The following is a 144,179-nucleotide window of genomic DNA, read 5'->3' as shown; positions in this document are numbered from 1 at the left end:
GTGAATGTAACTTACGCACAGCCCTATTCGCGTACGACTTACGCCAACGACGTAAACGACGCAAAATTCGACGCTGGCCCGACGTCCATACTTAACATTGGCTACGCCTCATAGAGCAGGGGTAACTTTACGCCGAAAAAAGCCTTACATAAACGGCGTCAAAAAATCCGCCGGGCGGACGTACGTTTCTGAATCGGCGTATCTACCTTATTTGCATATTCAACGCGAAAGTCTTGGGAAGCGCCCCTAGCGGTCAGCGTAAATATTGCACCCTAAGATACGACGGCGTAGGAGACTTACGCCGCTCGTATCTAGGCAACATTGAGGCGCATCTGATTCTATGAATCAGGCGCCGAGATGCGACGGCCCGCATTCGGAGTTACGACGGCGTACCTGGAGATATGCCGACGTTACTCCTTTCTAAATCCGGGCCAATATCTTTTACTTTTTGCTATAGTAAGTATCCCAATAAAAAAAAAAAAAAAATCCTCAGTTTAGGCTGATATGTATTCTTCTACATATTTTTGGTAAAAATAAAAAACACAATAAGCTTATATTGATTGGTTTGCGCAAAAGTTAAAGGCCCAGATTCACGTATCTTCTGATACACCGCGTAAGTTCTCGGATGCGCCGTCGTATCTGTGCGCCTAATTCTCAATACAAGATACCCCTGAATTTTGGCTTGATCCGACCGACGTAAGTCTCCTACGCCGTCGTATCTTGGGCGCATATTTACACTGGCCGCTTCCATTGATTTATGCGTTGAATATGTAAATGACCTAGATACGCCGATTCACGAACGTACTTACGCCCGTCGCAGTAGTCTATGCCGTTTATGTAAGGCGCACGTCCAGCGTAAAGTTATTCCACATAAAGCAGGGGTGAGTCATGTTAGGGTATGGACCAGGGAACAGACATCATATTTTACGTCGTTTACGTAAGTCGTACGTGAATGGGGCTGGGCGTAGGTTACGTTCACGTCGTAGGCATTGAGCCGTCATATCTTAGGGAGTATATGCAACGTGATTCTGAGCATGCGCGCGCATGCGCCGTTCGTTCGGCCCTTCATTTACATGGGGTCACGGTTAATTTTAATGTATCACGCCCACTACCTACCTACTTTGAATTAGGCGGGCTTACGCCGGCCAATTTACGTTACGCCGGCACAAGTTTGGGAGCGAGTGCTTTGTGAATACTGTTCTAGCCTCACTGATTTATGTCGGCGTAGCGCATATGAGATGCGCTGCACCGGTCTAAAGATGCGCCGCTCTACGTGAATCCAGGCCAAAGCGTCTACAAACTATAGCGCCCTCCGGTGGCTCTCCTGGGCAAAGCCGTATATATCCTGGATTTCGCCCAGGAGAGCCATTCTGCCGCAGTATACAGTGGGGCAAAAAAGTATTTATTCAGCCAATTGTGCAAGTTCTCCCACTTAAAAAGATGAGAGAGGTGGAAAATAAGTATTTGGTCACCTACAAACAAGCAAGATTTCTGTCTCTCACAGACCTGTATCTTCTTCTTTAAGAGGCTCCTCTGTCCTCCACTCATTACCTGTATTAGGTCCCTTTCACACGGACATACTATTCAGGTCCGCCTGTCAGTTTTGACGGCGGACCTGAACGGCCGCTCCATGCATCTCTATTAAGCGTCGGATGTCAGCGGAGACATGTCCGCTGACATCCGACCCGATCCGCTAAAAACAGACATATGGGGATACGTCCCCATCCGTCCATGGCGGATTGGATCGGGCAAGATCTGATGAAAACGGACATGCTGTCCTTTTTCATCAGATCTCTTCATAGGAAACAGGGGTGCCCGACAAGTTCCTCCCTGCTCAGTGAGGGGCTGGCGGGAGCAGGCGGACTCCGTCGCTACGGAGTCCGCGTAGTGTCAAAAGAGCCTATATGGCACCTGTTTGAACTTGTTATCAGTATAAAAGACACCTGTCCACAACTTCAAACAGTCACACTCCAAACTCCACTATGGTGAAGACCAAAGAGCTGTCGAAGGACACCAGAAACAAAATTGTAGACTTGCACCAGGCTGGGAAGACTGAATCTGCAATAGACAAGCAGCTTGGTGTGAAGAAATCAACTGTGGGAGCAATAATTAGAAAATGGAAGACATACAAGACCACTCATAATCTCCCTCGATCTGGGGATACAAAGAACCGTGTGATACAGGCAACCAACCGGAGGCCAGCAGACTGTAGCCGGCTAGCTATACGCCGCGTTCTATGCTGGGCGGCTAGTTCAAACTGTACCTCACCTGTATGGAATAAACAAGTTTCTATTTACCTGGACGTGCTTCACTATTATTTGGCACCCTTTCTTCCCACTGGGCCCTATCTGCACACACTCACGGATCGGAGGACATTGCATCCGAGGACCATCCATCCTACCAGGATATCGGTGGAGTGCATCTGAAACGGGGGATTGGTGATGCTGAACCGGCAGGCGAAGACAGCATTTGCCCTCTATGTGAACAAACCACTGGATGAAGGTAAGGGCATTGTGAGGCTGCTGCTGGATTCATACACCAGATATAGAAGACCCATCTCCCATCTTTTCCCATTTAGTTCAGCTATTTAACTCCCAGTGACTTGTGCAGTTACACATTCCATATTGCATCTGCTACAACATTGATTATTTGTTCTTCCCCTTTTTTATCCATTTTTTCCTTGTTTCTCACTGTCTTTTTCTCCTCATAGAGGGTATTGTCACTGTATATTTTGGTTTTGCAGTCCATTGGTTTTTATCACCTTTTGGGGTGACTTGCTGTTGTAGCCTATCAGACGACTACATGGCCCATTGAATGCTAGGTTTGCACTGATATTATATATTTTTGCTGTTTTTTGTTTGAACTGTAGCGCTGATCACCATTTTTCTTATACTTTATTCACGGTTCTAGTGCACCTTTAGATTAAGCAGCTTCAGTATTTACACGTGTTCACTTTTTACACGTTCCAACACTCGCAGTAGCACAATAGACCTTTTCCACCTATAACAAGGCTTACCTGTAGGTATAAAGAATATCTCCTAAACCTGTACGATTTAGGAGATATTAGGAGCGGCGCATGCGCAGGGGGGAATCCACGGCGAAAGGACCAGCATCCGCCGGCCCCTGACGATTTTAAATCTCCCGCGCGCACGCGCGGGAGTGACGTCATCGCCGCTCCAGCCAATCACAGCGCTGGAGCGGCGATACCCGGAAGACACGCCGGAGCAAGATGACATCCTGCTTGGCGTGGACCAGGTAAGTGGTGTTCACCTCGTTCCGAGGTAAGTATTTCATAATATATGCCTTTTGCCTTGCAGGTTTAAAAAAAAAAAAAAAGTTTATGCGGTTTACAACCGCTTTAAACCAAAAGTCAATGAGAAGATTATGAGCCTTATTAATGAAGGCATGACACTCCCCACCTGGTTTCCCACGGATACCACCTATCATGGCACTCCTGAGGAGAGTAACAGAATAAGTTTGGAAACCGGTCTGAGGAAAAGTTTAGGCTGGCCTTGCCTAATGACTTTGAGTTCAACTTTCCTGACGTGTCCATCTTCACTGGGAAACTCGTGGGTTATCAGACCCAAAGGCCACTCGTTTCTCCTTGATTGAGAGTCTTTCATGAGAACAATGACACCAGGCTCTAAGTTGGGCTTGCTGTCTTGCCATTTGTTCCTGGTCTGTAGATTAGACAAGTATTGTTTCTTCCACTTGTTCCAAAAGGTGTCAGCTAACACTTGTACTCTTTCCATTGACATCTGTATAAGTCCTTTGGGTCCAGATTGACTGAAGGAGCTGTGATCACCCCAACTTGAGTTTTGAAGTTCCCATTTGTACAATCATTGAATCTAGGATTCTTCGAGCTATACCAATCATACGCTCCCAGGCACCTCCCATGTGAGAAAAGTGTGGGGGGTTAAATGTCCCTGTACAAACCTGTTCTGAAAGGTATACATGTTCTGTGTCAAGGTTTGAAGTGATATTCAATTCTTTGCAAGCTCCAACAAAGTTGGTTCCTCTATCAGAGCGTATGTGCTTGACAGGGCCTCTAATAGAGATCAAACGTCTCAGGGAGTTGATGAAGCTGGATGTGTCTAAGGACTCAGTTACTTCTATGTGTACAGCTCTGATGCACATGCAAGTAAACATGACAGCCCAGCGTTTGCTGTTGGCACTGCCTCCTCTGGTTTGACGTGTGATAACAGCCCAAAGCCCAAACACATCAAGACCGACGTTTGTGAAAGGGGGTTCTGTACTGAGTCGGTCTGCAGGAAGATTGGCCATTTTCTGGGTTTGGAACATACCACAAAGCTTATGACAGGTGATACATTTGAAAATGGTTTTACTCACAAGTCTCTTGGCTCCCACTATCCAGAGTCCAGCCGCACTCAAGGCTCCTTCCGTGAACAAAGGTCCTTGGTGTTTTGTCTGTGTGTGGTAGTGTTCCACAAGTAAAGAAGCAACATGGTTATTTGGTATTATGACAGGATTGCTTTCACCACTATTAAGTCCTGCATTTGAGATGCGCCTTCCAACTCGTTAACAGTCCTTCATTGTCTATAAAGGGGTTGAGTTTCCTTAGAGGACAGTTCTTTGGAATGCTCTTGTAATTTTGAACACATTCTAGTGCTAGTGCATAAGTCTCTTGTTGGATACAGCGGATGAATAAATTTTTCGCTTCTGTGAGCTCATCTACTGTATATGGCTTGTGACAATAATGCCAACCTTTGCAACAACTTGGTCTTGTAGGGGTGCCTCTAAAGGATCTTGCTATGTGAACCAAGCAAGCTGTAGCTCTTTGTAAGGACTTCCAAGTGGAGAATTTATGGAAGCGCTTGGATCCCAACAGTTGGTTAGAAATTGTTGTATGTAGCGTGGAAACCTGAGGACGGATATCTAAAATCAGTTTCAGGTTCTAACAGTACATATGTCTCCCTTTCTGGAGTGGTAGGCACTGGCTTGTACAAGAAGGGTGGTTCTGTGAGCCATGTAGTGTCTTTGAGACGGAATGCTGGCACAGATCTTGTGGCATGATCTGCTGGGTTATTATCAGTTGAGACATAACGCCACTGGGTGGGCGGTGTAGACTTCCTTATTCTTAGGACTCTGTTGTGTACATAGACATAGAATCTCTTACTTTCGTTGTAAATGTAGCCCAACACTTTGCTGTCTGTGTAAAACTCTGTATCCTCGAGTTCTAGCTAGATCCATCTCAGATGTAATAAGTTCTGCTAGTTCTACTGCTAGTACAGCAGCACACAGTTCCAATCTTGGAATGGTGGTTTCAGGACATGGTGCTAGCTTGGCCTTGCCCATAACAAACCCAATATGAATTTGGCCCTCGATGTCTACTGACTTGAGGTAGGTTACTGCTCCTATTGCCTTGACTAAAGCATCGCAGACTACACATAACTTTCTAGATTGAACCCTTGCAGGAGGAAAGTGGGTGTATGGTCTGTATATGTGTAGGTTGGATAAAGTCTTTAAAGAGTCTCTCCATGTTACCCATAATGTCTCTTTCTCAGGAGGTAGTAGAGAATCCCAATCACATGTGTCTGCAGTAAGCTCTCTAAGCAGAATCTTACCTTGGACGGTCACCGGTGCTGCAAACCCGAGTGGATCATACAGGCTGTTGATGGTGGATGAGACACCTCGCCGAGTGAAGGGTTTAGGCTCTTGGTCAACCTGAAAGGTAAGGGTGTCAGACTTGAGGTCCCAGTTGAGTCCTAGGCTGCGTTGCATGAGGAATCTGTTGGTGCAAGGCTGAAATAAGCATGGATGCCCACCCTCTAGTGTCTTTGTAAAGAGAGAGTTCACGCTGGTTGGTTCGTGAACACTCCCTAGGCATACGTTGCCTATGATGATCCATCCGAGATCTAGCTTCTGGGCATAGGGGGAGTTGTGGGGACCATTGATTTGTTTTCTCACCTTGTGAACTCTGATGAAGTCCCTCCCGAGGAGAAGCGCTATCTCCGCCTGGGGATCCAGTTCAGGGATGAGGTGTGCTATGCCCTTCAGCTGTCTGTGATGAAGTGCCACCTCTGGTGTAGGGATCTCCTCTCTGTTAGTTCGGAACTGATTGCACTTGATTAGAGTTGGCAGAGACAGGGTTGTCTGACCATCAAAGGATTCGATTTGGTAACCAATGGCTCTTCTCCCAGTTTCTTCACTTATCCCTGTACAAGTCTTGAGTAAGTATGAAGAGCTGGCTTCCTTGATTTTGAAGGTGTCAAAGAAGGCTGAGCTGGCAAGTGATCTGTTGCTTTGATCGTCTAGGATCATGTATAGCTTCACTGCTTTTTCTCTGTGACCTGTGGGGTAAACTGTAACAAGACAAATCTTAGAGCAGGATTTGTTAGACGGATCTTCTCCACAGACTTGGGTGCACTGGGGTGTAACTACAGGAGGTACTGTCTTGTTGCTCCCCGCGGTGCTCTTCCACCTGAGGTGAGGGGATAAGAATCCATGGAGCTGGTCCTAGATGTAGAGCTGTGTTGTGCACTGTGCTGTCACACTCAGAGCAGTTGATGTTTACCTTACAGTCTTTACCAAGATGAGAAGTTGATGCGCAGCACCTGTTACAAATTCTGTTTTCTTTGAGGAAGGTTCTGCGATCTTGGAGAGTCTTTTCTCTAAAAGCTCTGCACTTTAACAATGAATGAGGCTTCTTGTGAAGAGGACACTCTACTTGGATTCTCGGATGGAGATACACTTGTTTTGCGTACTGCAACAGGTGTGTCTTTGAAGTTACGGCTTAGAGCAGGCTTACTTGACCTAGGGAAAGCAGAGTCAGATGATGAGATGTCAAAACTAGGATCAATTTTAACCTTTGCTTGATGGCGAATAAAGTCCACAAGATAAGAGAATGGTGGGAAAGGGACGTTGTGCCTTTGCTTGCGGTTGGAGCCTTGTGTAATCCAGGTTTCTTGAAGGCTGTAATGTAGCTTTTTCCCTATAGGGTTAACGCCACGGGCTGTGTCCAGAAAGGCAAGGCCTGACAAGTTTCCTTCTGCTTTGGCTATTTGGAGTTCTGTCACTAGGTCACTCAATTCTCTCAGCTTCTGGTATCCTTTGTTAGGAATCTTGGGAAAGTCCTCTATTCTTTTAAAAAGAGAGTTTTCTAAAACTTCTGGGGAACCGTAACACTCATCAATCCTCTACCATATCATGCTCAGCCCTTTGGTTGGTTAATTAATGTTAATGTCTCTGAGACAGAGATCGGCTTCCTCACTTTAAAACCAAGATCTCTAGTTGCATTTGTGAAGGACGAACGCCATGCTCTATAACTTTCAGGGCGATCATTAAACTTTGTCTAAGGCCCCGTACTCACGACCAAACATGTCTGCTGAAACTGGTCCGCGGACCAGTTTCAGCAGACATGTTTGGCCGTGTGTAGGCCCGAGCGGACCATTTTCGGGCGGATCGGACAGGTTTCCAGCGGACAACTGTTTCCTGGACTTGCTTTAAAACAGTCCGCTGGAAACCTGTCCACCCGGACATGTACGGTCGTCTGTACAGACCTACCGTACATGTCCTGCCGCCCGCCATCCCTCGCATGCGTCGAATGACTTTGACGCATGCGTGGAAGCCTTTTAAAGGCAGGCCGCCCACGTCGCCGCGTCATTGTCGCTGCGACACCGCGTATTGTTTACGCGCGGACCTCTGTTCGATGGTGTGTACGGCCATCGAACAGAAGTCCCCGGGAAGTCCCCGGGCAGTTTTCATCGGACATGTCTGGCCGTGAGTACAAGGCCTTACAGTTCACGTTGTGCTAAGAACTTCAAGAAATCTGACATACCTTGATCCTTGTGTGTGTAGCCAGGGGGCGCTCTTTTGTGCCAGGAGAAATGCTGTCGCTGTGTCTTTTAACCCGTAGTTCTTCATTTTCGATTTGGTCGACTGTGACGTATTGTTTTGATAGACTGGATGCAGAATGTGCTGAAAACTGACTGAGTGTGGGTCACTTTCTTGCTTAGTATAAGGCGTGTGAATGGCGAAGAAGGAGGTCTCAGTGCCTGGGAGTCACCAGATGCTAACTCTGAGCCACTCCCAGCCCACACAAACCAAAACAAACAGGCCTAGCTTCCAGCCAGGCCTGTCTAAATTTGCCTATACTCACAAAAAAACAAAACAAATCTAGCACCTACCTATGTAGAGGGTGCTAGATTTTCATGTGACAACACTGAAGAAATGACATGTTGCTACAATGCAACAAAAGTGAGTATACCCCTAAGTGAAAATGTCCAAATTGGGCCTAAAGTGTCAATATTTTGTGTGGCCACCATTATTTTAGAGCACTGCCTTAACCCTATTGAGCATGGAGTTCACCAGACCTTCACAGGTTGCCTCTTTCACTCCTCCATGAGGACATCAAGAAGCTGATGGATGTAAGAGACCTTGCGCTCCTACACCTTCCGCTTGAGGATGCCCCACACATGCTCAATAGGGTTTAGGTATGGAGACATGCTTGGCAAGTCCATCACCTTTACCCTCAGCTTCTTTAGCAAGGCAGTTGTTGTCTTTGAGGTGTGTTTGGGGTCGTTATCATGTTGGAATACTGCCCTGCGGCCCAGTCTCCAAAGGGAGGAGAGCAAGCTCTGCTTTAGTATGTCACAGTACATGTTAGCATTCATGGTTCCCTCAATGAACTGTAGCTCCCCAGTGTCGGCAGCACTCAGACCATGACACTCCCATCACTGTGCTTGACTGTAGGCAAGACACACTTGTCTTTGTACTCCTCACCTTTGTTGCCGCCACACACACTTGACTCCATATAAACCAAATAAGTTTATCTTGGTCTCATTAGACCATAGGACATGGTTCCAGTAATCCATGTCCTTAGTCTAATTGTCTTCAGCAAACTGTTTGCGGGCTTTCTTTGTGCATCATCTTTAGAAGAGGCTTCCTTCTGGCATGACAGCCATGCAGGCCAATTTGATGCAGTGTGCGGCATATGATCTGGGCATTGACAGGCTGACCCCTCACCCTTTCAACCACTGCAGCAATGCTGGCAACATTCATACGTCTAGTTCCCAAAGACAACATCTGCATATGACATTGAGCACATGCACTCGACTTCTTTGGTCGACCATGGCTAGGCCTGTTCTGAGAGGAACCTGTCCTGCAGCTCAGTTTCAGGGTCTTGGAAATCTTCTTATAGCCTAGGCCAGTGTTTCTCATTTCCAGTCCTCGAGGCGCCCCAACAGGTCATGTTTTCAGGATTTGCCTCAGATGACCACGGCTGTGGTAACTGCTAAGGCAGTGAAACTGATCAAATCACCTGTGCAAAATAATGGAAAGCCTGAAAACATGACCTGTTGGGGCGCCTTGAGGACGGGAGTTGAGAAAAACTGGCCTAGGCCATCTTTATGTAGAGCAACAATTCTTTTTTTCAGACCCTCAGAGAGTTCTTTTCCATTTTGAACTTCTAGTGACCTGTGTGAGAGAGATAACACCAAATTTAGCACACCTGCTCCCCATTCACACCTGAGACCTTGTAACACTAACAAGTCACATGACACCTGGGAGGTAAAATTACTAATTGGGCCCAATTCGGACATTATCACTTAGGGGTGTACTCACTTTTGTTGCCAGCGGTTTAGACATTAATGGCTGTGTCTTGAGTTATTTTGAGGGGACAGCAAATTTACACTGTTATACAAGCTGTACACTCACTACTTTACATTGTAGCAACGTGTAATTTCTTCAGTGTTGTCACATGAAAAGATATATTAAAATGTGAGGGGTGTACACACTTTTGTGAGATCCTGTAGGAAACAAGGGAAAATAAGAGTAAACAGGAAGTACATGTCCTAACACTGTTCCAACGCATACAGATGGTTTTCATATAACCATTACCATACATGAAATAGTTATTTTAACACAAATGAAAAGATATAATAAAATATTTACAAAAATATGAGGGGTATACTCACTTTTGTGAGATACTGTATGTCCCTGTTTGCCTTTTAGAATCTAGTGTAAACTTTGCCAATGCTGCAGTTCAATTGTGGAGAGATGAAAAAAGGTACTCACAATGCAAAATGCTATATAAACATTAATCAGCTCCTTCAATCATCCTGATGTCACCGCTACTTCCCCTATATAGTACAAATAGCAAAGCTTCATATCCTCTGAATGCTTTATTTGTTTTTTAATTAATGCCTTTTCCTGGTATTTTCTTATAGTGTTGAGCAGAATACGCCATATTCGATTTCGCGATATATCTCGAATATATAGTCGAATATTCGAGATATATTCGCTAAATTCGAATATTCGTGATATTTTATCGAAATGAAATTATTGCGAATTTTCGCTATTGCGAATGCGAAAATAATTGCGAATTTTCGATAACTGCGGTAGGAGCACTCTGATTGGCTCAGAATATTCTTGATATTTTTTCGAAATTTCGCAAAATGCGAATGCGATATTTACTGCGCAATTTCGACAAATGCTGTAGGAGCACTCTGATTGGCTCAGAATATTCGTGATATTTTACAATACAAAATAATTGCGAATATTCGGCAAATGCGGAAGGAGCACTCTGATTGGCTCAGAATATTCTTGATATTTTACAATACAAAATAATTGCGAATATTCGGCAAATGCGGAAGGAGCACTCTGATTGGCTCAGAATATTCTTGATATTTTACAATAGAAAATAAAAAGTGTTTTGCATTGGTGGTGATTCTTTACTCTATCCATCTGTCACAGCCGTTTGTCAATCAAACACCTTGAAGATTGAACACGTTCATGCTGCATGCTTTGGACTTTTTTTCACTTCACATATCAAAGACATTTTTATGAAAGATTATTTTTCTATTATTGGGACTATATTTCTTTATATATTTGTTTCACTGTGTATTTCACAAGTTATTTGCGCTTGCTTATTTTATAATTTGCCCACATGTCTTGTCACTAGACATATTTTTTATTCTTGTAGAGCGACTCCATTTTCTGTCTTGTATTAATTTATGTTGTATAACATTTTTGAGTTGCTGCTGTATTCTCCCCTTTTTTTAAGGTATGCACAATTTTTTCCTTCTTACAAAAATAAATAATATCAAACATACAAATATTCATAACAGAAACATACACAAAGCCCCCCCCTTTTGCATCAGAGACAATCAGAGTTCTCCTACCACAGTTATCGAAAATTCGCAATCATTTTCGCATTCGCATTAGCGAAAATTTGCAATTTTTTTTTTTTTTATATTCGGCAACATAAAAGGATCGCCTCAGCTTAGCTACTCGGCCCAGGGTCTCTAATCATACCAGCAATGCTTTTAGACGTCGATAGGATGTGATCTGTTTTAAAAATAAAATTGAAAAAATGCGAATATTCGGAATTGCGAATATTCATTGCGAAATTCGAAATATATCGCGAATACTCGAATATGCCATATTCGAGCCGAATATTCGCAATACGAATATTCGTGAGCAACACTATTTTCTTATTGTATTTCAGTACTTAAGAAAGGAAGACATCAAGAAGGTACACCTCAGATCGGTCACAGCTAGGGTTGCCACCTCATCCCTTTAAAACAGAACACATATGAATTACACAGGTTCTGTGGCTGATTAAGGTGGTAATTGAACTCAAGTGGAGCCTTTTCTAAATTAAATCAGCCACAGAACCTGTGTAATTCATATGTGTTCTGTTTTAAAGGGATGAGGTGGCAACCCTAGTCACAGCTCATGTCTTATGGAAAAACTTAAATTAACAAAATACTTCCCTAAGGATGAAAGGATTCCACATGACAAAACAAGATAAAGTAGTAACAGTAATATCTACAGACAACCACATTTTTTTATGATTGGGCCATGGCGTGTGATGCTACACCTGGACCAAGTGTCTCAATGGTGAGTTTGCATCACTGTGAAGGAAATCTGGAAATTATGAGATCTAAGATAAAGCAAGCACAGCACCTTGGGTACTCCAGGAAAAGGGCAACAGAGGGACCGGGGAAAGGGGCACATGTATATGGGTGGGCAAAAAAGAAAAGGAGAAATAGGGTGGTTAGGAAAGGTGGTGACTTGGATATGAACACTAGAAATCATGGGAGGCATACACAAAAGAGTTTTTGGACTTCTTCCAAAGTATCAGTGTAGTCTCTATTCCTCCACAGAGGTAAACTCTAGCTGGGAAAACCATGTGGTACAGAACCTTCCACCAGCACCCTCAGGCCTAGTACACACGAGAGGATTTATCCGCGGATACGGTCCACCGGACCGTTTCCGCGGATAAATCCTCTCGAGGATTTCCGCGGATTTGGATCTGATGGAGTGTACTCACCATCGGATCGAAATCCGCGCTGAAATCCCATCGCGATGACGTGTCGCGCCGTCATATAAGGAATTCCACGCATGCGTCGAATCATTACGACGCATGCGGGGGATCCATTCGGACGGATTGATCCGGTGAGTCTGTACAGACCAGCGGATCAATCCGTTGGGATGGATTCAAGCGGATAGATTTTAAAGCATGTCTTCAAATTTTTATCCGCTTGAAATCCATCCCAGGGGATAAAAATCTGCGGAAACAGATCCGCTGGATTGTACACACCAGGGGATCTATGCGCTGGAGCCGGTCCGCGGATCAATTCCAGCGGATGGATCCTCTCGTGTGTACGGGGCCTCAAAGTGGATGTAAACTCTCACATATGCCCAGTAAAGTGAACTGCCTCAGATGATACACAGAGATGAAACAAATCTCCCTATATAAGTTTTACATGTATATCTGCTGTCTTCATTTGTATATATCCTTTAGAAAGTGCTCTTAATGTTAAAGTTGTTCTCTTCCTGGTTAGCACTGGAAGTGGATTATTGGCATACAGCCAAGACAGCTGATTGGAGGAAAGGCACACACCTCCTCTCCTCATAGGCAAAGGAAGAAAGGAATGTGCAGAGGTCTGCTCTTAGACGGCAAGCTGACTGCTAATTTATTTATAGCAATCTCCCCCAACACACACTTCTATCTCCCGTCTCGGAGAACGTGTGAGAAGTTATCAGGCTAATAACAGAGATATGGAGCAAGAGACAACTATCGGACATAGTGCTTTGGAGAGAGATAAGAAAACACTACAGATATATGTGCCCAGCTCAAATTTCATGAATCGGTTTACATCCACTTTAGGGGAATCTGTAAACCCCCCCATGTGTTTAGTGATATTTATTCTGCTAAACCATTTATTTGTATGGTAAGTTGGGTTTGCTGGTTTCATTGCACATGGATTCAGGCTCAGACTGCTTTCCTGGAAACTGATTGGTTACTATGCATAGCTTCACCAGATTCTGTGTGCACCTGTTTTGGTAAATCTCCTCCATTGCATTTCTGCATGTTTCAGACCTGGCCCTATAAGTATGTAAGCTTGGGGCATGGCCAAAAGATGTGTAATATGTCTGTGGATGAAGAGTAGGGATGAGCCGAACACCCCCCGTTCGGTTCGCACCAGAACCTTCGAACGGACCGAACGTTCGCGCAAACATTTAGAACCCCATTGACGTCAATGGGACTCGAACGTTCGAATTCAAAAGTGCTCATTTTAAAGCCCAATATTCAAGTTATTGTCGGAAAACGTCTTTGAGAACCCGGGTCTTGCCCCAGGGAACATGTATCAATGGAAAAAAAAGTTTTAAAAACGGTTGTTTTTTCAGGAGCAGTGATTTTAATGATGCTTAAAGTGAAAAAAAAAAGAGAAATTCCTTTAAATATCGTACCTGCTGGGTGTCTATATTAGTGGCACATGTTTAGAACTGTCCCTGCACAAAATGAGATTACTGTAAGAAAAAAGTAATTTAAGACTGCTTGCGGCTTTAATGTAATGTCTGGTCCCTGCAATATGGATGAAAATCACTGAGAAAAATAGCATGGGTTTCTTTAGGTGCAAACTACAGAGCACAAGTGCAGTACACACAAAGTAACTTTTAGGTGCAAACTACAGAGCACAAGTGCAGTACACACCAAGTAACATTAGGTGCAAACTACAGAGCACAAGTGCAGTACTGGTACACACAAAGTAAAATTAGGTGCAAACTACAGACCACAAGTGCAGTACACACCAAGTAACTTTAGGTGCAAACTACAGAGCACAAGTGCAGTACGGGTACACACAAAGTAACTTTAGGTGCAAACTACAGAGCACAAGTGCAGTACTGGAACACACAAAGTAACTTTAGGTGCAAAACTACAGAGCACAAGTGCAGTACTGGTACACACAAAGTAATTTTAGGTGCAAACTACAGAGCACAAGTGCAGTACTGGTACACACAAAGTAACTTTAGGTGCAAACTACAGAGCACAAGTGCAGTACTGGTACACACAAAGTAACTTTAGGTGCAAACTACAGAGCACAAGTGCAGTACTGGTACACACAAAGTAACTTTAGGTGCAAACTACAGAGCACAAGTGCAGTACTGGTACACACCAAGTAGCTTTAGGTGAAAACTACAGAGCATAAGTGCAGTACTGGTACACACCAAGTAGCTTTAGGTGCAAACTACAGAGCACAAATGCAGTACTGGTACACACAAAGTAACTTTATGTGCAAAACTACAGAGCACAAGTGCAGTACTGGTACACACAAAGTAACTTTAGGTGCAAACTTCAGAGCACAAGTGCAGTACTGGTACACACAAAGTAACTTTAGGTGCAAACTACAGAGCACACGGGCAATACACCACGTGAGAATACTGCAGCTAGCACAATCAACTGATAGACAGTCAATTAGGATAGGAAGAACTGATCTAGCTAAACTATACAGTGTATAAATATATGTACAACACCTGGGATGTATATATATCCTCTACACACTGTAACTTTAACTAAACTGACTAGCCTGCCTGCTCTATCTATCTATCTAGAAAAAAAGACACTGTCTCTTGGACTGATCTATTCACTAACACCGCCGCAAAACACTACACAAGGCTGCCCTGCAGGCAACCTTTTATAGTGTGGGGTGTGTACTAAAGGCATGAGCCATAATTGGCCAAAGCCACCTTGGCTTTTTGCCAATTATGGCTCTTCGTTTTTTGCGCGCTGTGATTGGCCAAGCATGCGGGTCATAGTGCATGCTTGGCCAATAATCAGCGCGCAATGCCACAGTGAATTATGGGCCATGGCGCGTCACTCGAATTAGGCGCGAATGACCCGTTTTGTTCGTATTTCGACGAACGGTCGAACAGACGGTGTTCGTGTCGAACATACGTTCGAATCGAACACGGAGCTCATCCCTAATGAAGAGCCACACCATCAACACAGGTTGGGGTGAACTAGGAAAATACTGTGGAGAATGTGGGGGATCGTATCTGAGGTTCCAGGGTTAGAATGAATATGAGCTGGTACAGGGGGTGTCTGGAGTTTACAAGTAAAGGTCAACTCTCTTGAAAAACAGTTATTTCAATTGAGGATGTCATAAATACTTTAAGAGCCCCAGTGCCAGCTCAAATCCCCAAGACTGCAGGCTTCTCCATACTGTTGCTGTCTGTGTGACAGCAGGGAATTTTTGGCCATGGTCTGAGAGTAATGGGTTTAGTTCAGCAAGGGTTAAGTGAACTTGAACTCAGGCCTCGTACACACAACCGTTTTCCTCAACAGAATCCCTCAAGAAACTTGGTGGCAGAGCTTTTTTGCAGAGGAAAACGGTCGTGTGTATGTTTTTCGTCGAGAAAACTGTCGTGGAACTCGACGAGAAAATAGGAGAACAAGTTCTCTTTTTCCTTGTCGGGAGTCTCAATTTCCTCGTCGTGTTTCTCGTCGGGCTGGTTTACAACGAGAAACACGTTCGTGTGTATGCTAAGAAACCCGCGCATGCTTAGATTAAAGTATGAGACGGGAGCGGACCTTCGGTAAAAGTAGCGTTCGTAATGGAGATAGCACATTCGTCACGCTGTAACAGACGGAAAAGCGCAAATCGTCTCATACCAAACTTTTACTTAACACGCAGTAACATGAGATTAACAAAAGCAGCTCCAAGGGTTGTGCCAGTGGAATCAAACTTCCCCTTTATAGTGCCGTCGTACGTGTTGTACGTCACCGCATTTGAGAACGACGAAATTTCGTCTTGACAGTGTATGCAAAGAAAGCTTATCAAGATTATCTACAAGCCTAACAAGGAACTCGTCAAGGAAAACGATGTTTCATTTACGACGAGTTCCTCGGTCATGTGTACGAGGCCTCAGGCAAAAAATCCCCCTGACATCTATGGGCCAGTAATTTGCTGTCCTGATGGAAAATGGTCTTGCTACTGGACAAGTTCTATCAATTGAGAGACTGCAGTATAAAATTGTTCAGCATTGTTGTGTAAAAACTATTTTAGGAGAATCTGCTCATAAAATTGTTGTGGCCGTGACTCTTGTGCAAAAAACTCCTGTTTTTGAATCTCTCTAGCACATGATTAAATATTTAGGGTGAACACAGCCTCACCTTATTTACTAAGAAAACAGGGTTTTGTCAATAAAACCTCGTACACACGATCGGATTTCTGATGGAATCTAATCCGATGGATTTTTTCGTCGGATATTCGATGAAGCTGACTTTCATCAGTCTTGTCTACACACCATCAGTCAAAAATCCGACGGTGCCAAAACGTGGTGACGTAAAACACTATGACGTGCTGAGAAAAATTATGTTCAATGCTTCCGAGCATGCATCGACTTGATTCTGAGCATGCGTGTATTTTTGACCGATGGACTCCCACACAGACGCTCGTTTTTTTCTATCGTTTTTTTATCCATAAGAAAGATTTAAAACATGTTCTATTTTTTTTCACTGATGGAAAACAAACTGATGGGGCCCACACAGGATCGGTTTGTCTGATGAAAATAGTCCATCGGTCTGTTTTCATCGGAAAACAAGAAAACAAGCACTGCCTGTGATTGACAGGCTTCCGAACGGCGCATACTGCGCGTCACAGGTTGCCGACAGAACCCGAACGTCGGTGCGCAGGCACCGTATAGAGCCGCACCGACGTTCGGGTTTTTTCGGCAACCTGTGACACGGAGTATGCGCCGTTCGGAAGCCTGTCAATCACAGGCAGTGCTTGGGAACGCCCACTCCCGCGGGATTGCCGTGAGGTGAAAATCGGGATTAAGAGGTATGTGCTGAGAAAAAAAAAAAAAACACCGGCATTCTGTCGGTAGGATGGCGCGACTCCGTGGGATGTCAGATTTTTTTTTGAGGGTGAACCTCCACTTTAAGGTTAGGCACATTCGACCACAGGTTTGATAGACACAGATCGCTATTAATAAATGATGGGGCTTTCTCCTTCTGAAAAACCTAGTTGCTTGTCTAGTATGCTGAGTTGTTGACTACTTGGCAGTACTTTCTGAGAAACAGATCAAGTATGCAGATCAGGACAGTCAGAGGAAAATCAGAAGTCCTCATCTGTTCACAATGGTTCTTGGTAAATGAATTGACGCACTAAACCCAGAAGGCCAACATGACAGCTAACATGAAATGGGGCCTCCATGCTTCTTTTAGGAACCGTTTCCATTAAAATGGGACACAAAGAATACATGCATATTGCCAATGCTGTATCCTGGCCTAGGCCAACAAGGCCCAGGCCTCGGGCAGCACTTTGCAGGGGGGCAGCACGGAAAGAGTCCCCGCCGGTTTACTGTGCTATACGATAGCTATATGCTATATTTTCTGCTGCACCATTAGCATGGTTACATCTTCTTAGTCCTCTCCATAAAATTATCAGAAATTTGTGCTTAAAGTAGAACTATGAGCAACACTTTAGAGAGTAAGGGAGGGTTATATCCCCTGTCGGTTTATTTTTTACCATCCCTGTCCCATTGCAGAGATTTCCCTTCATTTCCTGCCCCATAGCCAGACAGGAAGTGAGAGGAAATCTTTGCAAATTAAGGGAATCCATTAACCCCCCCCCCTAAGGCCCCCAGAATCAGAGGCCCCACTCGAAAATTTCAGGGTGGGTCTTAAACAGCAAGGGGTGTGACTTTGACAGGAAGGGGTGGGTCATATTTAAATTAGAGGGTGCACGAGTTTAGTCTTCTTCTTCTTCTTCTTCTTCTTCTTCTTCTTCTTCTTCTTCTTCTTCTTCTTCTTCTTCTTCTTCTTCTTCTTCTTCTTCTTCTTCTTCTTCTTCTTCTTCTTCTTCTTCTTCTTCTTCTTCTTCTTCTTCTTCTTCTTCTTCTTCTTCTTCTTCTTCTTCTTCTTCTTCTTCTTCTTCTTCTTCTTCTTCTTCTTCTTCTTCTTCTTCTTCTTCTTCTTCTTCTTCTTCTTCTTCTTCTTCTTCTTCTTCTTCTTCTTCTTCTTCTTCTTCTTCTTCTTCTTCTTCTTCTTCTTCTTCTTCTTCTTCTTCTTCTTCTTCTTCTTCTTCTTCTTCTTCTTCTTCTTCTTCTTCTTCTTCTTCTTCTTCTGAAAATGCCTGGCTTCACGGATTTCTGACTGCCAAGAATTCCATCTTTTTCTCTTACTCTGAACTGTTGATTGTATGTTCCAGGTCAGTAGCATATAAGCTGCACACAGTCAGGCGGCTAGGTTACAGTGCTGAGTGGTTAAGCTAATACCAGAAGTACTCAGCTAACAGGTTTAACATAATTTTCTCCACCCCCCCACCTGTGTCATCTGAAAAGCAGGTGGAAAGGGATTCATAAAGCATACAACATTTCTTTGGCATTTCTGACAAAAAAAATATTTAGACAAAGCAGTTACTGAAAAGCATGACAGGTTCCTGCTCCAGGATACATTGCTCTGTTATTTTCGGCATTATAAAAAATGAAGCATAAAATACCAAAGACGAACATAGTTTTCTTTGTCTTGAGGTTCAGAAGAATGTACTAGAGATTTTGCTTTGAGTCTTATACAGAAAGCTTTGATATTAGTAAAATAACTTCTACTTTCAGGAAGACATGATCTGTACGCAAAGCAATAAAGGTTTACCACGCAAGTTAAATGCAATCTCTGTACCATCAACTTTAAATCTTTCAAAACTATCTAATATGAGGGCCTACCTAAATATCAGATGGAACCCCAACATGCCTTGCCAACAGATGTGTATTGGTGAATTTAACTTGTGGTAAAGTGTGCATGTTACTGCAATGCATAGTGTGTACAGGTGCTAACATCTACAGTGGAACCTCGGATTACAAGCATAATCCATTCCAGGAGAATGCTCGTAATCCAAAGTACTCGCATATCAAAGCGAGTTTCCCCATTGAAGTCAATGGAAACTAAAATGATTTGTTCTACATTGACATCAATGGCATGCAATACCGCATGTGGCCAGAGGTGGGGGGGGCACCGGAGAGCCTCAGAAACACTTGAAAAGGGCAGAGGACACCTTGGCTGAACTCAAAAAAACTCACAAAGGCTCGGGAACTGAGAATTTCCAAGAATTTCCAAGCATTTCCAAACGGCGTCATTCGGCTCTACTCGGCTGCCTGCCACCCCCACCTCAGGCCAAACGCGGCACTGCACACGGATTTGGCTTGAATCCTGCTCGTTTTGTGAGACAACATTTACAACAGAGTCAGGATTTTTTTAAATACAGTGCTCGTATTGCGAAACGCTCGTTAACCGCGTTACTCGCCCAGTCACTCTAACTCATACAACCCATAACATGTTATTGTCATCTCAAAAGTCATTTTCAATATTTAAAAATCTGCAGCTCTCACTGAAATAAAATGAAAAACGTATGTTCCTACCAAGAAGGTCCTTGTTCAGGGACTGACTGTTATAGGGTGGCAACGCTCTGTCCCTGTCTCCCACTTAAGTTCCTGTGTAGTCACCTTTTCACATAGGCTTTTACTGAAGACTGTAGGTGGACATATTGGTACTAGAGTTGGGCAAACAATTTGGGCCGAGCAAAGGTTTTGTAGGGCATTTGGTTGCGCGCTGCACAGTGCATTCTAAGCCCTGATTCCCCCAATGCTTTGCCCAATAAGAGCACAGTGAATAGCTTGTTGTTAAGGAGAAGCCGGCCGCAACGTCTTTAACAACCGATGAGTCATCAGCTGTCAATTGCCTTCCCCGCTGACAGCTAAATAACAAAAAAAGTTGCAATAAAAAAGTAAAAAAAAAAAAAAAACCTTGTGGGAGTCCCCCCCCAATCCATACCAGGCCCTTTGAGTCTGGTATGAATTTAAAGGGGAACTTAACGGCAAACTTTTTTAGAAAAACAGCGTGGGGTACCCCCAAAATCCATACCAGACCCTTATCCAAGCATGCAGCTCGGCAGGCCAGGAAAGGGGGGGGGCGAGCTCCCTCCTGAACCATACCAGGCCACATGCCCTCAACATAGGGGGATGCTTTGGTCTAGGGGGGCACCCCAAAGCACCTTGTCCCCATGTTGATGGGGAAATGGGCCTCTTCCCTACAACCCTGGGTGATGGTTGTGGGGGTCTGAGGGTGGGGGGCTTATCGGAATCTGGAAGCCCCCTTTATGTGAATGAGTATGGGGTACATAGTATCCCTACCCATTCACCAAAACAAAGTGTCAAAAAATAAAAACACAAAGACAGTTTTTGACAATTCCTTTATTAAAGAATAAAAAAACAGTGACGTTGCCAGGTGGCCCCGCCTTTACCTACATAAGAACTGTCAAACTGTAAGCCAGGAATTCTGTGGTCTGCCTTAATTGATGGCAGAGCTTTTCTTTTTTTTCGGTTCCGGAAGTGACATCGTTGTTGTGATCTACATCTGGGGAACACTGTTTTTTACTTTTAAAGGAGTTGTCAAAAACTGCCTCCTGTTTTTATTTATGTACCCCATACTTATTCACATGGGGGGGGGGGCGAACCTGCGTGTTTCCAGATTTGGATAAGCCCCCTGCCCGCAGACCCCCACAACCACTGCCCAGGGTTGTCGAGAAGAGGACCATGTCCCCATTAACATGAGGACAAGGTGCATTGGTGTGGGGGCAGAGCCCCCCCACTCCAAAGCACCCCCATGTTGATGGCAAGTGTCCTTGTATGGTACAGGAGGGGGGTGCTCACTCGTCCCCCTCCTTTCCTGACCTGCCAAGCTGCATGTTCGGAAGTCAGGAGTAAGTGATGCACAGAGAACAAAGGTCAGAAGTAAGTGATGCACAGAGAGTTGAGTTCAGGAGTAAGTGATGCATGGAGTGAAACAGTCAGAAGTAAGTGAAGCACAGATTACAGAGGTCAGGAGTAAGGGGAGCACAGAGTTCAAAGGTCAGGATTACATGAGGCAGAGTGTTCAGAGGACAGGAGAAAATGATGCAGCATGTGTGGTTCAGGAGTGACATACACAGTTCAGAGGTCAGGAGTTAGGCTACATTCACACAGGTGATCAACACACCCTGTGAATTCCATCGGGAAGAATCTGCAGATTCCTGTGGCTAGGTATCCTGTGGCTTGCCTGAGTACTGCTGGGAGGAGTAAAGACTTTTGGGGGAGGGAGTCTCCAGAGAGTCTGGACTCAGTGTTTCAGATTTGTGTGGGACTACAAGACCTAGAATCAGAGCGCTAGAGAGAGAAGAAAAGGGAAGCAGAAGTCCAAGGCTTAGGGCACTATCACATTGAATGGGAGAAGTAAGCAGACACTGGGCTGCTGAGCTTGAGAGTTGCCTGCCGTAAGTGTTCACCATGGTATCAGGGACAGCAACTGGGCTTTCACATCTGTCCAGATGACACAGCCATCAGAGAAATCCAATGATCTGGAGGAAAGGTATTTCCATGACGGATCATCACTTCAGGGTTCTGAATCGCTGCCACTGGTTCCTGAGTGTGAGGAAGCGTAATTACAGACTGCAAAGTGATGAGATACCGGGGGGCCACAACTTTGTTATCCAGCTCAGTGTGGACTGCATGGTGGTGAGAGGCTGCTTACAACTTCCTTATCCACTTGTAGGCAACTGCAATCTACATTCTCCACTGCAGGTGGCGCGCTTGTCTTCTGCAGCAGCACTGTTGTTGGAGAGGAACTCAAGAGAAACAGGGTTCATCTCTGGTTTCCTGGTCCACTGAGAAAGCTATCCTATTGGAAGCTGCTGCCACATGTGACTCTAACAACCATCGTGGGTTAGGCAGAGCCTATTTAAGGCCTCGACTCCCAGGTTTAGTGTCCATTTTGCGGGTTGGTAGAGTAGGGACAGGTATTATTTGGTTATTGTAACTGTTGCTGAATTATTTCAATACAAGTTCTGCCCTGTAGTTGTTTGTGTGAATTATTGCTGCGACACACGCTGCACAACACCTACACACTTCTTAAACAAACAGTGTTAACTTGCCCTAGGATACGGTTTTGGTATTTATGTCCTGCACTGTTGGATCCACTTAAATCTGAGCACTCTAATGCATGAACTTTGGGCCCCGACATTTAATAGCACACTAGCCAGCAGAGGCGTCGCTAGGGGGTGGCTATTGAGGCGATAGCCCTGAATCTGGAGCCCATAGCCCCGAGTCTCTAGGGCAAGGTCGGCACCTGGCCCGGGGAAATTTTTGCCGCTGTCCTCTTCATTGCACAATGGCGAGCGGCCAGTATCACAGGGCTGGATGGGGACGGGAACCACTGGAGTTTTTTTTTATTAAACAGCAGGTAATTGGTTGCCGGACAATCCTAGCAACCAGTCACCAGCCTGTTAATGTGAAAAGTTAACTTCAGTAGTTCCTGCCCCCATCCAGCCCTGTGATGCCAATCTCTCATGCTCTGCTTGCTGCACACCTGTGTAAGGTAGGAGAGTTCTACCTACACAGTATGTGTTTGTGTGGTGGGGTGCAGGGGACAGAGGACACTATGGTGGGGTGCAGGGGACAGAGGACACTAAGGTGGGGTGCAGGGGACAGAGGACACTACAGTGGGGTGCAGGGGACAGATATATATATATATATATATATATATATATATATATATATATATATATATATATATATATACTGTATATATATACACACACACGTATATTATATACATGTGTTTGCCCGCCCAAGCGTCTGACTTTCTTTACTTTGCTGCTATATGCTCTAGCCCTGGATCTTTTGTAGACCTGGCAATGCCCCTGCTGGCCAGTAGTAGAGGTTTTGAGAAACTGAAGGACCTTTTAGCTTTTAGTATTACCATTTTAATTAGAACCTCACTAGAGGTCATTGTCATCTGTAATCAGGGGACTCATCCATCAGTGGCTCCTTCTGGGTTAAGCGCTACACTGGTTTAATTGAACCCAAACAGTTTTGTCAACCTGCTCTACTATTCTAACTGTTTCATTAAATGCCGTCTGTCTCCAAGCCCTTGACTTTGGAATTCAAACAGAAGCCAACATTGTTATTTGTAATTTGATACAAAATAGTATTGCAGAACGCATAGCCTTAATTACTATCATACAAGAATGAAGCAAATTCAAGGTGTATTATGTAATTACTAGACTACAGCTGCACCTAACAACAAGTGCAAACACCAAACTGATATTCTAGTGATTAATAAAGTGAAGTAGGGAGCCATGAATGCACAATTTCTCAGCAGTCTATGATCTTCAGCTTTCTTTACAGTCACCCAGGTAAAACATTTTTTAAAGTGGTTGTAAACCCTTATTTTTCACTTTTACCTACAGGTAAGCCTATAATAAGGCTTACCTGTAGGTGTAAAGAATATCTCCTAAACCTGTATGGTTTAGGAGATATTCCCCTCGCAATGCGCCGCTGATTGCAGCGGCGCATGCGCAGGGGGGAATCCGCGGCGAAAGGACCGGCAGCTGCCGGACCTTGCCGATTTGAAATCTCTCGCGCGCACGCGGGGGAGTGACGTCATCGCCGCTCCAGGCAATCACAGCGCTGGAACGGCGATACCCGGAAGACACGCCGGAGCAAGATGACATCTCACTCGGCGTGGACCAGTTAAGTGTTCTTCACCTCTTTCCGAGGTAAGTATTTCATAATCAGCTAGTATGCGGTGCCTTTTGCATTGCAGGTTTAAAAAAAAAAAAATTATATATGCGGTTTACAACCGCTTTAAATAACAGACATATTATATTTACCTGCTCTGTGCAATGGTTTTGTCAGGGGCGGGCCATCCATTAAGGCAGGGGTGTCAAACTCAATTTCATTGTGGGCCGCATCCGCATAATGATTAGGGTGACCATGTGTCCTGGATTGCATTTGGCAGGTCTGTCCCGGGCACATTCATTCCAGGATATTACAGTGTCCCAGAATGAAACTGACACAGCCACCCCCCTGGGCCAATCTGATGCCCCCAAAAAAGGCAGCTACATCACCGCTTTACTCACTGACAGTACTTGTCCTGGCCGGGAATGCCTGGAGGAGCACAATCCCGCCCCCTACTTGTGATTGGGGAAATTATAAATCCTACCTCTTGTGTCCAATCACTGTGCTGTGATTCGTTACAGCACAAGCTGATTTTTGGGAAGGGAGGGTGTCCCTGAATGGTAGTTCTGGAAATGTGGTCATCCTAATAATGATTGTCCTCAAAAGGGCCAGTTATATCTGTAAGATTAGATGTCCAGCGCATCCCCTCCCTATATATTAGATTTCAAGAGCCACTCCACCATCAGAAGTTGAGTCCTCCACTCTCCCTTACATCACAGTGCACCCCCCTTACCTTATGCTGCTGCTGGGAAGAAGCTGGATGCATTGCTTGAAAGCAGAAAGTAAAGGTCTAGAGGAGGACCAGAGGAGGGCTGGAGTTCTCCTGCAGCTGAAGGAGAGGTGCGAGGGCCACATGAAATGGCCTGGAGGGCCAGATTCAGCCCGCAGGCCTTGTGTTTGACACCTGTGCATTAAGGGGTGTTTTTTTGAAGCACGTGAGGCCAGAGGCTCTAATAGGCTTCAAAATAGGGTGAGCTTGGGGGGCAGAGCACTGCAAACCGAGCCCACCCAGTTGTGTGACAATAGCAAATAAATACTTGTGACCCCACAATAGGGATAAAACTTTTCCATGGAAGGGAATTAAATAAGACAATAAGGTTTTACCTTAAACTGCGTAGAGGGTTCTTTACTGTAAGAGCGGTGATGATGTAGAATTCTCTTCCACAAGCAGTGGTTTCAACGGGGGGCATCGATAATTTCAAAAAACAGATAAGCACTTGAACGACCGCAACATTCAGGGATATACAATGCAATACTGACATAAAATCACACACATAGGTCGGACTTGATGGACTTTTGATGGTCTTTTTTGGCCTCGCCTACTATGAAACTAACTAATATTCGCTAATTTAACACTGAATCTCCTCCCTGCTAATCGGCAAGCGTCTGTTTTGAGCTGATCTTGTCGGACCAGATGGTAGGTAGGTCCGCCGGAAAAATGGACAGGCGGATCCGAGCGGGCCTGATCGTGTGAAAGGGACCTCAGGCGTGACAGGGCTATGTAAGCTTTGAGACTAAAACCTGGAAGCTAATTGGCTACCATGCACAGCTGCACCAGATTTTGCACTCTCCAGTTTTAGTAAATCAAGCTCACTGTCTGATAAGATGACGAGTAAATGCCATTCGCATACCTCCGAACTTGTTAAGATTGGAATGAAGGACACCTATCACCAAATGTATGCAGGCATAGGACACACCCCTTAAGGGGGCGTGCCCTTAAAGGAGAAATGTACAAAAAAACAAGATTGGTTAAACCCACGAGTGCTCTTTTTACCACTACTATTCCTTTATTTTGGCTTTTGGAATTTTCAAATACAGCAATTTAGAAATCAGATGAAAGGTTTAGTGTTGGAAAACACTTTTTGATAGATAAGAAGTGCATTTCATATACAACTATATAGATCAGACCAAAATGAGGGACAAATGAGGAGGAATGAGGGACAGATGGAAATTGTTCCAAATCAGGGACAGTCCCTCGAAATCAGGGACAGTTGGGAGCTATGCATTCGTGAGGTACCCTTGAGTGCCTCACATATGTTCTTATACAGTACCATACTTACTAGCAGCCCAGTGTTATCTGATTTGTTTTTTAAGTTACTCACATGGTACATTCATATCGAACTTACCTGATGGTGGTATTCACATTATTTGTGTTAGAATAACTATTTCATGTATGGTAATGGCTATATGACACCATGTGTATGCCTTGGAACAGTGTTAGGACATGTACTTCCTGTTTACTCTTATTTTCCCTTCTTGTTTCCTACAGGATCTCACAAAGTGTGTACACCCCTCACATTTGAATTTAATCTTTTCATGTGACAACACTGAAGAAATGACACTTTGCTACAATGTAAAGTAATGAGTGTACATCTTGTATAAGAGCCGGTTCACACAGGGGCAACACGACTCTTTGCGAGGCGACCTGGACGTGACCTGGGCCCGCACCACAGCGCGATTTGGGGCAACTTACAAGGCGACTTCAAGTCGCGTCCAGGACAGGCGACTTTCCAGTGGCCAATCAAAAAACAATCAGCTCTGTGGGAGGGAGGGGTTTGCCTGAGGGAAAACAATTTTCTCTTCCTGTATTGTTGCTTCAGTTAAAGCATGGGTCTTCAAACTACGGCCCTCCAGTTGTTCAGGAACTACAATTCCCATCATGCCTAGTCATGTCTGTGAATGTCAGTGTGTTACATTGCCTCATGGAATGTGTAGTTCTACAACAGCTGGAGGGCCGTAGTTTGAGGATCCCTGAGTTAAAGGATCACTAAAGGAATATTTTTTTTTGCTGAAATGACTGTTTACAGGGTATAGAGACATAATAGTTAACTGATTCATTTTAAAAATGATTAAAAATAGATAAAAACCAATCATATAATGTACCTGCAGTATAGTTTAGTTTTTGCTGTTGTTTCCTGGTTCTCTGATGTACAGAGCCAGAGAGCCAATAGAGGGCAGCGATGCTTTGTCTAAAACCCCTCAGCACCAATCCAGTTTCGTTTTACAAACAGTAATCACACCTCCTTGATTAGTCACCACAGTGAGAAATCTCCCAGTACTGTGGTGATCAGGAAACAGACAAGCAGGAAGTGTCCAGAACAGAGAGGAATTACAGCAACATCAGAGCAAAAATGAACAATGAGGACATGAAACCAGGACTGCAGTAATGGAAAAGGAAGCTATTTAGCTAAAAAAAAAGTTTCCTTTAGTGACCCTTTAAGACAGGGGATCTTGGAGGCGACTTCCATTGAAATCAATGGGTACACGTCGCCTAGACGTTGGATTGAAGTAGTGCAGGAACCTTTTCTGAAGTCGGAGCGACAGTAGTGTACATTAAGACGGCTCCATTCACTTCCATTTATTTTCTGAACCGCGCGACTTGGGGCGACTTGTAAATTTGCTGTCCCCTCAAAATCACTCAACACACAGCCATTAATGTCTAAACCGCTGTCAACAAAATCTAAGAGAAAATGTCCAAATTGGGTCCAGTTACCCATTTTCCGTCCCCGATGTCATTTCTTTAGTGTTGTCACATGAAAAGATATAATAAAATATTTACAAAAATGTGAGGGGTGTACTCATGTTTGTGAGAACTTTATGTAATTTTGAAAAATCCAATAAAAAAAATATTTGTTACGGAAAAAAATAGTCTAAATGATACATTTACAGTTAGCAAAATTAGATAAAATGACTGGTGTAGCCAGGGCCGCCATCAGGGGGGTACAGGCAGTACACCTGTAAGGGGCCCAGATGGCAACCCCCTTCTTTTTTTTTTTTTTAGGGGTCCGGAGGTCCCCAGGGCCCCGGATGGCAACCTCCCTTTTTTTATAATTTTTTTTAATTTTTTTTAATATTATTTTATTTATTTATATATATATATATATATATATATATATATATATTTATATTTTTTTTTTATTAAAGGGCTCAGAGGTCCCCATAGCCCCATGTGGCAAACCCTCTTTTTTTTTTTTATAAATGTTTATTTTATTTTGTTTTATATCCCGAAAGAAGACACGGCAGTAGTGGTTGGAACAATCATCAATTCACGACTCGACTACGCAAACTCGCTCTACTTAGGACTACCAAAATACCAGATGGCACGTCTACAAGTCGTCCAGAACACGGCAGCCAGACTGGTAACAGGTAAAAAGCCGTGGGAATCAGTCTCCCCAGTCTTGAGGTCCCTCCACTGGCTGTCCGTACAGGACCGGGTGACATTCAAGACGCTCTGCCTCACCCACAAATGCACACAGGGAAAAGCTCCTCAATACTTAAGCGAGAAAATAAAACCGTACGTCACCAAGCGCATGCTCCGGTCAACCAACCAAAACCTTCTCCAAATTCCTAAATCCCGCTACAAATCGAAAGGAGAACGAAGATTCTCGGTCCAAGGACCACGGCTCTGGAATGCTCTACCCACGACCATCCGCTTGGAAGAAAACCATCGGGCATTCAGGAAAAAGCTAAAGACCCACCTCTTCTGAAAGATCTGTACAACTCTGGATGCCAAGCGCCTTGAGGCGATTAAGTTCGCATTGCTGCGCTATACAAGTTACTCACATATATATATTATTTATTTTTTTAAAGGGCCCAGAGGTCCCCAGGGCTCTGGATGGAAACTCCCCCTTTTTTTTATAAATGTTTATTTAATTGTTTTATATATTTGTTTTTATTTATTTTTTATTAAAGGGCCCAGAGGTTTCTTTTTTTTTTTTTTTTTTTTATTAAAGGGCCCAGAGGTCCCAGATGGCAACCCCCGTTTTTTTGTAATTTCTTTTTATAAAAAATAATAATAATTTATATATATATAAATCTAAATATTTTTTTTCTTTTCATTAAAGGGCCCAGAAGGCCCCGGATGGCTACCCCCCTTTTTTTATTCATATTTTTCTTTAATTCTTCTTTTTTTTGTAAAGCCCCCCCCCCCCCGCTTCTCAATTCGCGGCAGCCCCCCCACCGCTCCTCAATTTCAGGCGGCAGCACCCCCCCCCCCGGTTCTCTGCTCCAGGGGGCCCATGCCTGAAGCTGTGTAAGGGGCCCCATAATTCCTGATGGCGGCCCTGGGTGTAGCCAAACCTTCCAGCTTCATTTCAGATGTATCGCGCTGTGAGACCCTTCCATACACATCAGTAAACAACTATTAATAGCTCTTTTATATAAGCTAGCCCATATTTTGGTTTTATGGGTCCTGTAAATTCCGCAGGAGAGAAAAAGCGCCAGTATGTGTAAGGAAATACTCGCCAAAAATAAACTGAAAAATAATTTTTAAAAACAAGAGCGCACAGCTAGCTTGTTTTCCAGAGAAGAACCGTCCTGTCTAGTTCCTACTGTGTTATCATCTTTATCTTGCAAATAAGTCAACTGATCTGTTTAAGGTGAGAATGCTTCCTGGTTGCTACAGGTACGCCGCATGACCTGCTGGTGTGTCTTATGTGTCTGGCATTATGACAGGAAGAACAAAGGCAGAGAGAGAGAGAGAGCAGGTGGAGAGCGACAAAGGGAAAGCCTGTTACTGTGAACTATGCTGCTACCTTCCTCACAGACTCTCCCCAAAAAATCATTAGAAGAACCCTCCAAAGCATTCCATGTACCTGGACTCAGCCACACATTCTGGGCCTGAGAAAGACACTTCTTTGCTTGTGAATTTCTGTTGCTGAAAACTCTACACAAGACAGCAGCAGACAGTGACTTGTATTATACTATGATGAAAGCCATGGCAAAAGATCAACATGAAAAGGAAAAAGCCTTGAAGATTTATGGCCAAGAACTGAGCATGAAAGTGCTTCTAAACTGTTAGAGAAATAATGACGAGGACTCCATACAGGTACTTTATTAGATTTTGCGCTGTTAATGTGTGTGTTTTTTTTGCCTTATGTAATCCTATTTTTTTATTTGTTATAGTGTGTGTAGTTGGATATGTCAACTTCAAATGGTTCCTTTTTTTTTGGGTGGATGAGGACAAGTGGCTTCTTATATCTTTCAGGGGCTCCGAATTCGATGCGCCTGAAAGCCTAGATCTCTCTATCTGCCCGGCCATTATGAAAAGGTCTTTATGGGCAGGTCTCACTCTGGCTTCTTTTGATTTACTTTATAAAGCTAATAATACAGCAGGAGGAATACATAAGACATTCTTATATAGCCTGTAATAGAAATGGCGGGGCTGGGGAAGCAGAGCTGGATGCTCTGAAGAGCAGATCCCACTGCTGAAACCCCCAAGAGATGTAAGAAGTCCGTGGATTTTTTATAGAAACATAGAAAAGTGATGGCAGAAAAAAAGACTGAGTAGTCCATCGAGTCTGCTTATTCTTGTCTTTTGTGTTTTTTTGTTGTTTTTCTTTTTCAATAAAGTGGTTGTAAACCTTTACACACCACTTTCACCTACATGTAAGCCCAGGGCTTTTTTTCTGGGGGAACTTGGGGGAACTCAGTTCCACCACCTCTGGCTCAGACCCTTTGGTGCCTGCTCACCACAATCACTTGTAAACACAGAAGTCTGGTTTCTGTGTTTACAAGTGACAGCTCTGCACTCTGTGTGTAACCCCCTGAACTCTGCACTCTGTATGTAATGCAATCCTGGTATTTAATGCCCCTTTAAGACCCTTCTACTGTTTTTTAAATCTGAACAGGGTCGTGGTTGAGTTCCTGCACCTATTTTCTGAGAAAAAAAGCTCTGTGTAAGCCTATAATTACCTGTAGGTACCGTGAAAATCTCTTAAACTTGCATGGTTTAGGAGATATTCACCGTATCAGCATGTGCCAACGTCATCTGCACATGCGCATTGAAGAAATGGCTTGCTTGTGACGTCATTGCGACTTCAGCAAATCACAGCGCCGGAGCCCGCAAACTCGGAAATAACTCTGGGAGACATGTCGCCGGTCACAGTGGTGTGCCGAGACTGCTGCAGGGGATTCGATCTAAGGCAGGTATTTCATACTGAGCTAGTATGCTATGCATACTAGTTCATTATGCCTTTGTCTTGCAGGTTTTTTTTTTTTTGCCTTGGGTTTACAACCACTTTAACTTTTTTGTCTGAGTATAGATCTATGTTTATCCCAAGCATATTTGAAGCCATTTACTGTTGACTGTCTCACTACTGTGTTTCCCCAAAAATAAGACCGGGTCTTATATTAATTTTGGTTACAAAAATCACACTAGGGCTTATTTTCCGGGGAATGTCTTATTTCTTTACGGTATGTACAATAATCTACATTTATTCAAATACAGTCATGTCATCATGACGATCTTAGAGTGGTTGTAACCCCAAAAAGAAAAAAAATATATCCTGATCCTTTAAAGCATGATAGCCAGCACAGTGACCCACCGTAGCTCTTCTCCACTCTGAGCACTGCAGAGGAAGGGACCACTGATGTTGGAGAGGAGAAGATCTCCAGCCGGTCACGTGAGCGCCCAGCGGCACTGTAAGTAAGGTATTTTCCAAAACAAAGTTACAAAAAGGAGACACACTGCACATTATATAATTTTTTACAAAACGGATTACGTTTTTACGACGACTTTAACTAGGGTTTATTTTCGGGGTAGGGCTTATATTGCAGCCATCCCCAAAAATAACGCTAGGTCTTATTTTCGGGGTAGGGCTTATTTTCGGGGAAACAGGGTACCTCTGCTGAAAGTTTATTCTAAGTATCAACTACCCTTTCAGTAAAATAATACTTTCCAGTATTATTTATGAACTTTGCTTTATTTAGTTTGAAGCCATGTTCCGTGTTCTTGAATTTTGTTTCATATTGAAACAAAATTGCCCTCCGGAGCTTTATTCACCCCTTTGATGTATTTAAAGGGTCTGAAATATACATTTTGGGTGGACTTGGAATATAGATTACGACATTTTCCACTAGTGTCTCCTTTCGGTGATAAAAAAGTACATTGGACAAATCACTGCCATGAAAACAGAAACAACAAATATCTATCTGTTCATTGCTTATCAATGACTGCAGCAGGCCGTAGTGGAAAATCTTTGCAGAGGTAAAAGGCATCATCCAAGTGGGATTTTATTGGCCGATAGACTATTGTACACAGCACAGAAGCTGTGTGTTAATCACATAGCTGTGTTTATTGATAGGCTACCGGCCAGCATGTTTTATGTGTGAATCAGCTAGTAAAATTATCTTCCAATAATCAGATCATCTTCCGATAGTAAAATAATCTTCTGATATCTATTTGCTATCTCATTTTTATGTGCTGTTTTAGTTCTGTGCCACTGTCAGTTATTTCAGGTTTTGCAATGAGCTTCTGAGCTGCTGTTCAGTGTAAATTTCCCCTGCACTGATCCATGAACACACAAGTGTGACACGATGACGAGAAATAAAGTTCCTTGTATACAAAAACAGCCATCCATGTTTAATGAAAAGAAGAGCCCTACTCTAGATCCCTCCATATAACAGCATACAAGATCCAATGTTCTGGGAAATAAGAAAAGGTGTTGTTCTTCAGGTTTTATCACATTGTCATACTTCAGTTCAAAAACGATAAAAAAACGTTATTTACTAAAACATTGCAAAGAGCCTTTTAGTGGTGTGAAACGTGCATAAAGGAACCAATCAGATTACTATTTGCTGCAGACAGAAGAGTAAAAGATGATCTGAATTTGTCACTCGTAAAATGTGGTCTTTTCATTGCATACATGTAAACCCTGAGACGGTTCACACAGGGGCGGCACGACTTTGGGGGCGACTCGGCAAGGGGATCTCATGACGACTTGAGAGGCGACTTTCAAAATGAGTCAATGCAAGTCGCCCCGAGTCGTCCCCAAAGTCGTACAAGAACCCTTTTCTAAATCGGAGCGACTTGCGTCGCACATAGAACAGTTCTATAGAATCGCCTGACGAGTCACCCCTGTGTGAACCGGCTCTTGTGTGAAGCCTGAAGGTGCTGGAATTGTGGATTGTGTGAGGACTAAAGGTGCTGGAATTGTGGATTGTGTGAGTGAGGACTAAAGGTGCTGGAATTGTGGATTGTGTGAGGACTAAAGGTGCTGGAATTGGGGATTATGAGAGGTCTGGAGGTGCTGTAATTGGAGATTATGAGAGGTCTGGAGGTGCTGGAATTGGGGATTATGTGAGGTCTGGAGGTGCTGGAATTGAGGATTATGTGAGATCTAAAGGTGCTGGAATTGGGGATTATGAGAGGTCTGGAGGTGCTGGAATTGAGGATTATGTGAGGTCTGGAGGTGCTGGAATTGAGGATTATGTGAGGTCTGGAGGTGCTTGAATTGGGGATTGTGTGAGATCTGGAGGTGCTGGAATTGGGGATTATGTGAGGTCTGGAGGTGCTGGAATTGGAGATTATGAGAGGTCTGAAGGTGCTGGAATTGAGGATTATGTGAGGTCTGAAGGGGCTGGAATTGGAGATTATGAGAGGTCTGAAGGTGCTGGAATTGAGGATTATGTGAGGTCTGAAGGGGCTGGAATTGGAGATTATGAGAGGTCTGAAGGTGCTGGAATTGAGGATTATGTGAGGTCTGAAGGTGCTTGAATTGAGGATTATGTGAGATCTAAAGGTGCTGGAATTGGAGATTATGAGAGGTCTGGAGGTGCTGGAATTGGGGATTATGAGGTCTGAAGGTTGAGGATTTAGAGATGAACTGAAGTCTCAAATTCCTGGAATTGGGGATAATCTGAAGTCTGAATGTGCAGAAATTGGGAATGATCTGAGATTATGAAACGTGTCTAATTTTATAAATTTGAATTGCCATTAGCCATAAGTATGAGTGCACAAACTGGAAACAAACTATGCAACTACACTGCACTGTTCACTGGCACACTTGTTGTCTACTGCTTGTAAATTGACACCTACTGTGGAAAATGTAGCTGACCCCTGTTCTAGTTCATCACCCGGTCTTTACTGGATTATACAGTATTCATTCAGTGTCTGCCAGTAACCGCTAAAGCTGGCCATATGCTATGCAATCTGATTGTAAAATCTCTGTACAATTTCCTTAAGATTTACCAAAGCTATGTAATAGGAGAACCCCCTTGAACAATCCATTGCACTACATGGTTGATGATAGATCTAAAGGATATTGTACAATCATATTGCATGGTATATGGCACCCTTTACATTTCTTTTTCAAATCTTATCTGGAAATCAACCAAACTGGACAAGCAGATGTGCACATGTACAGTATGTACTGCAACGCTAAACACGGTGGCCCCATCTATGACAGCTTCTGTAGTAAGAATTGCCTGCTGCCAACAGCATCATATTAGGACAAGCTTGCATATTATTTATTGCTGTGGGGCAGCCCTCCAACTCTCATTGGCCCTCTTATGACTCATCCCCCCTCCCTTCCTGGCAAACTCTCAGGAGAGTGAGCGAGAGAGAGAGAGAGCTGTGCATGATGTCATAAGCCTAGGCTTTGTACCAGGCAAGAAAGAGGAAGTGGGCTGTATAAGGTAATTACTGGCAGAAAAAAATGTTTTACTATCCAAAGTTAAAACAACAAGGGCAGAAGATTTAATAGATGGAAAGATGAAAAAATTACTGCAGGTCCACTTTAAGCACCTTAACAGAACACATATTTAACGTGTAACCTGACTAAAGCACATTACAATTTTCACTCTGAAGGTTAGTCTTTAAAAAAATATCCAAAGTCCAAATTTTTACTAATTTTGAAAAGAGTAGCAAATGATCATTTTCAAACAGAAGAGGAAAATGATTTTAGGAAGACTGTGAAGATTGTTCACAGGGTTTGGGTTTGAATAAATAAAGGCAAAACGACTCTGCACTATGGCCCAGATTCACAAAGCACTTACGCCGACGTATAACAAGTTACGCCGACTTAAGTGCAAATGTGCGCCGTCGTATCTGTGCGCCAGACCCACAAACAGATATGCGCCTAAAACCAGGCTACACCCCGCCAACGTATCTTGCTTACGCCGGCGTAGGGTGGGCGCACATTTAGGCTGGCTGCATGGTGCCGCTCCCATTGATTAGCCATTCAAGCATGCAAATGAGGGAAATACGGCGATTCACGAACCTGCGTGCGCCCAACGCATGCTACGCTAGGTGCGCGTAAGTTGTACGTCCGGCGTAAAGTTATTCCCCATAAAGGAGGTGCAACCCAGCAGCAGACATGCAAAGGTCTGCACCAGGGAACACAAGCCGGCGTATTTTACATTGGACGTGTGTCTGGCTGGGCGTAGGTTACATTCACACCGTACGCAGTGATCCGGCGTAGTTTAGGCAGTTGTTCCGACGTGGTTGTGAGCAGGCGCAGGGGGATGCGTCCACGTCACGGCGCATGCGCAGTTCGTGATACGTATGTGTCTGGTGCTCGGCCCATCATTTCCATGGGGTCATGCCTCATTTGCATGGGTCACGCCCACTTCCACCTACGCCTTCGAATCCCACGCCACGCTGGCGCAGCGTTGGGAGCACTGGCTTGCTGAATGCATTGCTTGCCTTTCTGCGCTGCGTTGGCGTAGCGTACATTGGTTACTCTACGGCGGCGTAATGTGCGCCTTGCTCTCTGTGAATCTGGGCCTTTGTGTGCAAGTGAAGTTGCACAAGAGATTAGTGAATAAGGTAAGGCTCACTTTACCCAATCACATGCAAGGAAAAGAAAAGAAAAACACATGCACATGTGGAGCTATTATCATCTCTTACATATCGGGTACATATGCTGATGACCTATGATCATTATTGGATGAGATTCACTGCTTAAGGATCCAATTTGTTTGAGCTGCGTATTTGGAGTGATAATTTCGATTACATGCTTTTAGTGATCCTCTGTCATAAGGGATCATGGCAAGTCAGTAAGGAGTAATTCCTACTGATTGGTGGAGGATTCATCACATTTTTGGACACGTAAATTCATCAGCTTATGGATTTTTGCACAGAGCACTGGTGGTGTTCATCATCTGTTGTTTAATTATTCAAGCACTAATGGACTATATCATTTAGTTTTTAGGTTTTTTATTTACCATATTTTATATTTTTTATTGGTCACCAATATAATTTTAATTCTATTAACTGGCATGAGATTGTTTGTAAACACGGCAACTGATGCATCTATATTATTGGACATATCAGTTTTATTATTACTTATGTCACTAGTCACATATTAGTTTATTACTAACCTGGTTTTGGTATTTATAATTCTGGTGATTGAATTCCTTAAATTAATACCCATACCACATGGTTAGGGGGTTAGCGCGATTTGATTTTCTTTCTATGCTTTTTCTGTACCAATTGTTTACATGTTAATCGCAGCTCTCAACTGAATAAGCGACTTAGGGCCAGATCCACAACGAGCGGGCGCAACGTAACTTTTCCGATTTAAGTTACACCGCCGCAAATTGCCCAAGTTAGTGCCCGATCCACAAAGCACTTACCTGGAAATTTGCGGCGGTGTATCCTAAATCAGTCCGGCGCAAGGCGGGCCAATTCAAATGGGGCGAGTCCCATTTAAATTAGGCGCGCTCCCGCGCCGGACGTACTGCGCATGCTCCCGACGCTATTTTCCCGACGTGCTTTGCGCAAAGTTACGTTGCGCCGAGGTTTTGTGAATCGTGACGGGTAAAAAAGAGTTGCGGCGGAAAAAATTAAATTTAAAAAAAAAAACGCGGGAAAGACGGGTATACTTTTACATGGTGTACTAACTTTACACTTTGTAAAAGCAGCCCTATCTTTGCGACGGCAAATTCACACTTACGGCGACTTCACGAAGGGAAAAACCTTCGTGGATCTCCGTAAGTGCTAATTTGCATACCCGACGCTGGTTTACGACGAGAAATGCCCCCAGCGGCGGCCGCGGTACTGCATCCTAAGATCCGACAGTGTAAAACAATTACACATATCGGATCTTAGGGATATCTATGCGTAACTGATTCTATGAATCAGCCGCATAGATAGAAACGGATACGACGGCGTAACCCTTTTGTGGATCTGGCCCTTAATTTTGCAGGTGTTCCTTTTCCTTTTAACACTTCTAGCGCAGTTTCTTCCATTTTTTCCATGCACAGTCTATTTGCCTTTAGTAAATCAACCCCTTTCTGCCTCACAGACATAACATTGTATGAAATGTGTCCAAATTTAAAATACAAGTTTTGACTTTTGATATACTTAAAGGAGAAGTCCAGCCTGAGCTTTTTAGGCTGGGCTTCTCCTAAGGGTTACAGGAGTGCAATTTGTTTTGCACTCCTGTGACCCGTTTTCAGCGGAGAGTGGTCTGAAGTCTGCTTTCCGCTGACATCACTGCTATCAGTCGAGGCAGCGCGTCATCCCGACTTCAGAAGTCTGGATCCGCCAGCTGCCTTGACTGATGGCATTCTCAGTCTCTCAGCATGCCGCTGAGACGGCTGCTCCCTGCCCCTCCACAACCCAGCACTCCAATGAGCGTGGAGAAGCAGGACAGATGCTGATTGACAGTCAGCAGCTCTCTGCTCTGGGAGGAGTGAGATGTTCGATTGCTCGGTTCTCAGTGCAGAGATGCCGGGGGACAGCTGCAGCATCAGTCTGATGCTGCATCCACCTACCGTGTTTCCCTAAAAATAAGACCTACCCCGAAAACAAGATCTAGCGTTATTTTCCAGGAGGGCTGTGATATGAGCCCTTCCCCAAAGGGGAAGGGCTCATATCACATATTACAGTAGTAATATTACATATTACAGTAGCTCATATCCACTCTATTACAGTAGTATGTGTGGCGCCATGCTCCCATTTAGTAGACGCTATGTGTTAAATTATAGTTGTCTGAGCAGTAGTTTGACTCGGAAGGATTATGCTAAATTGTTGGTTCTGTTTCAGTTCAGCTGGGTTGCACAAGTTTCCCCCTGACGGTGGGTGTCGCCGTCACCGCAGGTCAAGGTTGGAAAGGCAACAGGCTAGATGTATTGGGTATCCCTCTCCCAGAAGTGGCTCAGGGGGCGTGGTAAACCCGCTGTGCATTCTGGGGAGGGGTACTTAAGGGCAAACACTGTTTTGGTGGGGTTTGTCTCCTGATCCTGACCTGATGGCCCTAATGGCCTCAGGAATGTGCTAATTTGTCTCGTAGCCTCAGGGCTGGCTGGCCCGAGGCCTCGCAACTGAGAGTGGGCCCAGGAGTTTCTGGGGCCTACTAATCCAGGGATGGTCCTTCGATACCTTATCTACGGAAGGAAGCTGAACCAGTGGGATTCAATTGATTCAATTACCCTGGCTGATTTGCCTCACTGTGCTGCTGGTCCGGCTTAAAGATTTTTGGCACCGTGAGTTGTGTAACTTTTGTTGGAACTATATCAAATGTGCAGTTGGTTACATGATCTTGTGGCAGAAGATTTTGGGACGGCCTGACAACACTTATCAAGTCTGACTTTGACGAGCTTCGCACTAGCTGCTAGGCCAGTGAAGCCTCGTACACATTCCCGTCGAGGAAAAAGAAGACATGCTCTCTTTTTGGCTCGACGGGATCCTCGACAGTTTCCTCGTCGAAAAATGTACACACGAACGGTTTCCTCGGCAAAAAGAAAATCCCAGCAAGTTTCTTGCTGGTTTTTGCCGAGAAATTCGGTCGTGTGTACGAGGCCTGAGAGTAGGCCTATCTAGTGGTTTCTGAAATCAAGTGTAGAGCTGAGTTAATCCTCTGGATCTAAGTTGTTCCCGTGATCCGCAAAGCAAAGGTACCTGAGTCTTTCCATGTCCCTCTACCCCTCTGTTGGAGAACTTTGGTTAATAAAACCCTTGAAAGAGACTTTGTGTTTGTTGCAGACATTCTTTTGGACAACTCTTCAAGGAGAACCCCTGAAACGAGCATATGGAAAAAAAAGGTAACGGCACGCCCAAATATAAACCAGCAGCTCCTTCGAGGGTAATGCTACATATATAATGTACAATGTGTGTGTTTCTGTAATATAATTGTGGGGAAGAGCACTCCAGCGGGTCACAGAAGCGCAGAGCGGCGCTATAACGAAGGTATTTGGCACAAATATATTACAGAAACATACACATTGTTCATTATATAATACAGAAATAGAGTGTATTATAGGATTTTACAAGTTCACACTGGGGATTCGTGACAGGCAGGGAGAGAGAGGGGAAATGAAGACAGTACATTACATAGTAAGACCTACCACAAAAATAAGCCTTAAGCCTCGTACACACGACCAAGGAACTCGACGGGCGAAACACATCGCTTTCTTCGTCGAGTTCCTTGTTAGGCTGTCGAGGAACTCGACAAGGCAAGTTTCTCCATTCCCGTTGAGGAAATAGAGAACATGCTCTCTTTTTGGCTCGTCGAGTTTCTCGACAGTTTCCTCGACAAAAATGTACACACGACCGGTCTCCCAGCAAGTTTCTTGCTGTTTTTGCCGAGAAACTCGGTCGTGTGTACGAGGCCTGACAATGTCTTTTGTTGCCAAAATAAATATAAGACCTGGGCTGATTTTCAGGGAAACACTATAGGTAAGTATGAATCTAAAAAACAAAAACAAAAATATATCTCTATTAAACCCCAAAAATATGCTTTGGAATACATTCTGGTGATGATGAGATGAATCTGCCCCACTTATGGAATCACAATCTTTAGTATCGTTATAAAATGTAATAGGGAGAGTGGAATTCTCTTGAAATTAGGAAGTGAATAACAACTCAATTGTCTTTTAAATTACTCAGTTCACAAAGGTGACATGTGTTTAAAAGTTCATATGCAATGCTACCTAGTGTCTTTTTCATTTTTAATTACAGTGCATTTTTATATATGAGTACATAGGAACGTCCATGTATGTAGAGTATTTAGTGGTAATTATATTGTCAGTTATGAGAGTGCTTACAGTATGTAATAACAACTATTAACTATCAATTATATGCTAGACGTCTAACTGCTCCCCACCCTTCACTTGTTCCTGTTAATGATTAAACGCAAAGTTAGCGTTCTATGCATAGTGCTAGTAACAATACTGAGCTGGTTATCTTTAGGTTTGTCACTGTACCTTCACTAAACATTTATTGTTCTCAATAAAGCTATATATTTTCTCTTTTCATACCCCTCCCTTGAAATGAGCCAATAAAATATGTACATTAGCTAAAGTGAAACTACAGGCAAGGTAAAAACATCAAATACAGTATGCCGCAGTCTGCCACTAGCATTAACACACCAGTTATTGTTTTTCAGAATTGCCTTGGTAATAATAATATTATCTGTTGATCCTGCCAGTGGATTTGTTGTTTTTACACTTTCTTAAAAAGGGTGATACTTTGTTTGTTTTGCAGTATGTAGCATCCTCCTAGATAGGTGCTAGGATTAGGTAGATTTAGTTTGGGCTTAATGTTTTCAGTGGAGCTACATTGTTGTTGTTTGGTAAATTTAGCTTGACGTCTGTTTGAACATGTTTGAAAAATGTTAATGATCAGCAGCTACAGCTGATTATTCTTTTCTGACAGTGAAAAAAAAGGGGGAGAAAAAGGTAACAAACCCTGGGACTTTAAACAGTGTTCAATTGATTAGGTAGAAATACAGTAACAGCATTGAGGATTTAAATTTGTATTATAAAAGTAAAAAAAGAAACAAGCACAGATTTTAAAACCATCCATATTAAATACATGAGACTTTGCCAAACGCATACAAGACTGCAGTAAAGTTGCTCTACGTGTTTCGCTCGGATGAGCTTCTTCAGGAACTTTCGAAGTTAATGCAGGTTATGCTGAAAATCACAAGAGAACATACAATGGATGGAACAGCAAGTTAGTTTGTAAAACATAACATTCAAACAATAAATCCAAATGCAAATATTATTGGCTAAATAACCAACTAGAAGAGTATCAGAAAATATTTTGAACCTGGTAATCAAGAAATAAATAATAAAAAATAAATAGTCAGAGTGCGAGCTAGGCAAATCCCACCATGGCAGCCAGTCACAACCAGATATAGGGATAGCCAGAGAAATGATCTACAAGGTCCCATGAAAATTCTAAATCGAAAACATCCAGGCATTGCCACTCATTCAGATTGGCCACAGGAAAGGAGAGAGCATTCATTGTCCCTAATATATGAATATAACGAGAAACCATGTAAAGGGAGCTATATGGAATCGCAGAGAAATGGCTATAATCCAAGAATGGGCATAATTAATAAAAATAACTTTTTACCTGGGTAAGAAGTATAAATGTGGAATCAATGAAGTTTGCCGCTGGTGCAGAAAGAATCCCTTAAGACCAATTGCGGACTAGAAGATGAAAGCAGTGTTCCAATAGCAATGTGCCTATATAGATCCAATGGCATAGAGAGGGACAAACAAAGAAAAAAAAAAAAAAAAAGGGGGGATTGAGTACTAAAATAGTACAGTGGAGTCCTGGTGTGGATCACTATATGGAACAGAGAGAACTTACCAAACAGCAATCCGGATGATTAAGGGACAGGAAGAGAGGAGAGGAATAACACCTCTACCTCCCTATCATGGGTCATGACAGAGATCGCGGCCTCCAGCTCGCTCTTAAATACCTCCCATGGCAGCAGCGTCTGACGTCACCGCCGGGATGCAGACATAACGTGGCGACCCAGAGTGCGCATGCATGACCTACACAACAACATAGTGGAGCGAATATAGGCACAAATGAATTTGTAGGTCCAGCGCATGCCCATTAATGCATGGAGAACCACAGAGGTCACGCAGCAACCCGCTGCGCCATGTTTGATAAGGGAAGGTCCCTCAGTTGAGATAGAATGGTGAGGGAAATAATGTCGAGTCGCCGAAGGCACACAGCATACAGCTCAGCAGACCCAACTAGCAATACCAATTAAATAAGATTGTGTGGACGCATTAAAGCACCAAGGCCCAGATTCACAAAAGAGATACGACGGAGTATCTCAGATACTCCGTCGTATCTCTCAGAGTATCTATGCGACTGATTCATAGAATCAGTTACGCATAGTTAGCCCTAAGATCCGACAGGTGTAATTGTTTTACACTGTCGGATCTTAGGATGCAATACCGCGGCCGCCGCTGGGGGAAGTTTGCGTCGTAAACCAGCATTGGGTATGCAAATTAGTAGTTACGGCGATCCACAACGGTTTTTTCGCGTTCGCTACGTCGCTGCTAGTCTAGTTTCCCGTCGCAAAGTTAGTCGTCGTTTTTGGTGCCCTAACTTTACACAGCACACGTATGTGCTGTATAAAGTATGGCCGTCGTTCCCGTGTCGAAATTTGAAAATTTTTGTTCCTTGCGTAAGACGTCCAGGAATACGAAAGTACGCTACGCACGTCGCCGTTTGAAAAAATGAGGTCACTTTGCGCAAAGCACGGCGGGAATTTCAAAACCGAGCATGCGCAGTAGGTCCGGCGCGGGAGCGCGCCTAATTTAAATGGCACACGGAGGCCGCCAGCGTAAGTTTTCATGCAAGTGCTTTGAGAATCAGGCACTTGGGATGAAAACTTGCTGCGGTGTAACGTATCTACGATACGTTACGCCACCACGATTCTACGTGAATCTGGGCCCAAGTGAACATCTGGTCCAAAGTGTGCCCATGGCATCCATATGGCCCAAAATGAGCAGCAGTTGCCGTAATGAAAAATAATTGATTCACAAATTGAATAAAAAGTATATTAAGATCACTCAATAACAGTTTAGACAATAGAGTCCAGCTGTTGCATGAATATGGGTTGCGAGGAAGGCTCAAAGGCGGTGCCCCGCTCGCATTCAGATTCATTAGTACATACAAGGAAGTGCACTAGGAAATACACATGTAATTTAATTTTATCAGTGCAAAGATGTAAATTTCAGGTTAATGATCAACAGCTATCAATTGATGTAAATGATGTAAATTTCCTATTCTGACAGTGGCAAGTCCCGCTGTCAGAATACAATGTCCCAGTGGGAGGGATAATCCTGGGTACATTCTTACCTGAATGTGTTTTCTAAAAAAGCAGATCAGATAAACAATCATTATATTTGCCCCAGGGCACATCTAAGTGTGACAGTAAAGATATTTTATAACTGCAGAAAGTTAGAAATGGAAAATAATCAAGTATTTAGGAGCTACTACGTGATAATAATAGCCTTGTACTGAAATTTTCAGATCACTAATTATCTGATATGATGTAATTTGTTCCATAAAAATGTGTAATAATTGGGATTACCTGCAGTTCTGCGCCAATTACTGTCACAGGGAGATTATTTATTAAGGCAGTTCAAATTGAAGTGAAGATGTGAAACCATATCAGCAACCAAACTAACTTTCACCTATTAATTATTTTAGATCAGTCAGAACAATAAAATATTAGATCTGCTAAAGGCTACTGCACTTTTTATTATTTGTTCCGAATACAATATCTTAAAGGTACCCATAGACAAAGACTGGAGAAAATTGGACCATGCTTTATAGGTTTTTTTCTTTGCCTTCCTCTGGATCAACTGTGGGTATAAGACTCTGTGTGTGGGAGTTATCTGTTTTTTTTCTATTGGTTAAACTGTCTTTTTTTTCAGCCTAACTATATATATCTAGGCATGCACTGATTGTCACTTGTATTGTTAATTTTGTCAATGAAAAATTTTGTCATAATTTTTGTCCGTGGCCATTTTACCGTGACGAAAACTACAGCACATTTTTGTCAACTGACGAAAAACTATAACGAAAATCAAATCCGTTTTCGTTAAGGAATGAAAAAGGGACGTTAATGGCAAGGAGGGACATTTACCCTCTTGAACTACTGTATTTATTGGCGTAAAACACAGTGCGTGCGTGCTATATGCCGATATTTGTTTTTTTACCAATAGGGAGAAGGGATCCAACTTCAAAATACCTCAATAGCTTTGTTCTTGTTGGCCGCTCCTCCTTCCACTCCTCCTCTGAGTGTTGCTTTAGATTGGAGGAGGAGAGCGGTCACATGACTATCCATGAAATGTCAGAGGAGAGCAGTCCTGTGACCGTGTCCATGCAAGAACAAAGCTATTGAGGTATATTTAGAGACTTTGATTTACAAGAGTGACACAGGAGTAGCTGTGTATGAGAAAAGGCTGGTAGTGATTTATTCTTAACTTTAAAGTATGCTGACAGTGCTGTCCCAGGAGACTGGGGGTCTCTTGTGTATTGTGCAGAGGGTGGGGGGCTGTGTGCTGTGTACTGTGGGGGGGCTGTGTGCTGTTTACTGTGGGGGGCTGTGTACTATGCAGAGGGTGGGGCACTGTGTACTATGCAGAGGGTGGGGGACTATCTATGGTGCATAGGGAGGGGGGCTGTGTGTTGTGCAGAGGGTGGGGCGCTGTGTACTATTCTGAGGGTGGGTGGCTGTGTATTGTGCAGAGGGTGGGGGCTGAGTGTTGTGCAGAGGGTGGGGGGTTGTGTACTGTGCACTTTTGTTTTAGTTGACTAAAATGATTTTATTCAACTAAAATGTACTGGAGATTTAAACTAAAATACGATGACTAAAATGGGACTAAAACTAAAATGGGACTAAAAATAAAATGCCATTTTAGTCCTAAGACTTAGGCCCCATACACACGATAGAATTTATCCGCGAATACGGTCCAGCGGACCGTTTCCGCGGATAAATCCTCTCGTGGATTTCGGCGGATTTTCATGCGATGGTGTGTACACACCATCGCATTGAAATCCGCACCGAAATCCTCTTGCGATAACGTGTCGCGCCGTCGCCGCGATTATGACGCGGCGACGTGCGCGACGCTGTCATATAAGGAATTCCACGCATTCGTCAAATCATTACGACGCATGCGGGGGATCCCTTCGGACGGATGGATTCGGTGAGTCTGTACAGACCAGCGGATCCATCCGTTGGGATGGACTCCAGCAGATGGATATGTTCTGCATGTCAGCAAATATCCGATCTGCTGGAATCCATCCCAGGGGAGATATATCCGCGGAAAAAGATCCGCTGGCGTGTACACACCATAGGATCTATCCGCTGAAACCCATTTGCTGGGATTTATCTGCGGATGGATTCTATGGTGTGTACGGGGCCTAAGACTAAAACTGAAACGAAATTTGCTGCCAAAAATTAACACTGGTCATCTGGTCTGTACAGGTTCAGCTGGACTAGGTGACAGACTTGTGTCTGGGGTCAGTTTAAGAAGCTACCATTCACCTCCTCCTCAAGTCTAAGGCCGGGTACACACGGACAAACATGTATGGTGAAAGCGGTCCGTCGGACCGTTTTCACCATACATGTCTGCCAGAGGGCTTCTGTACGATGGTTGTACACACCATCGTACAGAAGTCCGCGCGTAAACAATACGCGGGGCGTGTCCGCGGTGTCGCCGCGTCGATGACGCGGTGTCGCCGCGACAATGACGCGGCGACGTGGGCGGCCCGCCTTTAAAATGCTTCCACGCATGCGTCGAAGTCATTCGACGCATGCGAGGGACGGCGGGCGCCTGGACATGTACGGTAGGTCTGTACTGACGACCGTACATGTCCGAGCGGGCTGAATTCCAGCGGGCTGTTTTAAAACAAGTCCAGGAATATTTGCCCGCTGGGAAAAGGCCCGGCGGGCAAATGTTTGCTGGAATTCGGCCCGCTCGCGCCCACACACGAGCAAACATGTCTGCTGAAACTGGCCTGCGGGCCAGTTTCAGCAGACATGTTTGCTCGTGAGTATGGGGCCTAAAAGGGGTTGTAAAGGTTTGTTTTTAATTTTTTAAATAGGTTCCTTTAAGCTAGTGCATTGTTGGTTCACTTACCTTCTCCTTCGATTTTCCTTCTAAATGTTTTTTTTTTCTTTGTCTGAATTTCTCACTTCATGTTTCTCCTCAGTACGCTTGCCCCCATCATCTGAGCCCCCTCGCTTGAGACTGCACCCCTGTGGGGAGATGCTGTGAACGTTCACAGCGTCTCCCCGCAGGGATGTCCCAAGGGATGGGGGCGAGCACGCTTACTAACCCCCAGCCAGAACGGCTCGGATGATGGGGGCAAGCTTACTGAGGTTAAACAGGAAGTGAGAAATTCAGACAAAAAAAAAACATTTAGAAGGGAAATCGAAGGAAAAGGTAAGTGAACCAACAATGCACTAGCTTAAAGGAACCTATTTAGAAAATAAAAAACAAACCTTTACAACCCCTTTAAAATAATTTCTTTTGGAATATTTACTCATTTTGACAAGTGAGTTCTGCAGGTGTCCAGTTACAGTTGCCTTCATACCATAAAAATGCAAACTCAGTCATGTGTATGTGACAGCCGATGGACAAGCCTGAATGCAATGTAACCAGTCCTACATGTCAAACCACTCTGTAATGTATATGACTGGCCTGTGTTACCTTGTATTATAATGCTATCCAATACCTGCATCCAGGCATTTTACCTAAAAGAAAGTTAACAATGTCAATCCGTCTCCATTTCCTATGATTTCTTTTCTTTTCAGATCTCTAGATTATACCAATCATTTTTCAATTGGTAATTCTTGGAATATTACATCTAAAATAGCTTTATTATTCTATTGGCATTAAAAGAGTATATTACTTGTAATTAGAAAGAGAAGTACCACCTATTTGGATAGGGGGGGGGCTAAGCTAGTGAGAAGGGTTGCCTCATCCAAAGACCTCTGATCAACTATTTCAGGCCCTATTAAGGCAGCTCCAAGGTCGCAGACGTACTTGGTGGTGTTTAACCACTTGGTATCCGGGCCATCGTACTATGACGGCCGCAAGGTGGCTCTACAATGCCGAGAGGACGTCTATTGATGTCCTCGGCTCCTCTGGCCACTGGGGAGTGCGCGAGCACCGCCGGCGGCGCACGCCTGCCCGCCGTGTCACTGAGGTCCCGTTGCGCGTGCTTGGTGGCCACAATCGACCATTACACAGCCAAGGATGTGGATCTGTGTGTGTAAACACACAGATCCACGTCCTGTCAGGGATTAGGAGACCGATGCTGTGTCCCTTGTACATAGGGACACAGATCGGTAACCTCCCCCAGTCAAATATTGTGTTTTTTTCAAAATTGTCGCTCTTTTTTTGTTTATAGCGCAAAAAATGAAAACCGCAGAGGTGATCAAATACCACCAAAAGAAAGCTCTATTTGTGGGAAAAAAAGGACGTCAATTTTGTTTGGGAGCAACGTCGCAGTTGTCAATTAAAGCGATGCAGTGCCGAAAGCTGAAATTTTGCCTGGGCAGGAAGGGGGTATATGTGCCTAGTAAGCAAGTGATTAAACTGACACTAAACTCAGCATTAAAAAAAGTAAATTATACTCAAGAGTGTATTCTAAATTTTTAATAATTTCTGGCTAAGCATCAAATAATTAAAACCTTAAAACAGTTTGCGTACATAGATGACAATGTGCTCTATTATCATCACTCTAATACTGTTTATCCATTTGCAGCTGTCACGTTACAATCCATGTAGAGGATATTTTTGTTACAACTTCAAGGTTGTCCTAGGAAATAGACAAGCCAGCCATTATTCCTAAATAGTTTGTTGATAAGGATTGGGCAAAACATTTTTTTTTGAAGATGGCAACCTCTCAGCTCAAGTGCCTTGAGGACGAATTGGAATTTGTGGACATTACTGAGGCAAGTCCCCAATTTTATTACTCTGAAAAGCAAAGGACTGCCTTAGAAACACTTTTATCCTCTGGAGAAAATGACTTTCAAAGCTACCTAAAAAATGAAGAAATGCGGAATTTTCTTTCCAGAGAGGAAGCCATTTCTATAGCAAGTTCTGCAGTGGATTCACAGCTGGGAAAAATAGAGTGTGATGACGACTCAGAGCTGGATGATGATCTAAGTATCAGTTACTGGCCTGGAACAACTGATGTCCCGACACCCATGCTGGATCTGGGGTGGCCAGAAGGAGATACCTGGAAAGGGATTACACGGGCAGAGGTCTACACTCACCCGCCTTCAAATAATGCTCCACACATTAAGGTGGTTATCAGAAGAACCATACAAAGCGCTACAAAGGTACTCTTTCATCCTTATTTTTTCTTTTACAAAGCCAGCTGATTTAATATTATTTAAAGGTTCAGACACTCAAAACTGATATTTCAGGTTTTGGTAAACCTGGAGAAATAAACCACCTGGTAGTTTATTTACTTAAAGTGGAGGTTCACCCAAAAAATACATTTTTAACATTACATTCAGCCGAGTTGTCCTAATGACAATCGGCTGTTTTTTGTTTTGTTTTTCCCGTACATACCGTATTTTCACCGCCGCTTCCGGGTATGTCTTCTGCGGGACTGGGCGTTCCTAATTGATTGACAGGCTTCCGACGGCGCATACTGCGCGTCACAAGTTGCCGAAAGAAGCCGAACGTCATTGCACAGGCGCTATATAGAGCCGCACCGACGTTCGGCTTCTTTCGGCAACTCGTGACGCTCAGTATGCGACGGTCGGAAGCCTGTCAATCAATTAGGAACGCCCAGTCCCGCAGAAGACATACCCGGAAGCGGCAGTGAAATTCCGGTATGTACGAAAAAAAAACAAAAACAAACAGATGATTGTCATTAGGACAACTCGGCTGAATGTAATGTTAAAAATTTATTTTTGGGTGAACCCCCCGGGGGGGGGGGGGCACTAATAGTCAGATTATCTGTTATACTACTTTTTTATTCATTTTTATTATATTGCTAAAAATGCATCATGAGGTGATGATCATAAAAAAGTTCTCAGAAACACAATGCATTATTATGTATTTATCAATCACAGTTACAGAAGGTATTGTACAGGAATCTAAATGTGCATGGGCTCACATAAGATCCACCATATTCACCAATTTTCTACACAGGGTTGTATGAGACATTGGGGGTTATTTACGAAAAGCAAATTCACTTTGCACTACAAGTGCAAACTACAAGTGCAAAGTGCACTTGGAAGTGCAGTCGCTGTAGAGCCGAGGGAGACATGCAAGGAAAGTAAAAAACAGCTTTTTAGCTTGCACATGATTGGATGATAAAATCCCCTCATTTCAGATCTACCCCTCAGATTTACAACGACTGCACTTCCAAGTGCACTTTCAGTGCAATTTCAAGTTTAGTTTGCAAAGTGTAGTGCAAAGTGGATTGGCCTTTTCGTAAATAACCCCCAATAACTGAATAAACTGGAACATTTTAAATTGTTATCTAAAGTAGATAGTCACAATCTCAGTGTACATCTAACCACAATGCATAGTGATGGAACAAAATAGCTTTCTAGAGTGTGCCAACATCCTACTAGACCAAAGAAAGAAAAACATGGTAATCCCATATAGAGACCCCTACAACTAACGGTGGACTTTAGTCCATGAGACACATACACAAGTGACTTCAAGAAAAATGTGATTTATTTAAACAATTCATAAAACCGATGGTATTAGAAGGTAGGCCTTGAAAACAAGGCCAGCCAAAAGGGGGGAGAGGCGACCTCCCTACAGCAACAGTATGTATGTACCCTACACTTCAAAAATAGAAGAGAAAATGATGTTTGTACAAATACTGGATACATAAATACAGGTAGACGGTCAATCAACTGATGTCATGTTGTGCCTTTAAAGTCCAACGTTTGTTGTAGGGGTCTCTATACGGGATTATCCTATTGTTCTTTCTTTAATGCAATGTGTTGGTTATGGGGTTCTGTATAAGGTATAGGAACAAACTACTAAACATCTATTGGTACATGCTTTCCATCTCTGCTTACCTATTAGCACTAACCTAACAACCTAACACTTAAGAACTCTAGGGTCAATTTAACTAACACATCTGCATTTATAATAATTAATACTATCTAGTTAGTTCACTTATCTATTCTTCACGATTCATATTGCTTTGGCCTGCCCTGGCAAGGCTCAGGTTTTTATTAAAGCCCAACCCTGGATGTACCCCTCTATGACGCCCTTGTGTTTTCGGGGCTGCCAAATGCTGAGGACAATGTGCCATATCTGATGGGAATTCCCAAGGGTTTGTGGCTTCTGGAACGGCATTTTCCCCCTGATTCTAGGGGTTATGGGACAGTCAATTCCCTAGACTCCTGGTATACTTAACTGTTTACAATGTTTGATATTTTTTATTTTATTTCCAAATCCTTAAAGCAGCCTTAGTGCAGGCTACGAAAACAGTCACATGGATTATGTTGCCTTAAAACATTGTTAGCATTCTAAATAACGTAGTTAAAAAATTTGAACAGACCTGGAACCGTGGGATAACTATATGCATGTCTCTATTGTATGTCTTCTGAGGGTTCGTATGCCTCCTTTGACCCAGGTCCAGACCTCCTTTTGTTCTTTTTCTTCTCTTTTCTTTTTTTCTTCTCTTTAACTTTTGTTCTCTTGTGTGTTTGACTACCCCAAAGCATGGTGATATTGTGTTTTACATACTCGGTCTATTGGCAGATGGGTGGTCTCCAATGTACGGTATATCTTGTGAATGTATAGGGAGGAACGACATCGATGACCTAACAAATACTGTAGTTGTTGAATTTACTATTTTGGGTATTGTACTGTGGGTATTGTTATTCCTTTCAACCCATTTGTTTTGCTTACTATTGTACTTTTGTATTGATGTTGGTTCTTTTAATTGTAAAACTTTCAATAAATATTTTGAAAGTAAAGCCCAACCCTGGACTCTGGACTTTTCCTCCCGCGTCTCCACTTTTTCACCCTGTAAGGTCATCCAGGCTGTATTTTTTTCTGTAAGTTTTGTACATTCACCTTTCATAGACGTCTCAGGCTGGTCACATGACTTGTGTGATCCTCTTTCTCGTTTCCTCTTGTCTGAATTGGATGTTCCGCCTTGATGTAGTGAGCAGCATCGGGATGATGACCTCCACAACGCTTTTTGCGATATTACACAATTAATGAATGCAGGGTGCCATTTTTATGCTCCCATTAGGATGCGGGTCCATTACTCCCTGAACTCACAGAATGTGCTGAGTTTTCTGGGTTGATTTTGTGGGGATAAAATCAAATTACCATGGGAGGCAGCTCCAGATTGAAGAGGCATATTGCAGCCTTTTTTTTTTTTTTAAACACCTAGAGGACATTTTTTGATTAAAAATAAATGAGGCAGAAGTTGACCTTTCAGCTCACCTATATATACCATCCTTCCCACAGATTCCTGTACTGTACAGATTGCGGTATTGCTGTACAATAACTTCCCCTGCAGGGCAAATTTCAAGTTTTACTTTAAAATAACTGGTTTGCTTAGGGTGGCCATGACTCATGACTGATGTTCTGTAATTCCAAGGAGGTTAGGAAGTGGGCAGGCCTGAATGTTCTGAAAGGTGTTGTCACACTTCTTATGACATCATACAGGAAGGTTTGGTTAGAGAAATTGGATTATTTTACAAACCTCTCAGCATGTGTGTCAACTGCCCAGGTCTTTAGCTGAAATTATCCTTCCTTTGATGATTGTTTAAAGCGCAACTGAACATTCAGTTTACATTTAGCTAAATATATTTCAGGCTCATGAAGACTAAGTCTGCATTCACACCTGAGCAGAGCAATTTCTTACGTGTTTTTATTTGAGCTTTTTTTTTTAACATTTTACATGCATATAGAAGTGTTTATTGAAGTGTATTTCCACTGTTACATGTGTAGTTAAAGGGGTGGTTCCCCCTAAAACAAAATTCTAACAATACATTCGGATGTCTGCTTACACTGCGGGTAGGCTGGCTTTTGTTTTTTTGTTTTAGTACATACCTCGATATCGCCGTTTCCTCGCTTGGCGGTGGGCGTTCCTTGTTGATTGACGTTCCTCAGACGGGCGCATACTGCGCGTCACGACTTTCCGACAGAAGCCGAACGTCATTGCGCAGGCGCCGTATAGAGTCGGCTCTATACGGCGCCTGCGCAGCGACGTTCGGCTTCTTTCGGAAAGTCGTGACGCGCAGTATGCGCCCATCTGAGGAACGTCAATCAACTAGGAACGCCCACCGCCAAGCGAGGAAACGGCGATATCGAGGTATGTACTAAAACAAAAAAACAAAAGCCAGCCTACCCGCAGTGTAAGCAGACATCCGAATGTATTGTTAGAATTTTGTTTTAGGGGGAACCACCCCTTTAAGCTTCAAGCTCTTTTGTTTTAGCAAATTATAAACATTGGGAGAAACTACAGACTCAATAATTCTTGAAATATACCTGAAAAAAGCCTCTGAAAAACACTTGAAAATTCTCAGTTCAAGCTTTTTCAAGTGTTCCCATTAAAGTCTAAGGGGCAGATCCACAAAGAGAGTACGCCGGCGTATCTACTGATACGCTGGCGTACTTTCAAATTTCCCGCGTCGTATTGTTGTTTTGAATCCTCAAAACATGATACGACGGCATCTGGGTTAGATCCGACAGACGTACGTCTTCGTACGCCTACGGATCTAAGATGCAATTCTTCGGCGTCCGCTGGGTGGCGTTCCCTTTGTTTTCCACGTCGAGTATGCAAATTAGCTATTTCCGCCGATCCACGAACGTATGAGCGGCCGGCGCATTCCTTTACGTCGTCTCTAGTCGGCTTTTTTCGGCGTATGGTTAAAGCTGCTATTTCGTGGCGTACTTAATGTTAAGTATGGCCGTCGTTCCCGCGTATAATTTCAATATTTTTTTTCCCGTAAGTCGTTCGTGAATCGGGATGGACGTAATTTACGTCCAGGTCAAAACCAATGACGTCCATTTTGCGCAATACACGGCGGGAAATTTAGGGACGGCGCATGCGCAGTTCGTTCAGCGTGGGGACGCACTTCATTTAAATGAAACACGCCCCCTACCCGCCCAATTTGAATTCCGCGCCGTTACGCCACTTGAGATACACTACGCCACCGTAACTTACGGCGTAAAATCTTTATGGATTCGAACCAAAGTACGGCGGCGTAGCGTATCTCAGATACGATGCGCTGGGGCAGATCTTTGTGGATCTGCCCCTATGGGGCCAGAATTACACAAATCTGCCTCAAAAGTAGCTGATGTAGCTTTTGGCGCTTCAGGCTTTGAGCTATAGACATCTTAGCACTGATACTATGGGGTTGACTTATAAAGATATATTGACTGTGGACTTTGCAAATTGCACAGCCTATTTTCCTTTAGTAAATTAACCACTATATGTGAACAGCCTCCTACCAGTGTAATACAAGAGATTTTGGATGTTGAGTATTTTGGAGCTTCAAGCCATAAAATGCTCAGATGGGAGCTAAAGGTATGCATAGCCTTAAAGAAAGCTTTCTTTGGAAAACAACCACAGCCTGAGAAAATTCCTATCTCCTGCCACAATGCTGCAGAACCCCCTGCCCTCTGTGTGGAAGCATTGGACTCTCTGCAGAGGTTTCATGTGCCACCTGTTGAGTCAGAGCAGAGGTCTCCACCCAGAGCAGGAGATTTGCTGATTGCACAGCTATAGTTGAGAAGTGTGTTGAATCTCTGCAGAGAGACCACTGCCGCCACACAGAGATCAAGGGTTCTTCTCTGCAGCATGCTTGCAAGGGACAGGCTTTTCTACTCGGTTCATGGCTTCTTTCTATAGAAAAGGGAATGTAAGACTTCAAACAACTTTTTTTGGTACCCCTGGAATGTATTTAGACCATTTAAAGCGACACTAAAGTATTTTTTTTTTTTAAATAACAAACATGTTATACTTACTGTGCGGCTCGTTTTGCACACAGTGGCCCCAGATCCACATCTTCTGGGGTCCCTCGGCGGCTGTCATGGCTCCCCCTCCGCATTGTGGAAATCTCTTGCGGGCGCGCTCCGAGTGACTGTATCACTCGGCCCCGCCCCCCCCGGCCCACCACATCATTGGCTGTGATTGACAGCGGCGCCAGCCAATCCATCCAATCTAGCCAATCAAGGGCCAGGCTGGGAACCGAAGAGGATGACGGGGATGAGCGTGAATGAGGGGGTGAGGTAAGTAAAACATCGGTTCGGTGGGGGCCGGTGCTGTCGGATGTTTTTTCACCTTAATGCATAGGATGCATTAAGGTGAAAAGACATTTATCTTTACAACCCATTTAAGTCAAATGTTCAGCAGGGCTTTTTTTCCGTGTTAGAGGATTTGATATAGAGCTACCCATGAAGTGAGGGCTGTATTTTTGAAATGCTCCAAAACATGTCATTCATTTACAGAGGTGAAAAATTTAATTAAACAGTCAAATTTAAGTAGGAGACTAACATAACAGGTTTCCAACAGAAGATGCTACCTCAGGCTATTTCACAGTCTCCTGCTGTTTTCTCCTTTCCTTACATATGTTAGAGTCATATGATATGGATATTACGTACACATAGAAATAAATCAATCAACATTATAAAGTTAATTTCCTCTAGAATCATTCAGTTTGAGTTCTATGTAGTTTCATATATCTGAGATCGTATTCTGTAGGCTCTGGGCTACACAAGGTCCAACATGTCCATCCAAAGTAAGCTCAGCGTCGGTTTCCTCAAGGAAGGGCTTTTCTTGTCCATTTCTATAGTGTCTGCACAGACGTTTGTTCATGGTAAATGAAATGTGTGTATTTTTGGGTTTATCAATTATCATACACTGACACGTAGAAAATACACATGCGGCGTGGCTCCCAAACAAAATTGCCGTCCTTTTTTTAGAGCTTTCTTTTGGTGGTATTTGATCACCTCTGCGGTTTTTAGTTTTTGTGCTATAAACAAAAATAGAACGACAATTTTGAAAAAAATTCAATATTTTTTACTTTTTGTTATAATAAATATCCCCCCAAAAAATAAAAAAAAATAAAAAAAATTTCTCTCAGTTTAGGTCGATACGTATTCTTCTAGCTATGTTTGGTATATAAAAAAAAAATCGCAATAAGCGTTTAACGATTGGTCTGCGCAAAATATATAGCGTTTACAAAATAGGGGATAGTTTTATGGCATTTTTATTAATATTTTTTTTTTTACTACTAATGGCGACGATCAGCGATTTTTTTCGTGACTGCGACATTATGGCGGACACATCGGCCAATTTTGACACATTATAGGTTATACTTACATACTGTACAGGTAGCCATATTTGTCTGCCAGCCTATACATATCCAGGCTCTGCTTCCTGCAGATTGTTATGCTTTACCGCTCTTCTTCTTCTCACAGTGCAGGTCCCTATCTGGTGTATAGAAATGGGATGAACACCCCCCTTTTTGGTTCGCAGCAGAACTCCCAAATAGGGGGCAGTTCTAACCCAAACAGTAAACCCTATTGAAGTCTATGGGAGCCGAAAAGGAAAAAGTGCAGATTTTAAAGGCTTATATGCAAGTATTTGGCCACAAATGGAGTATGGGGGTCTTGGGACTGCCTTGGGGGTCATGTATCAATGCAAATTTATTAAAAAAAAAAAAAAAGTGGCACATCTGTAGCACATATAGAACATGCTGCAGAAAAAATGACATTTCTAAAGAAGAAAAAACAAGTCAAATCCCATTAAAAATTACTTGTGGTTGCAATTGCTGACACTCAGCTATTGAAAAAATAAAGAAAAAACAGCTTGGGGTCTCCCCCAAAATCCATACCAGACCCTTATCCGGGCATGCAGCCTCACAATCGTGGCCAGTTGTTGTGGGGGTCTGCAGCCGGGGGGGGGGGGGGGGGGTTGGAATCTGAAAACCCCCTTTAACAAGGGGGCCCTCAGATCCAAGCCCCTCCCTACGTGAATGAGTATCGGGTACATAGTACCCCTACCCTTTCACAAAAAAAGTGTCAAAAAGTAATAAAAACACAGATGCAGTTTTTGACAATTACTTTATTAAAAAATAAAAAATGATCACAGGTTAGATAAGTATAAGGGGGTGCACTCTGCAGAGGAAATTTCATTTGTAACATATGACAAATGTGGACATGCGCAGCCCAGTGTACATTGTTAAAAAATAACTTTACTCTTGTCTCTGCCCCACCCCCTTCCTCACCTGCTCCCTTCATCTTCTCTATCTTCTCTCTCTCTTTCCCCCTCCTCTCCTTTTCTCATCCCCCCTTTTTTTTTTTTGCTTTGTTTTCTTCTCTCTTTTTTGTATGGATCGTATGGGTTTACCCTAATTCTCTGAAGTTCTCAACACACGATCTTGAGCGTGGACAACTTGTCATATGGGATACAGAGACTCCTTAGATCTGGCCATTTGCAGTCTGTACTTTAGTTAATTAATGAGATTACGAGGATAGCAATTTCTGTGAACTGGACCATTCCTTGTTCTTTAAGTTTTTCGGGATCCTCCACTTGAGTTTGGTTTTTACTGTATGTTTTTTTGCAAAAATAAAGTATTGGAAAAAAAAAAAGATTGTAAAGGGGCAAGTAAAATTTCTTAATCTTAAATTGCAGAAGAGATATTGGGCTTTATTTACTAAAGACAAATAGGCTGTCCACTTTTACAAGGGACATTTTGTAAAGGAATTTGCCCCAGAGCTTAGTAAGAGCCGGTTCACACAGGGGCGACTCGTCAGGCGACTTAGCCTCCTGACAAGTCGCGCTCCGCTCTAGTCAATGGAACCGTTCTAATAGGAGCGACTCAAGTCGCTATGTCTTAGAAAAAGGTTCTTGTACGACTTTGGGGGCGATTTGGGGCAACTTGCATTGACTTCAATACAGAAGTCATTTTGCAAGTCGCCTCTGAGGTCGTCTTGAGATCACCTTGCCGAGTCACCCCCAAAGTCGTGCCGCCCCTGTGTGGACCGGCTCTTAACCCTTCTGGCGGTATTCCCGAGTCTGACTCGGGGTGAGATTTTTTGGCTACGATCGGTAACCCCGAGTCAGACTCGCGCTTGCCTCGCTGAATCCACAAGCTTGGTTTACTTACCTTGTCCCTGGATCCAGCGATGCCACCGCTCGATTCACACAGTGCCTCTGTGTGCCGCCGAGCTCCGTTCCCTGCGACGTTACGACGCACGGTAGCGGAGAACGGCGCCAAATTCAAAAGGTAAACAAACACAATATATACAGTATACTGTAATCATATAGATTACAGTACTGTATGTAAAAAATACATATCCCCCTTGTCCCTAGTGGTCTGCCCAGTGCCCTACATGTACTTTTATATAATAAAAACTGTTCTTTCTGCCTGCAAACTGTAGATTGTCCATAGCAACCAAAAGTGTCCCTTTATGTCAAAAATGGTTTTAGAGCAGCTAGAAAACAGCGATAATAAATTATAATCACTTGCAGAATTGTGCGATAGCGATTTGTGGGGAAATCCGTCATAAAAAAATAAAATAATGACAGCGACAATTCTGCAACGGAGCAAATTTCAGTGATTTTGAGTTGATTATATTATTGAATAATTTTTATTATAATTATATTATTATTTGTTATAATTATTTATTATATTATATATTATAATTTAAAAAATAAATCATACCCAGGATGCCTACTAGACTCTTGTTTGGTCAGATTTAAGTGAGTTATTCCTAAGAATTGCAGGCCTACAGTATAAAATGCCAAATTTCCTTGCAAATAATGGTACCGCTTTCAGCACCTTTTTTCAGAAATAATCATACCGCCAGGGAGGTTAATGTGGTGATATTTTGCTTAGCAAAGAGTATCCAAATTTAAGCATGAAAACAAAAAGCAAACCGAATTTTGATCACACGTGATTATACTGTTGAAGTCAGCAGAGCTTCACTTTTTTCACTAAGCTCTGATGCAAATTCTGTTTTAAAGTTTACTTTCAAAGTTAACAGCATTTTAGTAAATCAACCCCATAGTATTTCTCGTTTAGAAATTTTTGCATTTTTGTAAAGTTTTAACTCCAGTAGAGAAAGATCAGTTCTTGTGCCCTGCCAGACCGGATTGTGGCGCGTGGCACAGCTGTGTAAATCTTAGGACTAAATGAATAGATATAATTGTGGCCAAAAGAGTTAAATCCTTCCTCAGGTTTTTTGTTAAATAAAGATCAGCAACCTTAACAAGGGGAATATCAGCATGCCTGACCAACGTGAATTGCACAGAATACATTGTAATTAATGCAGGGTGTAGGTTCATGTGGATTTGTTATAGACATGTTCATACAAACAATGATTTATAGTAACTAGTATGGAGCAGCGCACAGCACTTTACGTGTGCAGTTATTTTTGGTAAAATATTTCCCTTATGAAGAACTTCAAAGGAATTCCAATAAAGACATACAAGATTACCATACTGTTTATACTAAAATATTTCCTCAGTAGTTCTTAATTACAGGCACTGTAAGTAATATGTGTAAGATTGGCCTTAGATCTCTCTTCTGTTTTGGCAAGAGACGAAAGATCTGTTTTTACCCCCAAAATATATAGGTGGAAATTGCATTTATTATACCGTGCAGTACACAGATTTTCCAGTATTGTAGGCGATCTCTCTTAATGATGTTATGTAGTGACAAATTTAAGGGATATGTAAATCTTAACAAAGACTTCTCTTTTTTTTAGTTTCTTTTGGTCTGTTATATGTACCATTGAAAGCATTTTGTTAAATCTGTTTCATAAGTACAAAGAAATATCTTTTGATCCTGCCACGAATCGTGTTGTCTGCTAACCCCCTGTGATGTTTGCATGTGTCACACTCTTTATCAGTTACATCGTTTCCAGTCATCTTTGAGGACTAGAAAACCATCCACTCTATGGCCTCGTACACACGACCAAGAATCTCGTTGTAAAAGAAACATCGTTTTCCTCGACGAGTTTCTTGTCAGGCTTGTTGAGAATCTTGTCAAGCTTTCTTTGCGTACACACTGTCAAGACAAAATCTCGTCATTCTCAAACGCGGTGACGTACAACATGTACGACGGCACTATAAAGGGGAAGTTTGATTCCACTGGCACAATCCTTGGGGCTGCTTTTGCTAATCTCATGTTACTGCGTGTTAAGTAAAAGTTTGGTAAGAGACAATTTGCGCTTTTCAGTCTGTTACATCGTGAAGAATGTGCTATCTCCATTACGAACGCTACTTTTACCGAAGGTGCGCTCCCGTATCATACTTTATTGTGAGCATGCGCGGGTTTCTAAGCATACATACGAACGTGTTTCTCATCGTAAACCAGCCCGGCGAGAAACACGACGAGGAAATTGAGACGCACAACGAGAAAAAAGAGAACTTGTTTTTTCTCGTCGAGATCCACAACAGTTTTCTCAACGAAAAACATACACACGACCGTTTTCCTCGGCAAAAAAGCTCTGCCACCAAGTTTCTTGATGGATTTTGTCGAGGAAAATGGTCGTGTGTACGAGGCCCACGTTATGGGAAAGAGCAGAGGGGGAGGTCTAAAGCTGGAGAACAGCCTAGGGTGACAGCGCGCAGTGTATGGTCAGTAACAAACGCTCCTATAGCGTTAGTATGGGAGTTAGACTGTCCTCCAAACACATTATGGGCAGTTTGGAAGCGTTTAATGAGTGTTAAACTACAAATGCCTATTCCATTACAGGAAATAAACAAATCATTACTCCCCATAACCACACTGCAACTGCTTGTCAGAACATTAGCAAAGCGTTACCATAGACATTGAACAGCTTCAAATGCTTACTGACTCGGCATAAGGCTTCAATTTTGAAGCGACACAACGCAAACGCTTCATGTTTTGATAGTGTAAACAGCACTATGTGCTATCTATTGTATCAATTGCATAGGCGTCTGCTTTTAATGCCAATGTGAACTTAGCCTAAAGCCCTGTACACACGGGCCAGAATCTCGTCAGAAAAAAACCCTTGTTTTCTGACGTGGTTCTTTTGAATGGAAAGAATGCGATGACGTCATCGCGTACGACGAGCATGCGCTCGTCACATTCGATGGGTCCATCTTGCTGCACCCTACCTATGCCTAGGAAGCTACCGCGCATGCGTCAAAGTCATTGCGAGCATGCACGGGTTTCCACGGCGACAGGTAAGTATACACACTCTCGGGTTTATCGGCAGGAAAACATGTTCTCTATTTTTCTCGTCTAGATTTTAGGCAGTTTTCTTGACGAGAAACCTGAAAACCTCGTACACACGCTCGGTATACTCGGCGCAAGAAAGCTTTAGACAAAAAGTGTGTTACCAGTTGGAACACCAAATGAAAATTAAGCAAAAAAAAAAAAAAAGCTTGACTGTGGAGCAGTCTGTTTACATGATTGGGGAATGGAAGAGTTTGTGGTAATCATCTTTTGCTGCATGTAAAACGGACCTCCTACTTAAGCTGATTTTTACAGGAAGTTGATACCTTTTTTAATGGGTACCCACTTCAATACCTGCCAACTTTTTGAGATGGAAATGTGGAACACATAGTAGAAAAAGTTTGTAGACATAGGGCATACTCCCTCCCTTAACGCTCCTGGCGGTATTCCCGAGTCTGGCTCGGGGTAAGATTTCTGTACCAAAAGTGGGCTCACCTCGCAGCAGCAAGAGACAAAGTTACTTACCTTGTCCCTGGATCCTGCGATGCATCCCCACTATGTGAGCGAGCGGGTCCTTGCTCGATTCACACAGTGTTCCCGTGTGCTGCCGATCTCCGTTCCCTACGACGCACGGGGGCGGAGATCGGCGCCAAATTCAAAAAAGTAAACAAACACATTACATACAGTATACTGTAATCTTATAGATTACAGTACTGTATGTAAAAAATACACACCCCCCTTGTCCCTAGTGGTCTGCCCAGAGCCCTACATGTACTTTTGTATAATAAAAACTGTTCTTTCTGCCTGAAAACTGTAGATTGTCCATGGCAAACAAAAAGTGTCCCTTTATGTCAGAGCAGCTAGAAAACAGTGATAATAAATTATAATCACTTGCAGAATTGTGCGATAGCGATTTGTGGGGAAATCCGTCATAAAAAAACAAAAAGTAATGATAGCGACAATTCTGCAACTGAGCAAATTTCAGTTATTTTGAGTTGATTACATTATTGAATAATTTTTATTATAATTACATTATTATTTGTTATAATTATTTATAATTATTTATTATATTATAATTTATAATTTTGTTTTTCAAACTTTTTCATACCCGGGAGGCCTACTAGACTCTTGTTTGGTCAGATTTAAGTGAGTTATTCCTAAGAATTACAGGCCTACAATATAAAACACCAAATTTCCTTGCAAAATAATGGTACCGCTTTCAGCACCTAAAATCTGAAATAATCATACCGCCAGGGAGGTTAAATTAGAATCATACAAAAAAAATTATTAGTTAAGCCCACAAGTTTTCTTTAAAGCGGAGTTCCGACCAAAAAACATTGGTAAACATTGGTACCACAACAAGATTTTTTTTTTTTTCAATAAAGTTTTTATTGAGTAGAAAGTATAAGTAAAGACATACAGTATTAAAGGACATACATGAAATAAAAGTAAATATTCACCACAAATACTAGCAGTGGCAGTAATAACCCCAGTATTGGCGAACAACATAAACGGGCAATAATCACCGTTAGAGGTATGGAGGCATATTGGTGAAAAATACTTTCAAGAGCACTTAGTGAAACAATATACCGGACAATAACTGTTAGTACTCTTTTCTTTTCAAAATGCTCCACGGCTCGCAAACCTGAACCTTGTTTCGCTCAGTACACAAGGGCATAATATTGAAAACCTTCAAATCATAAAGAGAACTTAAAATGATAATAAATAATAGTAAGGAGAAGTACAGAGAAGAGTAAGAGAGAGAAAGAAAGGGCAGAGAGAGAAAGATAGGATGGGGGAAGGGTAAGTGGGGGGGGTGATAGGTTAGGGGGAATTCCTCCGCCCCTGGCCGCCTCCTCAAAGCAGAGAAGTATGTCAAAGGTAACATCGCTGTAAAGTGACAGTAAGATATGGAACATTAGCCGGGTTGAGACATAATTTCAGCATATGCCGATTTATATTTAAAGGCGAACCAATCGGACCATATTTTCCGTGACAAATCAGATTTATTCTTAAGGGAGTAAGTGATGTCCTCCATGTAATATATGTGATCAACCGCTTCCAACCATTGCCTCAGCGAAGGGACTACCGTCTGCTTCCAGTATCGGGGGATGAGGGACTTTGCGGCGTTTAATAAATGTGGAGTGAGGGACTTCTTATATGATCCGATTGGTTCGGCCGTACAGTGCAATAATATCACCCAGGGGTCATTTGGAGTTTCAAAACCTTGTATTTCCTTCATCCAGTGTAAGATAGTTGACCAAAATGGGCGGATGAGTGGACAGAACCACCAAATATGCGCATGTGAAGCCCTCTCACCGCAACCCCGCCAACAGAACGGGGACGTCAGGGGGAAGATCCCATGCAGCACTACCGGAGTATAATGCCACCGGGTCATCAGCTTATAGTTAACCTCAGCGTATTTAGATGATATAGAGGATGTGTTGGCTAGCAACAAAACAGTGTCTCTCTGGGTAGGTGTGATCTCCTTTTGGAGATCTTTCTCCCACCTAAACAGAAAGGCCGGGGTGCCATGGGTGGAAATGGAGTACAGTGCTTTATAAAAATAAGAGAGGGGTCTCTCCACTGGTCTGTCCTCGGCAAATGCAGACTCGACCGGTGTCAGAGCTGTGTCATCTCTAAGGGGTTGAGGTAGGGAGCGAACGAAAGCCGACAACTGACGGTATTTCCAAGATACCATGGGAGACATTTCTAAGGACCCAACAATGTTAGAGAGAGGGGCAATACCTGTTGAAGAAGCAACATGATGGAGGAGCGTTGCGGATCCCAAAGACCATGTCTGATGGTGTGATTGGACATTTCCAGGGGGGAAATAATTATGACCAGAAAGCGGCATCAGGGGAGAGTTGTACGCCCAGCCATGGGTCTTGCATAATGAATCCCACACCATCAGGGTGGAGCGCGTCAGAGGAGATGTCATATTAGATAAGGACCTATATTTCCGCGGGATCCACATTTGGGCCACAACAAGATTACTCGCAAGTTTGGCCCTCCTCATCCTTCGCCGCCGGGCCATTTTGAAAGCGCAGCGTGCTTCGCACATGCGCAGTAGGTAACCGGCTGTGAAGCCAAAAGACTTGATTATTAGGTTCCCTTACTACGAATGGTGATGGCAGCACCTGAGAGCCAATGGAAACATCAGCTGGGGTGCCGAAATCACTGGATTCCATGACAGGTACTGTAAGTGTTTTTGAAAGATAAAACATGCCTTTTATATACAACTATATAGATCAGACCAAAATGTTCTAAATGAGAGACAGTCCCTTGAAATCAGGGACAGTCCCTTGAAATCAGGGACAGTTGGTAGCTATGCATGTGACATGTGTCCCAGATTCCCAGAAAGGTGTGGGACCCGTCTCACTGCATCACACGTTCTCAAGCATGCTCAGTGGGTTCCATAATTCATCAAAAAGTCACAGCTGGCTCCCAAATTGAAAGTGGTGGTGCCGGGGACCCTCAGTGATGAGAAGACAGCGTTGGACTCCTTGGACTGGTGGGCAACTGATTTATAAAAGTCGGCAGCTGCAGTATTTGTAGCTGCTGACATAATTTTTCAAAAGAATGGATGAAGTTCCTCTTTGCTCAGAGTGGCTAGAAAAGAAAAGTAAAACATTACACTTCGTTCTGCTGCCCTATTGGTAAAGGTGGCCATGCCACCAGCTTGTCCCTTGATTCATATTTTGTGATGTCTCGAGAAAACTTTAAACAAGCATTGGATAACTAGAAAAACAGCAACACATGAATAATGGCATGACTCCCAGATCTCCCTATTATTAAACAAGTTCTGCATGATTTATTAGAACATATCTTTAATTATATTTCCTTTGTGCTTTCTGTGACTGATATTATCAAAAACAAAATAAAAGCAGACATCATGATTTCATTATGAATCTCATTCCAAGAAAAACTGCAACGTAAACAGAAACACGCTGAGAGCGATTTTAGATCATGTGACTACCTTTATGACAATGTACAATATGCATAATGTCAATGCATAATGGGGTTGAGTAAGGAAAACCACAGGGATGAGATTGTTGTGAAAAGGTCCAACCGCAAAAAGAACATTCTTCCCAAAGATCTCTCGCGATCATGCACAGTTTGTGGGAAAATTGTGACAATTCAAGTCTAAGGCCCCGTACACACGACCGAGTTTCTCGGCAGAATTCAGCCAGAAACTCGGTTCAGAGCTGAATTCTGCCGAGAAACCCGGCCATGTGTACACTTTCGGCCGAGGAAGCCGACGAGGACCTCGGCGAGGAAATAGAGAACATGTTCTCTATTTCCTCATTGTTTAATGGCAAAAGTCGGCCCGCCGAGTTCCTCGGCGGCTTCCACACTGAACTCGACGAGGAACTCGATGTGTTTGGCACGTCGAGTTCCTCGTCGTGTGTACGGGGCCTATGACTGCATTCACACCTAGGCGTATTTACGCCCGACGCCCAACGCTCGTGCTGCTGGAGGGGCGAATTTACATTGATGTCTATGAGATGGTTCACATCTCACGCCGAACGCCGAAACGCCGTACGCCTGTCGCCTGAAAACAAGTCCGGACCCTTTTTTTCAGGCGGCTTTCGGCGTTCGGCATAGACATCAATGTAAATGTTTTGTAAAAAAAAGTTTACAAATCGCGGCAAAATACGCTGCGTTATAGTGTGAATGCAGCCTAATGCTGGCAGTAGTATCTTAGCTAAGCCATAGCTCCCAACTGTGACTGTCCCTGATTTTGAGAGACTGCCCCTGATTTGGAACAATGTCCCCCATTCCTCCTCATTTGTCCCTCATTTTGGTCTGATCTATATATATATTGTATATAAAATGCACTTTTTATCTATCAAAAAGTGTTTTCCAGTAGTAAACCTTTCATCTGATTTCTAAATTGCTGCATTTGTAAATTCCAAAAGCCAATATAAAGGAATAGTAGTGGTAGAAAAGCACTTGTGGGTTTAACAATCTTGTTTTTTTTGTACAATTCTTCTTCTAAGGGGGCGTGATAAGGGGTGTGTCCTATGCCTGGGGGGGGGGGGGTACTCCTCTGGATCATTCAGCAGTATGTACAACCCCCAACTGTCCCTGGTTTCAAAGGGACTGTCCCTAATTTGGAGCAAAGTCCCTCTTTCCTCCTCATTTGTCCCTCATTTTGATCTGATCTATATAGTTGTATATAAAATGCACTATTTATCTTTCAAAAAGTATTTCCCAGTGCTAAACCTTTCATCCCATTTCTAAATTGCTGCATTTGTAAATTTCAGAATCTAGTATAAAGGAATAGTAGTGGTAAAAAAAAGCACTAGGTTTAACTACCGTATTTATCGCGGTATAACGCGCTCTGGCGTATACCGCGCACCCCCAAAGTGGCCCCCAATCCTGTGGGAAAAAAAGATTTTTTGTTTTTTTGTACTTACAGTTTTGGTGTCTTGCGCGGCGTCCATCTGCGGCCTCGTCGGGTCCGGCGTCCTTCTGCGACTTCGGGTGTCCTCTTCGGCGGGTCCGGCGTCAGTCTTCGGTGGGTCGGGCGTCCATCTTCGGCGGGTCGGGCGTCCATCTTCGGCGGGTCCGGTGTCCATCTTCGGCGGGTCCGGTGTCCATCTTCGGCGGGTCCGGTGTCCATCTTCGGCGGGTCCGGCGTCCTTCTGCGGCGGGTCCGGCGTCCTTCTGCGGCGTCCTCCCGCTCGTTTCCCGCCACGACTTTGAATACTGCGCCCGCATATAGCGAGCGCAGTACACTCGTGAATCTTCGGGCAGGCTCGGGCGCCTCTCGCACTGACGTCCTGTACGCTCAGGACGTCAGGACGTCAGTACGAGAGGCGCCGAGACTGCCCGAAGATTCACGAGTGTACTGCGCTCGCTATATGCGGGCGCAGTATTCAAACTCGTGGCAGGAAAGCGGGTATCGGCGTATATCGCGCACCAACGATTTTGCCCTGATTTTCAGGGCAAAATAGTGCGCGGTATACGCCGATAAATACGGTAATATTCATTTTGTATAATTCTCCTTTAGGGCCGGTTCACACTACTGCAACTTCAAAATCGCACGATTTTACCGCGATTTTGCCGCGATTCGTGGCCATGATTCTAGGGAATGCCAGTCTATAGAGCTGAATTCGCATCTCACATGGATCAAACTCACACAGGACCCTTCTTTAACGCAGCTTAGATTCGCAACACATTGATGTGAACGGCACTCATGAAAAACTATGTTAGTAAAATGACTTGCGAATTTGAGCAATCGCAACGGATCAAATTTGCAATAGAATTTGCAGCAGTGTGAACCGGCCCTTAAGGGGGCATGGCATGGAGGGTGACCTTTACCTACAAACTTTTGCTAATAGATGCTCGTTGTTCCCATCTCAAAAAGTTTGGAGGTATGAGTATATGTTATCTACAACTAGTAAACATGCATTCCATGCATTAAGATAAAAAAAAACTTCTGTGTGTAGCAGCCTCATCAGCACCCCCTAATACTTACCTGAGCCCAAGTCCCGCTACAAATCTAAAGGAGAACGAAGATTCGCAGTCCAAGGACCACGGCTATGGAACGCTCTACCTACAGACATTCGGATGGAGGAAAACCATCGGGCCTTCAGAAAAAAACTTAAGACCCATCTATTCTGAAGCGTGGCTGGACAACGACATTGAATATAGCGTCTTGAGGCGATTTAGTTTGCATTTGTAGCGCTATACAAGTTACTCACTCACTCAATCTCTCTCCAGCGATGTCCAAGGGTGTCTTAGCTGTCCGGGACTCTCCTCCTGATTTGGCTAAGACACAGCAGTGGCGCCATTGGCTCCCACGGCTGTCAACCAAAGTCAGTTATCCAATCAGGGGAGAGAGGGGGCAGGGCTGGGTCGCGCTCCTTTTCTGAATGGACACACAGAGCTGGGATTCGGTTCGGGTGCCCCCATCGCAAGCTGTTTGCTGTGGGAGCACTCAACAGGAGGGAGGGGCCAAGAGCAGTAAAGAGGGACCAGAGAAGAGGAGGATCAAGGCTGCTCTGTGCAAAACCAACTGCACAGAGGAGGTAAATATAACAATAATTGATATTTAAAAAAAAACCTTTACAATGACTTTAACATGACAATGAGGTCACTGTAATCCGATGGCCTCCACAGTCACCAGATCTCAATCGAATAGAGCACCTTTGGGATGTGCAGCCTACATATCTGCAGCAACTGTGTGATGCTATCATGTCAATATGGACCAGAATCTCGGAGGAATGTTTCCAACACCTTGTTGAATCTATGCCATGAAGAATTAAGGCAATTCTGAGGGCAAAAGGGGGTCCAACCCGGTACTAGCAAGTTGTACCTAATAAAGTGGCCGATGAGTGTATAGCAAAGGCATTATCCAATTTTAGTCAAAGCTGTACAATTTGTTTTATCTTCAGGTGCCCATACCTGCATGAGTACTTTTTTTATTTTTGTTTGGTAAAGGTGAACTATTCCTTTAATCATTGCTGGGTCTTTTCGGGGGTTCCAGAAAAACAGGTTGCGCACAGCAGTAATACAACATTCCACCACGATCTTTTTGCAGGGGAAGGAGGTATGATTTGTTTGGTTATCACATGTTCATAGATGACTTGTAGTAAAGAAAACAGCAAACACCCGACCTGTCCATGTGTTTCATGTGTGTATATTTGCACAAAAGCCATTCTTGACTCTTCTTGCCACAGTGAGAAAATTCAAATAGCCTCACCTTCTGGGCTCCATATTAGATTATTACAGTGAAAACTAACTTTGTGTGTTTGCTGTGTGTTAAATAAATGTACACTAATATCATCCACCTGCATTCCAGATAATGCATCTAGAATGGGTGGAGGAATTTGACATTATATTGTTGTGACAACATCGTGTATGATAGGACACAAGAAATCTCGAGAAAGTTGACTGCAGCCCACCACTGTCAGTAAATTGCAGCCCACCACTGTCAGTAAATATATTTTAACTGAAGACCTTTTGCACTGATTATCTTAAAACCCAACATTCAAGATAATTAAATATTTCTTTCTTGCAGTGGGGCACCCCCTGCATTGCAAGGGTTAAATGCTAATTAATAGTCTAGGGGTAGAGGTTGACTGGCCCATAGTAAAAATACATAATTACTTTGACGTTTAATACTGGTGTTATGGCAACAGCTAGCTTTCATAACCCTGGTATAATCTTTTTCTATGACCAGTTCTCTTTCACATAAGAGTGATCCCGCGGGCGGATTCTCCATGGGGCTACTTTTGGACGTAGCGGAAAAGGCCGCTTCCCGGCTTACCGGAGCCATTGGCAAAGCCCGGAGGCGATCCAATGTGGCTGTTCGCTGGGCAGGAAGTTGAGTGAGGCCACTACTCTCTATGCCCTTGGAGGACCGGAGGGACATCTGACGTCACTTCCAGTTCTCGAGCCAAAACAAATATTTATTTATTTTTTAAATCAAAATGCAAAAAAAAAAAAAGAAATGTATTTTGCTTTTAAAGGTAAATGAGAGATCTGGGGTCTTTTTGACCCCAGATCTCTCAATAAAGAGGACCTGTCATCAGGGGATAAGATAAGTATAAAGGGCCATATCCACAAAAGAGATACTCCGGCGTAAGCCGTCGTATCTCTGGTTCTAACTTTGGAACTGATCCTCAGAAGCAGTTTTCCTAAGTTAGGCAGAAGATCCGACATCTGTAAGGGACTTACACTGCCGGATCTTAGGATGCAGTACCGCATCCGCCACTGGGGGCATTTTGAGTCGAAATGCCTCTTCTAGTATGCAAATTAGCACTTAGGGCGATCCTCAAAGCTTTTGTGCCTAGTTTTTTCGCCGTAAGTGTTAGTTTGCCTGGTGTAAAACTAGGGCTGCTTTTACAAAGTGTAAAGTTAGTCACACCTTGTAAAGGCCCATTCAAGCGACGGCATTTGGTATGCATTCCCGAGGGAGAACTCCACGGCAATTTGTAAATTCCAAACCGGCATGGGTTCCCCCCCAGGAGCATACCAGGCCCTTAGGTCTGTTATGGGTTGTAAGGAGACCCCCCCTCCGCCGAAAAATCGACGTAGGGGGTCCCCCTACAATCCATACCAGACCCGTATCCAAAGCACGCTACCCGGCCGGTCAGGAATGGGAGTGGGGACGAGCGAGCGTCCCCCCCCTCCTGAGCCGTGCCAGGCCGCATGCCCTCAACATGGGGGGGTTGGGTGCTCTGGGGCAGGGGGGCGCACTGCGGGCCCCCCCACCCCAGAGCACCCTGTCCCCATGTTGATGAGGACAGGACCTCTTCCCGACAACCCTTGCCGTTGGTTGTCGGGGTATGCGGGCGGGGGCTTATCGGAATCTGGGAGTCCCCTTTAATAAGGGGGCCCCCAGATACCAGCCCCCCACCCTAAGTGAATGGATCCCATCATGCTCCGGCAGGTACCCACGTGGTGGGTGCCTACCCACGTGCACCCAACACGTGGGTACCTACCGGAGCATGATGGGACGGTGATGCCTATATAAATGGGATGCAAGGCGCGCTTCCATCATTACAGCGACAACAGGCGACGAGTCAACATCGGAAGAGGGGAGAAGAACAGAAGAGAAGATGACGTCACAGAAGACCGCGCCGGCTGCCTGTTTGAAATCGAGCTAACACACAAACATAGCAGACAGCCAGCGCTGAAGAAGAAGGCACCGGAGAGCTGCAGAAGAACCGGGGTTCGCCGAGTCAACAGCGGAAGAGGGGAGAAGATGGAAGAAGCCCCCCGGAGTCCGGAGAAGCCCCCCCCCCGGAGAGCGGAAAAAGAATCCCCCCCGGAGAGCGGAGAAGACCCCCGGAGAGTGGAAGAAGAAGCCCCCCCTGGTAATTGAGCTAATAACGAAGACAGGGGGGGCATCCGGAGCAGAATAATAAATTATTTTAAAAAGCCTTGTGTTGTGTGTTTATTAACTTTTACTTTTTGCCTACAGGTGAATGGATAGGGGTACGATGTACCCCATATCCATTCACTTAGGGTGGGGGGCCGGTATCTGGGGGCCCCCTTATTAAAGGGGACTCCCAGATTCCGATAAGCCCCCGCCCGCATACCCCGACAACCAACGGCAAGGGTTGTCGGGAAGAGGTCCTGTCCTCATCAACATGGGGACAGGGTGCTCTGGGGTGGGGGGGCCCGCAGTGCGCCCCCCTGCCCCAGAGCACCCAACCCCCCCATGTTGAGGGCATGCGGCCTGGCACGGCTCAGGAGGAGGGGGGGGGGACGCTCGCTCGTCCCCACTCCCATTCCTGACCGGCCGGGTAGCGTGCTTTGGATACGGGTCTGGTATGGATTGTAGGGGGACCCCCTACGTCGATTTTTCGGCGGAGGGGGGTCTCCTTACAACCCATAACAGACCTAAGGGCCTGGTATGCTCCTGGGGGGGGAACCCATGCCGGTTTTTTTCGTTGAAAATTGGCATGGAGTTCTCCCTCTCAGGAATGCATGCTGAGCGACGCTGTCATTTTTTTTTTAAATTATTTGTTTTCCCGGCGCGTCTTTTTTTCACCCGTCGCAACTTTAGTGTCCCGTCGCAATCCACAAAGCCGCCCGGCGTCAATTACGTTCGCGCGATGCACGTCGGGAAAATGACGTCACACGCATGCGCAGTACGGCCGGCGCGGGAGCGCGCCTCATTTAAATTGTAAACGCCCCCCGGAGAGGAGGAACGCCTTACGACGGCGGCACTTAACTTACACGGCTTGAAATTTTTACGTAAGTGCTTTGTGGATCAGGCACTTAGGTAAAAACTTTAAGTCAGTGTAACTTAACTGCTGAAAGTTAAGTTACGCCGCCTGGCTGAGGATTTGGCCCAAAGTGTCCATGGTGGTCTGTAATAAAAAGGACCTTATTGCATTGGCATGCATTTTTTTGTTATTGTATTAAATATAGATTTAATGGTAGCTTAACTAAAAGAGGAAGCTCCCCATGGTTTAGTGCAATTACTCTATCTTTAACAACTGTTGAGATAAGATATCAGTCATGGAGGAAGTGTGCTGTTTTCTACAGGTTGTCTGACTCATACATTTACATTGTGAGGAGAAGTACAGTAGGTCTATTTTATGGCATTTTAAAACGAGAAGCAAAGCCTGTGTAAGGAATGAGGAAATATAGCTGTCTCACTATAATTACAAGCTTCATAGAAACATCTTCTTTAAAACATTGTTGAGTATTGTCTGTATTACTTTCTTATTTGCACTTCCAGTAAAAATAGGTATACAAGGTAAACAAGGTTTTATACCCCTTCTTCTGCTTGGACCTTAGAAGAAAGGGGTATACCCCGAAAGCTTGTTATGAAAGTTACCCGTTAGTGCACATTTAAAAAAATATCATGTAAAGTACTTAAAAAGCATATCCCATTCACTGTAATCAGTGAAGCTGCAATCTGCTAGTTAGGTCTGGTTAGTGTGTTCCTTTGCTGCCATTCTGGCATATAGTTTCTTCTTTATCCAGGAGACTGGAGATGTTTCTGGATAGTAGGTGTGAAGTTATGCAGATGGAAGCATGAACATTGATACAACCCTGGCTTATCCCAGAGAGGCAGGCTCTGAAGGTGGGCTGGATGACTGTATTTATTCAGTGAGCACACTAAGCTCTGGGTCTTGTCCCAGATGGAGGAGTCCAGCCTGCTGAAGGAGAACTCAGGTGGAAAACTTGAGGGAAGGAATACAGAGACCTTGGTGCATCGAAGAAGCTGACTGAGGGGAGCTGTCCACCACAGATATGTCTGGTGTCACTGGAGGGCATCCATTGGTGGCATCCATCTGTTGTTGGGTCTTGTGAATACAGACATTGCTGGATCTTGGGGACCTTGTGCTTTAGCTACCCCTCTGGTGTCTAGTATAGTCAGTTGTGGGTACTGTGGGTTTAAGGGGACACCGGCTAGTGGTTCTGAAGAGCTCTGTCCAGATACTGTTCATTAAAGAAAAGGGACTTTACTCTACAAGTTCTACTACTACTTTAAGCAAGAGAGGAAGATGGTGTACATTGTTCTCATTCTTGGAGTATCACCATCACCCTCATTCCTATCCATGTTCTCCAAAATTAAAACATCCCCTAGACTGATCTTTGAAGAAAGAGTGAATGAGCCTGTTGTGTGCCTGGCTGTGGGACTGAAGTTGGGAAGACCTGGACAAGTAATTCCGTGGCTCCCGTGGGAGTAGCATTAAATATATATACAACATATCTATCTATCTATCTATCTATCTATCTATCTATCTATCTATCTATCTATCTATCTATCTATCTATCTATCTATCTATCTATTATATATATCTACTATAATTAACTTAATTTTTAGCACATGCAGAGCTGAAAATATAGATAGAACTAGAATGAATAGTAGCAGACACAGGAAATGACTATACGCTAATCAGGGTTTGGCATAATAACTGATATATTGGACAAAAAGAAAGCCCAGGGCGGCGATCTAGCTATCAGGTTCTATTAGTCATCATGTTGAAGTCAACAGTTTAAGTCATTATTCATGACCATATCTGAGTTTATACATTATAAGAGATATTAGCAAGGATACAGCTGCTGGCCGATAGCTTGTTGACCATCTATGTTCACTGTCTGTGCACTCTAGTCTTAAGTCTGTCCTAATTGTCACTGTTTGAATATTGATATTCTTGCCTAGTTTATAGCTATCATGAGCAAAGCTAACTCATGGGCCGCAGCCTGGCGTGCCCTGCTGTTTAATTCCACCTTCTCTACTTGAAGCTCTCATGCACACCAGGCATTCCTAAGGCCTCGTACATACAACCGAGTTTCTCTGCAAAAACCAGCAAGAAAATGCTGGGATTTTTTTTTTGCCGAGGAAACCGGTCGTGTGTACATTTTTAGACGAGGAAACTGTCGAGGATCCCGTCGAGCAAAAAAGAGAGCATGTCTTCTTTTTCCTCGATGGGGACGGAGAAACTTGCCTTGTCGAGTTCCTCGACAGCCCAACAAGGAACTCGAGGAGGAAAACGATGTGTTTCGCCCGTCGAGTTCCTCGGTCGTGTGAACGAGGCTTAAGTTCTGCACCTTTTACAGGCCACTGGCAATATAAGCTCTTGCTTTCATCTGTCTATTCTTCACATGGGTTATTTACTAAAACTGGAGAGTGCAAAATCTGGTGCAGCTTTGCATAGAAACCAATCAGCTTTCAGGTTTCTATGCAAAGTGGCTGCATCCAGAAGTTTTTTTACCTTAATGCATAGAATGCAATAAGGTTAAAAACCTTTTTCCTTTAGATCCACTTTAATGTGGTGGCAAGTATTACATTTTTGCAGAAGGTGGCTTATGCCTTTAAAGCTGAACTTTGGACAGATATTTAAATACAGAGTTGAAATACACATACCAGAGTTGTTTTACCTGCAAAGGGATTTGCATTTCTGGGTATCCAGTCCTGAGATTTACACAGCCCCGCTACATAGTAAATGCAGGTTGGTGTCCTGATGTTTACTGCCGTTAAGCAATAAGGCCTGGCCACCTCACTGTCTGCTGCCTGTAATTAAACAGTGACGTTACCAGCAGCACCGTGATATGCTATCCCTCTGAGTGTATAGAGGGTTATTTATTCGATTTTAAGCCTCATGCAGACAGACATAATTAGGCATACAATATACATAGCACAAAAAACAAACTGTTTTCTCACGGCTGGGGAAACGCAGGTGGGATGTACAGACAGCTATAGAAGTAAATGGTTGTATGTCCCTGCAATGGTAGCAAGTGATAGGTGTCCCAGGAGCCATACATCAAGTCACAGCCTGCTGTGTGATAGTGAATGGCAGTCTCAGACTGGTCCCTCACCAGGCCATGCTCCAACGCGTTTCAACCCTCCACCAGAGCTTACTCATTATAGTATCCATTACCATCATTATGCAATCCATCATTGCTTGGAGCATGGACAAGCTCCCTTCCCAGCCAGCACTCAAAGCGGTGGGTACAGGACTTCATTCCCATACAGCCTGAGCGTCTCACACACATACAGGGCTTTTTTTCAGGGGGAACTTGGGGGAACTCAGTTCCACCACCTCTGGCTCACACCCTTTGGTGCCCGCTCACCACAATCACTTGTAAACACAGAAGTCTGGTTTCTGTGTTTACAAGTGACAGCTTTGTGACCCCCTGAACTCTGCACTCTGTATGTAATGCAATTCTGGTATTTAATGCCCCTTTAAGACCCTTCTACTGTTTGTGAAATCTGAACGGGTCGTGGTTGAGTTCCTGCACCTATTTTCTGAGAAAAAAAGCTCTGCACACATATCTTGGTTCGCTGTATGTCTCTGCACCCATGTAAATATAATGTTTATGCATAGGGTTTTACCCATGCATGTGTGTATAACATACTCGAACACTTCCATGTTCAGTAAAAGCATCAGTGTTTACACAAGTTCAGGGGAGTACAGGGGAGTACAGCCATTCACTCCTGGAGCCAGCTGCACGCTCTATCTGTGGCTCCCCAGCCGCAGGAAAAAGATGTATATTTATGTTATGCATGTTTTATGCCTAATTACATCATTGTGCATGTACTCTACGTGTGTATTACATATGGTCTCCTCCCCTACTACTATTAATGTGCTGCACAGATTTCAGCACAAAACATTTTATTTAATGTTTTACATATCAGTGTCCATTGTTTTCCTTTTATGTCTTTATTAAAAGCGGAGGTTCACCCAAATAACATCTATATCAGACTAAATTCTTTATACTTCTAAAATGTACAATTGCCTTTTTTTTTAGGCTGCACATACTTTATAATCTATTAGCCAGATTCAGAAAGACTGGCTTAAGTTTGTGCAGGCGTAGCGTATCGCATATACGCTACACCGCCGTAAGTCAGAGAGGCAAGTGCTGTATTCACAAAGCACTTGCCTCCTAAGTTACGGCGGCGTAGCGTAAATGGGCCGGCCTAAGCGCGCCTAATTCAAATGAGGAACAGGGGGGCGTGTTTTATGTTAATGAATCGTGACCCGACGTGGTTGACGTTTTTAACGAACGGCCCATGCGCCGTCCGTGGACATATCCCAGTGTGCATTGCTCCAAAGTACACTGCAAGGACTTATTGCTTTCGACGTGAACGTAAATTACGTCCAGCCCCATTCACAGACGACTTACGCAAACGACGTAAAATTTTCAAAATTCGACGCAGGAACGATGTTCATACTTAACATTGGCTAGGCCAGCTTTTTGTTCGACTAACTTTACGCCTGAAAACGCCTTACGTAAACGGCGTATCTTTACTGCGACGGGCAAGCGTACGTTCGTGAATAGGCGTATCTTGCTGATTTACGCTTTCTATGCGTAAATCAGCGTTCACGCCCCGAGCGGCAGGTGGAACTAGACAGCTAAGATACGACGACGCAGGCAGTCGTATCTTAGCTACATTTAAGTGTATCACAGTTTGAGAATACACTTAAATGTACGACGGCTTAGATTCCGAGTTACAACGGCGTATCTACTGATACGCCGGCTTAACTCTTTCTGAATCTAGCTATATATTTCCAATCCGGCTTCCGGGTACTTCTCCTGCAGAAGTAGGCGTTTCGAAGCAGAGACGCAATGTAATCTGGAAGTTCGCCCAGATGATTGATGTCTATCAAAAAATGTTCCCCCCGGCGGATAAGGCTGGCCCCCGTATTGCGTAGTTGCGTCACGAGTGTCACAGAGTTTCCGACAGAACCCGAACATGCAGAGCTGGGAGTCAGCTCTATACGGCGCCTGTGCAGTCAGCCAGGGATGGACTGGCCATTGGGACTACAGGGAGTTTCCCGATGGGCCGATGGCTCAGTGGGCCGGCTTCAGTGACAGCGGCCTGGGAGTTTCTTACTTCTGCCTAATCTTGTCCCACGAGGGGGGGGGGGGCACCAAACTGATTCTTTGCCCCGGGAGAAATAATGTCTAGCTTCCCCACTGGTACTGCCTATAAGAGTACCAGTACCAGCCATTCTACTCTAATAAAGTAAAACAGCTAGTGGCTACTGAAGGGGGAGAGGGGGCTTGGGTGGCCGGGGGGGGGGTGCGGGAGTTGTCCGGCCGCTGTGGGAGAGACCTGTCAAAGTGGGCCAGCCTGGATGAAGTCCAGGGCCAAATTTTTGTCCCAGTCCAGCCCTGCAGTCAGCTCTACACGGCTTCTAGTCGGTGCGCAGGCGCCGTGTAGAGCTGACTCCCAGCTCTGCATGTTCGGGTTCTTTCGGAAACTCTGTGACACTTGTGATGCAACTATGCAATACGGGGGGGCGGGGCCTTATCCGCCAGGGGGAACATTTTTTGATAGACATCAATCATCTTGGCGAAATCCCAGATTACATTGCGTCTCAGCTTGGAAACACCTACTCCCACAGGAGAAGTACCCGGAAGCCGGATTGCAAATATAGATTATAAGGTATGGTCAGCCTAAAAAAAAAAAAAAATGGCAATTGTACATGTTAGAAGTGTAAAGAATGTAGTCTGATATAGATGTTATTTGGGTGAACCTCCGCTTTAAGAACCTTGAAGCAACCAGACACTCGCTAAGTGTCATTTTTCAACTTGGAATCTGAATGGTTGTGAGAAACCACAAAGGCAGATCTTTTGAAGAGAAATCTGATAAATGAGGCTCAGTTGTTTCTCTTCTTACAAAAGAACTGTGCGTCTTCACACAATATTCATGGTATGCGAGGTATGGGTGCTGACTGAACACGTGTAAATCCTGCAGCTCCCCATCAATATATTGTAAAGTATTTCTAATACTTTTAGCCTTCAAACGTAACCCTTAATGTATGCTTTTAAAACAAAAAAATGAACACTTAACCTAACCCCTAAAGCGGGGGTAGGCAACCTGGGGCCCTCCAGCTGTTGCAGAACTACAAGTCCCATCATGCCTCTGGGAGTAATTATAACTGCCAGTCTTGCAATGCCTCATGGGAAATGTATTTCCACAACAGCTGGAGGGCCCCCAGGTTGCCTAACCCTGCCCTAAAGTATAGTAAAGTGATACTAAATACTAGGGGCCAGATTCACATAGAAATGCCCAGGTGCAGCGTATCAGAGATACGCTACGCCGCCGTATCTTACCTGGCTCTAAGTCGAATCCAGGAAGATTTTGCGCCGTAAGTTACGGCGGCGTAGTGTATCTCTCGGCGCGTAATTCAAATTGGCGGGTAGGGGGCGTGATTCATTTAAATAAAGCGCTCCGTTTCGAAATTTCCCGCCGTGCTTTGCGCGAAATGACGTCGCAACGACGTCATTTTTAGAACTTCGACGTGACTTACGTCCATCCCTATTCACGGACGACTTACGTAAAAAAAAAAAATTCAAATTTCGACGTGGGAACGACGGCCATACTTTAACATGGCAAGTCTATCTATACGTCGCAAAATAGCAGCTTTAACTATACGCCGGAAAAAGCCGTCTAGAGACGACGTAAGAGAATGCGACGACCGCGCGTACGTTCGTGGATCGTCGGAAAAAGCTAATTTGCATATCCGACGCTGAAAACGACGCAAACTCCACCCACCGGGCGCCGAAGTATTGCATCTAAGATCCGAAGCCGTACGCCTGTCGGATCCCCTTGGATAATCACGTTTTCCTCACACTTCTGCTGAAAGGTACAGATAACCTCTCATCACCCACAGCCCATGATTTGCAGTGTTTATGTGATTAGGACTTGTGAGAAGACTTGTAATGTAATCATATGATAATGTTAGAAAAGCTCCAGGCTTGTATTCACTCTATTTGCCTCCAAACCTGTATAGTGGAGAAAGTGAGGAGCGCCTGACTGCTTGGCGTCTTGTAGTTTGTGATGTGATTGTTAGGCAGCATTTTTAGATTACCGTTAAGGTGGTGGTCCCTGGGACTAAAAAAAGGGCTACTTTATGGCATTGGAAAATGACAGATGAAATCCAATGCATGAACCTAATAAGGGTGTAGCTTATATTTGGTAAATCATCTAAAAATAAAAATGACTTATTCTAAGTATCTCCTTTATGGAACATCTGTCTTTCAGTAGGGCCTGAGTTGCATACACTGGAACTTTGCCGGTTTTTAACTAAGGTTAAATACATACATATATGCCAACTAATGCCAGGACAAGGCCAACTAGAGTCCAGGGCAAACATGTGAAAACTGCGCCCCCCCCACCCCAAGATGTATGAGCATTATGTGTTAGCAACCCCCCCTTTAAAAAATAACTGAACACTAATCTGCATGCTTACCCTTTAAGCATAAAGTCCCCCTCCTCCCAGGACAAATCTACCCCCTGATGAAATCCCCCCTCCCAACACAAGTATATCTCCCTTCCCAGCTCAAATCCCGCCCAAGTCCCCTCAGAACACCCCCCACCCCCCCCCCCCCCCAAAAAAACATCACTGCTCCTAGCACAAATCCTCTCAAGCCTCGTACATACGACGTCGAGTTCCTTGTCAGGCTGTCGAGGAACTCGACAAGCCAATTTTCGCCATTCCCGTCAAGGAAATAGAGAACATGCTCTCTTTTTGGCTCGTCGAGTTTCTCGAACATTTCCTCGACGAAAATGTACAAACGACCGGTTTCCTCGGCCAAAAAATATGTGTCTTGTGTAAGAAGCCTCAGAGTATACATCCTCTCCCCCCACTCCCCCCTCCCAGCACAATTTTCCCCATCTAGCACAAATCCCATACCTCTGCTACCATATTGCCTCTTATAGCATAAAAACCTCAAACCCCCCTTCCTAGCACAAATACTCTTCCCTCATCCCCCCTCCCAACACAAATCTCCCCAAATTTCCCCTCCTAGAACAATTCTTACCTCCTGCTGCCACCCATATTCCCCCATCCAACACAAATCTCCTCTCCCTAAACCCTCCTTGTGGCGTCCCCCCCCCCATCTCACATGATACAACCGTGCCCAGGGCAGCTTCCCCTCCTGCGCACCCCTTGTCCCAGCCCTGATACCAATTCGAATTAAACATTTTCAAAGATGATAAAAAAGATAAATATTAAGATTGCTGCTTTAAATGAGGGATATGCTCAGTGTACAGTGTTCTGCCGTGTGATAGAAGTAATATGCCCTGTATGGCAGACTGGCATAATGTATGTACTGCCTAGTTCCATATAGCCATGGTCATCCAGAACCCAGATCAGACATTCCCACCTGGTAATTCTTTGTTGCAGCAAATCCACAAAAAAACAGTTCACAGTTTCCACACTATGGGGTTGATTTACTAAAACCTGGAGAGTGCAAAATCTGGTGCAGCTCTGCATAGAAACCAATCAGCTTCCACATTTTTTTTTTTGTCAAAGCTTAATTGAACAAGCTGAAGTTAGAAGCTGATTGGTTACTATACCAGATGTTGCTCTCTCCAGTTTTAGAAAATCATCCCCATAGTTCCAAAAACTAAAATTTTTAATTTCAGGTTATTAAAAAACAGAAGAAATTACAAACATTTATAAACAACTAGGAGGTGCTGATTATCAATGTCTTGAGTATAAGCCTAGGGAATCCATCTGCATGCCTCACTGTGCCTCACTTTGCCTCACTGTGTCCATGCCTCACTGTGCCCATGCTTCACTGTGCCCATGCCTCACTGTGTCAATGCCTCACTGTGCTCATGCCTCACTGTGCCCATGCCTCACTGTGCCCATGCCTCACTGTGTCAATGCCTCACTGTGCTCATGCCTCACTGTGCTCATGCCTCACTGTGTCAATGCCTCACTGTGCTCATGCCTCACTGTGCCCATGCCTCACTGTGTCAATGCCTCACTGTGCCCATGCCTCACTGTGCCCATGCCTCACTGTGTCAATGCCTCACTGTGCTCATGCCTCACTGTGCCCATGCCTCACTGTGTCAATGCCTCACTGTGTTCATGCCTCACTGTGTCCATGCCTCACTGTGTCAATGCCTCACTGTGCCCATGCCTCACTGTGTCCATGACTAGACTGAAGTTTAACATGGGAGTCTATGGAAGGGGTGCCCAGCTTTGAAAAATTGGTGCTCCTAGCCATAGGTCCCCCAGATAATAAACTTTGCACACTTGTAGAAGAGAAATGGGGCTACATGTGTACCAAGTTCTGGGTCCAGGGGACCTACGACCGGCCGGTATCGGGTCCCCAAATTCACCGTTTAACATGGGAAGGGGTGCCCGGATTTGAAAAATCGGTGTTTCCCGGCCGTAGGTCCCCCGGACAACAAACTTTGCACACATGTCGAGAAGGAGTGGGGCTACATGTGTGCCAAGGTACCGGGTCCCCAAATCCAGGAGATCAGGTGACTTGAGTATAAGGGGGGCATATCAGCATAAAAAAATGTGCTGAAAAACTTGCCTTATACTCGAGTATATACAGTACTTAGAATTTGTATTGCAAAGCCAATTCCATTTTCTGTATAGCAAAAGTTATAGGGCCTGATTCTCAAAAGAGATACGCAGACTTAACTGCTGTTCAGTCTGTGCCTAACTTTGGAAACGATTCTCAAAAGGCTTTTTCCAAAGTTAGGCAGAAAATCTGACATGTGTAAGACACTTACACGGTCAGATTTTAGGATGCAGTACCGCATCCGCCACTGGGGGCATTTCTCATTGAAATGCAGCTTTGCGTATGCAAATGAGGACTTAAGCAGATTTTCAAAGCATTTCAGCACTGTGATTTCTGCGTAAGTTCCGAATTTGCCTGCGCAAAACTAGGGCTGGTTTTATAATGTGGAAAGTTAGTCACACATTGTAAAGGCCCATTCCAGCGACGGCATTTGGTATGCATTCTTGAGGGAGAACTCCACGGCAATTTTAAAATTCAAAACCGGCATGGGTTCCCCCCCAGGAGCATACCAGGCCCTTAGGTCTGGTATGGGTTGTAAGGAGACCCCCCTCCGCCGAAAATTCGACGTAGGGGGTCCCCCTACAATCCATACCAGACCTGTATCCAAAGCACGCTACCCGGCCGGTCAGGAATGGGAGTGGGGACGAGCGAGCGCCCCCCCCCCTCCTGAGCCGTGCCAGGCCGCATGCCCTCAACATGGGGGGGTTGGGTGCTCTGGGGCAGGGGGGCGCACTGCGGGCCCCCCCACCCCAGAGCACCCTGTCCCCATGTCGATGAGGACAGGACCTCTTCCCGACAACCCTTGCCATTGGTTGTCGGGGTCTGCGGGCGGGGGCTTATCGGAATCTGGGAGTCCCCTTTAATAAGGGGGCCCCCAGATACCGGCCCCCCACCCTAAGTGAATGGATATGGGGTACATCGTACCCCTATCCATTCACCTGGAGGCAAAAAGTAAAAGTTAGTAAACACACAACACAAGGCTTTTTAAAATAATTTATTATTCTGCTCCGGATGCCCCCCCTGTCTTCGTTATTAGCTCAATTACCAGGGGGGGCTTCTTCTTCCACTCTCCGGGGGTCTTCTCCGCTCTCCGGGGGGGGTTTCTTCTTCCGCTCTCCGGGGGGGGCTTCTCCGGACTCCGGGGGGCTTCTTCCATCTTCTCCCCTCTTCCGCTGTTGACTCGGCGAACCCCGGTTCTTCTGCAGCTGTCCGGTGCCTTCTTCTTCAGCGCTGGCTGCCTGCTATGTTTGTGTGTTAGCTCAATTACTAACAGGCAGCCGGCGCGGTCTTCTGTGACGTCAGGTTCTTCTTCTCCCCTCTTCCGATGTTGCCTCGTCGCCTCTTGTCGCTGTAATGATGGAAGCGCGCCTTGCATCCCATTTATATAGGCATCACCGTCCCATCATGCTCCGGCAGGTACCCACGTGGTGGGTGCCTACCCACGTGCACCCACCACGTGGGTACCTACCGGAGCATGATGGGACGGTGATGCCTATATAAATGGGATGCAAGGCGCGCTTCCATCATTACAGCGACAACAGGCGACGAGTCAACATCGGAAGAGGGGAGAAGAACAGAAGACCCTGACGTCACAGAAGACCGCGCCGGCTGCCTGTTAGTAATTGAGCTAACACAAACATAGCAGGCAGCCAGCGCTGAAGAAGAAGGCACCGGAGAGCTGCAGAAGAACCGGGGTTCGCCGAGTCAACAGCGGAAGAGGGGAGAAGATGGAAGAAGCCCCCCGGAGTCCGGAGAAGCCCCCCCCGGAGAGCGGAAGAAGAAACCCCCCCCCCGGAGAAGACCCCCGGAGAGTGGAAGAAGAAGCCCCCCCTGGTAATTGAGCTAATAACGAAGACAGGGGGGGCATCCGGAGCAGAATAATAAATTATTTTAAAAAGCCTTGTGTTGTGTGTTTACTAACTTTTACTTTTTGCCTCCAGGTGAATGGATAGGGGTACGATGTACCCCATATCCATTCACTTAGGGTGGGGGGCCGGTATCTGGGGGCCCCCTTATTAAAGGGGACTCCCAGATTCCGATAAGCCCCCGCCCGCAGACCCCGACAACCAATGGCAAGGGTTGTCGGGAAGAGGTCCTGTCCTCATCGACATGGGGACAGGGTGCTCTGGGGTGGGGGGGCCCGCAGTGCGCCCCCCTGCCCCAGAGCACCCAACCCCCCCATTGTGAGGGCATGCGGCCTGGCACGGCTCAGGAGGGGGGGGGACGCTCGCTCGTCCCCACTCCCATTCCTGACCGGCCGGGTAGCGTGCTTTGGATACGGGTCTGGTATGGATTGTAGGGGGACCCCCTACGTCATTTTTTCGGCGTGGGGGGGGTCTCCTTACAACCCATACCAGACCTAAGGGCCTGGTATGCTCCTGGGGGGGGAACCCATGCCGTTTTTTTCTTTGAAAATTGGCATGGAGTTCTCCCTCTCAGGAATGCATGCTGAGCGACGCTGTCATTTTTTTTTAAAATTATTTGTTTTCCCGGCGCGTCTTTTTTTTTCACCCGTCGCAACTTTAGTGTCCCGTCGAAATTCTCAAAGCCGCCCGGCGTTAATTACGTTCACGCGCTGCACGTCGGGAAAATTACGTCACACGCATGCGCAGTACGGCCGGCGCGGGAGCGCGCCTCATTTAAATTTTAAACGCCCCCAGGAGAGGAGGACCGCCTTACGACGGCGGCACTTAAGTTACACGGCCTGAAATTTCTACCTAAGTGCTTTGACGATCGGGCACTTAGGTAGAAATTTTAAGTCAGTGTAACTTAACTGCTGAAATTTAAGTTAGGCAGACTTTTTGAGAATTTGGCCCATAGTGTCTACAAAATAGGGGATAGATTTATAGCATTTTTATTATTATTATTTTTTTACTAATAATGACGGCAATCCGCGATTTTAATCATTACTGCGATATTGCGGCGGACATATGGGACACTTTTGACACTATTTTGGGACCATTCACATTTATACAGCGATCCGTGCTATAAAAATGCATTGATTACTATATAAATTTGACTGGCAGGGAAGGGGTTAACACTAGGGGGCCGATCAAAGGGGTAAATATGTGTCCTAGGTAGGGATTCTAACTGTAGGGGGAGGGGATTTACAAGGGGAGGAGACCGATCGGTGTTCCTCTGTACAAGGAACACACCATCGGTCTCCTTTCACCTGACAGGAAGTAGATCTGTGTGTTTACACAGATCCATGGTCCTGCTCTGTTACTGGGTAATCGCAGGGGCCGGCGGACATCGCGGCCACCGTGCACGCGCATCGGGTTCCCAGTGACGCGGTGGGAGCGGGAAGGCTAGGACGTCATATGGCGCCCGCCCAGAATGAGAGCTACACAGCCACCCCCTACTAAGTAATAACTACATTTCCGGAACTGGTTGCTAGGGCCAGCACTGCCTGGCATCTTGCAACCAGTGACAATTTACTCTCAGACAGTGAGACTGGGAGCGAGGCCTGCGGCTAGTGCAGCACTGCTGTCCCCACCCACCTCGGCACCTCCTCCTTCTCCGGCACCAAGCGGCAAGCAGCAGGGACTGGTGGGATCTCCTTCTACGCACGTGGCTCATGCAGAGGGAGTAGCAGCACTGCATCTGGTGGCAGGCTATGGGTGGCAAGCGGCACTGCATCTGGTGGCAAGTGGCACACTCACCTGACAAATAACCCACCGCCAAGTTCCCCATCAACCCAGAGTCTACATTTCCCCGCCCCCTCATCTTTTTTGGGGGAAGGTGATAGAGGGGGTGTGTCCCTGAATGGCAGTTTGGAAATGTGGTCACAATAGAGGGCGTCCATGGATGTCCTCCCAGAACTTCAGTCTGGTTGTGCGCTTACGGCACGCTCTGTGATCGCTATGTTCTCCGAACACAGCTGAGCACAGATCATGGTAAAAGGCCAATCACAGCTGATCACTTGTAAACAAACTTGGTGCTTTTCAGCATTCCTTTCCTCACGTGCTGTCACAGCGTGAGAAGAAGAGAGCCGGTAACCGGCAATTCTGACAGGGGACATGGGCACTAATTTCAGGGCACTGATCATTAGTGCCCTGATTATCAGTGCTGCCTATCATTGCCCATCAATGCTGCCTATCAGTGCTCATCAGTGCTGCCTCATCAGTGCCTCCTTTTCAGTGTCACCTCATCAGTGTCAGTCAGTGCAGCCTCATCAGTGCACATCAGTAAAGGAAAAAAGGAGAAAAAATATTTTAGTAAAATTGTAGAACAGAAACAAAGAACATTTTCAGTCTTTTTTTCATTAGTCTAGCAAAAATTAAAAAACCCAGTGGTGATTAAATATTACCAAAAGATAGCTTGAACTGATACTAGTCTCGTTTTTTTTTTCGTTTCAAAATAACAAACGTGTTATACTTACCTTCTCTGTGCAGTGGTTTTGCACAGTGCAGATCATCCTCTTCTCGGGTCCCTCTTCGGCGCTCCTGGCCACTCCCTCCTGATGGGTGCCCCCACAGCAAGCAGCTTGCTATGGGGGCACCCGAGCCGAACTGCAGCTAAACTATGTTCATTCAGACACAGAGTCGCGGCCCGGCCCCTCTTTATACTCATTGGCTCACTAACTTTGTCCCAGCCAATGAGGGGGGAGAGTCGCGGACAGCTGAGTCTCTTGTGCAATGCATTAGGATAAAAAACCTTCTGCTTTACAACCACTTTAATCTGTCTAAAAAAAAAAAGATAAAAATCTCATATGGGTACAGTGCTGCATGACGGTGCAATAGTCAAAGTGCAGTTTGCCCGGGCAGGAAGGGAGAGAAAGTGCCCGGTATTGAAGTGGTTAAGTAACAGAAAGTGACAATGCGATACTGCTTCAAGGTTTTCCTCAGCCCACACAAGAATATGTTGTTTAAATCCAGTAATGCCTCCTCCACTCCACCAGAAACCGAGAAATGATAATATGTAGTATAGTATGTTTATTTACGAATTACAAAAAATAATATTTAAAATGTTCATATTAAGGCCTTATACACACTGGACGTTTTTGGACGTTTTTACAGCAGCTTTTTTTGGCAGTAGACGTTTTTTTCTACAGTCAATAAACTCTCCATCATGTTATCTTATGTGTCCATGCACACATAGGCTGTTATCAGCAGTTTTGGGCAGTGGCATTTTTGAGCTGTAAAAACGCTCTAACGCTGATAAACGCTGATAAACGTCGACAAACGCTCAAAAACGTCACTCACCAGCGTCTTTTAACGTTTTTGATCTATTGAAAAAAAATAAAAAATCTTCAACAAAAGAACGCTAAAAAATGTTAACGCGGAAAAGCCGCCAATAAACGCTAAAAACCGCTATTGAAAAAACATTTGTAAAAAGCTGAAAAAAGTTGAAAAACTCACTGAAAAGCTACTGGCGTTTTTATAACGTTATTTTAACGTCCAGTGTGCATGAGGCCTAAAAAGTGCCAATTACTGGCACTATAGCCCGCCTGTGTGTGTATTAAGAACACCTCTGCTCCGTTCAAGCCCTGGAGCTGGTGAGTGTTCCGGCAGCAACCAGATGTTTGGGATCAGAAATGACATGAGCGGAAGTTCCGCTTCTATGAACGTTTCGTCAATCTGATGTCATCAGGAAGCTTTTTTTCACTGCATTTTTGGCACGGGGTCCTAATACACGTATTTTATTAGTTAATCTGAATCACCTTCATGAGCCGGCTTCTATTAAACAAAGAATACCAAAGAAAAGAGGGGGTTCTGGGGAAAAATCAAGTAGAGAGCAGGAAGGTCATCATGACAATGGACACAAAGTCCAGAACAGTGTATTATTAGACGATTCCTCCGTGTTCCAAGTGTTCACTAAAACCCTCCTTCTTTATGGCCTGTGGGCTTGTGTGTTATGTCTTTCAGGAATGCTTTGACAGAGATGGTTTTAAAGTGTTTGTAGATTTCACATCTAAGCACCACAGTTAATGCAGCGTGAAGTCCATACTGAATTACCTGCTGTAGATTTCACAAAAAAATGTAACTATTCTTAGTACAGGCATTCCTGAAGGACATAACACACAAGTCCTAATGAGGGGGAAATGTGATGGTTTTCTTATCTAGGTGTTCTAATAATAAACTGTTCTGTACTCTGCCCCCATTGTTGTGTCCTATCTACTATAGGCAGTAGATGGTGACCATGTTACTAAATAATTATGGTTGGAGTTATGAATAAAATGATAAAGCAGTTCTAAAGTCTAACCATTTTTTACCTCAATGCACTTTCCACATTATAGTAAACAAAACGCCTACTACGTGTCCTACCCTCCCTGCTCTAAACACTTACCTGGCTTCATGTTACCTCTTCAGACATGTCTCTGGCTCCGCTCCAGTATCACTTCCCTCACTTCCTGCTTTCACTGGAGAAACCAAGAGCTAGGAAATCATAGGCCCCTGCTGCTCACAGTCTATCTCCTGTGAGAAAGGAATGGGGGTGCAGCCACTGTGCCATGCCATCAAATGCAGCCACTGTGCCATGCCATCAAACGCAGCCACTGTGCCATGCCATCAAACGCAGCCACTGTGCCATCAATTCGCACCACTGTGCCATGCCATCAAACGCAGCCACTGTGCCATGCCATCAAACACAGCCACTGTGCCATCAATTGTCGCCACTGTGCCAATTGTCACCGATGTGCCCTTTAATTGTCGCCACTGTGCCCATTGATGTCACTGTGCCCTTCAATTGTTGTCACAGTGCCAAATTGTCGCCACTGTGCCCATTCATGCCGCTGTGCCAATTGTCCCCACTGTGCCCATTGTCCCCACTGTGCCAAATTGTCACCACTGTGCCCATTCATGCCGCTGTGCCAAATGTCCCCACTGTGCACATTGTCACCACTGTGCCCATTAATGTCACTGTGCTCTTCGTCGCCGCTGTGCCCTGTAAAATGCCTCTTTGCCCCCCCCCCCCCGCCCGGCACTTACCTTTACTGGAGTCAGACATCCACGTCCCTCAATGCCTTCTCCCGCCCTCTATGACGCTTCAGCCAATCAGGTTACCGATAGCCAGAACCAGTGAACCTGATTGGCTGAGACGCCTGTCAGTCTTATCCAAGGAACGCACCCCTGTACGTTCCCTGGATAAGCTTCCGGTAGCTGAGGGCTGTACAGCCAGCCAGGTGCTGTTATTCAGGTGGCCGGCGCTCTAGGTCTAGGCGACAATATTATTATTATTATTATACAGGATTTATATAGCGCCAACAGTTTGCGCAGCGCTTTACATCAGGGAAGACAGTACAGTCACAATACAATCAATACAGGAGGGATCAGAGGGCCCTGCTCGTTAGAGCTTACAATCTAGAAGGACAATAACATTGATTCATGCAATGCAATGAATCTATGTTATTAGTCAGTGGCGGTGCAGAGCCAGAGGGGGAGGCGCTTCAGCGCCCTCTATGCACAAACCGCCACTGGGTCACACACAGCTCAGCACAGGACCTGGCGGAAGCGCACACACACAGGTGCCTCCTCAGTACCTGGCTTGGTACAGGAAGCACCTGAAGGAGGAGCCTACAGAGCTGGTGGTAACTGCGAGAACGAGGAAAGCGACCATTCTTTTTTATTTGGTTTTTAGTTGCCTTTAAATCACTTAAAGGTTGTTACTGGAATAAATTATTATTCTAAAAGCATGAAAATGTGTATCAGGCAGGCAGAGCACAGCAGGCAGCAGCCCCCGAGCAGATGGAAATGACCATCAGTGTCAAAGAGCAAATAAGTGCAAATAATAATGTGCGATTGTTTTCTGATATTTGTAGACACCTTAACAAAAATAATACCTGCTGTTTGTATGGTGCTGTCACAGCAAATATTTGTTTTATCCAGGTTATCGCAATAGTCATGGACATTTTCACTGATCCAGATATTTTCCTGGACTTGCATGAAGCAGCCACGCGAAGAATGGTTCCCGTGTACATAATTCTGAGTTCTCATCATCTGTCCGCTTTCCTTCATATGGTGGAAACCACAGGAGTTAATGTCCGATTCACAGAGGTACATTTACATTTTACTTTCTTCAATTTATTGTATGGCTCAAATGTTTAAAAAACCTCCATAAGTTTGTCTTAGCTACTATGGGCCAAATCCACAAAGATCCGGCGTAACTTATTTTTCCCATTTAAGTTACACTGCCTTAAAATTTCTACCTAAGTGCCCGATCCACAAAGCACTTACCTAGAAATTTTGGGCTGTGTAACTTAAATTCCGCCGGCGCAAGGCGTTCCTATTGTAATGGGGGCGATTCCCATTTAAATTAGGCGCGCTCCCGCGCCGGCCGTACTGCGCATGCTCGTGACGTCATTTTCCCGACGTGCATAACGCGAAATTACGTTACGCCAAGCTTTGTGGATTGCGACGGGTCAATAAAGTTGCGTCGGGAAAAAAAAAAGATACGGCGGGAAAAAAAAATTCAAATTTAAAAAAAAATCGCGTCGCTGGACAGAAAGGTCTGCTTTTACATGGTGTACTAACTTTACACCTTGTAAAAGCAGCCCTAATTTTGCGTATGCAAACTAAAACTTACGGAGAAAAAACGAAGCTGAAAAGTGCTAATTTGCATACCCGAGGCGGCATTTCGACGAGAAATGCCCCCAGCGGCGGATGCGGTACTGCATCCTAAGATCCGGCAGTGTAAGTCCCTTACACATGTCGGATCTTCTGCCTATCTATGGAAAACTGATTCTGTGGATCAGTTCCATAGTTAGGAACAGGGATACGACGGCGTTACAGCAATTAAGCCGTCGTATCCCTTTTGTGGATTTGGCCCTATAAGTGCATTTTCTTTCCTAGTTAAAATAAATCTGTTCTTTGGTTCTCATCCATGGAAAAAAATAAAAAATAACAAAAGTTGAGTTGTTGCCAACCAATCATGTTTCATCTTTCTACTGTATGGACACTTTCAACTAAAATTAGAATTTTTTACTATTACGAATGGACATTTGCTGCCAAAATTAAAACAGGAATTTAATTGTTTAAGAGCAAAAATATTTTCCTGTTAGCATATTTGTTATACCATAATATATCATATAATATAATCATACACCGTATATACTCGAGTATAAGCCGACCCGAGTATAAGCCGAGGCACCTAATTTTACCACAAAAAAATGGGAAAACGTATTGCCTCGAGTATAAGCCTAGGGTGTCCATCTGCATGCCTCACTGTGCCTCACTGTGTCCATGTGCATGCCTCACTGTGTTCATGCCTCACTGTGTCCATACCTCACTGTGCCCATGCCTCACTGTGTCCATACCTCACTGTGCCCATGCCTCACTGTGTCCATACCTCACTGTGCCCATGCCTCACTGTGTCCATGACTAGACTGACGTTTAACATGGGAGTCTATGGAAGGGGTGCCTGGCTTTGAAAAAATCGGTGCTCCCCAGCTGTAGGTCCCCCAAACAATAAACTTTGCACACTTGTAGAGGAATAATGGGGATACATGTGTGCCACGTTTCGGGTCCAGGGGACCTACGACCGGCTAGTACCGGGTCCCCAAATTCATACCTCGTACCATATGGTCACAATCCTTCCAGAACCTAGACCGGCTCTGTGACATCAGCAGCTGTCTGCTGAAAAGGGGTCACAGGAGTGCAGAATGAACTGAACTCTTGTGATCCACAGAAGAAGTACAACCAAACTAGCTTTGGCTGTACTTCTCCTTTAAAGGGTTCCTCAGGGGGTTATTTACGCAAGGCAAATCCACTTTGCACTACCAGTGCAAACTACAAGTGCAAATTGCACTGAAAGTGCACTTGGAAGTGCAGTCGCTGTAAATCTGAGGGGTAGATCTGAAATGAAGGGAAGCTCTGATGATTTTATTATCCAATCATGTGCAAGCTAAAATTATTATTTTTTTTTTCCTTGCATGTCCCCTTCGGATCTACAGCGACTGCACTTCCAAGTGCATTTTCAGTGCAATTTCAAGTGCACTTTGCACTTGTAGTTTGTACTTGCAGTGCAAAGTGGATTTGTCTTTTGTAAATAAAGTTGTGAAAGCCTGCTCTAGTATATGGCTGTATAAACGCTGTGCTACATACAATTGGGTGGAATGTGCTGTACTGAGAAGCCCTGTCCTCCTACCTCCTCCTTGTAACATCCTGAGACTGGAAGTTACAAATGTAGCAATCTTAGTACTGGAATGCCATCAGTGCCGAAAATAAACAGGTGTCACTCAAATGGATCTGTTTTACAAAGATACATCCTTGAAAGTAAAAAGTAAAAGTTCAGCCTCTAAATCTACTGGCAGCCACATTCTAATGCCGCGTACACACCATCACTTTATGTGATGAAAAAAAACGACATTTTCTGTGAAGTAAAAAACGACGTTTTTGAAACTTCAATTTTCAAAGACGAAGTTGCCTACACACCATCGTTTTTTCATAATGCTCTAGCAAAGCGAGGTTACGTTCACCACGTTTTTCCATTGAAGCTCGCTTCATAACTAGCTTCTGGGCATGCGCGGGTGTAAAAACGTAGTTTTAAACGGCGTTTTTTGCTACACACGGTCAATTTCTGTGAAGTAAAAAACTACGTTTTGAAAAACGACACATAAAATTGAAGCATGCTTCATAAAGACATAAAACGACGTTTTCCCCCACACACGGTCATTTAAATTGACGTTTTTAAAAACGTCGTTTTTTTTCATCACATAAAGTGATGGTGTGTACGCGGCATTAGACTAATCTATCTAACTCTGTAATCGCTGTACACAGGGCTGTCTTTATTGTTGATTGGACCCTGGGCAAAAATATTCTTGGGGCCCCCTCATGCAATTTTGTTATCCACCTGCTCTGAGACATACAATAAATATAAGCAAGACTTAAAATCAGTTTACTGTATCAGATCAGGCAGTGATTGCGATTGGTTGACAGAGGTTACAGCATATCATTACTATTTACTGACTGGTTGCTAGAGATTACAGCACACATTACGGCTCACTGATTAGTTGCTAGAGGTTACAGCACAGGATTTCTTCTTGTTGATTGGTTGCTGGAGATTTATCTACAGTAATACTGCTCACTGATTGGTTGCTAGAGGTTACACCACATAATTTCTTCACTGCAGAAGGGCATAATATACATATGAATGACACCTTTTTTTACATATGAATGCCGCTGGCCTCAGCTATTTACATATGAATGCTGCCGCTATTTACTTATTAATGCTCCCGTTATTTACATATGAATTATGGTTATTTACATGTCAATACAGGGTCTGCAGGTGGGTCATCTGTACACAACAATAGGGCAGAGCTGGGAAGGATTAGTAGCAGCACTTCACACTGAGATATCAGGACACATCACAGGACTAAAACCTCAAGGGACAAGGGAATGTAAACTGGGATAGTTGGCAAGTATGAGGCAGCTACTGTAGGGCCCCACAACAATGACAGGGCCCAGGACAGCTGCCCCTTTTGCTCTGCCTTAAAGATGGCCCTGGCTGTACAATTTTTTTTGGGGTGTTTTCTTTGTGTAGGCGTGTGCAGGAAAGGCAGCCAACAACGGAAGACACATAGTAAGTCCATGGGTGACTTCACCTCCCAGCCATTGTCTGCTCTCTCCTGCACAGAGCTTACTGTATATATTGAATTATACCAATCATCAGATGTGGAGGCTGCAGTCGTTTTATTTTTCAGGCTCTAAATGAGAAGGTTCCACACTGGGAAGGAGGGGAGTTAGACAAACTGTGATAGCAACCAACCACTGATGAGACAGTGAGCCGAGAGGTGTGGCAGCAGCCTGCCCAGGACATGAGTGCAAGCCAGGAAAGTTTCGCTCTCCACTGAACTGAATGCTGGGGTGGTTGAATGCTAGACACTGGATGGTCCTAGAAACCAACCACCACTGGAATATCAGTTATTGGCGAGCAGGAACTGGGACTTCCACAGCAGGAGTATGGGACCGCTGCACCTGGTAAGAGACCAGGGGGGGATCCAGAGTTTAGTCTTGGGAGAGGCACTGCCAGTGATGAAAGTGTTAAGGCCAACCTTACAGTCTTAACACTTTCATCAACTTCACAAGAGATCTCTACATTACATTGTAATATAAAATTAAATAGTTCAGCTCACCATATTGCAGATTCAGTGGGAGCCCTGAGTGTGACAATTGCCACCATCACATGCCACCAGATGCAGCTTGCTACTTGCCACGTCACCTGCCACCAGATGCAGCTTGTCATTTGCCATAAGATGGAGATTTTCACTTGCCACAAGATGCAGATTGTCACTTGCCAACAATACTTGCCACAAGACACAGATTGTCATTTGCCACTAGATGCAGATTGTCACTTGCCACGCCACTTGCCACAAGATGCAGATTGTCACTTGCCACGCCACTTGCCACAAGATGCAGATTGTCACTTGCCAGTGATTGTGTCCCTGCCTAGTGTCCCAGAGTTAGGGCAGCAGTAAGAGATGGTGTATTCTCTCTGCTGCCCGAGGCTGCACAGTGAGGGCAGAACTGCAGTGATGCAGGGAGGGCGGTGAGAGATGATGTCATCTCTCTGATTGCCTGCTCACTGGATTGCCTGCCCATTAGGTCCGCTCACCATCCTGCCTATCAGCTCACCCACCAGGCCCACTCACCATCAAGCCTATTCGCTTACCCACCGTGCCCACTCACCATTCTGCCCACCCGCTACTTTCTCAGGGATCTGGACTGTCTGCCCATCGCTCATCCGCCAAGCCCACTCACCGTCCTGCCCACCCACTACTTTCTCGGGGGCGGGGACAATTGCCCTGTTGCCCCCTCCTGGATTCGTCCCTGTGAGAGACTCGAAGGCTATGGGCCACAGATTCTGGGCAATAGCCCCAAAAGCCATCCCCTAGTGCTGCCACTGCTAACCAGTACAGGAGCCTGGAACTGGAAGTATTGATGCTAAAATATCATTACCAGGACTTCTGTAGTTCATCCTTAAACCAAAAAGTACAGAGTTGGCCTTACCTATTATATACAATTTCCCATTGGGATTAATAAAGTATTCTGATATTAAATATTTGTACTAAGCAAATTTTTCCTTTTTGCTTTATTAGCTGGATTCATGCGCCGTCCGTGGACATATCCCAGTGTGCATTGCTCCAAAGTACGTCGCAAGGACTTATTGATTTCGACGTGAACGTAAATTACGTCCAGCCCCATTCATGGACTATCTTACGCAAACGACGTAAAATTTTCAAAATTCGACACGGGAACGAAGTCCATACTTAACATTGGCTAGGCCAGCTTATTGTTGGACTAACTTTACGCCTGAAAATGCCTGATGTAAACGGTATATCTTTACATGCGACGGGCAATCGTACGTTCGTGAATAGGCGTATCTCGCTGATTTACACATTCTAGGTGTAAATCAGCGTTCACGCCCCTAGCAGCCGGCCTAAATAGAAAGCTAAGATACGACGGCGCAGGCCTTCGTATCTTAGCTAGATTTAAGTGTATCTCATTTTGAGAATACACTTAAAGATACGACGGCTTAGATTCAGAGTTACGACGGCGTATCTACTGATACGCCGGCTTAACTCTTTCTGAATCTAGCTATTTGCATGCATTATATAGAATTAGATACACCACATGTACAGGGAATTTATTTCTGAGATTTCTAGCATGTAACCCCAGATGAAAATACATGTATTTTATGCTAAGAATACAATATATATAGTTTTTACCATAACTTCTGCCTCTCCATTTTACCAGAACATGCGAGTAAGGATTCTAACGGGATGTACCTTTAGTACAAGACAACTGAAACAAGTAACAGGAAAGCTAAAAGAGAAATTTCTCCTAATTGATGGTAACTCTGTAATCACAGGATCCTATAGGTATGTATATCAATAAGATTCAGCTCTGCTGCTTTTAGAGAAAATGAAGCTCATCTAAAGGAAACATGCACCTAGGATTTGAGCTTTTACAAACTATTACCTGCTTTTCCCTATTCTGTTTAGCTATTTGCTAATAGAAAAGCATATTAAAGGCTCTCTGAGTTTTGTTACCTAAACAGAGTAGGCGTCTCTTCTATCCCCTGGGTGTGGATGCTAAATGATAGGAGATGAATTATTCTACTTTGTGTGTCCCTTTATACACAGAGAAAATCTAGGAATGTTTGCACACCAAACACAGTTGATACTGTGGCCTATATAAGAAAGACATTCACTTCTGCAAATGCACCTACAATTCATTTAGATGTGAGAACCTCAGTGGGAGTTTCTATGATTAGCTGCGGGAGGCCCCATTGAAAGCAATAGGATGTTGCTGGCTTCTGCAGATAATCGTGGGCGCTCACATGTTTGTAATCTCCCATGCAGCAGTCACATGTGAGTGACTGACCCTAAACACAGGAGGGTTGATTTACTTAAAGTGGATGTAAACCCAATTTATTTTTATTTTTTTGATGTCACAATGTAGGGTATAAGATTTTCTATCATCTGTGCCCAGTCTTGCCACACAGAGTTAATCCAACTCTGAGGCCCCGTACACACGACCAGTTTCCTCGGCAGAATTCAGCTTCCGACCGAGTTTCTGGCTGAATTCTGCCGAGAAACCCGGCCGTGTGTACACTTTCGGCCGAGGAAGCCGACGAGGAGCTCGGCGAGGAAATAGAGAACATGTTCTCTATTTCCTCTTTGTTCTATGGGAGCTCTCGCCCCGCCGAGCTCCTCGGCGGCTTCAGTGCTGAACTGGCCGAGGAACTCGATGTGTTTGGCACGTCGAGTTCCTCGGCCGTGTGTACGAGGCCTTGAGCAATCCTCTTTTATTGTTCAGTGAAATAAAACAGACTTACAGAGAAAAACCTTAGTCCGTTTCGCCCCCTTGCTGTGAGTGGCAGGTTATTTACATATCTCATGCACTAGCCTGAGACAGAGGCACATCCTGTGTAAAAAGTTCACAATTATATCCCGCATACTAAAGATGCATCATTTTTTATATAAGAGTGCCTCCTGGCACTCACGTGACTCCTTGGCTCTCTATTCTCCCCATCTGGCAGATACAGTGGAAGGGGCCAAGACCGCTGACATCAGGAGGAGGAGAGGAGAGAGAGCAGAGGAGTCATGTGAGTGCCAGGAGACGCTCTGAAATAAGGTAGATATCGGCTTTTCTTTTTATAAAGGACATACATTGGGCCACATGTTATTATCTAACAGAAGGGATTGTAGAGACTTAACAGTATTATTTTACAAGAGGATGGAGCTGACAGGCAAGGGGGGGGGTCGGGGGAGAGAGATGACACAGCAGATGACAGAGGCATGTAAACTGACCACGGTGTTAGGGCTCAGCAGCCATGATAACCCGTGGTCAGTTTACAGAGGGGAGGGCAGAAACTGACAGGATCAGCCAGGTTTTTTAGGTGATACAGGGGGCCAAATTACACAGCACAAGCACTGTGCTATATAACATGCTTTAGAGGAACAGGATCCATTTTTTTTATCCCTAATCCAAATATATACACAGTATCTAGTACCCCCTGGGTCTTTTTAGGCCATAAAATTACAGAAGTATGCATGAAACATTTTTTTGCAGGTAAAAAAAAAATGTATGCATTTTTTTTGGAGCGTATAAAGCATTGTACCAGCAATCAGCAGATCACTGGTGCCATGCAGGTCTCCAGCAGATTTGCCAGTGCATCTGTGTGCCCATACATCCCATATGGACAAGCAGATACAATCTAACAGGAAGAGAGAGAGAATGAAGTACCACGGCGTGAAAAAGCCCCATGGTAGTTCATTGAAAACTACAAGTCGACAACCATAGGCGTGCGCAGCCTATTGCATTAGGGTGTGCACCTCAAACCTCAAACACAATGCCTTCTATAGTAAAATGCTGGGCCTTGTAGTCCACCAGGACTCCCTTTCCCTTGGATCGGAACAGGGAACCCACCCATCAGTGTCCCCTTCCCCACGAAAGAACCCCATGCCTTACCGAGAGCCGGTTTGAGCGAGAAAGTGTGGGGGTGGATCTCCTCTACTGTAGTGTCGTTTTCCTTTCTTTTCCCATCCTCATGGGATCCCCACCCCCTGAAGAGAGAGAGAGATGGGTGAGTTGGTGGGGGGTGAGAGAGAGGGGGGAGAGAGAGGAGGGGGAGGGGTGAGGATGAGAGAGGGAGAGAGAGGAGTGAGGATGAGAGAGGGGGAGAGAGAGAGGGGGAGAGAGAGAGAGAGGAGGTGAGCGAGAGGCTAAGTGAGAGAGAGGGGGTGAGACAGAGCAGAGGAGGGGGGTGAGACAGAGCAGAGGAGGGGGGTGACACAGAGCAGAGGAGGAGGGGGGTGACACAGAGCAGAGGAGGAGGGGGTGACACATAGGAGGGGGGTGACACAGAGCAGAGGAGGGGTGGTGACACAGAGCAGAGGAGGGGTGGTGACACAGACCAGAGGAGGGGTGGTGACACAGAGCAGAGGAGGGGGGTGACACAGAGCAGAGGAGGGGGGTGACACAGAGCAGAGGAGGGGGGTGACACAGAGCAGATGAGCCCTCACCTCAGGAGACACACGTGAGGCAAGACTCCGGGAGCAAGCAGGCACGTTTATCGATTGGAATTCACTGTGCACAGCCCCGCCCACGCCTCCACACATGACCAACACCAGCTCCGCAGGGCCATTCACAGACCCCCATGTCTGCTTCCCGGCCCGCCCTGCACACCGCCCGTTCGGCCAATCACAGGGCTGCAGGGCACCCACTGGCTCAGAGAGCATCGCGCCGCCCGTCTAGGCCACAGGACGATGGAATGTGTACCCGTCCCAGGCACATGTGTCAGTACAGGTGGCAACCCTACGCTGCGCTGGCCACCCAACTGCCGCTGTGCATGTTGCGTTCGTGGGGATTAGGGTGTGCCCAGGCACACCCGGCACACCCCGTGCGCACGCCTATGTCGACAATCACAAAGGCTGCCGGACCTTGTAACTTGTCATTCACAGGACACTGTGAATGAGTGATGCGACCAGGCGGGTGGAGCCCCACTCAGCCACATTTTTTGGGGGGGGGGGATACCTGCTTGATGTTAGATTGGGGAGGTGCGGGGGTCAGTCCGTTAGTAACATGTTTCATGTTACACTTTAAATATGGGTGTAACATGTAACATGTTACTAAAAGTAAACTTTTTAAGCAGTGTTTCTCAATTCCAGTTCTCAAGGCGCACAAACTGGTCATGTTTTCAGGCTTTCCATTATTTTATTATTATTGCACAGGTGATTTGATCAGTTTCACTGCCTTAGTAAATACCACAGCCATTTTATCTGAGGAAAATCCTGAAAACATGACCTGTTGGTGTGCCTTGAGAACTGGAATTGAGAAGCACCGCTTCCAAGTGTTACTAATTAACCAACATCATAAAAAAACTATCAATAAATGGTGTATTACATGCTGTTCATACTTACTCAGTCACTATGAGATCCAGTTTCTGTATTCTGGAAAAAAAATAAATGTTGATCCTGCTGCTCTCTATCTTCACCTTCTGTCCCCAATTCAGCTAGTGATTCTGCAGCGAGTTTCTATGTTAAGCATTTCCTCCCTATCACATCTGAGCAGCCCATGTGACTATAGAGTCACACATATGGGTGTATACACAGTGGTAAATGACAGCCCACTCCCAACCTCCTCCTCCATACCCCCTAATCAACAAAACACAATGGAGGCTGAATATTACATGTACATTAATGGAGACTTCACCTCCCTGTTATTCTATGACACAGGCTGGATGGGCGTGACACAGCCTGTGACTGGCAGAAATCCATCCACACTATGTTATTGCGAAAGAATAATACAAATTTGATTTCAAATATACATTATATTTGTATGACAATTTAAAACAGTTTATTAATATTAATTATTTATTTTTACTCTGTATTCGAAAGGCTGTTTTTTTTTTTTTTAACATGTGACCAGCAGCAGAGGACTAGAAGTTCCTCCTGCTTATGTTTCCCTGCAGACATGCTGGGAAAGAGCTGGGTCATGTGACAGCTGTATATCCATTAGGGAAAAGCTTTTTTATTTTTGTATTAAGATAATTACAGTGCCATCATCCATAAATATAAATAAATATAATGGGCCAGATTCATGTATCTGGGCGCATCTTTGTGTGGGCGTAGCATATCCTATTTACATATATTGGAAGATACTGCGCAGGTCTGATATGTGAGATAGTGATGACACTATAAAAATATGTGAAAAATAATATAAAATATAATGGAAAAACATAAAAATAAAAAAAGGCTGCTGCAGCTTATATGTAAGATACACACATAAATACAATATAAAAGGAAAAGCTGCACTGCAAGTTAAATCAACATAAATAATCAATTATGTTAAAGGCACACAAAATCCCAGTGCAAAACTGAAAAAAAGATTTGTGCAAAAGTCCATGTAGGATGTATCACAGAAGATTGCAGGAAGTGACAGAAAGTTCTCCAAATGGGTGAGGCTAAATATCCAGGCAAAAATCTTGTGAATCAGATGACAAATCCTCCACCACTTATGTACCAACTGCTTACCAGAGCAAGAATTAAATCAGGCATGTATAACATGGGTCAATAAGGGTCCTGGATAAACTGCCACTCTCTCTCCTGTATCACCAATCCTCTATGTCAGACCAACTTTCTCCATAGATGTAACCTGCTTAAAGATTAGTGTTCTTGTCCATCCAGGCCTGGGATTTACACAGATCTGTCACACAGCCCAGGTCTGTCAGACAGGAAAGGAGACCTGTTTTTTGACTAATCTTTAAGCAGGTTACATCTATGGAGAAAGTTGGTCTGACATAGAAGATTGGTGATACAGGAGAGAGAGTGGCAGTTTATCCAGGACCCTTATTGACCCATGTTATACATGCCTGATTTAATTCTTGCTCTGGTAAGCAGTTGGTACATAAGTGGTGGAGGATTTGTCATCTGATTCACAAGATTTTTGCCTGGATATTTAGCCTCACCCATTTGGAGAACTTTCTGTCACTTCCTGCAATCTTCTGTGATACATCCTACATGGACTTTTGCACAAATCTTTTTTTCAGTTTTGCACTGGGATTTTGTGTGCCTTTAACATAATTGATTATTTATGTTGATTTAACTTGCAGCGCAGCTTTTCCTTTTATATCCTATTTACGCTACACTGCCGCAACTTAGACAGGCAAGTGCAGTATTCACAATGCATTTGCTCCGTAAGTTGCGGCGGCGTAGCGTAAATTGCTTAGTCGACGTGAACGTAACCTACGTCCATCCCCATTCACGTACGACTTACACAAACGACGTAAAATACGACGCTGTTCCGACATTTCCGACGTCCATACCTTAACATGACTTACCCCTGCTTTATGAGGGGTAAAGTTACGCCGGTCGTACGCCTTACGTAAACAGAGTATATTAATATGCCGGGCGCAAGTACGTTCGTGAATCGGCATATCTAGGTCATTTGCATATTTATAATGGGAACGCCAAATGCGTCCAGCGTAACTATGCGCCTACGATTCGCCGGCATAGGCAAGTTACGTCGGATGGCTGAAGTCATGTTTTTGGACGTATCTAGCTTTGTGAATCGGCGTAAAGATGCGACGGCACACATTTGAAATTACGGCGGCGTATCTGGAGATACGCCGGCGTACATCCTTTATGAATCTGGCCCAATATAAATATAAATGAAATATAATGGACAATATAAATGAAACAATGTGTCTAACATCACTTTAAATTAAAGCAGACCTTCAGTAATTTTTTGAACTTTTACATCTATTAAATCTTCTGCCCTTGTTGTTTTAACTTTGGATAGTAAAACATTTTTTTTTCTGCCAGTAAAAACCTTATACAGCCCACTTCCTGTTTCTTGTCTGGTCATCAGCCGAGGCTTATGACATCATGTACAGCTCGTCTCTCACTTTCGGGAGAGTTTGCCAGGAAGGGAGGGGGGATGAATCATAAGAGGGCCAATGAGAGATGCAGAGCTCGAGGTGGGCCTCTGTGTGTCTGTATAAATCCAGGAAGTGAAACAGGCAGCAGCTTCAGCTGCCCACAGTTAAAATGGATGCAGCCAGACTTAGTGGAGGGTGATTTCTGCAGCATATTTGGCAAGTACAGAATCACAGTATATATAAAGCATGCAAAGTGGTTGGAGGGAAGCTTCAGAATGGCAAATATGTTTTTATTACAAATTATGTGAGCAGACTGCAGTTCCTCTTTAAGTATTAAAAAAATAATGTCTGTAACAATTATTGTGTAACATCTCACACCAAGATTGCAATTTACAAATAGGATGGTATTCCACAGTTCTTGTTAATATAACAGTAGCCTCTATTGGACCAATCAATAAGAAATTACCCCACGCGTTTCAGAAATATATATATATATTTATTTTTTAAGCTTGTAAAATTAAGCAGAATATCATCAATGATGTGGTAGGTCACAATTAAACTTATAAACAGCCGACACTTTCTAATCAAGAAGCTGTCATTCATTTTGCCACCAGTAGGTTCCACCGAAAACCACGGCCCAAGCCTGGCCAGTAATGTTAGAGTTCGCATTACATTTAGGCCCATATCACACTGGGGCGGTTTGCAGGCGCTATTGCGCTAAAAAATAGCGCCTGCAAACCGACCCTAAACAGCGACTGCTGTTTCTCCAGTGTGAAAGGTCGAAGGCTTTTGCACTGGAGCAGTGCGCTAGCAGGACCGCTCCAAAAGTCCTGCTAGCCGCATCTTTGGAGCGGTGAGAGGAGCGGGGTACCGCTCCTCCACCGCTCCTTTCCATTGAAAGCAATGGAAAACCGCGGCTATACTGCCAGCAATGCGCCTCTTCAGATTCGTATTGCCATCGGTATTAACCCTTTTTTGGCCGCTAGTGGGGGTTAAAACCACACCGCTAGCGGCCGAATACCACCACAATTCCGCCAGTATAGCGCCGCTGCACCTCCCGCCCCAGTGTGAAAGGGGCATTAGGATTAACAATAAAGTTAGGGATAATGTTAGAGTTAGGCAGCCCATAGATGAGTCAATATGTTTTTTTGACACGCTAGCCTAGAGTCAGCCCTGATATTTCAGTTTTGGATGACAAATGCCTCTCAGCTTTAAACATTTAAATCCTGTTTTTCAATATCCTGTTAATATGATATTTACTAAAGCTGGTAAATTGATCTATACTTTAAATAAGCCTGGCAGGCAAAGGTGCTCTGTACATGCAATGTAAAATATTTAAGACACGTTAAAGATTTTCACTATTCTTTTAGTTCTATGCTTCAGGCCATGTGCACATAGTATTCTGCAAAGCCAATTGTTTCATCCATAGCTAAAGGTGATGTGAATAGCAGTGGAACAGCTCCAGACAGGTGGAACTGGAATACATACTGTCCATACATCATAAAAGGATAAGTGACTGTTATTATATATTAATGGTCTACAAACTAAAGGGTAAAACATATAGAATGCATTCTTCTGTGTTATTCAGAATTTAAAATTGTGAGAAGAAATACATTTATTTCACATTACATTTTTTTTTGCTTTTTTGTTATTAAAATTACCATTTCATTGGGTGTGTTACATTATTACAAGTATTTTAGAGAAGATTTTGTAGGCTTTTCAAAAAATATCAATGCTATTAGTTGAATATGTTGTATACGTGAACATGTATTTTAGAATTACCTTTATACATGTTTGGTTGTGCCATATTTCCCCTGAATATTTTACAGTATATGCTTATTTGTACTTTTTAGCATCCCCCCCCCCTGATAAGCCACCTAGAAAGTATTGTTTTCCATGCTGTGTATAATCCGTGAAACAATAGCCTTGTCATGTAGCATGTCCACCTAACCAGTACAGGTCACAGATATCTGTACTTTGCTGAAGTTGAAGGAGAAAGGAAAGAATTGAAAAAATACTACTTTCAGTATTATTATAAATATATATACGTATATAAATAAATATATATATATATACATACACATATTGATATATGTATACAGCAGGGTTCGACAAACCCCAGGCGCCAGGTCGCAATTGCGACTAAAATTAGCGGTCTGGCACCTAGGGGGGACAGCTGGGGTATCCTGTGTCTCTGTGCACCCCCACCTCCCCCGCCACGCCAGCCGGTAATTGAGGCCTATCGCCTTCTGCAGGCCTATGATTCCTTCTGTGATCTTGTGGTGGCCGTTGGTATGACAAGACAACCAGCAATGCTAATGGAGCTTCCCCTGTCTGTTTTCACTGCCATCTCCTTCCCTCTAATTAGAACCCCCAAACATTCACGTAGGAGGGCGTATCTTTGTGCAGGCGTAGCGTATCCTATTTACGCTACGCCGCCGCCACTTAGACAGGCAAGTGCAGTATTCACAAAGCACTTGCTCCATAAGTTGCGGCGGCGTAGCGTAAATCGGCCCGCATAATTCAAAGTAGGCTGGTAAGGGGCGTGTTTTATGGAAATGATTCGTGACCCCACATACATGACGCACCTAACGAACAGCGCATGCGCGCGCATGCTCAGTATCACGTCAAATTTTCTCCCTAACTTACGCCGGCTCAATGTTTAGTTGACGTGAACGTAACCTACGCCCATCCCCATTCACGGACGACTTACGCAAAAGTCGACGTAAAATACGACGCTGTTCCGACATTTCCGACGTCCATACCTTAACATGACTTACCCCTGCTTTATGAGGGGTAACGTTACGCCGGTCGTACGCCTTTCGTAAACAGTGTATTTTAATACGCCGGGCGCAAGTACGTTTGTGAATCGGCGTATCTACCTCATTCTACGCGTAAATCTACGGAAGTTCCCCTTGCGGCCAGCGTAAATATGCACCCAATATATGACGGCATAAGAGACTTACGTCAGTCGTATCTTGGCAACAGTGAGGCGTATCTAATTCTATGAATCAGGCGCATAGATGCGACGCCTCACATTCGGACTTACGACGGCGTATCAGGAGATACGCCGTCGTAAGTCCTTTGTGAATCTGGGCCCATATATATATATTTTTTATTCTAACACCCTAGAGAATAAAATAGCGGTCTTTGCAATACTTTCTGTCACACCGTATTTGAGCAGCGGTCTTACAAGCGCACTTTTTTGGGAAAAAATTAGACACCAGTAAAGTTAGCCCAATTTCTTTTATATTGTGAAAGATAATGTTACGCCGAGTAAATTGATATCCAACGTGTCACGCTTCAAAATTGCGGTCGCTCGTGGAATGGCGACAAACTTTTATCCTTCAAAATCTCCATAGGCGACGTTTAAAAAAATTCTACAGGTTGCATGTTTTGAGTTACAGAGGAGGTCTAGGGCTAGAATTATTGATCTCAATCTACCAATTATGGCGATATCTCACATGTGTGGTTTGAACACCGCTTTCATATGCGGGCGCTACTTATGTATGCGTTTGCTTCTGCGCGCCAGCTTGGCGGGACGGGGCGCGTTTCCTGGCTCCTAACTTGTTTAGCTGGCTCCTAGATTCCAAGCAAATTTGTCAAGCCCTGGTATACAGTATACATTAGCTTTAAGTGGACTATAACTAGGACACTTTACATTAGAAAGTTTAGCAATATAGAACAATTGCATGCCAATTTTATACATTAATTCATTTCTTTTGCAGTTTCACATGGAGTGATTCGCGCCTGGACAGGAATCTCATCACACATCTAACAGGTGAAATTACGGACTTGTTTGACAATGAATTTCGAACACTGTTTGCAGCTTCCCGTCCCCTGCAGAGATATGATTTTGCCAAAGACTCTAACAAAGAGATTCGCAATAAACTTTCAATACCCTCTGCAACAATATTGGTGTCTAAAGAGCCAGAAAATGTCAGTTCCAATGCCCAGGTTGTACCCGTTGTGCCAGAGCCTTACACAAATGGATTTTCCTCTCCACAGAGGTTCAGCACCAATGGAGCACTGCAGCCAACTGATGGCCTCCTATCGCCTTATATGATTCCAGCAGGACCCACACAGTTGACTAAAAGTGTTAATAACATAGCAGAACGCAGGACAGTAATGCCTGGAACAGGAAAGCCCCCCATAGATAGTGGATATAACAGAAAATCATTGGCATTACAGGACCCTTCAGGTACCAAAGATCCAGTGAGTGTCCCTGATTACTCAATTCGCCATCGACTTTCAGTCTGTCGCAACTTTGAAGGGCCTACTTTAACCTTTCGAAACGCACAAGAGTCTCACAGTGCCTTAAGTGACATTTTAAAGAATGTACAGCGGAATAGACTGTCAGTTGCAAAGACAACAGGGGGAAGACCCAGCAAGTCCCTTTGGGATCTCAGTCAGCTGTCCCAGCTGTCGGGTTGCAGTGGTGATCCAGGAATCAGACAGAACCCACTGGATCTTGGAGAAGATTCAAAGGTGAGTTTATAATGTTCACAATCTATTTACTTTGGTAAGTTAGCTGGGAAGCTTTAAATAAGAACATCAGGTATAAGCGACCCACAACTATACCGTAGCAAAGTTGATGATTTTAATATTATTTCTAGGTATTTGTTGCACTTGCTGGAAAAACCTTCTTGGGCATGGAGCAAATCATATTTTTCAGACCAATTGCTGTTGTTTTTCCTTGGGAGTGTCAGAAAAGCACTCCTTTCTCAATTGAAACATTGGGGCAAGTTTGCCTATTGTTAACCCCTTCACGCCGACTGTACGCAAATATGTGGCCCCACTGGACTGTTTTTTTTTTCCACGGGGCCGCATATTTGCGTATCTCCCTTTGTGCTAGGAGCGTGCGACCAGGTTGGGGCTCATCAACCGCCCTGGGCCCGTTCTAATGATCGGGACCCGGAACGTCCAATTTTTGATATACAGTGGGGATCAAAAGTTTGGGCACCCCAGGTAAAAATTTGTATTAATGTGCATAACGAAGCCAAGGAAAGATGGAAAAATCTCCAAAAGGTATCAAATTACAGATTAGACATTCTTATAATATGTCAAAAAAAGTTAGATTTTATTTCCATCATTTACACTTTCAAAATTACAGAAAACAAAAAAATGGCGTCTGCAAACGTTTGGGCACCCTGCAGAATTTATAGCATGCACTGCCCCCTTTGCAAAGCTGAGACCTGCCAGTGTCATGGATTGTTCTCAATCATCATCTGGGAAGACCAGGTGATGTCAATCTCAAAGGTTTTAAATGCCCAGACTCATCTGACCTTGCCCCAACAATCAGCACCATGGGTTCTTCTAAGCAGTTGTCTAGAAAACTGAAAATAGTTGACGCTCACAAAGCTGGAGAAGGCTATAAGAAGATAGCAAAGCGTTTTCAGATGCCAATATCCTCTGTTTGGAATGTAATTAGGAAATGGCAGTCATCAGGAACAGTGGAAGTTAAAGCAAGATCTGGAAGAAAAAAAATATCAGACAGAACAGCTCGCAGGATTGTGGGAAAAGCAATTCAAAACCCACGTTTGACTGCACGATCCCTCCAGAAAGATCTGGCAGACACTGGAGTTGTGGTACACTATTCCACTATAAAGAGATACTTGTACAAATCTGGTCTTCATGGAAGAGTCATCAGAAGAAAACCTCTTCTACGTCCTCACCACAAAAATCAGCGTTTGAACTTTGCAAATGAACATATAGACAAGCCTGGTGCATTTTGGAATCAAGTTCTGTGGACTGATGTGGTTAAAATAGAACTTTTTGGCCGGAATGAGCAAGGGTACGTTTGGAGAAGAAAGGGCACAGAATTTAATGAAAATAACCTCTGTCCAACTGTTAAGCATGGGGGTGGATCAATCTTGCTTTGGGGTTGTATTGCAGCCAGTGGCACAGGGAACATTTCATGAGTAGAAGGATGTTAAAGAGAGGATGGCTTCTAAAAATGGATAATGATCCTAAACACACCTCAAAATCCACGGGGGATTACATCAAGAGGCGTAAACTGAAGGTTTTGCCATGGCCTTCACAATCTCCTGACCTCAACTTAATTGAAAATCTATGGATAGACCTTAAAAGAGCAGTGCGTGACAGACAGCCCAGAAATCTCAAAAAACTTGAAGACTTTTGTAAGGAAGAATGGGCAAAGATACCTCAAACAAGAATAGAAAGACTCTTGGCTGGCTACAAAAAGCGTTTACAAGCTGTGATACTTGCCAAAGGGGGCAGTACAACATAATAACTCTGCAGGGTGCCCGAACTTTGGCAGAAGCCATTTTTTTGTTTTCTGTAATTTTGAAAGTGTAAATGATGGAAATAAAATCTAACTTTTTTTTGACATATTATAAGAATGTCTAATCTGTAATTTGATGCCTTTTGGAGATTTTTCCATCTTTCCTTGGCTTCGTTATGCACATTAATACAAATTTTTACCTGGGGTGCCCAAACTTTTGATCCCCACTGTAAGTCAGCCCGAGGGTTAGTGTTTGGGTCAAGGTCAGGGACAAAGGTCAGGGTCAGATTGGGAAAAACAATATATAGCAGATGATGGACTTTATAGGCATATTATAGTAAAAAATTAATATTTATTGAAAAAGGACATAGAAATTATTTAAAAACACATAAATAACAGTTAGGGCCGTTCCTAAGAAGGCCTGAGAACACAAAACTGCATAACACAACACCTATAACCTAAGGTACAGTAAATAGAGGTGGAGGACTACACAGTCACTTCCCAATAATAATTGTTAAACCAACCCTATGGTTTGTAGAAGGTGATGTATCATGTGAAGCTCAGCTCGACCGTTTTTCATGACGAGAACAATGCCATTTTTTAAACTGGTCGTTAAAAACGTTTGTGTGAAGGCTCCAGAGCATTTTTCTCTACGGGGAAAGTGGGCATTAAAAATGTAGAACCTGCTCTATTTTTTCTCTTCGTTTTTCACGTTGTCGTTTTTCTCGTTGTGAAAAACGGTCGTGTGTAAGCTTTAACGAGGGGGAAATAAAATGCGCATGCTCAGAAGCAAGTTAAGAGAAGGGAAATTTGCATAATTGGCCCAAAGGGTGGCGCCATTCGAATTGAACTTCCCCTTTATAGTGCCGTCGTACGTGTTGTACGTCATCGCGCATTGCTTGAGCTTTTTTTATCACGATCGTGTGTATGCAAGGCAGGCTTGAAAAGGGAATCACTTGGCCTTGGACACAGGATGCATTATTTAATTTACAATTTGGAATACTGATATCCTCTGCTATGTGCCTGCTTGAATTTTATTTTATTTTTATTTTTATTTTTTTATTTTTTTTTGTAAGGTTGTGTATCGTACAACAACTGTGCTTTTAAGTTCTACATTTACCCCGGTGTGTTAACCTAATGTTACCTAAGCCAGCATTAGGTCAATCTAGCAGGCCACTTGAGTTGAGGACATTCTATTGCCGGCCTTCTGGATTCGTTTTCGGATCCCTAGGAGCTGGACTGATCTCAGGTCTACGGACTATTTTTTCTGATATATGATAAGCTTATGGTGTGTCCTCCACTGCTTTTTTCTTTTGTATTCTTTTTTGTTTGTTGATGTGTTTTTTCAATAAAACTCTTTGTACAAGAAAAGGGAATCACGTCGAGAAAAACTTCATTTTTTTCCATAACATAAAAAAACGGTCGTGTGTACGCGGCATCAGTGTCAGTTAGTGTTAGTGGGGCAGATTCATCAAAGAGATACGACGGCGGATCTCCTGATCCGCCGTCGTATCTCTGAGATCCCACGGTCGGATCTATGCGACTGATTCATAAGAATCAGTTCCGCATAGAACTCCCTTAGATCCGACTGGTGTAAGTGCCTTTCGATTCTTAGGCTGCAATCTACCGCCGGCCGCTAGGTGTCGTCGCAGTTTTCTACGCGTCGGATATGCAAATGAGGAGAACCGCCGATTCAAGACCGAACGAACGCCCGTCGCTTTTTTTTTACGTCGTTTGCGTTCGGCTTTTTCCGGCGGATAGTTACCCCTGCTATATGAGGGGTAGCTAATGTTAAGTATGGCCGTCGTTCCCGCGCCGAGATTCAAATTTTTACGTTGTTTGCATAAGTTGATTGGGAATACGGATGGCCGGAATTTACGTAGCCGCCGAAAACGTTGACGTCCTAGCGACGTCATTTGGAGCATGCGCACTGGCAAATTTCACCGGCGACGCATGCGCAGTTAAATCGGCGCGGAAACGCGCCTGATTTAAATTGTACACTCCCCCTAGCTGCGGAATTTGCATTCCGCCGGGGGGGTTACAATCCGACGGTGCAATTTTCGAGGTAAGTGCTTGGTGAATCATGCACTTGACTCGCAAAATTGGACCGGCGGATCGAAAATCAGATAGATTACGCGGATCTAAAGATCCGCTAATCTATCTGAATCTGCCCCAGTGTGTTTTAGGTATGAAAACTTTTTTCTGGGCTGTACTAAGGATACAGACAACAACTAACATACACATACGTGGTATCACTGCGATTGTCAGGAGCAAGAGACTTTATTTTGGGTTGTTCTTTGTTGGTCGATTAAAAAAATTTTTTTTTACTATTTTGGGCCATTTTTCCTTAGATAATAAAAAAAAGTCAAGAGATATCCATTATCATTTACCACCAAATAAAAACACAATTTATTCTGAAAAAAACAAGGTAAAATCCCCCGGATATGATATTGTGAGGATATGTACGGTTTTACTAACACATGTCAAAGTTGCAAAATTGGGCTTAGGCATTTAGATTCGTTTTACCCTTAGGCGCGAGTGGGGTTAATATACATGTTAGTGCAGTTATTGACACATTTTTGAGAAAATATTTTGGGCAATCTTGTGCAGAAAATTTTGTGATCCTGGCACCCCTGTTAGGCAACACAACCAAATCCTTTACAATTCAGGGCAGCAATAACAGCACAGCTTTTTTAAGAACACATCCAAGTCAGCTGAATGAGGGAGCATCAGCACATTGATAAGATAGACTCTGCTCTCTCCTCCTATCAGTATGATCAGTGTCAGCTCTTGTCTATTGCAGTAAAGGTAGATTGCCTCCAGAGGCGGCTCTCTAATTAGGCAAATTAGGCGGTCGCCTAAGGCCTTGCACTCACAGGGGCCTCACGGCCGCCTAATTTGCCTGTGATCAATACTAATGTCGGCATCATCGGATCTCTCTATTATCCCTCTCTCTTTCTCACCTCCCCCTATCTCCCCCCTCTTGCATTGGCTGAATATGTCTAATGGGTAAGGAGGGTGCCCTGGAAGTGGTGTTGATCACCTGTGTGCTAGATCCGTGCATTTTCTGCAGCCATTTTCTTGCTTGAATTATTTTTCCCATTATGGGTGTGAGTGGGGCCTCATGTCTATGTTTTGCCTAAAGCCTCACAAAACCTAGAGCCGCCTCTGATTGCCTCTTAGTACTTTTTCCTTCTTTCCTAGTCTTAGGCCTCGGACACACGACTGTTTTCCTCGACAGAATCCATCAAGAAACTTGGTGGGAGAGCTTTTTTGCCGAGGAAAACGGTCATGTGTATGTTTTTCATCGAGAAAACTGTTGAGGAACTCGACGAGAAAAAAAGAGAACAAGTTCTCTTTTTCCTCAACGGGAGTCTCAATTTCCTCGTCGTGTTCCTCGATGGGCTGGTTTTCGACGAGAAACACGTTCGTGTGTATGCTTAGAAACACGCGCATGCTCAGAATAAAGTATGAGACGGGAGCGCACCTTCGGTAAAAGTAGCGTTTGTCATGGAGAGAACACATTCTTCACGCTGTAACAGTCTGAAAAGTGCAAATCGTCTCTTACCAAACTTTTACTTAACATGCAGTAACATGAGATTAGCAAAAGCAGCCCCAAGGGTTGTGCCAGTGGAATCGAACTTCCCCTGCCATTGTATGTGTTGTACGTCACTGCGTTTGAGAACGAGGAGATTTGGTCTTGACAGTGGGGTAGATTCACGTAGCTGCGCTTTAGCTTACGGCGGCGCAGTGTATCATATTTACGCTACGTCGCCGCAACTTACAGGAGCAAGTGCAGTATTCACAAAGCACTTGCTCCGTAAGTCGCGGCGGCGTAGCGTAAATGGGGCCGGCGTAAGCGCGCGTAATTCAAATGTGGAAGGGGGGCGTGTTTTATGCTAATATGTGATGACCTGACGTGATTGACGTGATTTACGAACGGCGCATGCGCCGTCCGTGTATATATCCCAGTGTGCATTGCTTCCAAGTACGGCGCAACAACGTATTGGTTTCGACGTAAACGTAAATTACGTTCAGCCCTATTCGCGAACGACTTAGGCAAACGACGCAAACAATTCAAATTTCGAAGCGGGAACGACGTCCATACTTTACATTCGCTGCGACACCTAATAGCAGGAGCAACGTTACGACGAAAACGACTCACGCAAACGACGTAAAAAACTACCGCCGGGCGCACGTACGTTTGTGAATCGGCGTAACTAGTTAATTTGCATACTCTACGCTGAAAACGACGGGAGCGGGAACGGGAGAATGCACCCTAAGATACGACGGCGTATGAGACTTATGCCAGTCGTATGTTAGGCTAATGTCGGCGTATCTAGCTTTCTGAATACAGAAAGAAGATACGCCGGCTCATACAGTATTTGAATTTATGCGGCGTATCTATGGATACGCCGGTTTAAATTCTCTCTGAATCTACCCCAGTGTACGCAAAGAAAGCTTGTCAAGTTTCTCCACAAGCCTGACAAGGAACTCGTCGAGGAAAACGATGTTTCTTTTATGACGAGTTCCTCGGTCGTGTGTACGAGGCCTCAGTTTTGCTGTGCAGAAGCTTACGGGAGGCGGATGCTACCTACTTATACCTCTGTTAGTTGTGTCTAAAAATACAGCAACTGTATTGCTTAGTTTTTGATATCTGTTTGACGGCACAATGAAAATGCAGCTAGTGGGGATTCAGCTATGTTGCAATCTGGAGAGGTCAAAAGTCTGAATCCCTTTAAAAACAAGAATGCAACATGATATTTTACAGTAAAACCCGGTACAGGTCTTCCCGGGAACAAATTCTTTCTTTCTGTGCAGCAGCGCACTTTGCATGGCTTTTTATGCTATGTGGTTTCCTCCCTTGTCTAATATTTCCTCCACCTTATTTCAATATTTACTCTTCAGGTCCAGTAGATTTGTCAGTGTGACTGTATAACTTTTGAATGTTAAACTTTCTTTTATCATGTTCTCAGTGGCATGCAATAAAACAATATAAAACACAAGCTGTTTCATAAGCTAACCATCTTTGTGACGCTGGATTAGACTCCTAAAGATGACTTATGTCATGAATCTTTTACCGATCATTAATGTAGGTCAGGATACTTTGTAGATTAGCATATTCTAAATATTGCATCAAAGCAAATTCCAAATGAAGATCTAAGGCGAGCTGAAAACAAGTCATTAGACTTTAATAACTTAGATGTCCTGCAATGTTTTATAGTTACCAATGCATAGTTTCTATCATTACGGATATTGCATTAAAGAGACAATGAGGTTGATATACTAAAGGCAAGTAGGCTGTTCACTTTGCGAAAAAAAAAAAATTCCTTAGCTTAGTGAATGAAGTAAAATTTCTCTTTTCAAAACCTTCCTGATTCACCTGCTAATGCCGCTGATCTGCCGAGCTGGTTCCGGCTATCGTGAAAGTTCCTGCGCAGGTGCAATGTGCTCTGCCGAGACGGAAATCTCCGAACCTCGGCCGGCATCCAGGGCGACGTGGATTTCGAGGAAAGTGGCCAATAGGCCTCAAGTCCTCGCTTCGCTCGGACGGCTCGCTCCGCTCGCTCGGCCTCCTGGCTCTTTTTTTAACATCCTCCAATCCACGGGGATGTTAAAGAATGAGCCTGGATCCCGGGCGAGGTTCGGAGATTTCCGTCGGCAAGTTTGCGCCTGCGCAGGCCTTGAAGGAACTTCCCCGTTAGGGGAACCTTAAGGACAAGTCACCGCCAGGGTCTGCATTTCTCAAAAATGGAGAAGCACTGACCTCCTCCTGACTTTTGACCCATGGATATTAATGGTAAACAGGAAAAATGATATGGAACATCTGATGAAAAAGTTGGACAATTCTGTAAAACATGGTATTGTTGGCATTGTTTCCAATATACACACAATACATACCCACCCTGATTAGCTAGACATTGGGCCAGATTCAGGTAACACTTACGCTGACGTATCTTTAGATACCCTGCGTAAGTGCACAGATGCGCCGTCGTATCTATGCGCCTGATTCTTAATGCAAGATACGCCTGAAATGTGGCTTCATCCGACCGACGAAAGTTTCCTACGGCATCGGAGCCTAGGCGCATATTTACGCTGGCCGCAATGGGCGCTTCCATTGATTTACACGTCAAATATGCAAATGACCGAGATACGCCGATTCACGAACGTACTTGCGCCTGTCGCAGTAGTATACGCCGTTTACATAAGGCGTACGTCCGGCGTAAAGTTATTCCACCTATAGGAGGGGCATCCCATGCAAAGGTATGGACGACGGAACAGCCGTCGTATTTTACGTCGTTTACGTAGTAGTACGTGAATGGGGCTGGGCGTAGGTTACGTTAACATCGTATCTTAGGGAGTATCTTCGACGTGATTCTGAGCATGCGCCGTTCGTTCGGACCATCATTTGCATGGGGTCACGGTTCATTTAAATGGATCACGCCCACCGTCCACCTACTTTGAATTAGGCGGGCTTACGCCAAATGATTTACGTTACGCTGGCGCAACGTAGGGAGCGAGTGCTTTGTGAATACTCTGCTTGCCTCTCTGGGATAAATCGGGCGTAGCGCATATGAGATGCGCTACGCCGGCACAAAGATGCGCCGATCTACCTGAATCTGGCCCATTATCTCCATAGAGAAATCCTAGGCCCCTTTCACACTGACACATATTTAAGGCGGTTTAGCGCTAAAAATAGCGCTGCTATACCGCCTGAAAAAATTGTGCCCTGCAGTCTTCAGAGTGAAAGCCCGAAGGCTTTCACACTGAAGGGGTGCGCTAGCAGGACCGCTCCAAAAGTCCTGCTAGCCGCATCTTTGGAGCGGTGAGAGGAGCAGGGTGTTTACCGCTCCTCCACCGCTCCTTCCCATTGAAAGCAATGGAAAACCGCGGTATTAACCCTTTTTCAGCCGCTAGCGGGGTTAAAACCGCACTGCTAGCGGCTAAATACCACCGCAATTCCGTCGGTATAGCAATGTTTACCGCTCCTACACCGCTACTTCCTATTGAAATCAATGGGAAACCGCGGTAATACCGCCGCTATACCGCTACCTCCACTGTCCCGTGTGAAAAAGGAGCGTTTTTTCCCCGACGTTAAAGCCTACACATGACGCTTTTCACAACGTGAAATACGACGACGTGAAAAACGACGATGTGAAAAACGACAAAGTGAAAAATGACGCAAAAAATTAGAGCATGTTCTAAATTTTTAATGACCATTTTTCACATCGAGAAAAATGCTCTGGAGCCTACACACGATCATTTTTAATGACCAATTTAAAAACTAAACCATTTCATTGTAGCTCTGGCTGTATGTTTGGGGTTGTTGACCTGCTGGAAGCAGGGCCGGATTAACAATAGGGCTGATGGAGCTGCAGCTCCAGGCCCCTTTCTCAAGATAGGCCCATTTGCCCAAAAAAAAAAAAAAAAAAATTTTATTTTTTTTTAAGATTTTTTTTTTTCTAAGATCGAATTTGGGGGGTTGTAGCTCGATCACCAGAGGTCACAGAAACCCCACATTTGGGGGTAGGCATGGGAAGAGCTTCCCCACAACTGGTCAAAATATGGGACGGCTATCATTTATGGTTCCGGAGATACAGGCCTGCTTGCACAGCCTGTCAGAAGCTACATTCAGAGCGGCCAATATAAATACAAGCTGACACACTACAGCAGACTGATAGGATCACAGTGCTTATAATAATTATTTGTATATTACTCATGGTAATTAACCCCTTGCCACCCAGGCCAATTCTGACACTTCTCTACTACATGTAAAAATCATCATTTGTTTTTTGCTAGAAAATGACTCTATGGTGGTCTTTGCAACTTTTTATGTTGCAGGGTACAGAGCTGCACGATTCTGGCTAAAATGAGAATTGCAATTTTTTTGCTTAGAAGATAGATCACGATTCTCTCACGATTGTTTTCTGGCGTAACATCATCTTTCACATTAAAAAAAATAAATAAAAAAAATGGGCTAACTTCACTGTTTTGTTTTTATGGTTTTTATTATTCATTGAAGTGGGAAAATGCAGTGTGACATAAAATATTGCAGCAATAGCCATTGTATTCCCTAGAGTCTCTGCTAAAATATATATATAATGTTTGGCGGTTCCAAGTCATTTTCTAGCAAATAATATTGCTTTCTAACTTAAGAAACAAGTGTTGGACTTTAAGTGGTTAAATTTAGTTACAATGTTAGTTAGTTACAATGTTTCATTTTGTTTACAAACTTCGCAGACTGCCCGGATTTTTTCTTTACACACAGAAGTTTATCCCTTTGATCTAAGAAGGAAGCATTAGTTACAATGTTTCCTGTTAAAAACTTGGCAGACTGCCCGGATATTTTCTTTTGATAGCTGAAAGTCTCTCCACTTGTTATATGAAAGAATCGGCAAACTCTGCATTGAAGATCTTCTGGAGCTCTGGAGCCTACACACGATCATTTTTAATGACCAATTTAAAAAATGGAATTTTTCACGTCATGAAAAACGGTCGTGTGTACGCGGCATAACACATAAATATGCTTTGATCTAAACCATTTCATTGTAGCTCTGGCTGTATGTTTGGGGTTGTTGACCTGCTGGAAGCAGGGCCGGATTAACAATAGGGCTGATGGAGCTGCAGCTCCAGGCCCCTTTCTCAAGATAGGCCCATTTGCCCAAAAAAAAAAAAAAAAAAAATTTTTTTTTTTTTTTTTTTTTTTTTAAGATTTTTTTTTTTCTAAGATCGAATTTGGGGGGTTGTAGCTCGATCACCAGAGGTCACAGAAACCCCACATTTGGGGGTAGGCATGGGAAGAGCTTCCCCACAACTGGTCAAAATATGGGACGGCTATCATTTATGGTTCCGGAGATACAGGCCTGCTTGCACAGCCTGTCAGAAGCTACATTCAGAGCGGCCAATATAAATACAAGCTGACACACTACAGCAGACTGATAGGATCACAGTGCTTATAATAATTATTTGTATATTACTCATGGTAATTAACCCCTTGCCACCCAGGCCAATTCTGACACTTCTCTACTACATGTAAAAATCATCATTTGTTTTTTGCTAGAAAATGACTCTATGGTGGTCTTTGCAACTTTTTATGTTGCAGGGTACAGAGCTGCACGATTCTGGCTAAAATGAGAATTGCAATTTTTTTGCTTAGAAGATAGATCACGATTCTCTCACGATTGTTTTCTGGCGTAACATCATCTTTCACATTAAAAAAAATAAATAAAAAAAATGGGCTAACTTCACTGTTTTGTTTTTATGGTTTTTATTATTCATTGAAGTGGGAAAATGCAGTGTGACATAAAATATTGCAGCAATAGCCATTGTATTCCCTAGAGTCTCTGCTAAAATATATATATAATGTTTGGCGGTTCCAAGTCATTTTCTAGCAAATAATATTGCTTTCTAACTTAAGAAACAAGTGTTGGACTTTAAGTGGTTAAATTTAGTTACAATGTTAGTTAGTTACAATGTTTCATTTTGTTTACAAACTTCGCAGACTGCCCGGATTTTTTCTTTACACACAGAAGTTTATCCCTTTGATCTAAGAAGGAAGCATTAGTTACAATGTTTCCTGTTAAAAACTTGGCAGACTGCCCGGATATTTTCTTTTGATAGCTGAAAGTCTCTCCACTTGTTATATGAAAGAATCGGCAAACTCTGCATTGAAGATCTTCAGGGGGGTTGAATCGAGATCACGATTTTTTTAACGATTAATTGTGCAGCTCTAGCACGGTATTTGCGCAGCAATTTTTCAAACATGTTTTTTTGGAAAAAAATGTTTCATTCATTAAAAAAACAGTTAGTTAGTTAAGTTAGTACAATTTTTTTTGGTATCCTAAGCGATGCTTTACATTTTTTTAGGTTACATGTTTAGAGTTACAGAGGAGGTCTAGTACTAGAATTATTGTTCTTGGTCTAACGATCGTGGCGTATGTAACCTGTGTGTATCTGGCTCTGATACTACCAGTGCCTACCCAGCCACTGACTAGTATCTCTCCCCAGCCTGTCCCCACACACCCTCTCACCTGCTGACCTGTGGATGGGGGAATCACTCCTGCAGTGTTATTGTGTTCTGCCAGTGCGTACAATGATCAGTGTTGCTAACTATAGCTGGCAGCACTGATTGTTTTAAGAAAAAAAAACAGGCTGGTTGTACTCAAGTTGATTAATAGATTGACTTGTGTAAAACCAGCTAGCCCATACATAGATTGACTATGGCTGGTCTCTGCATAATTGGCGTAATTTCAATCCATGTATGACCCGCTTAACCACTACTCAGTCCCTAAATATCCTTCCACTCCTGTACATAGTGCTCACTGTCATACTCTCCACACTCCTCTCCTGTACATAGTGCCCACTGTCATACTCTCCACACTTCTCTCCTATACATAGTGCCCACTGTCATACCCTTCCACACTCCTCTCCTATACATAGCGCCCACTGTCATACCCTTCACACTCCTCTCCTGTACATAGTGCCTGCTGTCATACACTTCTCTCCTGTACTTAGTGCCCACTGTCGCACCCTCCACACTCCTCTCCTGTACATACTGCTCACTGTCATACCCTCCACACTCCTCTCCTATACATAGTGCCCACTGTCATACCCTCCACACTCCTCTCCTATACATAGTGTTCACTGTCATACCCTCCACACTCCTCTCCTATACATAGAGCCCACTATCATACCGTCTACATTCCTCTCCTGTACATACTGCCCACTTTCATACCCTCCACACTCCTCTCCTATACATAGAGCCCACTATCATACCGTCTACATTCCTCTCCTGTACATACTGCCCACTGTCATACCCTCCACACTCCTCTCCTGTACATACTGCCCCATCATACCCTCCACACTTCTCTCTGGTATGTACTACCCTCTGTCATACCCCCTCACTCTTCCTGTACATACAGCCCATTGTCATACCCTTCACACTCCTCTCCTGTACATAGTGCTTTTTTTCGTACCCTTTGTACTCCTCTCCTGTACATAGTGCCCACTGTTAGACCCTCCACATTCCTCTCCCTCACCTGCACATACTTCCCACTTATATATCGTCCATACTCCTCCCCTATGTCGCTTACCCACAAAAACAGTTCTTTAAAATTATACTGAATATCCTCAATGTTACCAGCTCTAGAATGGACACACTTTTGTTAGTTCAACTAAAGGAAATCTCAGTTCTCATATTTGTTCTGCCCCATTATTAGTACTCATTTAATTTTGTGAATACTGCTATGATGTATAGAGGAACATCGGGGATCTCAGCTACTCTAAATATAGCACTTATATAAAAAAAGTGGCCCTGAAAATATTTTTTAAATGTTAGCGACTGTGCACTTAAGCACTGCCCAAGGGCCACCGTCCACCGGGTCAGTAGGGGGCCCCATGAGAGGCTCCTGGGATCCTGTGATAATAAAGCGGTAGTAAACTTTCCTGACATTACTACTTTTTAGAGGCCCTGAGGTAGGTTATGCCACAACGTACAAGTATGCACAGCATATTAGCACATTAGTGTACACTTCAATTTTCAGACTGAGCCCTCCAGTGCTGCGATGAATCAGGCGGGGCCTGGACACTTCCATCTTCACCCGGTCTTCCTTCTGGGTTCTGTGCCTTTGGTCACTTGCCTTGGCTGGGCTGCGTTCATGTCATTCCCACGCATTTATTTATTACACCCCATCCACACCTCCGCGACAAAACGCCCGACGCCGGCCGCTCGTGCCGCTGAAGGGAGAATTCCCATTGCTGTCTATGAGATGGTTCACATCTCATAGACGCCGTACACCTGCGGCATGAAAAAAAGTCCCGGACCCTTTTTTTCAGGCGGCATTGGCGATCGGCCATACAAAGCAATAGGAAGGATTTGTAAAAAAAAAGTTACACTATTCGCGGCAAAATACGCCGCGTACGCGGCGTTACTTGTCGCAGAGGTGTGAATGCAGCCTAAAAGGCCCCACCAAAATCCTCAGCACCAGGCCCATGATGTTCTTAATCTGGCCCTGGCTGGAAGGTGAACCTCCACCCCAGTCTCAAGTCTTTTGCAGACTCTAATGCCCCGTACACACGACCGGTTTTCCCGTCGGAAAAAGTCTGATGAGAGCTTTTGGCCGGGAATCCTGACCGTGTGTATGCTCCATTGGACTTTTTCCTACAGGAAAACTGCCAGAAAAAAAAAGAGCAGGATCTCTTTTTTCCCATCAGGAAAAAATCCTAGCGGGAAAATTGTTCGTCTGTATGGAATTCCGACCGAAAAAAAACGTTTTAGTTATGGGTATCAGAGTAAAGGGGGATGAATAAAAATGCACGCCACACCTTTCAGGATATTTATATGTAAAATATTTTGAAAATCATTTATTATTTTCCTCCCATTTCACAATTATGTGCCACTTTGTGTTGGTCTATCACATAAAATCCCAATAAAATACATTTAGGTTTTTGGTTGATAAATGTGGAAATTGTCAAGGGGTATAAATACTTTTTCAAGACACTGTATACTCTAAACTGACAGGGGTTTAACCTTTCCCTACTCTATCCTAAAAAAAATGGCTAAACATATATAATTTAAGCTGCCCATGTATACATGATTCAGGCCATTTGTATGCATGATGCGTCGCCAGCATTACACCTATGGTCACTACTGCTTTACTATATAGTCTTATTAAGCCATAGTATAAAAGTTGATCCGCAGTCATATATAAAAAACATTGATGAATGCAGTTATACGGTATATATTCAATAAAACATTAACTGCATCCATTGCAAGTACCTAAATCTGTCTTAAAGTGGAGTTCCACCCATAAATATAACATTACATCAGTAGTTTTTAAAAAATTTCATTATTCCTTTACGAAAAAAAATTTTTTTTTAGATGCCTTCAAAGTGTTGTTGCTAGGCAGAATAGTTAATCTTCCCACTTCCTGCACCTAGGTGCTTAATGCTTCCTAACCTACACCGCACAGACTCCTGGGAATGTAGTGGGTGTAACTTTCCAGGAGTCTGTGCACTCCCCAGTCTCAAAGAATCATGTGACTTGGACAGCACAGGTGCTGAAACCTGATCTGACACTGCTTGTGCAGCACTGAGCATGTGCGAGATCTGCAAGGCTGAAATCCAGGAAGTCATACAGTCTGGCTTCATGATGCCCACACTTAAGATGGCCCCAGTCAATTTCTATTTTATAAAGTGTCTAAATGCTGTAACAACCTAACAAAACGGACCTTAGTTTACAGACTAACTTTACTAGAATACATTAAGCTTGTGTATTACAGGGGTATTTATATTTAAAAAGTGAAATTGTGGCCGGAACTCCGCTTTAAGAGCAGCCTCCTTTAGTATCCACTATAAAAGCACTCAGAAAAAAAGGACATACCATAGTGCTCTCCATAATAATATTATAAATGTAATAAAAAATGTATAAACAACTCACAAACATAGGCACTAATCCAGTGCCAGGAAATACAGCATGATGTGTAATACGATGGAAGGCTGCGGGTGACGTCACGTCCTTCCCTACCGAACGTTGCGTCCCTTGGGACGCTGAAGAAGTCCCACAAGTGTCCTTTTTTTCTATGATTGGACCTACCTCCCACTGGTATCATTCGTGAGTTCGAGTGCTTGGCCCTTTGATTGATTGCTGTCGGAGCTTTGCTTGGATTATACCCATATGGGAAAGCGCATTTGACCCTATCTAACAGAGGGTCCACCTTGTGAGGTGAGCGGCCATTTCTGTTATCGGTGGAGGTGTTTTACTATATTCCACTCTCATCACCCGCATGCTGTTGCATTAAGTCACGTTTTAAAGATCACTAGGATGACTTTTTGATGGACTTGTTACTAGCGCTGCACTATCTTTTACAGATCATAAAATTGGCTGCTCAGACTCTAAATCGCATTGCAGGTGACATAGTTCCTATTTATGTACTTACTCTGTATTTACAGTAGCTGCTTCAATGGAAAAATCTTTTAAGTCTGGCGATGCTTTCAATCCATAACAATGGGTTTTCTGAGCTATTGTTTTCTATGAGCCTTGGGAAATGCTACCAGACTAACATTAAAAATGAAGGCGAACCCTTTTATTTGTGAACAGTTGTTCAGGGTGTGGTAGAGTTTAGGTCCTTTCTTTCAAACGCTGCCACCATTTTGTATTTTGCCCGCTTATGCAGCTGATCGTAATAAGATTTTCATTGGCTTGTTGGTTACACCCACATCTCCGTGGCCATTGTTTGACAAATAACAGAATCCTGGTTGGCCATAAGCTTTTGTACACACTTGTATTCTTTACTGCAATGATAATGGCTACTACTGTTGTTATGACTGAATAGAGAATCTAGGCTAGGTGCCAGGCATGGCACCACATCCATCTGACCCACATTCCAGCTACGCCCTAATGATTATTTTGTTACCATGTTGCTTTGTTTTCCTTATTTAAAATCACCTACTTATATTTGGCTGAGGTTTGAAATAATGTAAGCAGGGAAAAGGATTTATGTTAAATAATAAACTCACATTAAAATAATTTTCTAGTCTGCGCAATTTTTAATCATTTGTTTTTCAATCCAATTTTTATTCAGTTTTAAGAACAGGTAAAAGTAGCAGGAAGTAACAGAAATGGATTTGCAGTCAGATAGACAGTGCAAAACTACCAGTAAGCTTTAACCCCCCTTAGCAGCAGTACATTTCTACCCCATTGTTTTCATCCTCCAGCTCTGACCTATCTGTTCTGTCATTTGCTGCTCCATCAGCCACTGCTGCCATCCCTTTTGCAGCTACTTCCATGTCCCCTATTGTCCTATTTGGCCATTGAGTGGCCTCTGACTGTGTGACTCCTGTGCATGAGCACGGGTTACATTGTCTCCAAAATCCGGCATGCTAGGAAGATTCAAAAGTGTACAGTGCACAGCACATGCGCTGTATAGTGTACATACACATTTAAATGCCAGAAGCAGCAGTTGTTTGGCAGAACAGACTTTGCACGTCTCTTCTATCAAGAAAATCTATACTTTCTAAAAATGTCTTATTTTGTATGTGTTACTTCCACTTTAATACAGAAAAAATGCACCTTTACCAGAGCTTTACTCAACCAGAAGACACTGCTTCCAAGCAGTGCAATGGCACCACCTGCTGGTTAGTTACTATAAAGCAATACAGCTGATTTTGAGGCAATTCTGTTTCCAGCACAATTAATGCAAGTCGTATATAAGAGCATTTGGCTCAGAGACATAAGTAAGGCCTCGTACACACGGCCGAGGAACTCGACGTGCCAAACACATCGAGTTCCTCGGCCAGTTCAGCACTGAAGCCGCCGAGGAGCTCGGCGGGACGAGAGCTCCCATAGAACAACGAGGAAATAGAGAACATGTTCTCTATTTCCTCGCTGAGCTCCTCGTCGGCTTCCTCGGCCGAAAGTGTACACACGGCCGGGTTTCTCGGCAGAATTCAGCCAGAAACTCGGTCGGAAGCTGAATTCTGCCGAGGAAACTGGTCGTGTGTACGGGGCCTTCGACCCTGCTGTGCCCTGATGACTGATATGTCAACTATTTACTGATGTTTCTTGTGGTTGCATGCTGCGTTTTGATCTTTAACTTTTCCAACAAACTTCAGTTAGGCCTAAATGACAGGGACTCTAGAAGAAAAAAAAAAAAAACTCCCCAACAGAATTACAATCCTGAAAAAGGTTTTTGCTCACTTTTGCTAGAAAATTACTTTCTTTTGGTGCCTGTGTCCCCATTGGTGAGATTTTCCAACATATCCTGTTCGATCTAACACCCATAAAATACACAGGCAGTGAGAAGAAGTTACAGACAGCAGTATATAATCTAGCAAAATGTCTAATCTTTCCCTACTAGATTCACAAAAAAAAGAAGAAGAGAAGTTTAGTCTGGAGTCTGGCTTTAAATATATCAGTCCAGGAAATGTATCAGTTAGGTATGGTCAATATCTTTTTAGAAAATGTTCTATATTTGCAGTATCTATAGCAGGGATCCTCAAAACTATGGCCCTCCAGCTGTTGTAGGACTACACATCCCATGAGGCATTGTAAAACTCTGACAATAACAGACATGACTAGGCATGATGGGAGTTCCTGAACAAGTGGAGGGCCGTAGTTTGAAGACCCCTGATCTATAGCATAGCAAAGGATACATGCATCTAAACTTGTGTTTGAGAAGGTGTATGTATTAAGGTTAGTGTACATTCAATTGATTCCCCCATCAATGCTAGTACTAGTGGACAGAGGAATCTATATTGCTGGCTACTACAGTCAGACAGCGGCAGCACTGTAGCTGCCCGAATATCCGAACAGTAATTTCCTCTGATTAGATGCAGTCACTGTTTGGCCTAACATTTTCCGCCTTGATAATATAGCAATATGTCAACTTTAAAGGGGTTGTAAAGGTATTTTTTTTTTAAATAACAAACATACCATACTTACCTCCACTGTGCACTTGGTTTTGCACAGAGTGGCCACGATCCTCGTCTTCTGAGGTTCCTCGGTGGCTGTCTCGGCTCCTCCCCGCAAGAGCTAACCCCCCTTCTGGGAAGCGCTCTGCCAAGAGGGTTAGCTTGTGGGCTTGCGCCCGTGTGATACAGTGGCGGCCATAGCCACCAAGTGTATCACTCGGCTTGCCCCCGGCATACCACGTCATTGATTTGATTGGCAGCAGCGAGAGCCAATAGCTGCACTGTTTTGAATCTCCAAAGAAGAGCCACCTCAAGCTGGGGGAAACCATCGCGGGATCGCGCCCACGGATTTTCGTGGCTCAGGTGAGTAAAACTGGGGGGCCCGAGAGTGCAAGGTGTTTTGTTCACCTTAGTGCATAGGATGCATTAAGGTGAAAAAACACAAAGCTTTACAACCCCTTTAATGCAATTCTTGCTATCTTGGAATGTTAGAGGGTTTAGCGGCCCATTAAAGAGACCAGCAATGTTTACTACATTGAAACAATTTTCTCTGTCTAGGAGACCCATTTAAATACACATAAATTAAACAGTTTGAAGCATGCACAACATAGTAGGCAATATCATTCTCCTTATACTACATAGTCTAGCAGTGTATCTATAGTGATAGCAAATGATGTTGATTTCTCCTGCAGGCAGGTACAAATGGACATTAAAGGTCGCTATATCTTTTTATATTGTACAATGTAGAGAAATTGATTTTGATTTAGAAATTTACTTTTGCTGAGCTTTGTGGTTACCGACAAGGCCGCCCATGGCTAAAATGTATGGCTAGTTTAGGTTTTACAGTTACTGACATTTTATGTCAAACATTTATCTATTCAAAGTTAAAATATAATTATAATATAGCTGCATATAGAGCAGTGGTTCTCAACCTTTCAAGTGCCGTGACCCCTTGATAACATTTCCCAAGTTGTGGGGACCCCTAACAGTAAAATTATTTTCGTAGCGTGGGTTGTCAGCACCCAAGGCAAGACAAGTAATTTGCGCCACTAATTAGTAATTTGCTGGGGGGAGTTCTGATAAGTCAACTTAGGTGCTCTTGATCCAGGTCATCTGCTGATCTGAGAACTGTAGTGGGGACTTTTAATGGGGACTATATTCACAGTTAGTGTTACTCACTGTGTCTCCGACTTTGTGGTGTCTCGTAGCAGTGACACCTCTGCTGAAATCAGGAGATGGGGTCTCCTCCAGCCCCTCCCACTTCTCACCAGTCAGCTGACCTCTAGTCTCTGTCCCCCAGCCATGCCGTGAACTGAATGGGCACGCAAAAAGGCTGGGAGAGTGGTGCCGGCTTCAGGAACAGCCCAGGATTTGGTGACCCCTGGCAAATTGTAATTCGACCCCCCAGGGGGTCCCGACCCCCAGGTTGAGAACCACTGATATAGAGGAACTGTCCCTTTTTTTAAAATATCCAAATCCCTCTGTCCTTCGTGCAGCCTCATTTGTCCCTATTTTTGGTCTTATGTGTACATCTCTATACAAAATGTGTAATTTTACTACCCAAAGTGTTATGATGCACTAAAATGTTTAACCAACCTCTATATTACTGCATTTGTGAGTTTGAAAAGTAAATATAAAGGAAAAATGTATATAAAAAAGCACTTGTGTGGTTTATCCAATCATTTTCTGCATATTAGACCTTTGTGGTAACTGAAAATATAGTAGTGATTAGTCCTTTGCCTACATACTGTGTAGAAAGTTGGAAGGTATGTAATTGTACTTTTAAACCCCCTAGTTCTTTCAATATATCCAGGTGTGTAAATCTACTTTTCAAACAATAATATATGACCCCTAGCTTTAAAGCGGAGCTCCACCCTCAAATCAAACTCTGCATCAGCACTTTAAAAAAAATGTCATTAGCTGAGTAAAAAAAAAATTATACATACCTTAAAGCGGTTGTTGCTAGGCAGACTTCCTAATCTGCCTACTTCCTGCACCACGGTTGTTTTCCTCTGTAGCCTACACCGCACAGACTCCTGGGAATGTTGGGCCAGATTTTAGTACAATTGCGGCGGCGCAACGTTACCCGTTTACGTTACACCGCCGCAAGTTTTCAGTGTAAGTGCCTGATCCACAAAGCACTTACCTGTAAACTTGCGGCGGTGTATCGTAAACACGTCCGGCGCAAGCCCGCCCAATTCAAATGGGGCGTGTACCATTTAAATTAGGCGCGCTCCCACGCCGGACGTACTGCGCATGCTCAGTTTATAAATTCCCGCCGTGCTTTGCGCGATGTGACGTCCTTTTTTAGAACGGCGATGTGCATAGCGTCCATTCGTATTCCCGGACGTCTTACGCCAAAACAAAAAAAAAATGAAATTCGACCCGGGAACGACGGCCATACTTTAACATGGCTCGACTAAAGTTAAGCCATGTTAAAGCAGGTGTAACTTTGCGACGGGAAAAAATTACTAGCGACGACGTAACGAACGTGAAAACCTTCGTGGATCGCCGTAAATCCTCATTTGCATACCCGACGCTGGAATACGACGCAAAATCCCCCCAGCGGCGGCCGAAGTATTGCATCCTAAGATCCGACGGTGTAAGTCAATTACACCTGTCGGATCTTAGGGCTATCTATGCGGAACTGATTCTATGAATCAGCCGCATAGATACGACAGGAGATACACCGTTGTATCTATTCTGTGAATCTGGCCCGTTGTGTCTTGATTTCTCAGGAGTCTGTGCGCTCCTATGCCCCGAAAAATGTTTACAGCGCCATTTTCAAAAAGGGCACAAAGGGCCAGATTCACAGTGGAGATACGACGGCGTATCTCTGTTTCTACCTATGCGACTGATTCATAGAATCAGTTACGCATAGATATCCCTAAGATCCAACAGGTGTAATTGTTTTACACTGTCGGATCCTAGGATGCAGTACCGCGGCCGCCGCTGGGGGGAGTTCGCGTCGTAAACCAGCGTTGGGTATGCAAATTAGGAGTTACGGCGGATCCACAGCGGTTTTTCGCGTTCGCTACGTCGCCGCTAGTCTAGTTTCCCGTCGCAAAGTTAGTCGTCGTTTTTGGTGCCCTAACTTTAGTCAGCAAGCGTATTGCTGTCTAAAGTATGGCCGTCGTTCGTCGAAATTAGAAATTTAACGTCGTTTGCATAAGCCGTCCGGGAATACAGAATTACGCTACGCGCGTCGCCGTTCGAAAAAATGACGTCACGGCGCGCAATGCAGTTCAGAAACGGAGCATGCGCGGTAGGTCCGGCGCGGGAGCGCGCCTAATTTAAATGGCACACGCCCATTTAAATTGGCCCGCCTTGCGCCGGAGGCCACCGGCGTAGGTTTTCATCGCAAGTGCTTGGTGAATCAGGCACTTGCGATGAAAAATTGCGGCGGCGGTGTAACGTATCTAAGATACGTTACGCCGCCGCTCTTCTATGTGAATCTGGCCCAAAGCCCTTACTTTTCACTAGATCGGCGTGAATTTTTTTTTATTAGTGTGGGGATTATGTTATTTACGTTGTCATAACAACGGGCGCGACGTTCCTCCGCCGCTGCCCGTTATTATGACAACGGCACAAACAATCGCCGATACGATTGGCGCTCTAATGCGCACGGGGGAGGTTTAAGGCTTACCCAGCATGCACATCTCGCCAGGAACAGTGAAAAAAATGCACTGGGCTTCAATTGCCCACACAGAGAATGGAAACGGTCACAGCGTACAGCACAGTAAAGGAGGCACGTTTTTTATTAATTTACAAAACTATGTGGTATGTTTTATAGGTTACAATGGGATCTTTAGCTACATAACATTTAAATGGCCAAAAAAATAAACGTGACCGGAGCTCCGCTTTAAGCATTGTCATGGGCCTGGGTGATTTAAACATGGCTCTACAGACAAGGAGTAAACATAGGGTAGATATCTGCTTCACAATGCTGTATGTTTAATATCTTCACTTTCAGGAAGCATATTTCTATGCCAAGATGCATTTACGCAATCACTGTGGATAAGGCGACGACTGTACAAATGTAGCCAAGCTCTGCCCATCCACTGTGCAATAGTGACAGCCAATTGTGGAAAGCAAATTACTCATCTAATAGGATTTATGAAGGGTTTCAGCTGTTGCCTGCTTTTAACAGCTTCTGATCTCCAGTATTTACATAAGTGCATTGCAATATAGAAATCACCTCTGACTCTGACAATGAAAACCTTGAATTCAACATGTACATACAGCATAAATGTTCCTTTTTCTCACTTGCAATATTTATACTGGTCTGGACCTGTGATGACAGCACAGAAAAAAAAAGACAGACATAAATGGGATATATTTATAAATGTGTCTGTTATCCCTGGGCATGATATAAAAGCTAATGCTTTAAAAATTGTGCCCTATCCAGAATGGGAATGTTTATGGATAATAGACATGTGCATTCATTTTCGTCCGAATGCATTTTCGTCCAAATTTTTGATATTAGTAATAATAATTTATAAATATAATTATTACTAGTGTCATACAACATTAGAATTCTTCTATAGCTTGTAGGCGGAAGATTCGAAAGGAAATGTACGATTGCGGCGTTGTACAGTTTAGCTTCTCCGTCGAATCTTCTTAGAACATTTTCGACAGACACCATAAGCCTTCAATGACAGATTCGACCTTAATTCATTCGGATTTTAGGACGAATAAATTTTTTAACGTAACAAAATATATAAAAACCAATTTCGGGAGTAACTAAATAAATGTATTTTTTGGACGAAAAGGAAAGCAACGGCCCTGGCAGGAACACCAGGGATTCCAAACAAATAAAGCAACACAAAGAGAACAGGGTACATTTTCATACAAGTACATGGTACAGCAGGCACATATTATACATATGTTTTGGAAATATTGGAGTAACAAACACTTTAAATTTATGAAAGAAAATACATAATTACGAATGCAGGTTGGCAAGTGGGGATGGTAAATGCAGTTTTAGGAAAGATGCACTGTGAGTGGGCAAGGGGTAAATGCAGGTTGTTGGAAGTGGGGTGGGTAAGCTAGAGGTGGGATGTTGTTAGAATGGTGAAGTGGTCAAGTATGGAATGTGCTGGTGGGGTGGTGGTGGTATAGATGGCTAGGGGGAAGAAGGTAGACCGATAACTTGGAAGCTGTGGGAGGACTTCTAGAGGGAAAGTGAGATTGGGTGGGTTTAGGAGGAGTGAGTAGAGCCTAATAGTCATTTTGCAGGGACAAACTTGCCTTTAGGGGTAGGTGCAGAGAAGGTGAAGATTGTGAGTAAGGTGTGAGTGTGAAGTGGATGTGTGAGTGGATAAAGATCCAAACTGAAAACTAATTCGCTTTTAAGGTATAAATTCATCAACAAGTTGGTTAATATGTGAATTTATTTTTTTCTAACAGGGCAAACGGTGGACAACAAAGGATACTCCAGCCATGTTACTAATGAGGCAAAGAGCTTTTCCTGCTGAAGAGCACAGAAACAGAGAGTCTTCCAATGTTACACCTTTTCAGAGTCCAACAACTGCGACACCTATAAGACTACAAGGACAGTTGGTCCATGGAGTGTCAATGACTTCTTTGCCTAGACCATGGACTAATACAGCAAGACATGGAAGACTACAATACTATTGACCCACATTCATACCAAGTGGACATCTCCCTCCCCCTCTGGTATCACTATAATGTATTGGTTTAACAAAAATGCAGATTGCAACTCGCCTTTAATATTGTTCCCTATACTTTAACTGAGACCATTATGCATATATACAACTGGTAAGTTAAATGGGTGACTGGTGAACTTGGTGCAATGCACAATTGAGAACAGTTCTGGTGGAGAAAAGTTGATATTCTTCTTGCATTCCAAGTTGAAAGGACACGCTTAGCTGACAAAAAAAACCCCTTGTGAATGCTGGAAATGCCATAGTAACCCTGGATAACCGGGGATTTTTACTGATTTAAGAGACTATACAAAATATTTTCTTGCTCTAGTTATAATATACTTTGATAATGTACTGCAGGAACAATGTGAATGTGTCTTAAAACACCAAAGGTAGCTCCAGGGGCGGACTGACAACTCATGGGGTCCCTGGGCAATAGGAGATTATGGGGTCCCTGGGCAATAGGAGATTATGGGTCCCCCAGGCAATAGATTATGGGGCCACACAGTATACACACATATATACAGTATACATAGACAATATACACACACACGGTATACATACACACAGCATACACATACACACACTGAAAATGTACTGGAGAGGCGAGGCAGCTATAATCCTGTGATTTTTTTTAAAACACTGATTTTTAGATACTGTCCCTGGTTTTACTGAGGCTGGCAACAATGATGGGGCCCCCTAGTGGCATTGGGCCCTTGGGCAGTGCCCGAGTGCCCGAATGGACAGTCCGCCCCTGGGCAGCTCATATATTCATCACATAATGTTAATAATAAGATAAATGTACATCTTAAATTTGTTAATAAAAATATGAACCACAACTTGTTTATTAAGAATTTTACCAAACCTTTCAAACTGATGATGTCAGAATTACTGGAAGCCAGTTCATGATTTCCTGTCTGATTAAATTAATAATTTTAAACTGAACCTATTGCCAAAAGTTATAATAAGAACACCTGTAAAAGGAAATTTTGACTGCTTATCTGTCCATTGGGTGGCGAGTCCACTCTCTGCTTTTTGTAGAGCTACATATAGCACTGCCATCTGGCACTTTCGTGTGTGTGTCCTGCTACATGTTGTGGTTTCACTTGCAAGCTGCTTCATCCCTGTTATGTGCTGTAGTGACATTATGGACATTGGCCCAGATTCAGGTACATTTGCGCGTTATTTGCGGGGGAGCAGGGCAACGATTTTTCCTCTGCGCCCCCGCAAATATTTTGCGCTGCCCTCGATTCACGGAGCAGTAGCTCCGTAAATTGCGAGGGCGCGCCGGCAAAATTGCCCGGCGTAAGTGTGCGCAATGTAAATGATCCCGCCGGGGGTGGGAATCATTTAAATTAGGCGCGCTCCCGCGCCGAGCGTACAGTGCATGCTCCGTCGGGAAACTTTCCCGACGTGCATTGCGGCAAATGACGTCGCAAGGACGTCATTTGCTTCAAAGTGAACGTGAATGGCGTCCAGCGCCATTCACGAATCACTTACGCAAACGATGTGAAATTCAAATTTCACGTCGGGGGAGCGGCGGCTATACTTTAGCATTGGCTGCCCCTACTATTAGAAGGGGCAGCCTTGCGCTAAAGTTGCCGTATGGAAACTCCATACCTGGCTTGCGCAGGGCCCGCGCAAGTTTGTGAATCAGTGGTAGTATGCAATTTGCATACTACACGCTGATCACAATGGGAGCGCCCCCTAGCGGCCCACGCAAGAATGCAGCCTAAAATCTGCGTGGCATAAGAGCCTTATGCCGCGCAGATTTTAGGCTGCAGTCGGTGTAACGAGGTTCCTGAATCAGGAGCACTCGTTACACCGGAGCAAGTAAGCAATTGCGCCGTGTAACCTATGGTTACACGGGCGCAATTGCTTCTTGAATCTGGGCCATTGAGTGTAAACATAGGACCATTGCACAGCGGCAAAAATACTGCTGGGCAGTTTTCAGCAGCACTCGTAGCTCTGCAAGATCTACCGATGGTTGCTATGCCACTAAAAGGCACAGTAGTGATATAGAAATTTTCGGGTGTAACTGTAGGATGCAGCAGGGGCAAACTATCTGATACCCCCAAAATACTAGTGGTGCCTGCAGCAGAACTAAGACTGTACTTGCATAGCATTAAACACAATCATTTACCATGTGCTTCTGTCACTGTTATGTTTTCCTAGTGGAAAGTTGTGATAACAAATTTTCAGTAAATGCCTGAATCTATAAGGGCCCTTTCACACGTACGGACCGTATGTCCGTATTTTCATCCGTCCGTTTGCAGATGAAAACAGGACATACATGGGTCCCTATGTGATTACGGGTATCAGCGGATGACCATCCGCTGACACCCGGAATTTGTCCGCCTCCGCAAAGATCCGCATTTGCAGACGGAAGAAATCCTATTTTTCTTCCGTCTGCTGGATCGGATCGGATGAACACGGACATACGGTCCGTGTTCGTCCGATCCCCCATAGGGGGAGTGCGGGGACCACCCTGTCAGCTGCCAGCTCAGCGGGGATTTTACGGAGGATCCCCGCTGTGCAAAGCGGACACACGGAGCGGATCATTACTGATCCGCTCCGTGTGAAAGGGCCATTATTTAGTAAGCTACAGCGATCGTTCAATCAATGGACAACAGTGCCCCCACTACAAAAATAATCTATAAAAATGTATCAAACTGACTCAATTAATTATTCCTGAGTTATCTTGCCATGCAGAAATAACGCGATAAGATTGGTGTAAGTATAGACTGCAGACTGAAAAATGAATTCATATTTATTTACAATAACTCTTTAAAACATCATTAACAGTCAGATTAAGAGGTGGACACAGACACTAAATGATCTTCACAATGAATTGCTTAAAGCGGAGGTCCACCCATAATTTTTTTTTTTAAATGCCAGCAGCTACAAATACTGCAGCTGCTGACGTTTAATAAATGGACACTTACCTGTCCAGCGTACCCGCGATGTTGGCAGCCAAGGCCGAGCAATCGCTCGTCTCTCGGCTGCCCCTGCCGCCATCCTCGGTTAGGGAATCAGGAAGAGAAACGTTACGACTTCACTGCCCGGTTCCCTACTGCGCATGGGCAAGCGGCGCGGCCTGTCCTCACTGGTCCCCGCTGTCTCCTGTGACCAGTGTGTTTCCCAGAAGACAGCGGGGGAGGCGCAACTCCTGCGGGAGTCTATTCCTGGAAGTGGGTGGTGCAAATACCTGTATTATACAGGTATCTGCACCCCCCTCCCCCTGAAAGGTGCCAAATGTGACACCAGATGGGGGGGAGGGTTCCGGAAAGTGGAGGTTCACTTTTTGTGTGGACCTTCACTTTAAAAATATTATGTTAAAACTTTGGTATGTATCTTGAATTAAACTAAATAACATTTTCCCTCATAGACAGCATAACTATTGATAGCTACCAGGCATATAATAATCTGCATTTTATGGATTCCCACTGTTATTCTCCTGCAGAAAGAATAAGTGTCAAAATATGTAAAAGTGAGCACCAATATAGCCCAAAAAAAAAAGCAAAGGAAAATATATATAAAAACTATATAAAATGATATAGGTTATGTTGTCATAAGAGAAGTATTACAACAAAGGCTATCATGCTTATTAATTTAAGCAAACAAAAATCACCAGGAAAATAAATATATATAATTTATTCTCCAAGGATGCCAGGTAAACTTTTAGATGGCTGAAGACCAGACCCAAAGATGGCTGCTTATTAATGGGTGGAGTTTGTCTTCCCAAAAATGGCATCTAGCTATGTTGGAGCTCTGTATACTCGTTTCAGTGAAGTGTGTCACCCTTTAGATGATGAGATGTGATCATAAGGCGGTGTAAGCCAATCTGTGCCCCCCTCACCTTACAGAGTACATTCATAAAACTCCAGAAACCTAGCCCAGAAGGTGTAACCTTATTTACTATTGGTGGATCAATTATGTGTTTATGCAAGCATTAGCTCCCTTGGCCACCAGGTGGCACTCCAAGACTAGAAATCTCTATAAGGTAAAACCTTGGATTGCAAGCATAATTCGTTCAGCAAGCATGCTTGTAATCCAAAGCACTTGTATATCAAAGCAAATTTCCCCATAAGAACTAATGGAAACTCAAATGATTTGTTCCACAACCATTTATTCAGAAGTCCTCCAGTTTATAGTCCATATAAAAAGATTATAGCAATGTGATAGGTTGTGTAACCATAACATGTCTATCCACAAATGGCAGCCTCCACAAGGGGATTAGAAGCAAAATCCAGCAGGAGCTACAGTGCATAAAATAGAAGAGAGGCGCCTCTAAGTGTAGCAATATGGTTAATCATCAACCAACTCACGTAGTTAAAAGAGGCACATCTAAGTATGCAGGCATCCGGGCTAAAGCTGTCCACTTAGACCTTCCTCCGCACCGCCGGCTCTCACCGCTGTCGGTCTGCAATTGTGACAGGGAAGGCTACCCTGCAGTAGAGCAATCTGAACCACTCATGGAGCGCAGCGTGGAAGGGATGACGTCAATGGCAGTGCGGAGGATGGTCTATTTGAACAGCTTCACCCCGGATGCCTGCATACTTAGATGTGCCTGTTTTAATCATCAACAATGTGAGTTTCTAAATGTTGTACCTTCATTAAATGTAACCATATAGCTACAGTTAGAGGCGCCTCTCCAGTGGCGGCTGGTGCTCAATTTTTTTTTTGGGGGGGGGCGCAAACAAAAAAAAAAACAATTGCAGCCTCACTGTGCCCATCAAATGCAGCCACTGTGCCCATCAAATGCAGCCACTGTGCCATCAATTGTCACCACTGTGCCATGCCATCAAACGCAGCCACTGTGCCATGCCATCAAACGCAGCCACTGTGCCATCAATTGCCACCACTGTGCCATGCCATCAAACGCAGCCACTGTGCCATCAATTGTCACCACTGTGCCATGCCATCAAACGCAGCCACTGTGCCATGCCATCAAACGCAGCCACTGTGCCATCAATTGTCACCACTGTGCCATGCCATCAAACGCAGTCACTGTGCCATGCCATCAAACACAGCCATTGTGCCATCAATTTTCACCACTGTGCCATGCCATCAAACGCAGTCACTGTGCCATGCCATCAAACACAGCCGCTGTGCCATCAATTGTCACCACTGTGCCATGCCATCAAATGCATTCACTGTGCCATGCCATCAAACACAGTCGCTGTTCCATCAATTGTCACCACTGTGCCATGCCATCAAACGCAGTCACTGTGCCATGCCATCAAACACAGCCACTGTGCCATCAATTGTCACCACTGTGCCATGCCATCAAACGCAGTCACTGTGCCATGCCATCAAACACAGCCACTGCGCCATCAATTGTCACCACGGTGCCATGCCATCAAACGCAGCCACTGTGCCAATTGTCGCCACTGTGCCAATTGTCGCCACTGTGCCCTTTAATTGTCACCACTGTGCCCTTTAATTGTCGCCACTGTGCCAATTAATGCTACTGTGCCCTTTAATTGTCGCCACTGTGCCCTTTGATTGTCACCACTGTGCCCTTTAATTGTCGCCATTGTGCCAATTGATGCCACTGTGCCCTTTAATTGTCGCCACTGTGCCTATTGTCGCCACTGTGCCCATTGATGCCACTGTGCCCTTTAATTGTCGCCACTGTGCCCATTATCGCCACTGTGCCCATTGATGCCACTGTGCCCATTGTCGCCACTGTTCCTATTGTCGCCGCTGTGTCATGTAAAATGCCCCTCACCCCGCCCGGCACTTACCTTTGTGGGGGTCAGCCATTCTCCTTCCACGTCCCTCGATGTCTTCTCCCGCCCTCGATGACGCTTCAGCCAATCAGGTTACTGGTAACCAGAACCGATGAAGCTGATTAGCTGAGACGCCTGTCAGTCTTATCCAAGGAATGCACCGCCGGTACGTCCCTTAGATAAGCATTCGGAAGCCGACTACAGCCTGAGGGCACTTCCACACAGCCAACCAGCTGCCGTTATTCAGGTGGCCGGCACTCACCATCCAGCCATCTGAATAGTGGGCGGCAGCGGCGAAAATACATAGAGCCAGAGGGGGCGGCGCTCCGGCGTCCTCTATGGACGAACCGCCACTGCGCCTCTCTTCTATTTTATACTCAGTTGTGACATGAAGCTACTTGTATATCAAGACATCACTTGTATATCAATTTAAAAATGTTCCTTTTCTTGCAAAAAACCCTCAAACCAAGTTACTCTCAAACCAAGCTTTTACTGTACTCAGATTTTCAGGGAGAATACATTTTCTATCACACCTCACTCTTATATTAACTCATCTTTTATATGATCAGTTAATCTAATTTTCTAAAAATGATTCAACTATGTTAGTTGGCCTGAAAACATACAATGTCTTTGAGGGTCTGGCAGCTTTACCTCTTTGGGTGTAGCAACATTTAATGGCAAACATTCACTACACAGAGGAGTAAAACATAAAAATGATTTGCACACTTTAAACTACTATTTTAATAATGTTTCTTTATGACTGAAACCATTTGAGATCATATAATATGTTGTGTCCTAATCACATCTTTTCGTAAAGTATTATATACAGTATATGGAAACAGTGATGTTCCTTTCTGTACCTTTTTACCAAAACGAAATGAGCCCTAACAGTGTCAATAGTTTCATCCTATCAAATGATGAAATGCACATCGGGCCAGATTCTCAAAGAATTACGTTACGCTGCGGCGGCGTAACGTATCCCATTTACGTTACACCGCCACAAGTTTACAGTGTAAGTGCCTGATTCACAAAGCTCTTACCTGTAAACTTGCGGCGGTGTAACGTAAATGCCCTTGGCGCAAGCCCGCCTAATTCAAATGGGGCGGGCACCATTTAAATTAGGCGCGTTCCCGCGCCGAACGTACTGCGCATGCTCTGTCGGGAAAATTACCCGACGTGCATTGCGCTAAATGACGTCGCAAGGACGTCATTGGTTTCAGCGTTAACGTAAATGGCGTCCAGCGCCATTCACGTACGACTTACGCAAACAACGTAATTTACAAATTTCGACATGGGAACGACTGCCATACTTAACATTGGCTAGTCCACCTAGAGGGCAGCCTTAGTTTTACGCGGCGCATCTCGACGGAAACAACGTAAAGTTAGAGCGACGGGTAACGCGGACGTTCGTGAATCGCCGTAAGTAGTCATTTGCATATTCTACGCCGACCACTATGGAATCGCCACCTGGCGGCCGGCCTAGAATTGCATCCTAAGATCCGACGGTGTAATTCAATTACACCTGTCGGATCTTAGGGCTATCTATGCGGAACTGATTCTATGCCGTCGTATCTCTGCTGTGAATCTGGCCCATCTTTCTTACTATAAAGGTTGCGATCATATATACTATAAACATAATAATAATCATGACTGAGTCTTGTATGTATTAATATACAGGTCATTCTCAAAACATTTGCATATTGTGATAAAGTTCATTATTTTCTGTAATGTACTGATAAACATTAGACTTTCATATATTTTAGATTCATTACACACAACTGAAGTAGTTCAAGCCTTTTTATTGTTTTAATATTGATGATTTTGGCATACAGCTCATGAAAACCCAAAATTCCTATCTCAAAAAATTAGCATATCATGAAAAGGTTCTCTAAACGAGCTCTTAACCTAATCATCTGAATCAACTAATTAACTCTAAACACCTGCAAAAGATTCCTGAGGCTTTTAAAAACTCCCAGCCTGGTTCATTACTCCAAACCGCAATCATGGGTAAGACTGCCGACCTGACTGCTGTCCAGAAGGCCATCATTGACACCCTCAAGCAAGAGGGTAAGACACAGAAAGGAATTTCTGAACGAATAGGCTGTTCCCAGAGTGCTGTATCAAGGCACCTCAGTGGGAAGTCTGTGGGAAGGAAAAAGTGTGGCAGAAAACGCTGCACAACGAGAAGAGGTGACCGGACCCTGAGGAAGATTGTGGAGAAGGACCGATTCCAGACCTTGGGGGACCTGCGGAAGCAGTGGACTGAGTCTGGAGTAGAAACATCCAGAGCCACCGTGTACAGGCGTGTGCAGGAAATGGGCTACAGGTGCCGCATTCCCCAGGTCAAGCCACTTTTGAACCAGAAACAGCGGCAGAAGCGCCCGACCTGGGCTACAGAGAAGCAACACTGGACTGTTGCTCAGTGGTCCAAAGTACTTTTTTCGGATGAAAGCAAATTTTGCATGTCATTCGGTAATCAAGGTGCCAGAGTCTGGAGTCTGGAGGAAGGAGACTGGGGAGAGGGAAATGCCAAAATGCCTGAAGTCCAGTGTCAAGTACCCACAGTCAGTGATGGTCTGGGGTGCCATGTCAGCTGCTGGTGTTGGTCCACTGTGTTTATCAAGGGCAGGGTGAATGCAGCTAGCTATCAGGAGATTTTGGAGCACTTCATGCTTCCATCTGCTGAAAAGCTTTATGGAGATGAAGATTTCATTTTTCAGCACGACCTGGCACCTGCTCACAGTGCCAAAACCACTGGTAAATGGTTTACTGACCATGGTATTACTGTGCTCAATTGGCCTGCCAACTCTCCTGACCTGAACCCCATAGAGAATCTGTGGGATATTGGGAAGAGAAAGTTGAGAGACGCAAGACCCAACACTCTGGATGAGCTTAAGGCCACTACCGAAGCATCCTGGGCCTCCATAACACCTCAGCAGTGCCACAGGCTGATTGCCTCCACGCCACGCCGCATTGAAGCAGTCATTTCTGCAAAAGGATTCCCGACCAAGTATTGAGTGCATAACTGAACAGAATTATTTGAAGGTTGACTTTTTTTTATTAAAAACACTTTTCTTTTATTGGTCAGATGAAATATGCAAATTTTTTGAGATAGGAATTTTGGGTTTTCATGAGCTGTATGCCAAAATCATCAATATTAAAACAATAAAAAGGCTTGAAATACTTCAGTTGTGTGTAATGAATCTAAAATATATGAAAGTCTAATGTTTATCAGTACATTACAGAAAATAATGAACTTTATCACAATATGCTAATTTTTTGAGAATGACCTGTATATTGAAAAGTGTTTACATATTTTTAAAGTTAACAGTTGTATTAACTTCCTCGATGTTTTGAATTATATATATATTTTTTTCTCATAGCATTGGAATATAGAAACCTTTCCATATTGACTTTTGGTTTAAGTTCTTACAAAAAAACTCTCAGCTTTAGGAACAATAGCCAGCTGTGTACGCAAGGTTCGTTTGTCCTGTTAATTTGTACAATAGAAAGATGGATAGTCCTTGTATCTCCCTATAGAATGTTGGCCTTTGTTTGCTGGGTCCAAGGCTTGTCAAACAGATACCACTTTTAAGGTAATAAGAAGACTTTCTCCTGGGTTTCAGGAGTGTGTGGATAACAGAACTTCCATCGTCCAGAGAATTTGTTCTGTATGCAAGCAGACCTATGTCTGCAGACCTAATTGATTCAGTTTCTTCATCTTGGGAAAGTTACACGTTCATGTGACATTTGTCTATGAGCTTAAAGTGTTACTAAACCCAGGACTCTGCATTCACTATATCTGGACTCCCACAGTACACAGAACATGGAAATTTATTTATTTTAGTAAATATAAACTGCTAATTACTTTTTCTCATCTGCAGTATATAGCAGTCTTGTGAATTCTCTTATGCCCTGTACATATGATCAGGCTTTTGCCCGGCCAAACTAACATCGGGATTCCGATGGAATTCCATCGGAGTAAAAGAGAACATGTTCTCTATCTAAACTCCGAAATGGAAACTCTGGAAATTCCGATCGTGTGTACGGGGCTTTAGTGTCTGACAGAGCACACGTTAAAGCTTGTAGTCAACACTATAGAGGGATGTGCTTTGTTCTTATTTCATGTCTGAGGTTTACAACCAATTTAACTGAACAAGCTGAAGATAGAAGTTCATTGGTTGTCTTGCATACCTGTAGGTATTTCTCCTAGACAGAGGAGAAGAATATAAACAACAAAAAATAATAATAATACAGTTAACAACAAATAAAGATAAAATAGTGAAATCGGTATATGATCAAGGTTAGTGTCAGTGTAAGGATAAAGGTCAGGGTCAACGTATTTTAAGTAGGATAAAAAAACAATCACTTTTTTATTAATGATAGAGTCTCTATACTGCCAGTATGTTTAGGTAAATAAAAAAGAAAGCAAAATGTGCACTACTGGTTCAATTTACAAACACATTAGCGCTGCACAAACTGTTGGCGCTATATAATTCCTGTATAACAATTATAATATAATAATAATTAGACAGTGCTCAGTGCCCTGTATAATCACTAGATGAATGGAATGGATCTTGGGGAATGAGAGCCAAAAGTAACCCAGACCAAGTCATTGTACAAAAGAACACTTCAGTTTATTGCCCATTCCTACTATGGGGAGATAAAACCATTAAAAAGCAAACAATACCAAGCCAGTCCCGGGCATTGATGGGCTATGGGCTTCCAGTCCAGAGATCAGGATTGCTTGGGGAGGCGCCAATCACTCAACCCTTGGAAGAGGAAGTGAGCCGCTCGATAAACCGGGCCAGTACACAATGGCGCGCTCGGATGGCATCACTGCAGGTTGATGGGCGGAAACACGAGAACCGAGATGGATGCCTCAGAGAGCCTGCGTGGAACGCAAGCGTATCAGTTGCCGCAAGAATGTGTTTCACGCACATGCGCTTTGTCAAGTCATGGTAAAAAATGGCAACCAGAGTATTTAAACCAAATATATGCCAATTTAGGGGTGGAGAGTGGGCAGAGCTAGAAGCGGGCCTGGAAAACATTTAACCCATCAATGCTCTTATGCCGCGTACACACCATCACTTTATGTGATGAAAAAAAATGATGTTTTTAAAAACGTCACTTTAGTTGACCGTGTGTGGGGGAAAACGTCGTTTTATGTCTTCTAAAAAACGACCAAAAAAAATTGAAGCATGCTTCAATTTTATGTGTCGTTTTTCAAAACGTCAACTTTTACTTCACAGAAATTGACCGTGTGTAGTAAAAAACGTTGTTTAAAACGACGTTTTTTCACCCGCGCATGCCCAGAAGCTACTTATGAAGCAAGCTTCAATGGAAAAAGTGGTGAGAACGTAACCTCGCTTTGCTAGAACATTGTGAGAAAACGATGGTGTGTAGGCAACTTCGTCTTTGAAAATTGAAGTTTCAAAAACGTAATTTTTTACTTCACAGAAAATGTCGTTTTTTTTCATCACATAAAGTGATGGTGTGTACGCGGCATTACATTATTGTATGTCATTGAGTTGATTAGCATCTACTATATATCCAACTACATTTTTATACATAATTTGAAATATTATATTTAATATAAATAATGTTCTAAAAATATCATTAATACAATTTTTTAATTAAAATAAAGGAAAAAAAAAAAAAAATCATTGGCGCTAGTGTATGGAATAAGAAAATATATCTCATATCAATATTGTAAAACATTTGTTATATCAAACCCAATTTATACAGGTTTTGAAATCTTATATTGCTATTAAAAATAATATTCTAAATATACTAATGTTGTTACTAAATAAAAAAACGTATATGAAATGGCACCATATATAAATACCTATATCAATACTATAAGACCCCTTTCACACGGACGGCTGTTCTGCCGCAGTTAAAAGCATGTTTATTTTCTGTAAAATTCAAGACTCCAGGCACAGCGATCAGCTGCATTTGTACAGTGCGATTAGCTGCGGTTGCGTTTAGCTGCGGCATGATATTGAACGGAGATCCGACTTGGATCCCTGCCAATACCAGGCACTGTGTTTGGTATGAATCATGAGGGGGAACTCTACGTCAAATTTTAAATAAAAAACCGGCATGGGTTCCCCCTCGTAGAGCATACCAGGCCCTTAGGTCTGGTATGGATTTTAAGGGGAACCCCTACGCCAAAAAAATGGCATGGGGGTTCCCCCAAAACCTATACCAGACCCTTATGCGAGCACACAGCCTGGTCGGTCAGGAAAGGGGATGGGGACGAGCGAGTTCCCCCCCTCCTGAACCATACCAGGCTGCGGCCCCCATTCCCAAAGCACCTTGTCCCCATCAGAAGGACAACAGAGAAGACGACGCAGAAGACCGGGCCGGCGCTAGTTAAAGATCTGCAAGAAGATAGCAGAGCAGCCTGGCAGAAGGAAGAAGGCACCGGAGAGCAGAAGAAGAGACCCCGAAGTCGGAAGAAGACCCCCGGAGCTCAAAAAAGTGATAAATTGTTTAATCTGAAAAACGTTCCTTTTGTTATCCACCATTATGGATGGGCCTCACACCCCCCCAACCCACCCCCCCCCCCCCCCAGTTCAGTTTGCACCAAAACATCTCGAACAGGGAAAAAAGTTCTAGCGAACATGCATTCAAGTCTATGGGACACGAATAGTGTTGAGCAGAATACGCCATATTCGATTTCGCGATATATCACGAATATATAGCCGAATATTCGAGAAATATTCGCTAAATTCGAATATTCGTGATATTTTATCGAAATGAAATTTTTGCGAAATTTCGCTATTGCGAATGCGAAAATAATTGCGAAATTTCGACAACAGCGGAAGGAGCACTCTGATTGGCTCAGAATATTCGTGATATTTTACAATACAAAATAATTGCGAATATTCGGCAAATGCGGAAGGAGCACTCTGATTGGCTCAGAATATTCGTGATATTTTACAATAGAAAATAAAAAGTGTTTTGCATTGGTGGTGATTCTTTACTCTATCCATCTGTCACAGCCGTTTGTCAATCAAACACCTTGAAGATTGAACACGTTCATGCTGCATGCTTTGGACTTTTTTTCACTTCACATATCAAAGACATTTTTATGAAAGATTATTTTTCTATTATTGGGACTATATTTCTTTATATATTTGTTTCACTGTGTATTTCACAAGTTATTTGCGCTTGCTTATTTTATAATTTGCCCACATGTCTTGTCACTAGACATATTTTTTATTCTTGTAGAGCGACTCCATTTTCTGTCTTGTATTAATTTATGTTGTATAACATTTTTGAGTTGCTGCTGTATTCTCCCCTTTTTTTAAGGTATGCGCAATTTTTTCCTTCTTACAAAAAAAAATAATATCAAACATACAAATATTCATAACAGAAACATACACAAAGCCCCCCCCCTTTTGCATCAGAGACAATCAGAGTTCTCCTACCACAGTTATCGAAAATTTGCAATCATTTTCGCATTCGCATTAGCGAAATTTCGCAATTTTTTTTTTTTATATTCGGCAACATAAAAGGATCGCCTCAGCTTAGCTACTCGGCCCAGGGTCTCTAATCATACCAGCAATGCTTTTAGACGTCGATAGGATGTGATCTGTTTTAAAAATAAAATTGAAAAAATGCGAATATTCGGAATAGCGAATATTGGCCGCGAAATTCGAGATATTCGCGAATACTCGAATATGCCATATTCGAGCCGAATATTCGCAATACGAATATTCGTGAGCAACACTAGACACGAACATGAAAAATTAAAAGTCCTCATTTTAAAGGCTTAAATGCAAGTTATTGCCATGAAAAGGGACCAGGTATTGCCCTATGGGACATGTATCAATGCAAAAAAAAAAACCAATCTTTTTTAAAAAGTATTATAATGATGCTTATAGTGAAACAATAAAAATAAAATGATCCTTTAAATATTGTGCCTTGGGTATCCTCTTTGTCTGCCTGTAAAGTTTATAGAACATGCCGTAGAAATAATGACATTTCTAAAGGAAAAAATGTAATTTAAACTTGCTTGCGGCTGTATAGCCAGATTCAGGTAGTTACGCCAGTGTATCAGTAGATATGCCGTCGTAACTCTGAATCTAAGCCGTCGTACATTTAAGTGTATTCTCAAATTGAGATACACTTAAATATAGCTAAGATACAACTGCCTGCGCCGTCGTATCTTAGCTGTCTAGTTCCGCCGGCCGCTAGGGGGCGTGAACGCTGATTTACGCCTAGAATGCGTAAATCAGGGAGATACGCCTATTCACGAACGTACGATTGCCCGTCGCAGTAAAGATACGCTGTTTACGTAAGGCGTTTTCAGGCGTAAAGGTAGTCGAACAAATAGCTGGCCTAGCCAATGTTAAGTATGGACGTCGTTCCCGCGTCAAATTTTGAAATTTTTACGTTGTTTGCGTAAGTCGTCCGTGAATGGGGCTGGACGTAATTTACGTTCACGTCGAAACCAATACGTCCTTGCGGCGTACTTTGGAGCAATGCACACTGGGATATGTCCACGGACGGCGCATGCGCCGTTCGTTAAAAACGTCAATCACGTCGGGTCATGTTTATTTACATAAAACACGCCCACCTCTTCACAATTTGAATTAGGCGCGCTTACGCCGGGCCCATTGACGCTACTCCGCCGTAACTTAGGAGGCAAGTGCTTTGTGAATACAGCACTTGCCTCTCTGACTTACGGCGGCGTAGCGTAAATACGATACGCTACGCCGGGTCAAAAATACGCCGCCCTACCTGAATCCAGCTAGTAATGTATTGCCGGCTGCCAGCAATACAGATTAAAAAAAAAAAAAAAACAGCATGGAGACCCCACACCAATTTTTTTTTAAATTACATGCCCCCCCCCCCCCCCCAAAATCCATACCAAACCCTTATCCGAGCATGCAGCCTGGCAGGTCAGGAAAAGGGGGGACAAAGTCAGTGCCCCCCCTTCCCGAACCATACCAGGCTACATGCCCTCAACATAGGGGGTAGGTGCTTTTGGGGCGGGGGACAAGGGTCTCTTTCCGACAACCCTGGGCTTTGGTTGTCTGGGTCTGTGGGTGGAGGGGCTTATCGAAATCTGGAAGCCCCCTTTAGCAAGGGGCCCCCCAGATCCCGCCCCCTATATGAATGGGTATGGATACAGCGACTCCTACCCATTCAACAAAAGTGTCAAAAAGTAAGAAACACAGTAAACAGTTTTTGACAAGTCCCTTATTAAAAAATAGATTATAATAACCCTCAATGTAATCCACAATCAATCATGCTGTTCGCTATCTTGAAAACACGTGACATTAGATGGGGGCGATGCCACCGGGCGACATAGCTGGGTGGCCAAGTCCCTTGCCTAAAAAAGCTGTCAAAAGCAGAGAGGAGGCAAATGGGTGGTGGCCTCCGAAGAGATGACAGCGGGCTTTTTTCCCTATTTTTTGGCGGGCGATGTGATTGATAGTGGATTACATAGAGGGATGTTATTTTTTTTCTATTCTTATCACTTCAGCCCAGGAAGGATTTGCCCCCTTAATGACCAGGCCCCTTTTTTGCGATACGGTATTGCATGGCTTCAACTGTCTATATTTTAACTTTTTGTTATAATAAATATCCCAATTTAAAAAAAAAATGTCTTCAAAAGTTTAGGCCAATATGTATTCTTCTGCATATTTTTGTCAAAAAAGATAGTATATTGAATGGTTTGTGCAAAAGTTATAGCGTCCACAAAATAGGGAACAGATTCTGAACCAAATAAGGTTATCTTGGTCTCATCAGACCACAGGACATGGTTCCAGTAATCCATGTCCTTAGTCTGCTTGTCTTCAGTAAACTGTTTACAGGCTTTCTTGTGCATCATCTTTAGAAGAGGCGTTCTGCTGGGATGACAGCCGGCAGAGCAATTTGATGCAGTGTGCAGGGTATGGTCTGAGCACTGACAGGCTGACCCCCCCACCCCTTCAACCACTGCAGCAATGCAGGAAGCATTCATACGTCTATTTCCCAAATACAACCTCTGGATATGACACTGAGCACGTGCACTCAACTTATTTGGTCGACCATGGCAAGGCCTGTTCTGAGTGGAACCTGTCTTGTTAAACCGCTGTATGGTCTTGGCCACTGTGCTGCAGCTCAGTTTCAGGGTCTTGTCAATCTTCTCATAGCCTATGCCATTTTTATGTAGAGCAACAGTTCTTTTGTTCAGATCCTCAGAGAGTTTTTTGCCATGAGGTGCCATGTTGAACTTCCAGTGACCAGTATGAGAGAGTGAGAGCGATAACACAAAATTTAACACACCTTCTCCTCATTCACACCTGAGATTTTGTAACACTAAAGAGTCACATGACACCAGGGAGGGACAATGGCTAATTGGGCCCAATTTGGACATTTTCACTTAGGGGTGTACTCTCTTTTGTTGCCAGAGGTTTAGACATTATTGGCTGTGTGTTATTTTGAGGGGACAGCAAATGTATACTGTTATACAAGCTGTACACTCACTACTTTACATTGTAGCAAAGTGTATTTCTTCAGTGTTGTCTCATAAAAAGATATAATAAAAATTTACAAAAATGTGAGGGGTGTACTCACT

At 43.9% G+C, this 144,179-nt stretch overlaps 1 protein-coding gene across 1 annotated transcript; it reads left to right on the top strand.

Moving 5' to 3' along the window:
- Positions 1–29,155: 29,155 nt before the first annotated feature.
- Positions 29,156–128,339, top strand: FAM83E (family with sequence similarity 83 member E). The gene is made up of 6 exons (XM_040325662.1): positions 29,156–29,629; positions 47,066–47,645; positions 87,551–87,718; positions 93,416–93,540; positions 103,274–104,033; positions 127,609–128,339. Exons 2-6 carry the CDS (start codon positions 47,196–47,198, stop codon positions 127,837–127,839), a joined length of 1,734 nt encoding a protein of 577 aa, XP_040181596.1. The 5' UTR covers positions 29,156–29,629; positions 47,066–47,195; the 3' UTR covers positions 127,840–128,339.
- Positions 128,340–144,179: the final 15,840 nt, after the last annotated feature.

The sequence above is a fragment of the Rana temporaria genome, chromosome 10 (genome assembly GCF_905171775.1).
Source record: "Rana temporaria chromosome 10, aRanTem1.1, whole genome shotgun sequence".
Classification (NCBI taxonomy): Eukaryota; Metazoa; Chordata; class Amphibia; order Anura; family Ranidae; genus Rana; species Rana temporaria.
Note: the sequence above shows the minus strand (reverse complement) of the source record. Positions and strands in the feature narration are given on the sequence as shown.

Bases quoted from the DNA above. Each gene is read 5' to 3' on its own strand.
- FAM83E (XM_040325662.1), top strand. From the start codon at position 47,196: ATGGCAACCTCTCAGCTCAAGTGCCTTGAGGACGAATTGGAATTTGTG. The intron at 87,719-93,415 runs GTACATTTACAT...CCATTTTACCAG, and splicing joins TTAATGTCCGATTCACAGAG to AACATGCGAGTAAGGATTCT. The intron at 93,541-103,273 runs GTATGTATATCA...TTTCTTTTGCAG, and splicing joins GTAATCACAGGATCCTATAG to TTTCACATGGAGTGATTCGC.